The following is a 144,179-nucleotide window of genomic DNA, read 5'->3' on the forward strand; positions in this document are numbered from 1 at the left end:
ACAGTTATTTACATCTAAGAAAAGCAGTCATTCACTATAAAAATTTCTATAATTTACAAAACTAATTACTGATAAATTTTTGAATATGAATGAAAACAATTTTTTTTGTCAAACTACTTTTTTTTGGATTTTATATTTAAGTACAAATATAATTCTGATAACTTAGCAAATGTTTTGATAACTATAGGACTGTTTTTTTATAATTTAAAAATACCAAAACATATTTTTTTTTGCTTGTAATGAGTGTCAGAAAAATATATAAGGGACACCGTTGTCTCATCTGCTTCAGAGGATTAAAAGAACATTTCTGAGTATTCACTTGCCAGGTAATCTTTAAATTTTTTTTAAAGTTCAGCTTTACGGCTTTGTATTTAATAAAATGACTTTTTTTTTGAGAAAAAATCTAAATTGAACTAAATTCTTATCGCCCTCAGGACTAGAAAAAAAATTCTTCCAGCTATTAAAGACAATGCAAAGTGAAGTGCTTTTGAATGCTTTCTGTTATTAGATTTATTTGATGCATTATTTATTTTTGATTTTCAAATTCTGAAATGAAATATAAATATAATCTGCTGCTTATCATCCTGCAAAATGTATAGAACAATCTATTTCCATAGTTAAGGAATTGGAGGATAAGTGCTGAAGAACTCCTAGAAAAACAAGCTTTTGCACAGACAGTTTAAGTAGTCCAAAGGACCAAATAAAAAATGCGCTGTAGGGGAGGGGTTAAAAAAAAAGTTGTTACAACATCCGGGCTAATAAAGAATCTCGTTTTTGGTAACCTGTGCAAAGGCCTTCTCTCTTCTATGAGGTGCTTATTGCTCTCTTGTTTAATAATTTTGTAACTCAGATCCTAAAAATAGAGACGGATCAAAAAATTACTTAAATTGTTGTAAAATGCCCTGGGAACCCTGTTTTTTCTCTGATTCTTACCAAAATCTTCATTAGAATTCAATATTGACTAACAAACTACCATGAAACGAAATACAGTCGAACGTCGAATAGAAATAACGATAATTTGTTAGAGAAGTAATTGATACGTTTGTAAAATGGTTTCTCAAATAATCTGAATTTTTACATTAGTTGTACATTTTTACATTGGTTACAAGAAAACTCCCTTGCTGTTAAATTAGCAAAAAAAAAAAAAAAAAAAAAAAAAAAAAAAAAAAAAAAAAGTAGTGCGTGGAGTCCCTCCGCGCGGAAGAAGCTAAACTTCGCAACCTGTGACGTTAATTGTAAAAGAATCAGCAGTCGTAGAAGGATCACTAGTTCTATTCAACGACTCTTTTTCCTGCTCTGCTCGCTTCCGTGCTCTGTAATCACGGTAATATTGTGCATTTTTCCCTCGTGGACCTCTTGAATCAGTGCTTGTGGTTGCCTCATCGTCTCGCCCTGGAAAATGTATTTGTATTAATAATGTGTGTGAATGCGTCATAATGTAATTTCAGAAGAGAAAACCTAACAATCAATTAATATTCACAATGACATAACCTTAAATCCATCGCATTGTCCGTGGGATTATTTTCACTCATTTTTTACAATTGTTATCCACTAAATTTGAAAATAAAAAATACCACCCTATTAAATTATATGTGTATCAAAACAAACTAAAAAAATATTTATAGAAAAACAATACTTTTATTATTTTTATGCTAGTGAGAACCAAAACAATATGGAAATGAATGAGGGAAAACTGGATCCTACCACGTGATTTCCCGGCCAATAAAAATGTAGCGTTAAACGTTTAACGCAACTTTGTTGGAAGTCTCATAAGAAGTATAACTTCAAAAATTAACAATCCCAAAAAGTTAACAATTCGGTTGGGTTTATAGCCTGGAGAGTTTCTGTGATTGAGACCCATATTCTTTGAACAAAAAAAGCAGTGGGATTTTTTTCTCTTGTGAATATTTTAAATGATTGGTTTACTCCAAAGCCATAAACACTTCATAACCTTACCCCCGAGAGAACCATATTTTTCGAAAAAAAAAATGGCAATGGAAATTATTCTCTAGGGAATATTTTATGTGATTGGTTTACTCCAAAGCCATAGACACTTCATAACCTTACCACCGAGAGGACCATATTTTTCGAAAAAAAATATCAATGAAATAAATGATTGGTTTACTCCAAAGCCACAAGCAGTTCATAACTTTATAACCGAGGGACCATATTTTTGAAAAAAAAATGCAATGGAATTTTTTTCTAGGAATATTTTAAATGATTGAGTAATTCCAAAGCCTTAAGCACTTCATAACCTTAGCACCGATAGGATCATATTTTTTTGAGAAAAAAAATGGCAATGAGATTTTTTCCCTAGGAATATTTTAAATGATTGGTTTACTCTATAGCCATAAACCCTTCATAACCTTATTACCGAGAGGATCATATTTTTTGAAAAAAAAAAATGAAAATAGAATTTTTTCAAACGACTACATGAAATAGTTTTATTGGTGTAAGTTAGAGAGACCGACTGATTGGAATTCCATAATTTTAGAGAATCAAATAGGAAAGGTTCTGGTACTTAAATATTGCGTAAATAAAATATAAAGTTTTCATAAAATGAAACAAAAAGTTATCTATTCATGTAGTTAGACTTAATTCGGTAGACGTGTTATAACCTTTATATATTTTAATATACTTATGTAGTTCTTCAGAATATTAAGTTTTAATTAATTTATTAAAAGTTTGTATAATTATATATTGCGACATAGTTTCATGCTACCTTTGAGTTACTTAAATTTATTAGTATAATTGTAATATATTTTAACGTACTTATACTTCAATTACAGTTTTTATCAAATTAAAAATACAACACTTTTCTATTCATTTGCGGCAAATTACCGTTTAGTGTCATTCTAATTTCTTTGTATAATTAAAGCTGACATGGAACAAACTTAATGAATTTAATTAAATGAAATCGATTATAATTGCGAAACGAATATTACCTTTGCCATTTCGATTTGTCTTCGCCTCTAAGCCTTTTGCAGTATACAGGATTCCCATAGATGGACAATTCAAAGAAGTGAATATATTATAATTTATTTCAATGTAATTCAAGTTGAGATTTTATACATACATATAATTCTTATATAGCGTATAATGATGTAAATTAAACAGTTTTTGATTTGAAGTTTATTAATTTAAAGTATTAAATATTAAGTGACAAAGAATTTATTTTTCAACTGTTGAAAAAAATATTAGTTTCGTGCATGTCATTATTAGAGGATTTTATATCGTCCATTTTGTTGTAGCTATATATGGCTATATTTAAATATACACAATATAGACAGTTTGAAATACTAGACAGGATCAGCAATAAAAACAAAAATAAAACTGAAAAGTAAAAGCAGAATAATAATAGCATAAAAATAAGCAGAAAAATAAAAATTCAAGTTGAGAATGCAATAAAAAAGTTTGCTAATATCAAAAAGAAAAAAATAATAAATAAAGAAAAAAAAATTTAAAAAAATGGAAAAAAAGAAGAAAATAATGAATTGAAATTAAAATGTTAAGAATTACATTTTTCAATTGGCCTAAAATACAGAAAATAATTATAATATATTTAATTAATTATAATATATTTCATTAATTATAATAAATTTCAGTAATTATAACATATTTAACTAATTATAATAATTATAGTGTAATTAGTCATAATTATATTATAATAATGATTTTATTAATTTATATCAATTAAAATAATTAAATTTTGGTTAAACCAAATATGAAAAACGTAAGGCGCATTGCTTTCGTAATAAACTGCTATCTCTGCCTAAAATATCCCTCATGTCATTCGAAAGTGATATCTACGTTTAATTTAACCCACTGGTGGTTCAGGTCGTATTTTAACCTGCAGTCTTCTCCTCATAACAAAACCGGTTTTTCCAAGTTTCATAAAAGGCTAGAATTTTTTGAATTATTCATTCTATTGACGCGTGTATGGTCACATTCAGTTCAAAGTAGTAAAAACAAAACACATAAGAAACACTGTCTCACTTGTTTAGAAAACGATATCGGAAGAGTAGATAGGTGTAAGTACAATTTTTTTACTTTTTGCACATGAAACTCTTATAACTTCTTAACTATCAGTCCAATCGTCTCACGATTGATCACATTTAATTGTGAAAAATTATATCTGAAACAGTGCCTCATTTGTCTTTTTGAGAAAAAATTAATTTCTTCGAATCAAATTACTTCCAATTTCCCCCCCTCCCCCCCAAAAAAAATTAGTTGGAAGCATATAGAGAAGAGTAGAGGAGTTTTCATGTATCATTTATTATAACGTAACAAATTTTTTACTTAAAAAATATGGTGGGTATAAACTTATATTTTAGCTATAATTACTGGACTGAAACACTATTTTTTAAAAGGTTAATTATCAGTTGTTTTTATTTGTTTATTTTTTTAATTAGGGAAGCTGATAAATAATAAGGGAAAAATAATACCAAATATTTGTAACCCTATAATGGTCAATCTTTCGATACCAAATGAAGCATTACATCTATTTCACATTACGCTAAGATAATCCAATAATTATATTCATTTGAAACTATTCAATTAATATTGATAAGTTTGATAAAAGCCTTTGCTTACACGAAGTGATGCAACTTTTGCTATCTTCTGGAGAAGTTTCTATAAAAGCTTAACTGAGGAATCAGAAGAAAGAAAAAATCAGAATGACGATACGAAAAGCTTTTAGCTTGCATAATTTAGTGTGAGTATAAATTTTGCTTCCTCTTTAACAACATTAATATTAATAATCAAACTAAAAAGAAGATAAGTAATTTTAGAAAGTTTGATTCATAGGGATAATGGTTGAGAAATACTTGAAAATAAATTTTGAAAATGACTTTAAGCATATTCATTTTTAAAAGAATTAAAAGTCTTAGAAAATTTTTGTGAAAAGAATCTAATTATTAGTTTATTTTTTGAATGATTTTATTTTATAACGATCGTTGAGTAGCCGACTCAATTTTTGGGTTTACAACTACTAATGCTCAACTACGTAGCCCTGTAATTTTGAGCTCAATCCAGAAGACAAGCGAACACCTGGAGAAATTTGCCTTCCTTAAGGACTTTTCGGTGGAACAAACCCGCATGTGCGTTACACGGAGATGAAGTACACGAGTCCCTACGGTTAGCCTGATGGCAACGGGACTCTAACCCATGATCCGTACTGAGGATATTTCACGTCAGCACTGTGTTCGGTGCAAGCCGGATGCGGAATTCGTATCGACTGGGATTCGAACCCTGTTCCCCTCACTGGAAGTCGAACGTTCTATCCCCTGAGCCATCGAACCTCTTTTATAAGGATTCTAATTATTCGTGATATATAAGTGAATATTTTTTTCGAATTTATGTATCAAAAAGGTGTACAAATAACTTGCACACTGTGCCAAAAAAAGGAGATATCACTTTTAAGAACTTGTGTTTCATTGATCAGATTTTTCCCTTAATGGTGATCTCATTTAATTGGTTTAAAGGTTGGTCTCACGTAAGCTAATTAATAATTCCTAACTATTAATTAAGTTTCGTAATTAGAATAAAAACTCAGTCTTAAAGTGTTTTATAAACAAACAAGGTCGTTAGCTGTAATAATGCCAAAATTGATGCAGAAATATTTCCATTTAGTGATCAGTTTATCAATGTAAAAATAATTAATATGTAAAGTGACTATTAAACAAGAAATTTGAGTTTCCTAGTAACTTTGATACCTAAAATCCACAGTGATCACTGGTAAGTTATTCACAGTACATTTTCCTACATGTGTTACATGTACTGACTATTAGCAGAACATGGTCATGGAATTTTTATACTTGATATACTTGGAATTTATACTTGGAATTTTTATACCTTCTTGTTTAGAAATTAGCCATAAAATAACTGGGTAATTTTTCCCATTTTTAACTAAACACCACCAAGTATCAAATTTTCTAGTATGTGATACAAATTCTATCAGAAATTTCAACTAAAACCAGCCAGTTCATTTATCGCTATCTAAATTGAAAATATTTTGTTTATCTGCATCGAAATAAGACTAAACTCATTTTTCGGTTTTGAAATCAAGCACAATAAGGTATTCATCAGTATCGAAAGCAGGCACAATTTGGTATTGGACTTATGCCCATTTCGGTATAGGAATTAGGAACAATTAGTTATCGGAATGGGTCTCAAATCGATATCGAAATTAGGGACAATTAGATATTGGATTCGAAACATTGCATACATTTGATAGTAATATAATAACAAATGCCGATCCTGGTGCAAATCTTTGCGCATGAATTAGGAACAATTAGGTATCGGAATGGGACTCGAATCAATATCGAAATTAGGCACAATTTTGTGTCAGACTGAAAATATTGCATACATTTGATAGTAATAAATAAATGCCGATCCTGGTACAAATCTTCTCTCACGAATTAGGAACAATTAGGTATCGGAATGGGACTCAAATCAATATCGAAATTAGGCACAATTTTGTGTCAGACTGAAAATATTGCATACATTTGATAGTAATAAATAAATGCCGATCCTGGTGCAAATCTTCTCTCACGAATTAGGAACAATTAGGTATCGGAATGGGACTCAAATCAATATCGAAATTAGGCACAATTTTGTGTCAGACTGAAAATATTGCATACATTTGATAGTAATAAATAAATGTCGATCCTGGTGCTAATCCTAGCACACGAATCGGCATTTATATGTTAGTATTATGATTTATAATTTTCATATAAAATATGAATTTTTATGAAAAAAAGTATATTTTTTTTACGGAATAACTAAAAAAATGACGCGAAAAAAAAACTCCAATTTTATCATTTTAATCTAGACTCAAATCTCGCGAACAGGTTGCAGTCAATTTTAAATTAAAGTATTAAGGAATTAATGAGGGAAAAAGATATTTTCAGTCATAACATTTAGGAAACAAAAGAAAGTAATTGAACTAAACTATCTCATATTTATATTCATATTTTCTCTAATCCATATTCATATTTTCCATTAATCATACCCATATAATCAATAAAATAATCCGCACTATTAATTTTTTGAATCGCTTTGCAAGAAAGTTCTCCATGTTGTTTTTTAAGAAAATATCCGCTTTTTTCATTTGTAACTTTTTTCTCAATGATATTTGATAATACAACCAAGGCTTCAAATCTTTTAAGTTTAATATCTGGTTGTCTTGCGGCTTAAAAAATGTATTCACGATGTGTATCATAACCATTATGAGGATTAATTTTGAGATCATGTTTATCATTAATTATCCTTTGATATTTGAAATTAGTCCCCCATTGTTGATAAGTAAATAAATAATTAATAATTTCCTTCTTAGCTTTTTCAGTTAAGCAATCGATATCTAAATAATATTTTTTTAATTTATTATCTACATCTAATTTTGTGATTAGTATTTTATAAAATTTTTTCAAAGATATCAATGCATATTTAGCAACAGTCAAATCGTCCAACAAGTTAGGTTGTATCATTTAGTTAGAAACATTTTTAAGAATACAGTTTTTTCTAAGAATACAATGATTTTTCCGAATGCAATTTGAGAATACATGTTTTTTAGAATGATAAGCTTTATACATTAATTATTTAAGACTTTATTTTTAACTACTTAAAAGTCCGTCACAATTAGCATTCATATACTGCTATCTTTTAAAAAAAACTATTACGACATAATTTTTTTTTAAAGACCTAATTCTCTTGTATGAATGCCATCTTCTAAATTGCATCTTTTTACATCTGATGCTGATGGTGCAATCTTATTTACTTGAGCTATAAATATGTTATCTTTAGTACTTCCAATTTAATTCATTGTTTGATAATGATCGCTTTGGTTAGATAAACATATTTTTATAATCTTCGAAGGAGATTCTATTTTTAAGCACACATTTTTTCATTCCCTTAGATTCTTTGGTATTTTTTTTTTACTTTTAAGCATATATTTTTGCTCTCAATTCAATAAGTCAAGCATTATTTTAACAGAATTTAAATTCCCAGCGATGGCTGGTAAATTCCGCACCCGGCTCGCACCGACCACAATAAAGACGTAAAAAACCTGAGTGATAGATGAATGAAGGTTAGAGTTCCTTATCGTCAGGCTAACTGTGGAAAGTTTTTGTGATTTTCTTCTCCATGTGACGCAGTAATGTGTGTCACTTCCATCAAAAATTACTCCACGAAGGCAAATTTCTCACAATGCTTGATTCTAAAAAATTTTTTTCTTCTGAATCGGGCTCAAAATTATACGACTACGGAGTTGAACATTGGTCGTCGTAAACTCAAAACTGGGTCAGCTGTTCAACGACGGCGATAATGCAAAATAAAATGTTTGTCCGTGTATGCTAGATTCGTGTAATTACAGCTGCATTCCGCCTCTTTGAGCAACTGCTTTAAAATTATGCTTTCAATAAATATATTAACTAAAATTGACTTTGTTTAATAAATTATTACTGCTAAAATAATTTCACTTGTTATTGAAGTTATACTTCTCATGCGACTTCCAACAAGGTTACGTTAAACGTTTAACGCTACATTTTTATTGGCCGGGAAATCACGTGGTGGGATCCAGTTTTCCCTCATTCATTTCCATATTGTTTTGGTTCTCACTAGCATAAAAATATAAAAAGTATTGTTTTTCTATAAATATTTCTTAGTTTGTTTTGATACACATATAATTTAATAGGATAGTATTTTTTATTTTCAAACTTAGTGGATAACAATTGTAAAAAATGAGTGAAAACAATCCCACGGACAATGCGACGGATTTAAGGTTTTGTCAAGGTACGTCTCTTGTGAATATCAATTGATTGTTAGGTTTTCTCTTCTGAAATTACATTATGACGCATTCACATACATTATTAATACAAATACATTTTCCAGGGCGAGACGATGAGGCAACCACAAGCGCTTCCACTGGTTCAAGAGGTCCACGAGGGAAAAATGCACAATATTACCGTGATTACAGAGCACGGAAGCGAGCGGAACATGAAAAAGAGTCGTTGAATATAACTAGTGATCCTTCTACGACTGCTGATTCTTCAACAATTAACGTCTCAGGTTGCGAAGCTTAACTTCTTCCGCGCGGAGGGTCTCCACGCTCTATTTTTTTATATATTATAGTCGTAAACTCAAAATTAGTTAGGCTGTTCAGTGACGGTTATATAAAAAAAGTTGAAATTAAATAATGTAAAAAATAATTCTTAATTAATAAAAAATTAAAAACAAGGTATTTTTGCAATAGTGACGATTTTGAAATAAAAATATTCCAATTAAATATGGCAACAGCAATTATTGAATGTGAATATTAATTATAATTTATATTTCAAAAATGAATAATTACTAATATGAGAAATAGGGAAAATATTTTAGTTTTCGAAGATAAACTTCAAGCGTTAAAAAAAATATTAGAATAAATGTCATTACCAAGGTTACTATAAAGAGAATAAACAAGAAATTTAATTAAATTTCGGCTTATTGCGTCATTCCTCTTTCAAAATTCAATTACATGCATTTGACTGAATTTTTTTAAAGTAATTCTTTTACTTAAAATCTTCAAAAGATTTCCTTCGTAATTTATCAGACAACTTTATTTTTTAAACGTTTGTATTAATTAAAAAAATAAAGCTTCGCTTAGAGGATTTTGAAGTGGCAATATATATTTGTAATTAATATAAATACTGTATTTGTTAAATATTATATTGTATAATTTCTTTTACTTACTCTTCCATTGTTTCAAGTGAATAGTTTATTTAACATAATAACGTCAATTGAATAAGAGTGCATTCTAATATTTTAGTAAAAAGAATCGTTCGACTTTTGTAAGCTTAATAAACCTATGATACATTGAAAAAATAGGACACAGATTATTACAAAATAACAATATTATATTTTACAAATAACAATAGGATTAGAATAAACTAATAACGCAAATCTATTATAGTAATGGTTCCGTCTAAAATATTATAAAGAATGCTGGATATAGCGAGTGTATGAAGGAAGAAAAGAAGGTAATTTATAAGTCTGTGAGTCAGTGAATCAAGAAAAAATGCTTCAAATAGAAAATCAAGGACCGTGGTGGCTCAGGGAATAGGGCATTCATCTCCCAAAGTGGTGACCCGGGTGCGAATCTAAGCCATGTCTGATCGATACTAATTCTGCACCTGGCTCGCACAGACCACAGTGCTGACTCCAAAATTATCCTCATTTGTAGACCGTGCATGGGTTAGAGTTCCCTTGCAGTCAGGCTAACCGTAAAAATTTAGAGTGAAATAATGCAAACATTCTGACACATTTTAAATTAATGGTTTTCAATGAAGTGAAAAATACGCCAAATGAAACTGGTAATTGAACCTTTAAGTACTAATAGTCCATTTATTCAAAGTAAACAAGTAAATTTATCAAACTTTTTCAACTTTACATTTGTCATCAAAAAGACTGATTATAATCTTTATTGTGTTTGATAAATAATTTTATTCCTCATTAGTTATTATGTACTTCATTGTGTTAGATATGTCATTTTGTTCATTAGTTATTCCATTCTTCACTTTGTTAGATAAGTTCTTCATTAGTTATTATGTTTTTCTTTATGTTAAATAAGGAGTGCAACTTAGATCTACCTCCTCGTGGTGCACTCCGGGCAACGATCTGCGGCTAAATGTTTTACAGCCTTCGACCAGGCCACGATTGTCTTTCTGCTCACTTATACCACATAGGCCTTTCCACCACGCCTCTTTGTCCACTTGGTAAATCTGGAGAGCAATTGGGCAGGGACCACCTGCTTCTATGTGGGGCCCTTCATGGGCACACTGAGTCCTCAAGATATTGGGAAGCAAGAGAACTTTTAAGGCAATGACTTCGGTCTTCTTTCTTTGTTATCCTACGTACATTTGTATTTGTTATTTATTTCATCTTTCTATTTGTACCTTTTGCCTTGCCAGTGGAAATAAAAAAAAATGTTAAATATGTCATATTGTCATTAATTATTATGTTTTTAATTAATTATTATGTCCTTTATTATGTCAGATAAGTCATTTTGTTCCTCATTAGTTATTATGTTCTTGACTACTTTTTTTCTAAGATATCATTGTGAGTTATTATTTTACCAAACAAATTCGTAGATATTCAAAATAAAAACAAAGAAATAAAGTTTGCATTTGCGTATGATACAGGAGTTGTCTTCTGGGTTAAGTTGAAAATTACAAGGTTAGGAAATTAAACTTCAAAATCCACACAACTGGTTAGGATCTGCAGTTTCACTCCTGTGATAAATCTGCATTAATACATAAAATAAATATTCCAAAAGTGTATGTACCTTAAAATTAACAAACTTGTATTCACTCAAATTTGCATTTCTGAAATTATTGTTAATCTGTTATTATCTGTAATTTCTGCTTGAGATTATTTAAAATAATTTGCGCAGTTATGTAATTATTTTAATTTTCAGAAATATCGAAGTTTAATATTCATACTATAAAATAATTTGCTTGCAGATGGATTAAAATATGAAAATTCAACCCACATACCTCATTTTGAAAGATAGATATTCCACAGTTGCTATGTAAATAGCCTAACTTAGTATTTACTCTAAAATGCGTTATGAGGGATGGTTTGTTGTCTCGCTTCATATCTCATTACAACACATTGAGACGGACATAATATGTTATCTCAGATTTGGAAAACATTTGGGAAAATATTTAATGTTTGGACGCGGCATTAAAGTAGCTTAACATATGTGTCTTTTAATATGTAACTTCACGTCAGAGACAGTCAGACAATATAACTATATATGCGTTTTTTTCATAAGTATGAACAAAACTATTTTTATCTGTTAAAATTTGGTTTAAAAACTATATTTTTGATTAAAATATTGTCTCACGTCTGAGATAAAACGGTGTGTGTTCTCATAAGCTGTCTTTCTATTAACACAAAAAACGAAAAAATACAGTAGAACTTAAATTAATATTGATTTCATTGTGTCATTTAGAGGTGCATGCTCCCGAGTTACAGGTCTGAGGTTCAATCCTGGGACCAGGCAAGACTGACTCAACCATTCGCGTTTTCAGTGGGCCAATGAAATGAGTACCAAGCATGAAAACTAGATACTGAGGGTTCCACGTTCGAGGTTCAACCAACTGGAACATCTGTTCCTGCACCCCAGATCTCAAGATCAAGATAAGTGGGACGGGCATAGTAGGCCATGGCTCTCCATGGGCTGTTGTGCCACTGAGTCTAGCTTAGTATTTTCCATAAGAATGTTAAATGCATCCTAACTATTGGTGCACAGCTGCGGTTTCTCAGAAGATAGAGCGTTCGCCAACAAATGAGGTAACCCAGGTACGAATCTCAGTGCTGGCTAGTTCCATCTCACGCCAACCACAGTACTGATGTAAAATATCTTCAGTGGTAGACAGATCATGGATTAGAGTCCACTTTGCAATCAGGTTAATAGTGGAAGGTTTTCGTGGTTTTTCTTTCCGTGTATCTCAAATGTGATTTAGTTCCATCAAAAAAACCTCCACGAAGGCAAATTTTCCCAATACTTGGACCAGGAGTTTTCTTGTCTATGAGTTGTGTTCAAAATTACAAGGCTAAAAATGCACAGTAATTTTATTAGACAGTCTTCAATTTTAAATATTAGTTTTAAGTTATCAGCAAATAACTTTAATTTTCTGAAATTAACTCACTTGAATGTCTGCAAGTGACGTAATTGTAGATAAATCGAAGATATTTAAGTTCGACACACACGCGAGATGTCACTTATAGGCATCGAATAAAATCTGAGTTAAATCATATGATTAGGCATAAACACATCACTTATTCTCGAGTTGCAAGTACCCAATTGTCAATATTACTGTGACAGGCTGTATCTACTAAAATTTTATACTATTATATTCCTTTGATATTTTGTTTCTTTTTTTTCAAAATATTGCAAAATAAACTGTATAATTATTTAATCAAAAATTAGATATTTTCACAAAAATTACAAATGGTTTTGATTTTTATCTCTAATATGCAGACATAGTGTAAGAAACGATTCTGACCTATCATTTTTAAAATCGTTTTCTCAAAAAAAAAAAAAAAAAAAAAAAAAAAAATAAATAAATAAATAAATAAATAAATAAATTGATTTTAAAATATATAGCTATTCCATGCGAGGAAAAATCGGAAATCATAAAATTGTATACAAGATATTTTTCGTAAATGCAAATAAGACTAGTTTTATCTATTCACTTTTTTAAGCCAACATATTTTCGAGATAGTCACATCTTAACTATACACTTTGGCTAAAATATAATAATTTGTACATGTAAAACAGAATGGCGAAATTATTTGAGAAATTTCATCTTTTGTATTTTCCAAAGGAACATGATGTTTAATTTTTTTTTCTTTACTTATAATTTATTCATTTACCGAATGTCCCAAAATTGACAGATGGATTTTGAAAATCAATAAAATCACAACGGAATGTGATAAAATGTATTTTTTGAATTTTATCCCACCAAATTGCCCATTTAGTTAAAATTTCTGCCAATAGAAATAAGAATAAAATAACCAGACTGTCGTCTGTAGAGAGCTGTGTTCCAAGTGGGGAACTCCAAAACGATGAATACCGCTGTTCTGACTTGTAAACCATCATCATAAACCTCCACAGGTGCTCACTAACTGGTTGCAATACGAAATATCTATTGAGAATTTCACCGATGCACTGTCTCTGTAGCTCTCGTATGTTTGCAGCGCCACCTATTGACAGCAAGTTTAACTAAATTGCACAAAACGATGAATACCGCTGTTCTGACTTGTAAACCATCATCATAAACCTCCACAGGTGCTCACTAACTGGCTGCAATACGAAATATCTATTGAGAATTTCACCGATGCACTGTCTCTGTAGCTCTCGTATGTTTGCAGCGCTACCTATTGACAGCAAGTTTAACTAAATGTGCAATTTAGTTGGATAAAATTATCAAACTAAATTGCACAAAACGATGAATACCGCTGTTCTGACATCATCATAAACCTCCATCATCCTGTTCAACCATCATCATAAACCTCCACAGGTGCTCACTAACTGCTTGCAATACGAAATATCTATTGGGAATGTCACCGATGTTATGTCTCAGTAGCTCTCGTATGTCTGCAGCGCCACCTATTGACAGCAAGCTTAACTAAATGTGCAATTTAGTTGGATAAAATTATCCAGTTTCCAAACATAATGCTGGCAAAACATAAATTTTTATTATGCTCTATTCTTCTTCAATTGATTTTTAATACCTATTACTCAATTTTGGAACACCCTGGTATAATCATATGGTGTTAAGTTGAATACTAGAAAACGATTCTGGAAATTTATCATTTATAGAATCGGTTTCTCAAAAAATAATGTTTTTCCTTTTAGTATAATGGCTTTTAGAGCTAGTTTTTAAAGCTTTAGAATCAGAAATAATAATATTTTGTTTAGTTTTTTTATAGATATGAAATTTTTTTCTAATGAAATTTGAGTCAGAAGCTTTTAAGTTTAGATAATTTTTTTTAATTAAATGTTTTTTTTTAAAAATAAAATTTTAATTGATTGCGAGCATTGCATTTTGGATAAAACGATGGAATTTAAGAATTTCTGAATTTCCACGTTCTGATTTGCCTTACAATTGATAATTTTATAATTTTGCATTCTGGTGTAAAATAATTTGTTACAAAATTGTTTTCTTAATTAATCATTTAATTGAAAAAAAAAAGAAAAAAAAAGAATTGAAAATTGAAAATTTGAAAGCAGTTCCAAAAATATATAATTTATGAAAGATTTTTCAGAAAATTGTATTACGAAAGCAATTTTTTTACCATAGGTTTTTTTTGTCATAACTATTTTATTTTCCCGTTTTGTTCGGGTTAAGGGAAACATGAAAGACTTTACATTTATTTTACATTTTTAATTTTCCTTTAGTTTTTTTTCCATTCAAGTTTTCTTTGATCTTTATTTTCTTTTTTGTTCAGTTTCATTTTTCTTGAAAAACAGGAATTCCACTTTCAATTAGTGATTTTACCCGAGTAAAATTATGCAAAATGAAATAAAATAAAAATTAAAATGCGACAAAATAAATTTAAATAAATAATGCAAAAAAAATAAAATAGTAGTAGTTCTTTATTTACGTCTCACTAAAGTCGCGCAATGGGCTATTGGCGACGGTCAGAGAAACATCCCTAAAGATGATCCGAAGATATGTCTTCATAATTTAGAACCTATGCAGAGAGGATTTCGCTTTGGTAAACTGGCTACCTTTCTTTACGGTAGAACATTTTAACCTGGTCCGACGCCGCACACCCCCGTTTCCTCCGCATGCTGATCAAAGTAGTCACCCATTTGCTCACTAACCGCAGACAGTGATACTTATTTTCAGTGGTGTACTGGAGTTTGTGACTTACAGTCAGTTAGTTCACTGCGAGACAAAAAACTAAACTAAACTCAGCGGCGCGACAGCCCATGAGGGCCAAGGCCTACTGTGCCCATCTCAGTTTTCTTGACCTTGGGCTCTGGGGTGCAGGAGCAGATGTTCCGGTCAGGTGGTCAGCCGAACGCTGAACCCCCAGTGTTTAGTTCCCAAACATGCTTGGTACTCATTTATCGACACACTGAAGGGATGAAAGGCTGATTCAACCTTGCCCGGCCCGAGGATCGAACCAGGGACCAGTGGCACGACAGCGTGAAATGCTACCGCTCAGCCACCGGGCGTCGCGAGACAAGAAAGATATTAAAAATTCAAGAAACTAAAATTTTTTAATAAGTAAACTCATAAAATCTGTTGATTAATTTTATTGTTTAAAGTAATATGGAAAAAATTGCTCTCAATTTTCATTAAATGTTAAAAGTCATTTTTTGTTTATCAGACAAAATTTTATAATTAAAAATTTACTAATCTTTGATTAATTTAATTAACTAGCCCTAAATATCGAATAAGTAATTCACTTTAATTCTTAATTTTGCTTACAAAGGAGTTTCTTTGTTGCCGTATTTGAAAGCTATTTTCGGAACAACTTCTGTTCTTTGTTTAGCTCTATGCGAAGAGAATAATAAAAGGTGAAGTTATAGATGAAAGCCTTTTAAATGCAAAGGCTAGTATGACAATTGTTTAATCTTTGTAAGCTAAAAATAGACTTGAAGGATGAAAAGTGCTGAAATAGCTTTCTTCGGAATGGTCTTTCTGCACCGTCCGGTCGAAGATCAAAAACGTTGAAACCTATATCTGCATGACGATAAACGTATTTTTTTCCATGGAAAATTTTTTTGACATAGTTTTTCCTTCTTCGGAAATATAATTAAAACAAACTCAGATCACCAACAATGACTAATCGATTATAATTCTGCTTCTAGTTCAATCCGACTGTAGTGTTGACGTAAAATATCCTCAGTGCTACCACTGGATCAAGGAAATTATTCAAGGATATCGAAATGTTGAAACCAATAGCTGTGTGACAATTAGCGTAATTTTCCTACAGAAAATGTATTTTGACATAGTTTTAATTATACCACCTATGAAGCAAAAAAATTAGATCAGATCATCGACAATTACTGTTTGATTCGAAATCTGCTTCTAGCTCGCTCCGACGTGAGTGCTGACATAAAATATCATCGGGTGTAGAATTCCATGGCAACCCGGCTAACCGTGGGAATTTTTTGTGGTTTACCATTCCATGCAACGCTAATTCGAGTTAAATCATTTAAAATATCCTCTACTAGTTCGCTCAATGCTGGATTCTTGCGTTTCTTTGTCTTCTGGGTTGGGTTTTCTGGGATATGCCTAATTTCAACACCAAGTGGTGCCCAGTTGCGATAGCAAGTTGTGCCGTATTTTGATACCGAATTGTGCCTGATTCCGATACCGAAATGTATCTAATGTTGACACCTAACTGTGCTTTATTAAGATACGAATTGGGTCTTATTCCCATTAAAAATGTGTTTAAGTCAAATACAAAATTGAGCCTAATTCCGATACCGAAACGTGCACAATTCCGATTACAAAATGTACTTTATTTTGATAAAGAAAACTACCTAAGTCCAATACAGAATTGTACCTAATTCTAATATCGAATTATGCCGAATTCCGATATCGAAATGCACCTAATTCCGATATCGAAATTTGAATTATTCCATTATTAAATTGTACTTAATTCAAATAACGATTTGTGCCTATTTTCAATACTGAATCGTGCTTAATTACGGTACCAAATTGTCCCCAATTCAATGACCTAATTGGGCTTAGTTACAACACTGAATTGCTCCTAATATAGATACCGAAATGGCATAATTCAGATACCAAAATATGCCTAATTCCGATATCAAATTGTGCATAATGCCAAGAATGAATTGTGCTTAGTTCAGATGCCGAATTGTGCGTATTTCCGATATTGAATTGTGCTATGATATCTACCAAATTGTGCCTGATTCCAATACCGAATTGTGCTTGATTAAGATACCGAAATGTGCCTAATTCAAACACTGAAACGTGCCTGATTCCGATACCGAATTTTGTCTAATTCCATACCAAAAGTTTTTTAATTCTGATACCGAATCGTGTGTACTCCAATACAGAATTGTGTTTAAGTCCGATACCGAAGTGTTATTAATTCCAATACTGAAATGTGTCTAAATTGTTTTCCGAATTGTTCCGAATTCCAATACTGAAATGTGCCTAATTCTAATTCCAAATTGTTTTTCTTTTCGATAGCTATAATTTCCGGAGTTTGCCTAACTTCGTTAACGAAACATTATTTGCGACTCACTGTACATTGTTTCCAATTTTTATACCATTAAATGGACTGGTCGGTTTTAGTGGAAATGATTGCTAGAGTTAGTATCACATACTAGGAAATTTAACACTTAGTAGCGTTTAGTACAAGGTAAACAAAGTAACTATTATTATTTTTTAGTTAATGTTTAAACAAGAAGTGCATGAAAACTAAGGTCTAAAAATTCCATAACCTTATCCTTACAATAGTTATTATAAGTAACCCGAATAGAAAAAGGTAATATGAATAACTTAATTATTACTGAGGATTTTATGGATAAAAGTTGCTAGGGAACTTAATTTGGTTGCTTTACGTTCACTTTGCATAGTCGCATAGTTGATAAACTTATCTCTAAATGATAAACTAATCCCTAAATGGAAATACTTGTTCATTAATAAAGCCAACATGACAAATAACAGGTGTCCCGCAGTGGACTGATAGTAAAGACTCGGTTCCCAGTAGAACACCAAAGTCAAGCATTACTGGCTGCGGTCAGTAAGAGGGTGGGTGACCACTTTAATCAGCCTGCGTAGGGACCGAATGTGTGCGGTATCGGTCCTCGTTAAACTGTTCTACCGTAAAGTGTTCGACTTCGCGCGCAGGTCGTCGGGCTACCAAAGCTGAGGAGCCATCCCCTCTGCAGAGGATCAAAATTGTGATAACATGTCTTCGTATCATCCTCTGGGATGTTTCCCGTCTCTAAGAGCCCATTGTTCAGCTCTGGTGCTAAGTAAATAAAATACTTACCTGCAAGTAACAAGTATTGCTTACAAAACACTCTATGACCGCTGACATGAAGTAACTCCTCCCCCCAAATAAAAATTTCTTTTGAGAGAATGAGCGAAGGTTACCCCAGTCAGCAAAGTAACCCCAGTTAACTGTAACATTTCAAACTAACGCTTGAAATTCGAACTTTTGATCAATAGTTATTCAGATTGTAATGTTATTTCTCCTTATTATTCTTTTTGTCTCACTGTAAGTGGGGATCAGAAAGTAATGTCGTTTCGGTTCATTTGATATTTGTTATCAAGTTTTTATTTTTTTATCAATAATGTTTTCACCCTCGTTAGCAACAACCTTTCAATGCCAGATTGAAATGGATCGAAAAAAAATTTAATTGGTTTTTAAGATTAATGAATAGTTAATGCACCGTAACGACATTACTTTCCGCTCTCACTAATATTTCAGAAATTCCACTCTTATTTTAGTATTATATATATATATATATATATATATATATATATATATATATATATATATATATATATATATATATATATATATATATATATATATATATATATATATATATATATATATATATATATATATATATATATATATATATATATTTATATATATATATTAAAATATATATTATACATATAAAACATATATATATATATATATATATATATATATATATATATATATATATATATATATATATATATATATATATATATATATTTATATATATATATTAAAATATATATTATACATATAAAACATATATATATATATATATATATATATATATATATATATATTTTAATACTCCGAGAACTAGATAAGTGCAATTTGTTTCCTTAGATTTGGATAAAGTTATTTAAATGCCTTCACCAGATTTAGAAATCTTATAAAATTATTATTCTTTTTATCTATTTCAGTGTTTTGGTTCTCAAATTATTTCTAATTAATTGTTATCAATAGCTAATAAACTTGTCTTAAAAAATCATTAATTAAAAGTATTTTTAAAGGAAAAAAAATAATGAAGGAGTTTCTTATTTCATTTCGCAAAATCAAACCATTCATTAAAAAGCAAGTTTAAAAAATGATTAAGTAGTTATGCTTATTGCATAATTTTAATTGCGAATCTCCAACACTGGAAAATAATTTTGCCTCGGGGAAAAAGTCATTAACAAATCAGAAATTTTTTTATTAGATACGATTGGTATTTTTTAAAACGATACAAGGGTATTATAATCATCATTACATCATAAATTTTTATTTTCTTATTAATATTTTTCATTTTTAATGTATCAACAGTTAAAATGTAAAACATTGTTTCAATCTCGACTAAAATTGAGTTTAGGAACTTAACTATCGCTTTGATTTAACCAATGAATGACGAGCCCCTTATTTTTGAATTGTTCAGGATATGTTGTTGTGTGAAAAACAAATCAATTTCCGAGAAGGCAGTGAAATGTGCACAGTGCTGCCTTCTAAAGAAATATTTTGAAAACCTACCAGGAAACAATATTAACAAACCGTCTGATGTAAAAATGCCCCCGGAAAAAAATGCGCCTGATCATTATATTGGTCCAACTCTTCTTTTATAATATTTAGCTTAAACAAAACAAAGTTGATAGTTTGCATGATAGGGACTTAAAAAAGGAAGTTTAATTGCTTTTATATTTCGTATGAACTTTTCAAATTTCGCATGTACTTTAAAATGTTTGAGTAAATCGTTCAAAAAATGAACTAAATGGAATTAAAAATAAATATATGATAATAAATATGTAATTCAAGCGATTACAGCATACAAATAATTACAAGATATGTATAACTATGTATTACAAAAAATCTCTGTATTGTATGATGTTCAGAGAAATTTAGAACTATTGATTAAAAATCAACCCGCACGTCAGGAACATGGCGAAATCATATATCATTTGAACCAAGCATCCATCCCGCGCTGCCACCTTACTAACCAGATTTATCTCGAATTTATATTTCTTTGAGGTTGCCTGAAATCCTTTGTGCTACCCCTAGAGAAGCAAAAGTAAGATTTGTTGGCATGAATTGGTGCTGCAATTGCATTTACTACCGATACACCAGGCGTTTAGGCAAATGTTTGTCTGTAGATCTTTGTAGCTCAGGGGTTAAAGCGCTTGCCTTCCGATGAGTTTTCCCGGGTTCGAATCCCAGTCATGGCTCGTCGATATGAATTCGCACCCGCCTCACTACCGACTACAGTGCTGACGTACAATATCCTCAGTGGCAGACAGATCATCGGTTTGAGTTCCCTTGTTTGCTGTCATGGTTTTCAGGCCCCCTTGCAGTGGTAGGTTTTCAGATTTTCGTGTTTTTCCTTTCCATGTAACGCAAATGAGGGTTAGTTCTATCGAAAAGTTCACCACGAAGGCAAATTTCTAATAATACTTGAATCTAAAGACCTCTTGTCTTTTGAATTGTGTTCAAAATTACGAGACTACGGATTTGAACATTGGTTGTCGTAAACTCAAAACTGGATCGGCTGTTCAACAACGGCTATAAAGTAAAATTAAATGTTTGTCTGTGTATGCTCGATTCGTGTAAATGCAACTGCAAGCCGTGGATTTGAAAAAACTGCTTTAAAATTTTGATTTCAACAAATATATTGAGTAAACTCGTGTAATAAATTATTACTATCAAAAGAATTTCGCTTGTTGAGATATTCTTTCTGCACGTTTTGAACACTAGTTTTAAATTTACTAAAGTTCCTAATTTTAATGTAATTTCCCAATTTTAATGTAATATATAAAGTGTAAAAAAAATCAATTACTTATTGATTATATGACTGATTAATGAAAAAGAAAGCAAATATGTTTTTTTCAATGCAAATGTCAACAAATATATTGACTAAATTTGTGTAATAAATTATTACTGTCAAAAGAATTTCTCTTGTTGAGATATTTTTTCTCCACGTTTTGAACACTAGTTTGAAATTTGCTAAAATTCCTAATTTTAATGTAATTTCACAACTTTAATGTAATATATAAAGTGCAAAAAAAATCAATTACTTATTAATTATATGATTGATTAATGAAAAAGAAAGCAAATATTTTTTCAATGCAAATGTCAACAAATATATTGACTAAATTTGTGTAATAAATTATTACTCTCAAAATAATTTCGCTTGTTGAGATATTCTTTCTGCACGTTTTGAACACTAGTTTTAAACTTACTAAAATTCTTGATTTTAATGTTAATTTCCCAATTTTAATGTAATATATAAAGTGTAAAAAAATCACTCACTTATTAATTATATGATTGATTAATGAAAAAGTAAGCAAATATGTTTTTTTTTTTAAATTTACCCTTAGTTAAAAGAAATGCTCTGTTTTCTTGTCGTCTTTGTGAAGGAAATTTCCTACGCCAAATTAATTACGAAACAGCTTTAGTTCTTTGTAGGACTTGATATAAAAGAGAAAAGAAGAAACGAAGTGCCGTAACAGGTCGATGACAAAATCTTCTTTAGTGGAAAAAAGGGATGTGCAAGATACTATTTAACCTTTATGATCTAAAAATAGAATTATGTGGAGGTGCTCGCTAAGCTTTGGAAGGAGTTTTTTTTATTTTTTCTTGCATTTCCACGAAAGGATATCAAATCTTCTTTTTTCACGTACAAGAAATATCAGAAAACGATACTTTAATTTTTTATTCAAGTGCACAAAAATAAAGAACCGAGTTCTGTTTTTTTAAGAAATGTAACGACAGGGAATCTGAGCACAAGCATTTTCATTTTATTTTGATCGAAAATCATTAAAAAATTTTTTTTTTATCAACAATTATTTGTGCTATCTTTTTTAGTCGAAAACTTATTTATTTGCTTATTTTTTTTAAAAAAAACCCCCCATGTAAATGATAATTCGCGTATAATTGAAATATTTATTAATACAACTAGAGATAAAGTGAGTTAAGAATAAGAATTTAAAAAAAATGGGGTGGATAAACTGAGTGCCAAGTATGCTTAAAGACTAAAATACTTGAGATTCCACGCTCGGCTGATATCCGGAACATCTCCTGCTCCAGAGAGCCCAAAGTCAAGAAAACTAGGATTGGCACAATAGGCCATGGACATTCATGGGCTGTCGTGCCACAGAGTTTATTATTAAAATAGTTTCGATTATAGTTTATCTTTTTTAAAAAAAGAGAGAGAAAAAAGGGGGTGAAAATATAAAATGTTAATATTTTCTAAACTTTTTGACTAAGGTGAAAGGATAATTATTTTTAAGTAACTGCAAAGAATGGGGCACTATGTTATTCTAAGACGTCAAGATGCATCCAAGGTTAGTTCATCAACAGTGGAATTATACTAACATAAATAATCGTAATAGTGGAACATGAAGCATTTATGTAAGTACTGTGGTCATTAAATATATATATATATATCTAAAATGACAAGGTGTATCCGAGGTTAGTTACACAATAGTGGAATCATACTAACATAAATAATCGTAATAGTGGAACATGAAACATTTATGTAAGTACTGTGGTCATTAAATATATATATATATATATATATCTAAAATGACAAAGTGTATCCGAGGTTAGTTACACAATAGTGGAATCATACTAACATAAATAATCGTAATAGTGGAACATGAAGCATTTATGTAAGTACTGTGGTCATTAAATATTTATATATATCTAAAATGACAAGGTGTATTCGAGGTTAGTTACACAATAGTGGAATCATATTAACATAAATAATCGTAATAGTGGAACATGAAACATTTATGTTAGTAATGTGGTCATTGAAATATATATATATATCTAAAATGTCAAGGTGTATCCAAGGTTAGTTACACAATAGTGGAATCGTAACCTATGATCTGTCCGCCACAAGCGATGTTTTATGTTAGCACAGTAGTCGATTAAACATTTAAGCCAGTACTGTGGACGGTGAAAAATTTGTACCAGCACTGGGTTCGATGAATTATTTCTGTAAGTTCTGTGAACAGTGAAATAACAATGAAAACACCTAGTCGATTAAGCATTTTGGCCGTCAATGCAGTCAGGCCTTTTGACGAATAAAAACACTGTCAGTGGCCGGTTAAACATTTAATGCAAAACTGTGAAATCTGTGAGACATTTATGAAAGCACTGTTATTTAATGAAAAGCAGAAAATGTATGCCCTCCAGGGACCACAAAATAATATTTAAGAATATAAAAATCAAAAAGAATATTAGAATCATTACTGAGGAAGGAGGGGATAAAATATGAAACCCTACTTAAAGGTTGGAGAAAGTGTCAAATTTTAGGTAATCAAGCTAGTTTTGAAATTTTTTCATACTGCTTTTATTACAAGTGAATTAACAACACAAGTGAATTTTCTCACAAGTAAAAAGCATTTTTTTTCTTGTTTAAATATTTATTTGCGATTTTTAATGCAGAACTGCCCCCATCAACGCTTTCTGCAATTTATTTTATTGAGACAATTAAAATCGAAAGCTTTTAGAGTAGATAATGTGGTAAACAATTGGAATCTAAAGCTTTCAGAATTTTTGGAAATTTTGGCTACATTTTAAAAGCCTTACCAAGTGATTGCTTGAGTAATGTGGCTTTAAATGTAATCTTTTGAATTATTTAGACGTAGTGGTGTAGAAAAATTCAAATTTCTTAAAACGAAGAATAATACATTGAAAGATAAACTTTGATACCACAATAAGAAATTTTCTCAAATAGTGTAGATATTTCTCAGTTCTGCTAATGCATATACTTCTTTTACTTGCTTTCGATAAAGATTTTAAAATTATATATATTGTATCTGAAATTCACGAACCAACTTTTAACATTTCATCGTATTTAATGAAAATTCCATAAATTTCTCACCGACCATTAAATATCGATAAAACAGCTATTTTTGAGTCAATTTGAATGAAATTTTCGAGAATAATAATTAGAAAACCGAAAAATGAACTCACAATTTAAGAGAATTTAATTTCGATAGGTAACAGCATCAGTTGAAATTAGCACTAACAGCCAGTTCATGGTGGATAAGAGCCCCTGGTAGGATATGATGACATTTCTTATCATAGATCGGAATCTCAATCCTTACAGGATCAGTACAACTTTTAGTTCGACCTATAAATTCTTGGACACCCTGCATATAGAGCAGATCTCACTAAAAACGTTTATTATTTGAATCATCCTAGCTACAAAGTTTCTATTTTGCTCATTTCATTCTCGTATTTATCCAATTTATATTTTATTCACGCATTTATAAAATATGAATTGATAAATGAGTATATGAATGATTGCATTTTTTTATTTGTTAATCAAATATTTCTTTTACTATATATTATAAATATTATATGAAGTGCTTATTGAAAGAACGTTACAAATGACATTTTTAAAAACACTAAAGTTTCAGAGTTTTTGAATCATGTTAAATGTCATTTTTAAAACCACACAAGTTTCAGAATTTTTGAAACGTGTTAAATAACTATTTTTAAAAGCACTCAAATTTCAGAATTTTTGAGACATGCTAAATGGTGTTTCGAAAATATTCGAATCCTTAAGTTTCTGAGTCATATAGCAAATTATGACAGCTTAAATATAAGGAATAAAATTTTTTTCGCCAAATGTTTTAGAAATTTAAATTTCATTAATTTTTAATCGAAAGAGTTTATTTCGTTCTCTCTGATTTATTTTATAAATTAAGTTTTTTATTTATTTATTTACAAACTTAATGAACGTATTCATCTGATAAGCCGTAAATATATCATTCTTTGTAAACGATTATAGTATGTGGGAGGTTATATTTATACCATCTCCCACGTAAAGTATTTTGAAAGTACTTTGTGAAAAATGGTTCTTAGAACTTTGAAGTACTATCTCTCAGAATTTTCTTTTCATTCCTGGTATTCTTAAATCCTTCCATTCGTCAACCGTAAACAGAATTTTCAGGATTCCGAGAAAAAGTTCGAAAGCTTTGCTTCAAAAAGTAACACGATAAAAAAAAAAGCAAACGATTTTCAATAGCTACCTCGTGTAATATTTTAATGTAACTTGTCTGTTCACGGAAACGAAAAATTAATAATTTTACACGCACAATATTTGAAAGCGTGTTCAGCAATTATGGGTGTCTTTTAGGGGGAAAACCACATTTGCGTGCCTAAATATATATATAATAACATCGGGGAATTTTTATCCATTTATTAGCATTTGTTTCCGAGAAGATTGCTTTATTTTTTTGCATAAAATTCTTTACACCACTTGAAAAGGAAAAAAATTGTGTCAAACATAATTTTGAAGTTGCGCAAGTTGCGCTTAAATTTTTCAATTATTTTTTCTGCCACAATCTTGAAACCACACCACATCCTCTTCAAGGTTGCAAAGCGTAAACAAAAGATTTAATTAACTTCGGTTAAAATCGGTTTAGCAACACTTCTTTTCAAGATCAATTGCCTGGAATGTGTGCTTGACGTTTAAAAACTTGAAAATTGACTGCATTTTTTTTTGTATGCAGGTATTGATATTTAAATCTTGTTTTAAAATCCTTTAAAATAATCAACATAGGAATTTCTAAAACCACCTCTTTCCTAGAATTTCAATTAAAAATATCGTGTTTGAGAAAAAAAAGGTAAATTCAATTACCTATAAGAAAATCTATCGCAGGTCAAATTAATATTTTGTTTGTTTTTACAATTAACTTTATCTATATATTTACCGTTATTAAAGCAAAGCATTAAGTTTTTTAAAATGTTTTCTTTTATAGTTGCGTATCTTTTTATATTAAAAAAAAGTGTTATTTCTATTGCCTACTTGCCTTGACAGCAAGCCAATTTGGGAAACCAGGCAAATTTAAGGAAGAGGGTGCTTTTTTTGCTTTTCAATCGCGAGTGGCGCCCTCTATGTCCAAGAATGTGATCTCAGCCACCCACACTCGTCACTGCCCGTTTTACAGGGTTGACTCATTCATTCATTCATTCACAAAACGTAATTTTGACCTGAAATACAGAATGATCAATCTCCAATTCAGCATCTCAGGAAGTTTTAATTTGTTATAAGAACTTGGAGGACTTTGTGACCCTCAAAGATTTAACTTGCACCAGTTACAGTTTAATACACGTGGTTTCTTCAGCCGATAGGATTCGAACTCCCGTTCTTAAGAGAAAAAGTTCAATCAGCCTATCCAGGTTCATTAAAAAAAAACTTACTGCTGTCATAACCACCAACACTGTTTCAGCAAATATTCTGACGAGTTACTCAAATTGTTTGTACTTGTTACGAGAGTGCCTGTCATGCTCATGATTTAAAAACTGTTGGATAAAACAGTATGATAATTTGTACAGTTCTAGAGAAGTATTTCAGGAACATTCTAATATCAAAAATTATTGATACGGTCATTATTTGAGTTATTTTATGCCAAATTTTAAGATTGTCTTTTTGCGTTACGTAATTCTAGGTAGACTATTATCAAGAGAATTATAATTTTTTGTTGCTACGTATTCGAATGTCTTAAAAAGTAGCAAGACGTCTCACTAAGTTCAAATTTCTAATTTATTTTGAAATAATGAGGAGGAAACTATTGATACGGTCATTATTTGAGTTATTTTATGTCAAATTGGTATTTACGTTACGTAATTCAGTTCAGTGAAAACCATTAGCAAAATAAATATAATTTTCCTTCTGGTACGTAGTCTAATGTCTTAAAAAGAGCAAGACGTATCACTAAGTTCAAATTTCTAATTTATTTTGGAATAATGAGGAGGAAACTGTTGATACGGTCATTATTTGAGTTATTTTATGTCAAATTGGTATTTGCGCTACGTAATTCAGTTCAATATAAACCATTAGCAAAATAATTATAATTTTCTTTCTGCTACGTAGTCTAATGTCTTAAAAAGAGCAAGACGTATCACTAAGTTCAAATTTCTAATTTATTTTGGAATAATGAGAAAGAAACAATTGATACGGTCATTATTTGAGTTATTTTATGTCAAATTGGTATTTGCGCTACGTAATTCAGTTCAACGTAAACCATTGGAGAAAGAATTTTATTTTTTTTTCTGTTACGAACTCTAATGGCTTAAAAAGAGCAAGTTGTCTAATTTAAAATTTTGATTTAATTTTAAAATTATGAAATGTTTTAAATTTACGATTTTTGGAATTTTAGAGCTAAAAAAGATAAAATAATTGCAGTAAATTTAAATGCATTGTTGCTATCGAAAATATGGTTCATAGAGTAATATTGTCAAACTAATTTAGGTGTAATTGTAAGAAAGGTGACTTTGTATTTACTTCAAAAAATATTTGTATTGTTACATTTTGAAATAAGTTCAAATTTGAAATCTAGTTTCTAATTTGAAAGTGGAATGACCGAGTGAAGCAATCTGAAATAAAGCGCGTAAGCAGTTCCAGTGATTGGAGAGTGATAGCAAGCGAGGAATTCCCTAGGTTTTATGGCTTACGCATGTTTATTGATTAGGTTTCATGCTCATTTGTTGAATCCCATGTTCTGGAGTTGAATCTAGTCTAACAATAATTTAGTTTTTAGTGTATATAGTTTTTAGTGTATATAGTTTTTAGTGCATATAATTTTTAGTGTATAAAGTTTTTAGTGTATATAGTTTTTAGTGTATAGTTTTTAGTGTATATAGTTTTTAGAGTTTATAATTTTTAGTGTATAAAGTTTTTAGTGTATATAGTTTTTAGTGCATATAGTTTTTAGTGTGCATAGTTTTTAGTGTATATGATTTTTAGTGTATTAAGTTTTTAGTGTATATAGTTTTTAGTGTATATAGATTTTAGTGTATAAAGTTTTTAGTGTATATAGTTTTTAGTGTACATAGTTTTTAGTGCATATAGTTTTTAGTGTATATAGTTTATGAAGTGTATATACATAAGCTGAAAATGAATAAAATAAACCGAATTATGGTTTTCTCTAAAATGAAAGCTAAAAAGAACTGCTATAACCGTTGAAAATAGTTATTAAGAAAATATCGCTTTTCTTAACGATTTTAATTAATTTATTTTAATTTGAAAAGCGCAATAGGAAATGCAAATGTGATTTTTTTATAAATTGCATATCAATATCTTTTTACCAGAAAATTATACATATTTTTTAAATATTTCTTTTTTATAGGCATCTTACTTAAACTAATTTCATAGAAGCAACCGAAATATTAAATAAAAAATGGCTTATTGATTGGGTCCAAATGTAATTACTAATTGCAAAAATGTTTAAAAAAACTATTTTAAAACGGTCGTCTGTCTCTCGGTACCCCTTAACTTTTTCCCAGAATCTGAGAGTACTAGAAACACTATTTTGAAACTATTATTTTAGCCAACTGGAAATTCGACAAAATTTAGATTACAAGAATTTACCTGATCAAGCGGAAACTAGTGAAAAGAAAAACGACGGTAAGAATATAATCTCACTACATTTGCTTTTTTCTTGATGCAAAACCTAGTGGAAAAAAGTGCAATAAAAATATAACCTGACCAGATTTACTTTTTTTCCCTAACGAGAAATCTAGGGAAAAATACATGGTAAGAATATAACCTAACCAGATTTACTTTTTTCCTTACGTGAAAACCAATGAAAAAATGCAGAAAGAAAAAATAGTGAGGGGAGTCCCTCCGCGCGGAAGAAGTTAAACTTCGCAACCTGCGACGTAAATTGTAGAAGAATCAGCAGTCGTAGAAGGATCACTAGTTCTATTCAACGACTCTTTTTCCTGCTCCGCTCGCTTCCGTGCTCTGTAATCACGGTAGCATTTTTCCCTCGTGGACCTCTTGAACCAGTGGAAGTGCTTGTGGTTGCCTCATCGTCTCGCCATGGAAAATGTATTTGCATTAATAATGTATGTGAATGCGTCATAATGTAATTTCAGAAGAGAAAACCTAACATTGATATTCACAAGAGACGTACCTTGACATAACCTTAAATATATCGCATTGTCCGTGGGATTGTTTTCACTCATTTTTTACAATTGTTATCCACTAAATTTGAAAATAAAAAATACTACCCTATTAAATTATATGTGTATCAAAACAAACTAAACAAATATTTATAGAAAAACAATATTTTATGACTTTTATTATTTTTATGCTAGTGAGAACCAAACCAATATGGAAATGAATGAGGGAAAACTGGATCCTACCACGTGATTTCCCGACCAATAAAATTGTAGCGTTAACCGTTTAACGCAACCTTGTTGGAAGTCGCATAAGAAGTATAACTTCAATAAAACCTGACTAGATTTGCTTTTTCTTTCCTGACGTGAAAGCCAGTAAAAAAAAGAGAAAGAAACATACTAAGAATATAACCTGACCAGATTTACTTATTATTCTAGTAGCGAAAGCCAGATTTACTTATTACTCTAGTAGCGCAAAACCTAGTGGGAAAAAAGCGCAATAAGAATATAACCTGACCAGATTTACTTTTTTTTTCCTGACGAGAAAGCTAGTGAAAAAAAGCATGGTAAGAATGTATCCTAACCAGATTTACTTTTTTCCTTACGTGAAAGCCAATTAAAAAAATGCCGAAGGAATATAACCTAACCAGATTTGCTTTTTTTCTTCTCCTGACGTGAAAGCCGATAGAAAAAAAAGATAAAGAAACGCATTAAGAATATAACCTGACCAGATTTGCTTTTTTTCCCTCTTGACTTGAAAGCCAGTAAAAAAAAAGGATAAAGAAACGTATTTAGAATATAACCTGACCAGATTTGCTTTTTTTTTCTCTTGACTTGAAAGCCAGTAAAAAAAAAAATAAAGAAACTTATTAAGAATATAACCTGACCAAATTTGCTTATCATTCTAGTTACGGAAGCCATAGGAAAAACAACAACAACGCAGCAATAGTATAACCTATGCAGATTTTTTTTGATTCAAAAGCCAGTGGAAAAAAAAGGAAGAAAAAAAAAACGGTGTAAGAATATAACCTGCCCAGATATGCTTTTTTTTCCGACGCGAAAGTCAGCGGAAAAAAAAATGCAGTAAGAATTTAATCTGACTAGATTTTTAAATTATAATTTGGAATTTTTAAATTTCTCGTATTATTATTTTCTTAAACATTAAAAGAATTACCTCCTTGTTTAATCTTTAAGTGCGTGTGTAAAATCCATTAATATTAACTAAAAAGTGTAAGAAGTAAAATTGAAATTCTAATGTGAATTGATTTATCAATTAAATATTTCTAGTATAATAACAGTCTAGACAATATTTCAATGTACCAGACAGCTTTCTGGCAATTAAATCAAAGGTTTCCGAAACGACACTTACACACATTTATAATCCTGTCATTGCTGTTTCCTGTTTTGCTAAGATAACCATAGGTGCAGTCTGAATAATAATTTTAAGACGAGAAAATGTTTTGGGTAAAGCAGAAAAAGTTTATAAAAGGGATTTAAATTTTATTGCATAATTAATTGCTAAAGATCAACGTTAAAAAAGAACGCCATAAGCAGGATTTGTGAAAATATAATTAACAGACAAAGAGGCATATAAAAAAAGCTAGTGTTTCATTCTAAATTATCTTTAACGATAGAAATGGGCAAAAAAAGAAAAAAAAATACATACATTTAAAAGAGGGCTTATTTTGGAATTACTTAAATATTTTTTTCGTCGATTAAACTAGTTTTAGACTAAGTTAAAGCTCTGTTTGATAATATTCGTCCACGATAATAAATTTCAGCTCGATTGATGATGAAAAAATGACTTCCATTTGCATCAACTCTTCTTGCTATGCCACCCAAAAAATTCTAGTTCGGTTGAGATCTGGAGATGTAGCTGGCTGTTCTAAAATTTCAAGACTGTTAACATGAAACTAATTTTTTTTGTACGGCAACTCAAATAGATAAATGCATTTTTTCGCTGTTTTATCTATCAAGAAATTTAACATTTGATAAAAGATGGTTTGCTAGAAGATACTTTTGTAAACTTGTGAATTCATTTTATCCAAAAATAAACGCAATTGAACCTACATTATTGTAAATAAAGAAGATCCTGACTTTCATCTAAAGACCTAGGTTTGCTTTAGCCTCTAGCTAGTTCATTGGTGTTATTGGTGGAGAATATTTCTTTTTCTTAAATAATACCATCCACCCGGTTAGTCCAAATCAAAAAAAAATTTTTTTCGCCAGAAAAAGTTTTTTGCGTCCATTGTTTTTTCAAGTACTCTATTTTGTACTTCTAGAGTAACTAAAGTACCACTGCAGTAACTAAGTTTGCTGTATGAATGAATTTCGCAGACTTTTTCATTGAACAAACAGTTAAATATGTCTCTTTAAATAAGCTTCGTGGTTGAGTATTTTACAGTAGATACAAGTTTGCTGTATTTTCTTTCTTCCCACTAGGGCAAAGCTTTTGTTCTTCTCTAGACCAATCAGCAGACCAATGCTTCAATTTTAAGAAATCATTAACTGCAGACTAGAGTTTCCAATATTTATCAGAATATTACGAGGAATAATTGTTGTATAGCAAAGTGAATCAGTCTGCCGTCTTTCATGATCAGTTAACTTCTTATATCTTGTCATTAAACAGTTAAAAAATTTTGCAGAAATTTTGAAAAGATTTGGAAAATCGCAATATTGCGACTGTTTTTAACATTGCAGAATTATTTACGGCTCTGCTTGTAAAAAGTGAAAAAAAAAATGAAATTTTAACCTGCAGCTTTCACTGCATAGCAAAACCAGTTTTCAATGCTATTATATAAGGAAATAATGCTTAGGAGTGAAACATTCTCCAAATTTCGCTCATTTGCTGAACCGCTAGTGGGTTATATTAATATTTATTTCCTCCAAACTTTGAAGAAGAGCATAACAAATTTTGAAAACAGTTAAGCCAGTATATTAATATTTATTTTCCCAAAACTTTGAAGAAGTGTATAACAAATTTTGAAAACTGCTAGCCAGTATATTAATATTTATTTCCCCAAAAATTTGAAGAATTGTATAACAAATTTTGAAAATTGAGGGACTGCCACACTCTTCACCACTTGAACATTATTTAGGCTCGCATAAGGATATTTTTAGTGATGATCTGTGGCGTAACTACCACTATAAATATTAAATACCGAATCACTAGTATATAAGACATGATAACTTGATTGTATCACGAGGTACATTTTGATAGATGAAGGTTGATACAGTCGATAAATGAATTCCCACAGATTTAAAATGCATGTTCCACTTCCCCCCTTCAATTTTATTTCATAGCTAACATTGAAAAGCCTATCCAAGGTTTGGGTTCACGATAACCAATGTTCAACTCTGTAGCCTTGTAATTTAGAACAAAATCCAGAAGACAAGAGATCTTTAGAATCAAGCACTGCGAGAAATTTTTTTTCGTGGAGACTCTTTGATGGAACTAACACGCATTTGCGTTACATGGAGAGGAAAAACCTGAAATAGCATGACGGCAAGGGGACTCTAAACCCTGATCCGTCTACCACTGAGGATATTTCACGTCAGCACTGTGGTCGGTGCAAGCCGGATGCTTAATTCGTATCGCCTAGCTATCGCTGGGATTCGAGTATGGTTCACCTCATTGGATGGCGAGCGCTCTATCCCCTGAGTCACCACAGCTCTTCCCCCTTTTAATTGTAACCTTGTAACATCCATGTAACGTTTCCCAAAGTATATTGATAAAAGCATATGATTGTAACTACAGTCAATTCGCTAAAACTCGAAGTACGATAACTCGAATATTACTATAACTCGATTTTTTTTATGAGGTCCCGACCCTTTTATTTTCAATTTCATGTTAATTATTCTCGATTACTCGAATTTTACTCCCTTTAACTCGAATTTTACTCCCTTTTTTTTTGGATCTTTTAAAGCAAGAAAAAAAGCCTAGGAGCTGATATCTTGCCCCTTCCTTTGCAACACACACACAATATCTTTCGCACTCTTCATGGAGAAGCTAAAGCTGTCCCTCTTGAAGTATGCGAACAGTGGTTAAATGAAACGTTACCAAATTTACTTCAAGGATGCAGATAAAATTATGTTTTCAATATTGATGAAATGGGCTTATTTTTTACATGTCTTCCAAATAAGACTATGTTAAGGATGAAAACTGCTCAGGGGGTAAAATGAGCAAGGAACGTTTGACTGTCCTAGTTGGAGGAATTGCGTCTGGGACAGAGAAATTGCCCTTACTTATTATCGGAAAATACCGAAATCCCCGATGTTTCAAGAATGTAAAAACGTATCCTTTGGATTACAACTCGAACAAAAAGTTTCGGATGACATCAGTTTTATTTGAAGACTATGTAAGAAAATTGGATCGGAAATTCTTCGCTAAAAAAAGAAAAGTGATACTCTTTATGGATAAATGCACAGCCCATAGAATTTGATAGCCCTACCTTATTTGAAAGCAGTAAACTTGCAGTTTCTCCCGCCAAACACAACAGCAAAGTAAAGTTGCAGCTGATGGACCAGGGTATCATAACGTGCTTCAAACAGTCTTATCGTAAATGGCTTGTCAGAAAAATGATCTTAAATATTGTAAGCATTTAGAAGATTTGTAATTAATAAGCATTAATTAAATAATCGGACAATATTTTGAAAGTCCAAAACCGAAACTAACGGTAAGTCGAACTTCCGATATGTCGAAGTTTTTCGTCAGTCCTATCAGATTCGAGTTATCGCGAATTCACTGAATATGGCAAAATATCACGATCCTTTTCAGTCACAAGCGATTGGCAACAAATGACGATTTAAATATCATCTACCAGTCACCACCCAATGGCCACTGTCTTGGTCAAAAATACACCCATTTTGCACTTTTTTTAAAAATAGAATTAGTATGAGTATTTTATAATATTTGAAAACTTCTCTATATCACGCTTGTTTCTTGAGATTTTTAATTTTAGAAATGAGCCCTGACAAGTTTATTATATTTTGAGAAATACCTGATATTAAGATTAACAACTTTTTAAATCGTTTAAAATTTTCATTTCTGTAAAAAAAAAAGTGGTCACGCGTTTTAAAATCTGGCAAGTGTTAAGAATGCCACAACTGGCCACAGTGAAATTTCCTAATTTTGCCTTTTAGATGTAATTATTCATTTGAAGAAACTAGTAATTGCAGTATCGTCCTAATTTACCATAACGACAAAACAATCTGGAAATACAAATATGTACTTGGAGCGAATATTTAGCAAACTTCATATTTAAAATAAGTCAATCTACCATGATATTATCGAATTTCAGTTATTTAAACGATATCACTTCTACTTTTCAATTTAAACTTTTTTTTAAATATTCAGCACAGTAATTTTTATTCTATTTTATGAACGTAGTTGAATAGCCGACCGAATTCTGCGTTTACGACTATCATTGCCCAACTCCGTAGTTTCGCAATTATTAACCCAACCAAGAAGACAAGAGAACTCCTAGATCAAGCATCATGATAAGGAAGTCTCCGCGGAGGACTGTTTGATGAAACTAACCAGCATTTAAATTGTATGAAGAGGAAAACTATGAAAATATCCCACGGTTAGCCCGACGGCAAGGGTGCTCTAAGACACGTTTCGTATGCCACTGAAGATATTTTACGTCGAAATGAGCTTTTTTAAAAAAAAATAAAAACGAGCAAGACTAGGGGATCAAACGGAATTAAATTATTTACAAAGTTAATTTGAGATCAAATCAAAGTTAACTTAATTGCTCTTTTAGCGTATTTCTGATTGAATGTTAGAGAGATTTTGCGAAGCGTTTTGATTTCCCTCGACTCTATCACCAACGCCTTTTAAGCTTTACAGAGTACACATGAAAATTTTTTAATGAGTCGGAACATCGCTGAGGAGTAAAAAATAAGGTTTGTGGAAGCATAGCTTAGAATCCATCGTAATTTGTAAATGAAAATTGGTTTTTTGTACTAAGTACAAAACAATTTTCGACATTCTTTTTTAAACATCTTTCTTTCCTTTCCACACATACTTGTGTAAAATAAACAGAAATTTTCCGATAATGACAAAGGCGATTTTCTTCTCAATAGAAATAAATCTGATGAGTTCTATCCATGAGTAAGTTCTGATTTTCCTTGTATAAATCACTCGAAAAACTGGGTCATAAAATCGATATCAGTAATGGAAAAGGCATTTTCTGCTGATTTAACGAGCAGATATCTCATCACAAAGTATTTTATCTTATAATTCTGTCAAAATAAAATAAATTTGCATTTTATTCCGTGATGTAGATTTATTTTTTTTTTATTTCTTAGTCTTTACATTAGATGCAAGAATATTAATCCTTTGAAGTAGAGTTTTTATTAAACATACTTTTCCGTTCATACTTTTTTCAGTATTTTGTGTTAATTTTGGTCAAAATTACTGAAAAAGGTAAAATCTTCCAAACAAAGCAAAAAAGAAAAAAAAGTGCTTAAAATATTATATTTTCAGTGTCGGCATTAAAAAAATCACTTTCGTAGAAAAAATTTACATGGGAAATACATAAATTTCCAAAAAAGCAAAATATATAATAAAATTTTTAAATTGTTCTTCTAAATAATTAATAAGCTTCTAAATAATTAATTAATTCTTTCCCATTTTGGTGCCAGTTGTCTCAGATGATTAACAAAGGAAAACTAGTACAAGAAGAAAGCATTACTGCTCTATTTTTCCCGGGACATGCTTTACTGATCCCGGAAATATCCTTTCCAGTTTCTAAAATAATTCCTTTCGGGATCTTCAAACACAAAGAACTGTGGCTTAGATGGTATTTTAACAGGAATATATGATAAGCAATATTATCTGTCAAAAGTACATGTGTTAGCAGTCGGGTTGTCAGAACTAATTTAATTATTTAGACATTAAGGATTAGAAATGGAAGGAACTGTTGCGCTTCGAGTAAGAATTTATTGTGAGCTTTGGGTTCAACGACCGAGTTCGTAATGTACTGGAAACTAAGTATTTCATGGAATTAAGTTTAGTAAATATGCATAAAAATTAAATAAAACCACTTTATTGTTTGTTTCGGAGTAAAGAAACTAATTAAAATGTTGATCTACTGAAACAATTAAAACTTATAAGGTCTTATTTATTTTCTGATTCGGATTATTTATGAATTATATTTTAGACTAGGATCTCTGTAATAGTTTAAATGGTTGAGGCTGTAGATTAGCAATTACGGATACGCTTTTGGTAGCCAAATAAAAAATGTTAGACACTTTAGCACTTCTAATAGCCATTTTTAGACGAGATTCCAGCACTAGGGAAGTTGATTTAATATTATCTTTTAAGGAAAAATAGGTTTATTTTTGATAATAAAATAAATTTACGGTGGAATCATAGCAAATTGAGTCTATCAAAAAAGGATTACTCAAAAGCGTGATTCAATATTCGCGCTTCATATTACGGTATAAAATATCAGTATTTTAAAAACTGTGTGAAAACTTTTGAAAAAGCTGGAGACAATACTTTGTAAATTGACGATGGAATCATCGCAAATCAAGTTCATCAAAAAGGTGATTACTTAAAGGCGTGATTCGATACTCAAGTGTAATAATGCCATTTTAAAAAATACAGCCCAATTAAAAAACTGTAGGGAAATCCGTTGTAATAACTTTTGAAAAAGCTAGAGACAATACTTTGTAAATTGACGATGGAATCATCGCAAATCAAGTTCATCAAAAAGGTGATTACTTAAAGGCGTGATTCGATACTCAAGTGTAGTGAAACAAAGTTAAAAAAACATCGCGATTTTAAAAACTGTAGGGAAATCTGTAGTAATAACTTTCGAAAAAGTCACTAATCGTGTATCGTAAAGTGATTCGATATTCGTGTGTCTTATATCGGGAATTTATGTGGGGATTTGTAAAAAAAATTACCAGAAAGATCATCGAAAGATTCTATTTGTTAAGGAATCGAGGTAAATCGCGCATATTTTATACTCTTATTTTTTTGCGTGGCCTATAACATAATCACCACGTTCAGCGACTTGGGGTTGAACAATTTGGTAGCCATTTCTAGCGCAATGATCGCCTACTTAGTGACCAACAACCGCTGATCTAGAGCTCTTTTAAATAGAGTAATCAGAATACGTTTTCACGAAAGATTAAAATAACAAATAGCTAAACAAGTTATATGAAGTCACGGTAAGGATTTTTTTTCTATTGTTTATTCTATTGTCATTGTTTTTTCTATTGTTAAACCCAAGTTAAGATTTTATTTTATTAACGATGATCAACAGCGCAAGACAAGGAATTTGGCTATCGTATTTTTCATAAATTTATCAGTTAAACTTTTATGCAAAATTTTTCACTTACCTCCAGATATCTTTTGTTAGCTACCACATTAGGTTACCAGAGCTGTAAGATTTCATACCTAAAATAAGGAATTTGTATTGATTATTTATTACCAAGCATTCTAAAAATAAGCAACCATTTAAAAAATTAATTAAAAACAATTGGATGAATCAGAAATACTGCATACTGCTTATGAAACCAGATAACTTATTGTCCCCAAGCTTAAAAATCAGTTGCGAATTTCGTCAACAGATGGCACTGTTTACTGCAAAATGTATGAAAAAAAGTATGAAAAATGTTTTTAAAACTGGCACTATTTGAAGCAACAATGTAGTGCAGTCTGAGAAAAAATTAACAAACACCAGTGCAATTATTTTAGGTAGAATGGTCTAATATGTAACAGAAAACAATGTTTGATAATTTTTTTAGTCAGAGGAACTACCTGTCGAATCTAGTCAACAGCATTATCTGGTCATGAACTTCGCAACTAAATTTTAAAAGTAGCGAGAATAAATAATAAGTTTTCTAAACAGAACCCATCAAACCAAACGTTTCTATTTTATTCCGTTTTCTCCTTCATCGGAATTTCAAAATATCATTATTTATCAAAACACTTGTCTTTTGGGGTAATAAAGCTTCAACATTATCATTTCTTGAAACATAATTAGATCTTCAACATGAAAGCTAACTATAAAATAAATCTGTTAGATGGCTATATTATTATTATTATTATAAGTTTAAATAAATTAACCGGTCTATAGAAAGAAACTGCGGATAATAATGGGTTAAGCTTTAAAAATTATTTGATTTTTTTCTCAAAATATTTTTTCAGAAATCCACCAATTCATTTCTAAATTTTATGTCTGTTTTTAAGTTATTAACTATCCGATGTGATTTCGTTAACCGATCTTAACAATTTGTTTTCAACTGACTAAGCGTAAGATCAGTTTATGCTTTCTGTCAAAATCTTGGCGGGCTTAGAATTGTTATGTTACGTCAGGTCACCACAAATTTAATTACAAAGTTTGAATGTGGAAAGGAGAAAGCCTTTGGATTTGTAGTTAGGATTAATGGTAAGTATGAGGTTCAACGACCGACAGTCCAAGAAACAAGGCATATTCTTAACAATGATGCGATGGCAATATGATATTCTTCACGTAATTCTTAATAATGATGCGTTCTACTACTATGTAATATTTCTCATGCAATCTCTGGTAATATGAATAAAATATCCAAGAAGCGAAACTGATTACTTATATATGAATAGGATATTCGTTGAATTATTTATTTTATTGATATAATTCATGAGCGGAAATATGAGTATTTTCATAAGCATACAGTTTATTTTCTGTTTTACCATTAATTCTAAATTTATGGAAAAGAAGAAATTTATTCAATAAGATATTCAGCGGAATCTTAAAATCAAATCGACTGATTTTGCTTTTTCTTTCAAGCTGCTCACAAATAGATTTCCAACAATATTTTCTATGCAATACATTGATTTTCTTTAAAATTGAAAATGATGAATAGATATTGTTCTTTAGATATTGTTCTATAGTTTCTTAATCACTTCTTTTTGCCTATAATCTATATTTAAGTATTTAGCCTGCATATTAGTCCAATGTTGACAGATGATGTTTATGGTGTTTGATGCTGTTATTTTATGGGTAACTCATACCATATTTCCGTTTCAAATTTGCTGCAATTTTTATAAGATATTGATGTGAACCAGGATTCTGTTTATTCCTTTGGCGCAGATGGAACACCAGAGTTCCTTTAATGTATATAGTTTCAGACATTGAAAAGTTTTATGGTATTAAAGCGGATTTAGTTATATCGATATAGTTTCCAGTTTCGTAAAATTTAAGCCTAATCATTCCGTTTAGTTACCATTGAAATTTATACTATAATTTAAAAAAAAATAATTCTTATTTTAATTTTGATTAACGTAACTTTTGGCGTAAACGGAACACCGATGTTCTTTTTATCTATATTTTCAAACGCTCTTATTCTAGAAAAGATATATATTATTATTTTTCAATTATAAAAAACAGTCTAATTGGTTACTGAAAATCTGTTATATTATCGGAATTATATTTGAACTGAAATATAAAATCCCTCCCTCCCAAACAAAAAAAAAGTAGTTAGAATTTTTTTTTTCTTTCATATTCAAAAATCAAACAAAAATAGATTTTGTAAACTAAATAAATTTCAATGCTGAATAACTGATACTCTTAGATCTAATTAACTGCAAATTTGAAAACAAATTGTTTACAAGTGAGCCTTGTTTGAAAGATTTTACCTTTAATTCAGAAAAAAAACAACGTCATGCTAAATTTCCTAACCGTAAATTATTAAAATGCTAAATTTAATTTTTTTAAATCTTTTTGACCTAAATTAATACAAAGTAATGAAAAATAAGTATGAAAAATATTTTTAATAAAAATTCTGCATCAAAGGGTTGAATTTAACTATGGAATGGTATATTCAAGTTTTAGAAGTACAGTATTATGGTTCTTCTTATTCAGAATATAGAACATTTAAACGGTCTTATTAACCTTTTCATTTTTAATAGTGTTTCGGTCTGCGTTTTTTTTGTTGTATTTTTTCATCAAAAACAAGAAAAATACGAAAATGTAGTTTATTTTCAAGTTGACATTGCTTGTCCTATTCCTGTAACAAACAGTGGACGAAATTCTCTCTTTGTGTGTGCGTGTGTATGTATATATATATATACTTTTTAAATATAATTTTTATTAAGTATATTTAATAATACCGTAAACCGGGGCGAGTCTACCCATTTTTTCAGTTTGTCAACTTTCAAGTGGTCAAACTTTTGTAAATATTAAAGAAAAAAGGCTTTTAATAGGTGTTTCGGAATCGCTATTTATCCGTCTTTAAAGCTGTGAAATCGATTTTAGAAAATATTAACAGTTACGCTGTTACTGTATATTTTTATAGAACTGCTGATAAATCTCTCGTATGGGGCGAGTCTATCCATTCTACTAAGATGAATATTAACATTGTAAATAATCAAATTTTACTATTAAATTGTTATTTTAGTTACTATATAGGATATTTATGAAGTAAAATTCATAACTTTATTATATATTCCATTTTTTTATTCATAAAATAACACAAATTGAGTATTTGATCGATTATCACATTTTGATCACAGTTTTGTTTTTATAATCATTAACATTATAAAATAACATTTTTTTCTGATTATTGTTGATAATATAAATTAAAATTAATATAAATTTACAATTAAATAATTAATAAATAATAATAATTAAAGATTATTAACAAAATCGAAATTCAAACATTGGGAATCATGAAAAATCCTTCTCCCATTCTTTTGGGAGGTAATAATAATTTATAAATAATAATTTATTTAACTTGCATTAAATAAAAAAAGTTAATTTTGTGACATAAAAATTGAAAAAATAGGTAAAATAAACATATTTTATATTTACATTTATATTTAACCTATAAATTTTCTTATTAATGATAAATTTATCAATGCAGAATTAAAATAATATACTCAAATTCATTTAAAATGACTTAATTTTAATATAAACAAAGTTCTAAATTATATTATTATGCTTTATTAAAACTAAATACGAATGGGTAGACTCGCCCCGCGAATTCTGGCTTTTTGTTTACAACAGCAAAACTTACATTCTTTTTGTATTTTTTCATATAAAATTAATGTAATCTTAGTCTTAGATAAGTTTATCACTTAACCAAAGTGAAAATAGTAATAATAATAATATACTTACGGAGCACCAACTAAAAGTTTGCTGATTTTCAATACAAATCTCTCAAAAGACGTTTGAACAGGTCGGTTAAAAATACACCAAATAAATAAAAACGGATCAAACTGCTACAGCGCCATCTTCCTTAGAGTTTGAACTAAGTCCTCCGTCGGTAAAATTTTTTTTATTTGCAATTTAAAATAGTGAAAATTAAATAAAACTAAAATGGGTAGACTCGCCCCTGGATGGGTAGACTCGCCCCGGTTTACGGTATAATTTTTATTATATTTCAATTATTTTTTATTTTTTTACTTAAGAATTCAAATATAAAATTTGCAAGGATTAATTGATGCAAAACAATAATAAGCCACTTTTTAAATTGTTCAAGAGAGTTTTTATGATGAAAAAAAGTACGATTTTAGTGCAGACAATAAGGCATTAATGTGTGATATCTAGTGCAAAGTATGGAAACTTTCAAAATACCAGTCTCGAAACAATGATAAAAAACATTTCGATATCAAAACGAACCTTGAAAATCTTTGTTTTCAAACGATCAAGCCATTTGTATGGTAATGATTTAAAACTACAAAAAATTACATTTCGATAAATGTTTTATTGTTATATTTATTGATTAATTTTTTTTACTTACTGTGTATTAACAATATTTCTACCACGTTTTTTAAAATATTACTTATTTTGAGCAGAGGGTATTTTTGACACCTTTTCGCTTGAATTGACAATTCGAAAATTGCCAAAACTTTCAAATTCTCAGTTAATTACACCCAATTTGAGCTATTTACGTATAAAAACATTTTTGCTTTGCAGCCACAGCGTTATTCAAATGTATTTGGAACTAGTCACTGCAATAATCTGCCCTAAGCAACAACATGATGGAAAACAACCAAATGTCAAAATTGTGCAACATTTCCTGTATTTACAGTTACAACAGAAAAATGATTATTTAATTAGTTTATAATCGATATTTGTTTTAAAACAGTGTTTTTATCGATATGTGAAGTCATTTGAAACTAAGCACTGTAATTAAATGCTTAAAGTTATAATAATAGGTATACCATATTCATTTTTGCAACCAAAATGATTAGGAAGAAAATACATTAATTGAGCGAAAAATATAACTAAAAATGTTGTGGGAAAATAATTAAACTTAAAAAGTGTTTTATGACAGCTCTAAATGCAAAAAGTGTTAAAAACACGCAAAAAAAAAATTTATTTTGACCATTATATTTAAATTTAAATTATTATTTACTTTTAAAGAAACTCAAGTATGTTTCGAGATTATTCAGCCTGTTGATTGGGCCTTTTAGAGTAGAAATTTCCAGTAAAATTGGCAGTGCTACACGGTAAACGGGAAAAAACTTCTTGATCAAATAAATACCTAAGAAAGAAATTCATTCTTAACTCAGCCATAAAAACTTCAGACAAGGTGGTTTTTTTCTTCAAAGAAATCCCCGAAAGTTAGCTATTCTTTTATACCAACCAATCAGATGTTAGGATTTACCAGAACGTCTTCTGCGCAGACTCGTGTTTTGGGGAAAATTACTCCACGTGGCCCACAGAGTCTAAGTCACCGGGAAAAATCGATCAGAGTAAGACCCAAAGAGAAAGGTATTTTCCCGGGAAAACCAGACTTTCCAGGACCGCCTTTGATGTTGTGTGATCCTGAAACTTTTACCGGAAAAGTAAGATTACATCCTTCTATATTCAGCGATTGAAATATTTGTCTTTTTCGTTCTTATTGGACTCGGAACTAATGGTGAAGACAGCATTTTACGAACGGGTTTGGAATCTTCGTAAAAATTATTAGAGTCTTGTAAATTTGTATCGGATGTTTACGTTTGACGCCTATTAAAACCGAAACTCTTCATTACTAGCAAAGGTATAAATTTATTTCTGCATCTTTTAACTTATAATTCATATTCTTCAATTACTGTTGCTAAATTTTGAAACACATTTGACAATAACATTTTTCTCTAGAATTAGATAATACTAAAAATAGAACTGAAGCGAAATTTGCTGTTTTGTAGTGTGTGTAAAAGTTGCGTCGAACTATGATAATACTATTTGCAGAAGAAATGCATATATTGCTGCAATTACTTCCACAGCACTAAAAAATATTTCTAGAAATATTTGTCAGCAAGCTTTATAGCTTATTTTACTTGCTAAATTGTAAAGTGATTCGCTGATTACTATAAACACCGACATATTAAGTTATACTGATAAATGAATTACCGATGTAAAAGCTTATTAATTCTTTTATAATTGATAGTGAGTGATATTGAGTCGTCATCTATGAATATTGATTGATATTGAGTCCTCACCTGTATTGATTGACATTGCTTTTTCAGCTATTTGCATTGATATTGATTCTGCAGCTCTTTTGATTATAATAAGCCGTACATTTATGCAAACTCTTGATATCTTAAGCCATAGAATTCATTTATCATTTTATGCGTTGAGTTTAGAACACTCAGTTACCAAGAATTGAAAAGTTTATTCAGGAATTCGATGAATATGCTGTCCATTAATGATCATCGTGTGAAATACATATCTTTGGCTCAGTGATACAAGAACAATAGGTATATTTGCAACTACGAACATGGACCCAGAAGACGATGAATATCCACTGAATTTGGATAGTCCAAAGCGGCATTCCGATCCAGCTCCTTGCACCAGCTCCAACGACTCCCGCCCTTCCTCTACATCAGCATTCGCCTTCAGTGTACCGGACTTGAGAAGCTACTCCCAGGGTACTTTGCGAGGGTCATCTGCATCTCCAGCCAGAAGTCCACTACCAGATGGAACACCAAGGTCGGGAACACCGAGTCCAGCTCGACCCTCCCTGGGAGCAACTCGACGTGGTAGGCATCACCTTAAGCACAGGCGGTACAGTCAAGGGTACCCAAGCCCTCCTCTTACCAGCTCCTACTTCACTACTGCTGGAAGAAGAGCAACCCATCCTCATATGTCACCAGGACGTTTTCGGAGAACCTCTTTATGGGTTGAAGAGGACCCTTGGGCTACTTACAGAGCTCGTTCTGGTAGTATACCAGTACCTAATGGCGATGACAAGCCTTTCGCAGCAGATGAAGGATGCTATAGACTTAGAAGTTTTAGTGTCACATCGAAAGGTATTGTCAATCTTGGAGATATGGTGCGAGCTAGGTCACCAAGCGTCACATCGGAAGATTCTAGTTCAGGTGTCGAACATGATTTTCGGGAGAGGCTTTCGTCTGTTGAATCGACTATTTCTGTGCTGACTCCTCCAACAAGGTATAAGGTGCTGCTTCTTGGCGCAGAAGAAGTCGGGAAGTCATCTCTGTTGGCGCAGTTTACAACGTCTGAATGTTTGACCACCGTGGCAACTGACATGCAGGAGTCGTTAGGTGAGTTTTTAATTCCCTCTTCTATTATGTATGGTTTTTCTTTACCATGTTTAAACAATCATTTTCAAAAATGAAGTAAACAATACTCGAGAATTGATGTTTGATAAAAAAATAATTTATGTTGTCAAAAACCAACGAATCATTATCGGGTGTAGACTATTATTGTAGATTAGGCAGAGTAGAAAATGTAAAAATAGATTTAATGGAAGAATGAGTTGCAATTATTAATAGAAATGTTTTTTTTAGTTTCATTCGTCAAAAAGGAATTAATTTCAGTATTTTGCTTAAGAGTCTTTCGCCAAATTTTGAGAACGTTTTCTTTTTTTATCATTAAAACTTAAATTTGTGCCTCATTTTAAATTTAATAATTGAATTATATTTTAAAAATTTATATTGAAAACGTCGAGCAGGCACAACATATAGTGTAGGTTATTTTATAAGTCAATATTAATGAAACATTTCTCTGAATTTAAATTAATAAAAACATCTTTGTAATTAACTCCAATTCAGTACATTTCCAAAAAACGTATTACAGCAGTCCTGTTTATAAATAAAATACATGCTAGTTCTGGAATCTGTTCTTACACCTTACTCACATAAGTTGTTTTCATTTTAAATTAAAATAGTTAAATGGGAAGAATCTCTATAATTTCCTTGTTTCTATTATTCAGTTTAAATTTTTTTTATATGGTCGCACTACATCCACAGATAGAAAGCAGAATTTGTTAAAAAATTATTTTGAACGTGTTATATTCAATACGAGAAATCACTTAGACAATCTCTTGGGTATTTTATAAGATTTAACCGTTTGAATTTTTTTTCTGCATTAGAAGGTCAGTGAAAAGTTTCTGAGACTTCTTTAAAATTTAAAAAAATTGTTTTGAATTTTTTATTCTGATGTACTATATATTTATATTAAAATAAAAATAATTTCTTTGATCGTATAAATCAAGTATGCAGGTATTTTCTTCATTTTTAATACCAAATTCCAAAATATCAAAAATTAATGTGCAAGATTAATTCCTCGGGGTAAATATTATTTAACAAAATTGTATAATCTTGAAAATTAAATCATAAATAAATCTGAAAATAAATTTAATATATATATATATATATATATATATATATATATATATATATATATATATATATATATATAAAAAGACCGAAGCTGATTAACAAATTTTTTTATAATAATGTGTTAAAAGCAAAATAATCCTTATTTTGTAAAAGTAGCTGAAATTTGATTGATAATAAAACTATTTGGAATATATCTAATTGATTTAAAGATCTAGCAATAATCTGAAATAATTGTGAGTACAAGTAAATGTTATTTGTGGAAATGTCAAACCGTTTGCAGTTCAAAGGAAAATCTGTTCAAAATTATCAAATTGAATCATTTACAAAAGGCACTGATTGTTATTCACTGGGGGAACATTGACTTGAAATTTTTAAACCCATATTTTTTCTTTAAATTTTTTTTATGAAATTCGACTTTTGCGAATTTGAGAGCATTCTCGTAAAATAATTTGAAAATCACGTAGAAATGAAAAAAATTTTGTAAACTTTTTTTCCTACTCACTTGAAAACTTCCCAAATATTGCAATACAGTTTTTTAATAGAAATCTTTGGTATATATTAATGCGATTTAAACATTTAAATTTTGAAGCAAATATGATGAAAAGTGATGTGGTTATGGGATTTGCTATTTTTAAATATCCCACATAGAATTTTTAATATCTCAAATGAATTTTTACAAAAATCAGATATTTAAAATTCAATTTCTCAGAAACTATTCGACCTCTTTCTTTCATATCCTGTATTTTGCCGCATAAAAGCACATTCTTAAAAATGTCGTAAAAATTTGTTTATCTTGCTATTCAAAATTTTTTAGATTATCATTAAGTAAAGCAATAAGAAAGTAGCAACTAATTATTTAAAAAAAATTTTTGTGCGGAATTATTTTTGGATAAACGCATTTTATTATTAGGTGCAAAAATATTTCGATTCGCTTAAAATGCTCAGGAGATATGGTGAAATACACAAAAGTAAAATTAACATAAAATGATTCAAACGTTCGACTGCTCTCCCAACCAAATCATCGAAACCATATTTCTCATTTTACATTAACCCCCTATATTTTTGCGATCTTCATCAGAAAGTAGTGCTTTGAACGTTTTTGCAATAATTAATAAAACAATAATTAATAAATTAATTAATAAAACAATAATTAATAAATTAATTAATAAAACAATAATTAATAAAATAATTAATTATTGTTTTATTAATACAATAATTAATAAAATAGTTAATAGAACAATAATAATTGTTTTGCAATAATTAATAAAAAAATTCTAAATGAAATATTTTAATAATTATTTCAATAAAAAAACTAACATTTTCGGTTTTAAATCTAGGGTGTAAAAAACAGCACTTAATTATAAAAAAGTAAATGAAATGATATAAGAACAGATAAAAACATTTTGAGGTTTAGATAGCAATAATTTTAACGTTTTTGCAATAGTTTAAAAACTTTTTAAAATTCTAAATAAAGTATAATTATTGAAATGAAGAAGACAAACAGATTAGGTACTAGAGTGTAAAAAATAGTACTCTTATGTCTTTTTTACAAAGAAACATTTTCAAATCTTATTTTGTTTCATAATATTTGAGTAAACGCCTTAACGGAATACTTAATTATTGCAAATAATACTTAAAGACTTTAAAAATTTAGCATTTCATCCTTATAATCTCATAATATCATTTATGAAATTTAATTTTAGTTAAACAGCTATTAAAAACTATAAAACTTGTAAGTTTTAAACAGATTTTTCAGTCATTTTTAAACAAGTTTATATCAGCATTTTCTTTTAATTTCCCATTTTTAATGTATTATAATATTTAGAAATAAATTAACTTTTTCTTTAACTATTTTAAATGCTTTTTCAGCTTAAACATAAAAACGTAGTCAGCTATTTTTCTTAAAAATATTTTTTTTTCTCTTTCAAAAATATTAAAAATAAGAAAATGTTTAGTTTTAATTAAAAATAAGTAAATAGATAAAAAATAAGAAAGAGTTTAATTTTTACAGCTTAAAAAAAAACAATGATATTAAATGCTAAAAATTAAGTGAAGATGCGTAACAGGAAAAAAAATACTGAAATGAATTTTATTTACAAAATACATTTGGGATTTATTTTGTCTTTATGCACTTGGATGCTTTTATCTAATCAGCAGATATTTTTAGATAATGAGATAAAAAAAATTACTTTTATATTCCAGTGTTGCATTTTTAAGTAAGAAATATGAAATATAAAAAAGCCTTTTTCCTTGGTTATAAAATGTCATTTTAATTTGTTTTAAAAAAATCGCGCATGAAAACATTTTTTCTACGTAAACTACTAAATGAAGGTTTAAAAATTAAAAAAATACTTAGCATTTCAAATGTATTTGTATTTGTTTTTAACTTTTTACAACCAATATGTATTTACATTTTCATACTATAAGAATGCAACAACTATAAAAAGTGCAATATATGTATATATATATAAAAAAACTATATCGCATTTAAGACGCAATAACGAAACTAGCATTGTTTTTTTTTCTATAAAAAAAATCAATTATTTTAATGGCATATATTTACAGATCATAAATAAAAAGCAATTTTTTTCTTTAAGCTGAAATATTAAAAAAAAAGTAAAGACTCATTACTTTTAAGCGAAATCAAAACCTATCATAGAAGAAGTATGCATATATATATGTGCATTTTAAAAACATGTAAAAAGTATGATAAATATTTGTGTTGGTTAGAAATGTGATGGAAAAAACAATAGATGTTTTTTGTTTTACAGGTACTAAATTAGCAAAATATCTTTATATATTCAAAAAATGCTAATTTGTTATTCTAAACTGCTTTTTCGTAGATCTTTATCTAAAAAATATATAAAAACTACCATGGCACAAAATTAAAAAAAAAGATTGAGAAGTATTGATTTAATTATTTCTCACATCACTGACTAACCTTTAAATACAGTTTCTAAATTACTTAACAGAAGAGCAGCTTTAACATTTTAAATGAATACGAAAAAAAAATAATAAAAAAAAAATAACCTCAAACCAAAGAGTAAACTTAGAATTTATCAAACTTGTGCTTCATTAATCTTTAATAACAGAATCTTGCACCATATTAAGGAACAAATTCGCTGCCCACTTAGCGAAATATTAAATGGAACTATGTTTATCTAGAAATTTAACTACAATCTAAATAAATACTAATAAAATTAAAGAAGTATAATAATACCTTTCATCTTAGTATTACATTAAGGTTTCAACTAATGGGATATTATGTTTCAATCTATTGCAATACAGTGTAGATAATATTGTAGTGCAGATAATATAGATATCATAGGTGGTGTAGATAGTATGCAGAGTATATATGAAAAGGTAAATGAACTACGAATAATTTTCTTGGTTAAACATTAGGAATAAATGAAATATTAACGAAATCTGTGTTTTTTTCTAAGATATATGAATTATTAACCTTAACTGTGTAATTTCAAGTCCTGCCAAAATAAAAAAAACTTAGATGGAGACCATCTTATAACTTTATTCAGAACTATTTATGCCAATTGGGACTCGATGACTCAGCATTTATGGTACAATTTGTCATTATCAAAAACTGGGGTTTGATTCCCAGCGGCGGCTTGGTGCCCTATCAACGTAAGGTTTATGGATGTCAGCTTGTCTGAAAAGTAAAGGCGACCTGTGCTGAATGCTGACCACATCGCCAAAATCATACTATTAAGAAATAGCGGTGTCTTAACACCTCTGGCCCACAACGGGCTGTCGGGAAAATGCTTTAATTTTATAAATGCTAAATGAGGAAAAATAAAATTTTCTTAAATAATTAAGCTTTTCTATTAAAAAACTTATTAGAGTTTATAAGCAGTAAAAATTAGTATCTTTTATCACAAAATACAATTAAAACAGAAATGTTTCACTATATTTTTTTCATAGAATACACATCTTCATAACTATAGATTTTGAAGCCAAAATAAATAAAGATTTTATTATGAAAAAAAGTTAATCCTTTTCGATTTTCACACTAAAAGATTTCAAAAGCATTTCGATGTTTCGAATTTGTCTGAATAAAAGAAATTAAAGGGATTATGGAAAAAAAAATATAAAACCTATGCATTGTCTGTTTTTACTGATACAAAAGAAAATTGATTTTATTGTATTGATTTTATTATTTCATAAATATAAACCTAAATATGAGTGTTTTAAGGACTATATTTAGATCTATTCGCAAAAATGTTCAATATAGAATTTAATGCGAATGTATAAGACGAATGAGTTTTTTAATTAAAATGTTTTCATTTTTGTAACATGTCTCTACATTATCAAGAATGTTAAAATAAGCAAATTATTTACATGAGCATAGTGTGGACAAAATGTACAAATGAACATAGTATGGACAAAATTTTCAGTTGTGGAAAAAATATTCGATTGGACAAAGAGTAGACAAAGTGTTCAAATGGTTAAAGAGGGGATAAAATGTATTGTAAAGAACAACTTCGACTGGCGATTTTCACCAAACATAACCCCTGTAACTTTTACGGACAAAACTTGTAATTGAATGGTTAAAAATAGTTGAGGTTACAGATTTACTTCGTAAGTGTTACAGTTTTGAACAATCTACTGAAGCTGCCAGTTAAAAACTGTAAGTTTAATCGGGTTTTTCTTTAACGTAAATGTCTATTGTCTATTAACCAATCAGAGCTCGGAAAAGCTGCAAATATTATATGAAGAAAGAAATTTAAATTACAAAGATATTGGACTTTAGAACAGCATTTCTATAATGTTTTCTTCATTTCCTTTTTGCTAAAATTTCAGTAAATTTTTATTTGAACAGGTATTATTGGTATTGTGCAATCAAAACATTAGTTTTAACTATTTAAACCTAAACTGTATTCTTAGATATTGCAGACAATTCACCAAAATTTTTATAAATTTCAATTCTGATAATGTTTTTAAAACTTCTAATGATTAAATCTTCAAAATCCGTACAAAACAAATGAAATAAAATAAAAATATAAATATAAAAATATAAAAATAAAATAAAAATAAAATAAAAATATTATTTTATTTTATTTTATTTCATTTGTTTTGTATTGATACTTTTTTCTGAAATTTCTGCTGCTTCTTAGCGCGTTTTTTTTCAAAGAAGTTTTATCCTTTTGATCTTAATTATTTGTGTTTTCTTTCAGTATTCAAAATCCGTACACTGTTTTGAAAATCATATAATGGAGTTGAATATTTCCAAAAAATTTCAGAGACCTTTTAAAACTTCAATATCTTCTAGAAATTTACGAAAAGGAAGTAATAATTAACAATAATTAACATTAGAACAAAAGTTATTGGGAGTGACATTTTTCTTTGATTCAATGTATATGAAAAGTTTGTTACAAATCTCACTGTTATGCTATTGGTGTCTAATTAGTGTCGGAATAGTATTTAATCAGTGTTAGTCTATTTAGTATCGAATTGTGTCTATTAGTTAAGCCTTTTTGTACATGCATTTTTCACAGTTAGTATCCATTACCATAATTAATTAAGCATCAGAGGCTTTAAGAATAATATGACAATTCATTAATCTTCTGTACCATTTAGTACCATTTCTCTATTAATTTTTATCTTTAATAGTTAGCTTATTTTTTTTATTCCAATTTGCAACTTTTACAAATATTAAAATCGAGCATCATTGGTGTCAATAATAGTATGGTTAAGTTTTACCCCCCCCCCCTAAATGATTTAGTACTATTTTTACGTTAATTTTGCTTTTCTGTTGATAACTTATATTTTAAATTTCAAATACCGACTATTTTAAATTATTTTACTTTATATAAATGCTTTCAAAATAAAATAAACATGAAATAAAATAAAAATAAGCACATGGTTTCTAATAACTTAAGGAATACTAATTTAGGGACGTAGTCTACCTATGCTACTACGTCCACGTTTATCATTTAGTTTATCAGACATAATAAAAATTACAAAATATTTAAGAACGTGTAATAAACTTTGTTCTTTGATATATGAGAGCTATAAGCAAGTAAACATCACTGACGATATCCTTAAAGCCGTTTGAGATTTCATTTATATGAATGGCTCTAGCTCTAAACCGTCCCGAAGTGGACTGATCGTTAAGACACGGTTCCCAGCAGATCACCGAAGTCAAGCATCACTGGCTGCGGTCAGTGTGCGGGTGGGTGACCCACTTGGATCAGTCTGCGTAGGGACCGAGGGTGTGCGGTATTGGTCCTCGTAAAACAGTGCTACCGTAAAGTGCTCGACTTCGCGTGCAGGTCGTTGGGCTACCGAAGCGGGGGTGCCATCCCCTCTGCAGAGGATCAAAATTGTGATAGCGTGTCTTCGGATCATCCTCCGGGATGTTTCCCAGACCGTCGCCAATAGCCCATTGTACAGCTCTAGTGCGGCGTAAATTAACAACAACAACAACTAGCTCTAAACCAATGAGAAATTTCTATTTTTGAAATGTCTCTCCTGAACAATCTAATTGAGATTTTCGAACGGTTTTTTGAATCTGAGGGCTAAAATTGTCCCCTTCCACCCACTCTTTCCCCAAATTTCCGAACTCTAGCTCAAATGGTTCTAAAGAGTGGCACATGAACCTTTCATTTTATTATTATAAATCAATTATACTGTTGTTTAAAAATAAAAATTTGAATATTAGTGGTCATAATAAATTCTAAACTTATTTCATTACCATATGAATTATATTGTTTAAAAATACATATTTTCTACTTGTAGACATAATAAAGTCTAAATTCATTTTACTGCAATAAAAATTATTTTCTTGCCTAAAAATACAATTTTTATTATTTATAGAACATATTATGTATGGAATTACTTTATACAATGTTTTTTTTAAATATTAATTCATGTTGAACCATGCTATTTTACACGCCTTTAAATATTCAAATGAAAAATAAAACATTTTAAAATAAAGAACTTTTATTAAAAACACCTCATAAACTAATGTTTTATGTCCTCCAAAACAATTAATTACTGAGATCGTTAACTCCATGGGGTTGGCCATTAAATAAAATTAATTTGTTGCGAACAACAAAGTAAGCTGTAAGCTGAAGTAATTTAGTCAAGAAGTATCATTAGTTCTTGCTTATTGTGTCTAGTTTACTGCCTTTTGTCTTTGCAAAAGAGTTAACCGAGGAATAACTATTGCACTATGCACTAAAGATGCAATCTATTTTAATGTGGGAGCATTGAACTTCTCTGAAAGTGCATCTAAATACATATAGATAATTAAGATTTTCAGTTAAGTAATCTTACTAAAATGTTCTACTCAAAAATAAGATTCATGGTAGGTTTATCGTCTTATTTAGCGTAGTCCATAATAGCCTATAAGGTGTAGCAAGGGGCCTATGCCCCTGCTTGCTCCGGTCACAAACCTTAACAATTGCTTCAATCATTTTTCGTCTCTTTATGATAAACAAATTGATGCTTCTAAATAAAAAAGTATTTAATTTAGAAGAATAGAAAGACTCAGAAAAGTTTTATAATATTAATACAGATTTATTTACGCCGATTTAGGTCCCGGTTTAGTAAAATTTAAAACTAATCATTTTGCTTAGTTACCATTGCAATTGGCTGAAATAGCCTGGTTGGCAGGGCGCTGGACTCACGTTTCTGAGAAAGGGAGTTCGAATCCAGCAGGCCAACGACTCCCCGTGTAGTAAATAATGACTGGTGCACGTTAACTCTGTCTGGTCACAAAAATTCTCCATGTCTCCATAGCAAAACAATATCTCTGGGGGTACTGAATTGGAGATTTTTATTTTATTTTTTATAACCATCGTTGAACAGCCGACCGAATTTTATGGGCTTATGACTACTAATGTTTTACTCCGAAGCCTTGTAATTTTGAGCCCAATACAGAAGACAAGGGAACTCCTGGATCGAGTATTGGGGGAAATTTGCCTTCGTGGAGAACTTTTTGATGGAGCTAACCCGCATTTGCGTTACCTGGAGAGGAAGACCATGAGAACCTCCCACGGTTAGCCTGACGTCAAGGGGACTCTAACCCATGATACTTCTACCACTGAGGATATTTTACGTCAGCACTGTGGTCGGAGCAAGCCGGATGCGGAATTCGTATCGAGTGGTATTCGAACCCGGTTCGCCTCATTCCCCCACGCTCTATCCCCTGAGCCCTCGCGGCTCTGAATTGGAGATTGATCGTTCTCTGGATTAGGTCAAAATTATGATCTGTGGATAAATGAATGGGTCCACCCTATAAACTGGTCTGACGTATGAGTGTGGCAGAATTCGAATTCTTAGCCACACATGGTGCCACTGGAAAACAAAAACGTTCGTACCCTATCGGCCTTAATGGCCGATGACAACAAGAACCATTGGAGTTTCAACTACAATTTTATTTTGAAATAACTCCCTATTTTAATTGTGGTTACTCAACCCTTTGAAGCAGATGGAACACCGGTTTTCATTTTACATATTTTTTTCTGATTTCTCCAATTACAAGTAAAAATATATTTTGGTATTCTTTATTTAAAAAAAATACTCTTAGTGTTATTAAACAAATTTGCTGGTTTATAGAAACTATGTTTGAACTAAATATGAAATCTAAAAAATTTAGTCGGAAATTTTGTTTTTCATACTTATTCATAAATTTATCAATATTTGATTTTATAAATTGAAGAAATTTCAATGATGAATAACTATTTTTCTTAGATCTAAATAACTGCAAATAATTTTAAAATTAAGAAATTAATGTTTGCTAGTGTGCCGTCTTTGTTTGGTTTTCATTTCAACGCAGAGAAAGACAACGATGTTTCATGTCGTATTTATTAAACACAAATTATTATCATACTAAATATCGGGTTGTTCGGAAAGTAATTTCGTTTTTCCGACAGAGGATTTAACTGTATTTTTTCGAAACCAACTTCACACTTAAGCCGCATTATCATGATATGTTTTGAAAGTTAATATGGCAAGGCTTATGTGTGAAAAAGTTCAATTAATTCTACGCAGTAGTTTTTGGTTGGAGCCCTTTTAAATATGGAGAGCAATGAACAGCATTGAAGTCATATTTTACTTTCTTACTATAGAAAAGGTAAAAATGCTGTTCCTGCCAGAAAGAAATTTACCGATGTGTATGAATAAGATGTGTTGACAGTACGCCCGTGACAGAATTGGTTTGCAAAACCAATCCGGCAATTTTGATGTCGAAGATGCACCACGTTCTGGAAGGCCCGCTGAACCTTATAAAGACACTGTAAAGGCATTAGATGATGCAAATCGGCGAATAACAACACGTAGATCGAAGAGTGATTAAATTTATCGAATTCAACTGTTTATGGCCACTTGAAGGGCCATTTGTTTATTATCGAAGCTCGATGTATGGGTTCCCCATGTTCTCACGGAGAGAAATTTGCTTCGTCGCGTTGATGTCTGTGATTCGCTTCTCAAACGTCACGAAAATGATCAATTTTTGAAGCGCATCATTACTGGGGACGAAAAATGGGTTGTCTATAGCAATGTCAAACGCAAGAGATCGTGGAGCAAAAAAGATTAAACGGCTTAAAGCATTTTGAACGCCAATATCCATCAAAAAAGGTGATGCTGTCTGTTTGGTGGGATGTTAAGGGAATAGTTTTTTTTTGAGCATTTACCGGCTAACACAACACTTAATTCTGAAGTCTACTGTTGTCAGCTGGACAAACTGAATGATGCTCTTCAACAGAAAGGACCTGAATTAATCAACAGAAAAGGTATAGTGTTCTACCAAGATAATGCGAGACTTCATACAAGTTTGGTCACTCGCCAAAAGCTTTTACAGCTTGAATGGCATACACTGCCACACCCACCATTTTCTATAGATCTGGTGTCTTCGGATTATTATTTGTTCCGGTCACTACAAAATTGCTTGGACTGCAAAACCTTTACTTCAAATGAAGAGGTCAAAAATCACCTGGATCAGTTTTTTGGCAGCAGAGACCAAAAACTTCATGAATGTGGAATCATGCTACTCCCAGAAAGTTGGCAAAAGGTGTTGGACCAGAATGGCCAATAAATAATTTGATAAAATATTTATTCATTATACGAAAATTGTCTTTCATTCCCCCCCCCCAAAAAAAAACGAAATTACTTTCCGAAAAACCCAATATAATATTTTTTGCTTATTTTGTCCTATACTATTAAAAATTCTGCGTTAAAGGGTTAATCTAAGGACTTTTCGCTAAAGACTTAAATCGCTAATGAGGAGAAAAGGCAATTCCTGAAAATGTTTCGCAATTTTCTATTCATTACTTCTTTTGCATATGCTGATTGCACAAGGTTTTACTCAAACCTTGTAATAAAAATAAATATAACTTATTCACTGTTCAGTAATTGTAAAAAAGGAAAAATTTAGATACTTACAAATAAGGTTTTTCATAATATGTAGCTTAATAAGGTATTATTATAGTACTTCTTAATAATAAAGAAGAATCATTTTTAGTTTTAGTTGTTTTAAATCTTTAATTTGGAATAAAAATCAGAATAAAAACGAAATCATTGCAGACGAAACAGAAAAAGATTGATTGATAAATATTACACATAAATAGCATTAAAATGGGGATAAAGCAATGTTATGTAAGTAAAGAATACATAAATTGTTTTTTTCAATTTTAGGCCAAAAACTATCAAACAAATCTGGATCTTCATATGAGAAAACTAGATTATATCACGTGCCAATAAGAACATATACATATATATATGTATAAATTATTTACTAAAAAATTCCTTTACTAAAAAATTCTTTTGTTAATTTATATAATTTTTCCATGTGCAAATCCATTTCGTGCAAATCCGTAGCTAAAATTATGTGCAAAGCAGGCAATTCATGCTTCTCTTTTCCATTTTATATTTTTTTCTTAAATAAGTATTTATTTTCTAAAATTATTTATGGTCAACTTCTTTAAATTATCCAGTATAATATTACCTTGCGCACATCCATTTCGGGCCCATTCTTGGCACTTCAGCAATGCAGTAAGAACGGCACTTTAAAACAAAACTCCTCTAGTTACTCTCAATTTGCGCTTTTGTTTTCATATTTTGCAATCTGGGAATCTTGTTACGAAAATATTTTTTAAATCATTCTTGAAAAATCTCCCGTTCACGTAGGTACATTTGAATTCGCTACTCGCTTTATAGATTTTGTTTTATTCTGCTTTTTATTTTTCTTTTATTTTATTTTCTGTTTTTACGTGTTATTTTTACTCATTGTGTTCTATTTTATTTGTTGTAATTTTTGTAAAAAAATTTTTTGAGTGCTTCTCACACTATTGTATTAATATATTTTGCTTTGGCTATATTGATACAATATCAGAAAGCACTCTTTTTTGCGGATATAATCGTGTAGGCTGGTGAAAAGATTATATCTTTCATTTTCCGGATTTTTAAAAACAGTTTTCTCCTTTTTTATCTCCAGTTGTTTGTTATTTTTTTATTATTATTTTTCTTTTTCCCCCTTTTTTCATATGTCTGTAATTTTCCTTTGTTTTATCTTCATTTTGAACTTATATATATATATATATATATATATATATATATATATATATATATATATATATATATATATATATATATATATATATATATATATATATATATATATATATATATATATATATATATATATATATATATATATATATATTATAAAGTTTTATGTTTAGAAGTAATACTTAATAAATTCAATAAAAATAATTGCTGTTAAAAGAACATTTGAACCTTTTCTAAAAACCCTTTTTGAAAAAAATTTTTTTTTGATCGATGTTACTACCGAGCTTTTGCCGTACTATTAGATTAGAATCTCGTAATCAAAATTTCAATCATTTGTCAACCATCACGAACATTCATACCTCTACAACAGCTTCGGGTTTGATAATAATGTAAGTTTAAATAATTTCTTGAACTTAAAAAAAAAAAAAGCCGAATTATAGATAAAAAGAAATTTACCGCTAATCAAAAACATAATAACTTTTTAACAAATTATTGTGCTTAAAACTCCCCTTGACATCAGTGTCTAATGAAAATACAAGTTTTATTCGTTTTCTGACTGCCACAAGTTGAATTTATCGTCAATTAAAATTTCAACTACTTTTCGGTATAAACAGGGTCAAAAATAATAGTAAAAAATAATAAAAAAAACTTTTCGTTTTCCAAACGTTCACTGTGTTTTACAAATGATTTTTTAAAAAAGACTGTCACCACCTAAAATATTCATACTAGAGTCTTTTGAAAACGATGCAACCTAAGTTTTTCGTTTTTTGTCTTCCAAGTTAATCAATTTCTCTAACTAATTAATTAATTTCTCTAATTAATACTCGTCAATTAATTTCTCTTTTTGTAGTCGACTTGAGAAACGTAGATATATTTTTCAAAAATAATTTAATTATATCACATTAAACTTTTTATAAAACAAAGAAAGGTAAATTAAGATGACTTTAGAATAACATATAATCCTTATTCTATAATAATAAATTGTACCTTATGCAATATTGGGAAGATAATTGTAGTGTAATTCTTATCGAAACTATGAATTAAAAGTTATCCAATACTTTAACATTATGGAACAAAAGACTTTCAGGAAACTATTTTAAGCATTAAGAATTAAAATATGCTATCAAATGTATGTCTGAACTATTCCTGGATCATATCTTTTGATATCCAATTAATTTTCAAGAAGAAAGCGATTACTTTAGACAAAAGAGAACGTCTTCGAAGACAAAAGGGTAGTGAACCGCGCATTAAGCTAATAGTTCCAGCTTTTAAGAATATTACGTTCTAAAAATATATCTTATGGAAGTCGAGAGATGATTACGATCATATTCGAGATGATTTTTTTCCTCATGAAAGATAATAAGTAATATTGGATGATATTACTGTTAATGAAAAAGGGACTTGTTAGTAAATTTCATAAAATAAATAAATATTTAAAAAAAAAATAATAAATGAAGAAAAATAAATAAATTTCTTGACTTTTATTTAATGTAAAAACTTGTTTTTTAGCATTTGTATGTAGAAAATTGTTCACTTAGCTGTTTATTATTGACAATTTCTGATATTTACAGAGAGTCTCTAAATCTCAGTTTTTAATATATATAAATTTCAAGAACCTGTTATAAATTAAGTCAAAAAGGTATATACTCATTAGTGTTCGCTAAATATCATTTGATTTAAGAAAAAAATAAAACAAAAAAATGCTATCGAAATCTAATGAATCTAAAAGCAATTGAAAAGCTGAAAATCTGCTTAACTGCAGGAGAAAACAAAAAGGAGTTAAAAAGTTTCGTTAGACAAACAGGTTGTTATATTTTTCATCCCACCTCCCTCAATAATAATTCTAGAGACTTCGATTAATCTATTCTAACATTAACTTTTAAAATGTATTAAAAAATTTACAAAAATGAAAAAAGTGCCGTAACAACGTGAGTAATAATAGAAAAGCAAACATTAGTGAAATTAAAAAATATTTTTAAACATTTACATTTACCTGCGTAATTTAATAAGCATAACTAAAAAATATTAAACAGCTTGTTTATTCGCTTTTAAACCCTTAATCCTGCTCAACTTAAAGCCCAGTTTGAATAAATTTTTCTTGGTTAATGCGAAAAAAAGAATTCTTTCATAGATTTTGTGACATTTACACATTTTGTGCTGTATGAAATATAGATACGGGGCTTAGTTTTTTTTCAAATCAGAATAATCGCTTTTTTGTAAAAAGTAAACGATAAAAATGGCGTCTTTTCAAAAGTATATTTCGTAAATTTCTTTGTAAAGACAAATATAGTGGTGTGATTTTTTCTTTATTAAGAGTGATGCTCTTAGAGTTATTGAAAACTGTTATTGCAATTTCTTTTGAAATATAGTACTCATCGAAATTGATCGCGGTTGAAGTTGAGAAACGCTTTTTATAAATAATATTTTTTTCTAAGAACAAGTTTTATTTCAGTATTTGCATTTTTCTCCATTGAGATGATTTATAATAACAATATTTATAAAAATAACTGAGATGATCTCTAGTATAATAAAACAGGAGTTTTTTATAGCTTTGTTTTTATCTGTATTTTTCTAAATCAAATGAATTGGAAGATCGGTCCGTGCATTTTCATTTGTTAGATAAATCACTTAATATGATCCAATTTTTTTTTGCATGAAAATCCATATTTCTTTGGTTGCCATTAGTATAAAATTCACAAAAGTTACAACAGTATTTATCTGTAAATTATTTCTCTCTTATTTAACGGTATTTACAAATATTTACTCATCATCCCTTTTGAATATTATTCTCAGTTATTGTTATGTTATTGTCTTCAAATATTTTACAAAATAAGTGACATAAAGCTGTAAGCATTGTTTCTGTATTATTTTATAAAATAATGGCATGATATCCCTTTATTCAGTATTTTATGATAAAGATATTTAGTTACCGTTTCGAAATTTTTAAACAATAGATAAATTAAATTTACGTTTAAGTTATATTTACTTTTAAAATTTATGATATGCAAAATCAGTCCATTGCAGCAATTCAATTAAAATAATGAATACAAAATAACTATGAGTTTAAAATTCTAAATCAAGATTAAGATTCTCATCTTTGAAATAACTTTTATTATAGTTTGTCTAAAGTAGGAACTCCCCTAGCCATTCGTCTGGACACGTGGCTGTGACTATGTAACGAGGCATAACTATTTCAAGTAAGAGTGTCGGATCGGCGAAGGAAAGGGAATATTTTTCTTCGATCTATTGTGTTAGCCCTAGAATCAAAAGAAGCTGTCCTCCCTGAAATGCGCTATTCTTGCTTCCATGGCAGCAGACAGTCTCAAACTTTGGGAAAGGGTAGTTCTTACAGTAGACAAACTATACATGTTACAAAACTTTGAAAAGTTCATCTTTGACTTCAATGCAGAGCAGTTAACGTGTCTTCAAATTTTCCTTTAATGCTGCAATTCTACTGATATTTTGTTCTTTTTCAGGCAATAGGATCTTTTATAGTAAAGTCGAATTATTTTCAGACTTAACTCTAACCTTTGTCTCCAAGATAAATAGTTTGAAAAGATTTCTGTAGACGGTAAAAAAGCTCCTGGAAAAAAAGTATTCGGAAAAAATGGAACCGGTAAAATGGGTCTCTGGAAGTAAAGGTCCGGTAAAAAAAGGTGCCTGAAAAAAAGATACCAGTAAAAAAAGATATCTCAAAGGGGGGAATGTGTAGGAAAAGAGACTTTTTAGTGGGACGTACCTCTTTTCTTTTTTTTTTTAGAGGGAGACTTCATTTCATTTTATTTAATTGAAGACACGTTATTATTTTTATTTTAAACAATTTTTTTGTGGAAAGAGTTGATATTTAAAATAGTTAATTAAGGTAAAGAAAAGAGATTTTTGAATGGTATGTAATCCCAGTAATAATTTCTGTATTTTTTAAGAGCGGGATTATTTAAAATGCTTTTATTAAAAATATGGTATTTCCTAATTTTTTTGAAAATAAATTTTAACAAAATTTTTTTTTAAATATTTCTTATTTAAAAAAAGTTCTTATGAATATTTTATTCACATTCAACTTTGATAAATTTTTAATGAATAAATGTTATAAATAGAAATCATAAAATTAGAAAAAAATTACACATTGAGTCAGTACAAGAACAGAAATTTGATCTTGTATAAAGCAGCAAATAGGCGCTTCTATCTCATCTTCTCATTTCAAAACTTTTCCCCTACTCTGGTACCTTTTTTCCCGCTGTCTTTTTTTAAACTTACATTCAAGATTTCTAATCGGGTCATGTCTGGTGAACCAGGTGGCCATTCTTTTGCTTTTTTTTAAGTTTAGGTTCCTTGAATATAATTGATTGCCTTTAGATTTGTGTGCTAGAAAAAAATCTAGATAAAAAATTCGCTTTTATGTTAAGAAAAATATTGTGAGTTGAAAAGCATATTATCTTACAAAACTATTTTCTGTTATGAATATCTAGTCTCAAATTTTGCTAAAAATACTTCTCGACAACCTGTAATTCTTTTCTTTTTTCACTTAATTTATAACTCTTGATCGTACAAAAATAATTTCATGCAAGAAAATACTCAAATATAAAAATTTAACTGTAAAAACTTTTACTAATCGCACTTTTTTTTTATTAATAAAGTTGAACAAGAATGACCACATTATAATGTACTTAAAAGAACTACAGTGAAATCGGTTAACTTGATTACCCTTGTAAGTTGATAACCGGATTAAGTTGACCTCTATTATCCTGAGTCAGATTTATTCCCTACGATAAAACCGATGCCACGGCAGTTGGACCAACCGCCCATCACCGAAACCTTCAAATGCTCGTCTCCCAATCAGATGACTTAGGTTCGATTCCCAGTGGTGGCGGGTTGATACGAATTCTGCTCCCGGCTCGCACCGACAACAGTGCTGACGCTATATATATTCAGGGGTAGGTGGATCATGGGATAAAATCCCTTTGCCAGGCTTAGCTTGGGATGTTTTGCGGTTTTCCTCCCCATGTAACGCAAATTCGGGTGAGTTCCTTCAAAAAATCCTCCACGAAAGCTAGTTGGACTCAATGTTTGATCCAAGAGTTATCTAGTCTTCTGGGTTGGGTTCAAAATTACATGGCTATGGAGATGAACATTGATAGTCTTAAACTCAGAATTGTGTCGGATGTTCAACTTCGGTTATAAAGTATAAAATAAAATACAATAAAATACAGCAAGACTTTTTTAACCTGCTTATGTTGTATGTTGAATGGGAAAATAAAACAAATCTGTTAAATAGAGTTATTGAGTAAGCTATACTCAAATCATTGTAATTTGACCATAAAAAAGAACTTTTTCAATAACAGAAAATTAGGTTATACTCTTGATTGATGAATTATGTTAAAAGCTAGCCTAAACCAAAGGTCTACCTAAAACAAAAACTAACCTCAATCAAAGGCTAACCTAAGCCAATTTGTAAATTGACCTTATAGGAAAAAAATTAAGGATTTTTGTTTGTTTTGTAAAAGGTGTCAAATTTATTTTGTAAAGACAACAAAATAATTTCTAAAATATTGAAATTATTGTAATTATTAATTTTCCAATTGAACAGGTTTTTGATTATTATAATTATTATTATAATTTTTTAGAAGAATATTATATTATAATTTTTTTTAAACATTCACCAGTCATAACGTATACACTTTAGGAAAATATATTGCATTTTTAGTAAAGTAAAAAAGAAAATATATACTCAAAGGCAAAAAGTATTGAGTAGGAAATATTTTCACAAAGAATGATACTGTTAAAGTTATTGAAAATGGTGTTTGAAGTTTCTCTGAATCTATCTTTTGATTAAAATCGATTGCAGATGGCGAAAAACATATTTAACCAAAAAGTGAGATATGCAAAGCAGTATTTTTATATTGAAAAATCAAGATTTATTTTCAAAACATGTTTTCTTATTTGCTGTAAAGAAAGGAAAAACCTATTGCGATATGAAAATAACTTTACTAAAATAAATAGTTTTCAAACATTAAAGGAAAAAAGGATAATTTCAGAATTGATGAAAAATATATAAATCTCAAAGAAATGCCACTACTTTTAGAATACGGAATAAAACCTTTCAGGCGTAACTTTCTTAATCGAAACTGGAAAATTTAAAAATGTAAGATTTTCTCTTAAGACTGCTCTTAATATGTATTTTTTACCCGTAGACGTAGATTTTGTGTTAGCATATTTTCGTGCTTTTTTTTAAAATTATTTTGCATTAATTTTGGTCAAAATAAGTCTAAAATATTATATTTAGCATTTTAATAATTTATGGTTATGAAATGCACCATGAAACACCGTCGTCTTTTTTTGCGTTAAATGTAAAATCTTCTAAACACGGCTCACTTCCAAACAATAATTTTTAAAATTTGCAGTTATTTAGATCAAGAGAAACAGTTATTCATCATTGAAATTTTTTTAACTTGCATAATCTATTATGGATATATTTTTGAACATGAATAGAATTTTTTTTTTCAAACTACTGTTTTTGGGTTTCATACTTACAAACAAATTATATTAGTACAAATATAATTTCTGAAATATAGCAGATTTTTTTTAATAACTCTTAGAATGTTTTTTTTAATAATTAGAAAAATTGCAAAATATATTTTTATTTGCAATTTGAGTGTCAGAAAGGGACACCGGCGTCCCACCTGCTTCAAAGCGTTTAAACCTTGTCAAAAAGGAATTAAAAAAAAGTATACCATTAGAGATCTCAAATTAGAGAGAGGAAAAGCGAAAACGTTATCAAATTCATATTGTCCTTTGTTATATCAAAAATAATACCATGAGACATTCTTGTTATACTACTAAGCTTATCGTTAGTGAAAAAATATTGAATGATTCATGTTACTCCAGTAAATATCCTGTATCTCCAGTTAAGGGCATGTTTAAAAAATCTTTCTAAGTAAACATAATTTTCAATATTTACAATTTAAGTTCTTACGCATTTTGACCACCAGATAGATCACTTTATGAATATGGGGAGCCACATGGTAACGTTTTTGAAATTTCAGGCAATGACTTCATTTTATTTTTTAAAAAAGCCTACATACTGTTTTACATACAAGTTTTACATACTGTTGTATGTAAAACAATATCGTTCATTACCAATAAGCCGCTATGGAACAATTGTTATGAGTCTGTGTAACACTGTGGTTCCATGCTCGGTCGTGTCTTAAAATCGACACAATTTCAGGTGGAAGGGCACCAGGTTGTCTAGAATGTAGAGGTAGAGGCTACTGGTGTGTAAAGCTTACCACATTGCCTCGATCATGCTGTTGGTCGCAAAAATGGGGAGTCTTAATCCCATTGACCTGTTCTGGGAGCACTTTTATTGCCCATTAAATAAGGGTTATAATTACGAGAGCAACACAAAAAGTAGGGTTTGTTGTTACTTAGAAATGCGGAAGTCCGTTTATTTTTTATAATGTTTACATCATTTTAAAGGTCAAACGTTTGTATGTTTTCTAACGTTGTTTAATATTTACCTCTAAAATAACAGACAACAGTCTGTATATCCAATTTACCGTCAATTTTAATGTTCGGAATAACTATTCACCTTTATGGTTTAAGAACCGTTTACAACTAATATGGTTAAGAAACTGCAAATACAAAGTTATGCGATTTTTAAATCATTTACAGCTAGCATTTCTTCACAACCGTATAAATGAAATTTATCTGGACATTTGGAGTTAGGTTATGATAGGTTTTTCGAAGGTCAAACGTTTGTGTGTTTTCTTACGTTTTTGTTAAATGTTTCCCTCTGAAATAACAGGCCGCAGTCTGTACATCCGATTTACCGTCAACTTAAATGTTTGGAATAAGTCTTCCCCTTTAAGGTTTAGGAACCGTTTGCAACTAATATGGTTAAGAAACTGCGAATACAAAGTTATGCGATTTTTTAATCATTTACAGCTAGCATTTCCTCACAATCGTATAAATGAAATTTATCTGGACATTTGGAGTTATGTTATGATAGGTGTTTCGTTAGGGAGTGTATATTAGAGTTAATGTTTTGGTTGTCAAATAAACCATTAATGTGGCTTAGTCAGTTTATATGGTAATGCCTGTCGTGAGAGATGGGAAATACTAGACTTTTTTGTGTTTAGCAGCTCTGTCGTGTTGATGTCTATGCGGGAATGAGAGTATCTTATTCCAGTAGTTCAGAATTGTCTATTGAGGAGTTAAGGAAAGTTCACCTCAGTGGAAGGCGAGAGCTCTAATCCCTGAGCTACCACAGCTCACTGTGTCACGGTTAGTGCAAGAGCAGAATTCACATGACCAGAAAACGGTGAGATTTGAATCCGGATTACATCATTGGGAGGCGAGTACTCTATCACCTGAACCACGGTAGTTCTAGTGTTTAATTATGAAGAAATTTTTTAAACTGTCTTTATTTTGAAAGTCTTACTTGAGTGTAAAAATATTTGAGTGTAAAAACGTTTAAAACTATATTGGCTCGTCCTTATAAAAATGTCTGACAATTTAACTTACCAAAAACTAATATTTAAAGACTGATAATAATTTGGTAGAGTATCAATTCGACGATGAAATCAAATCGTAGTTTTATTTAGACTACGTTCAAAACCTTAAAATAGTTTTTGAAAAGCAAGTACAAGTATAGCAAATAATCGCAAAATGATTTGAAAAAATAATGATGAAGTTATCTTATGGTATGCAAAACTGCATGTTAAAAACTAGAATTTGAACAGTTTTAATCCGTTCGTAATTTAGGTGGAAACGGAAAAATATTGCTTAGTAAAAAATAGCTTTAACCCCTTAACGATCGGTTAAGTTTCAAGAAAACAGTCATAGAAGTGCCTATTTTTTTGGCTTTTGTATTTGTATTATGTATTTGATTAGTGCTGCAACTACACTGGTTATCATAAATTAAGGAAAAATCACAAAAATAGCGATAACTCTTTCAAAAGTAAGCCAAACCGTGCAAAATTTGCATATGTTGTCCACTAAGAGTAGCTGAGTAAAATTGCAATATGCAAATTAGTGGCGCTGCACTCGGCTTACGTCATCTGCCTGGAGCATAAAAGTCCAAGTTTGAGAGAAAGCACACAAATTTTACTGTGATTGCGACATTGAAAATCTGAGATAGCCAATTCGTAATAATGACCTCTAGGCATCATTTGCCTGAAGAACTACGATGGAGAGCCATCGGGAGACTAGAGGCAGGGCAGAGTCAATCAGAAGTGGCCAGATGGCTAAATGTGAGTCCATCTGTGGTTCATAGACTTTGGAGGCAATTTCAAACCACAGATTCGGCATCTAGGAGGTTCAGTCAAGGACGGCCAACTGTTACGACCAGTGCCGATGACCGATATTTGACATTAAGTGCACGCAGGAATAGAACCGCTACTCCGACACATCTTAGATCCTCTCTTGCTGCAGCCACCGGAAGGTTGGTGTCAACGTCAACTGTGCGCAGAAGGCTCCACGAAGGTGGTCTGTATGCGAGACGACCAGCCATTTGCGTGCCGCTCACATCACGCCATAGGAGAGACCGTTTGCAGTGGGCCCGACAACATGTCCACTGGACGTCAGATCAATGGAGGCCTGTTCTCTTTACGGATGAGTCCAGGTTTAGTCTAGAAAGTGACAGTAGACGTTATTTGATATGGAGAGAACCTGGGACCCGTTATCATCCATCAAACATCCGTGAAAGAGATGCATACGGAAGAGGCAGTGTCTGTGTTTGGGGAGGCATATCCTTAGGAGGGCGCACATACCTCCATGTCTTTCCAAGGGGAACCGTGAATGCTCAGGTTTATCGAGACAACATCCTTGATGCTTATGTGCGCCCATATGCCGGGGCAATTGGTGATTGCTTCCTGTTACAGGACGATAATGCAAGACCACACAGAGCTCGCATTGTTGATGATTATCTTCAACAGGAAACAATTACTCGCATGGAGTGGCCAGCTCGATCCCCGGACTTGAATCCTATCGAGCACGTTTGGGATGCTCTAGGGAGGCGTGTATCTGCCATCAATCCGCCCCCTCAGACCCTTGCCACGCTTGCAACTGCTTTACAAGAGCAATGGCTCTCACTTCCTATTGAACTGATAGACCGCATAATTGAAAGCATCACACATCGCTGTTTGTGCTGTATTGCTTCTAGAGGCAATCATATTCCATATTAAAGGTACTTTTTCTATTGCAAACCGATACTTCCAATTTGTTTATTTTATACATGTGCTAATTTCTATACTACTATTAATGTCTGATAATTTCTTTTTATGTTGTTTAATACCTTACTATGTGTTGTATATTGTGGGTAAGTTTCATAAAATTCCATGTGTAATTTCTTGAGTTATCGCGATTTTTGTGAATTTTCCTTAATTTATGATAACCAGTGTAGTTTAAAATAAACTAACTACAGTGGAGCATCGTTTATACGACGCCGAAGGGACCACCGAAAAACGTCGTATAAACGATAACGTCGTATAATCGATTTTTACTTCTAAAACTGAAACTAACTCTGTTTTCAGTTAATTTTAATGTTTAACGTGGTGATTTACATAAATTTCTAAATTAGACAAAGCAAAACAAACAAATAACCAAAGAAGAAAAATTTCAGTGAGCAATTTGAATGTATGTTACCTTTAATTATATTTTCTTGCTATTAGTCTCTACAATGCTTTGAATAGCGAGTTGAACTTACTGCTTTCTATGATGCAATTTTAGATTTCTAATCACGGCCAAATCTAAAGGCTGAAGCGCACTTGAGCAATTTGCAGGAAAAAAGAGAGCTTTTACATTTCCCGAAATAATTAGTATCGATGGGTGCGCTGGACATTGGTCGATGAATAGCAAAATTTTTCGTTTTTGTCTCTTCATAACATTGTCTAGTTTTTTCAGTCATCTAGTAAAAACTACGGTCGTCATCCAAGCATTCTTGTTGGCACCCTTTTCTGTATCATTCATGTTGGCAAATTCCGCCCTTTTTTAAAATACACAAGAAAAATAAAAAAATTAATAAACGTGAACAAAATCTAAAAACCGACGTATAACCGATTCTGTGCGTCGTATAAACGATATATTTTTACATTAAAATGAATAGGAATTATTTGGGACCACACTAAAACGTCGTATAAAAGTAAACGTCGTATAAGTGATCGTCGTATAAACGATGTTCCACTGTATCTACAATTACCTTAAAAATATCCTGGTACTGCCATCAGGTGTGTAAAATGAGAAATAAAATGTTTTCCGGGCAAAAGAAATGAATTAGTTTTATTCTTATTGGCGCGCTACTACTGAACACTCCAGCCCGTCAATATTACGGGAGCGAGAATTAGCGGGCGAAAACTCACCCCGTCATTTTCGCGGGAGCGTGAAGGAAGGGGTTAAACTATCAAGTATACGGAGAAAATTCGTGAAAAAACTAAAATTTCCTGCAGCTTGCTGGTAAAATCTGAACTTATCTTTAAACAGTTTTTTTTTTACTGTAAAAATTTTGTTTTCTTCTTGTAGAATTAACAGTTATTTTTTACAATGTCACTAATGACCAGATTGACTAAGGTTATCCTTTAAAGTGCCAAAAAATTGCTTTTTCCTTAAATTATACCTAGGTAATCTTCTCTTTACCTACGACGAAATTATTTAAGTGGAAATAACATTCTAACGTTCTAATACGAATAATTAACATAATGCTGTTTATTTCTACTTTGCTTTCTAAAAAAATTAAGTTACTGCAATCAAACAATCAACACATTAGGAGTCAAACGGTTTAAAATATTATTATAATTGAGAAAATTGCTAAAATAATTTCATTTATTCATTTTTCAATATGTAAGGTATCAAGTTAAAAACTTTTTATAAATTAATTGATAAAATGAGGGAAACAAATATTTGAACTTTAACCTTTCGGAAGCAATTAATTAAACATTTCCCAGTTAAAAATGCAGAAAATTCTAGATTCTGTACTTTAACGAATTATTTTAGTTAATTTTGCAGAACAGCCATGTAATTGCATGCATTAACGATGTTCGAGCTTTAAAAGCAACGTCTATAAGATTAACGTATAATATATAAGGACTATAATATATAAGGACTATAATATATAAGGACTATAATATATAAGAACTATAATATATAAGGACTATAATATATAAGGACTTCTTCTGATTGCCCACGCAGAAATAATCCTTACTTGTAAAATAAATATTTTTATGCATTCTAATACAAGTTCTTTGTAAATGAATAAAACAAATGACAAAAATAGTGAACATTGTCAGCAAGTAGAATTATTTATGTTCTACTACTACTTTAGTATTCATACATTTATAGAAGTAGGATCGAATGATAATGGGATTTTATCGATTTTGTTTCCTTTTTACTTTCGTAAATGTTGTTTATTATTTCATGTTAGATCATAAAATACAAAATCTGATGCAATCAATCTTATTTCTTAAAAAGTATATTATATGCTACTTTTTGAAGAAAAAAAAAACATTTTAATGAGATATTTGGTTTAAAATGCAGCTTGATACAATTTTTTTTAAAAAAATTTCGTTTAATTGTTTTGCAAGTATTTTAATTTTCTTGAACACTTTTATTCAAAAAAGGGTCTATAATATATAAGCTTACATGTTTAATTGAGTATCTGCAACTTGAGAAGAAGAAGACAGCTGAAATCACCTGGTTGTGTCTAATTAAGGTTTCATGTTAAAGTTAAAACTTTTAGGCCTAGTTTACCATCACGTTGAATCAATTTTCGGAGCAGATTTAATTGGGTACATGCAAGGCACGTCAGATGTAGTCGTCGAACCTGATTGGCTGCAGTACAAATACCAAGATTCAACAAATCAGTTTCGGCAACCACGTGTGACGTCACTCGCAAGTACCCAATTGTATTAATGCATCATGCAATTGTATCATGCATTTCGATTACACGTTGCAATTGGCAAACTTTTAAGTTTAAACAGAAACTTATATATCTTTTTGAATTTTAAAACAGATTTTGACGAGAAAAAGCATTGTGTGCACGTTAGCTTCTTTACTTTATAAATTATCTTTCCTTAATTGAATTTATTTAAGTATTTAATTTATTCAGTGCTTAATTTGACGGTTTTGTAAGTACTGAACAGAAAAACTAATTAACAATTGAGTAAATTTCCTGTCTGTCCGTCCTTTCACTTATAGCCGAATAAAATGTTTATATAAAACCTCGTACGCACATAAAGGGGGGTCGGCCTTTGATAACATTTATCATTTATTATCGTATCTATAGAATAGGATTGATAGAATTTGAATAACAAAATATCAAGTTTTGGGGCAAATACTGAAAAGAAAAATATTTTATCTGAATTTAAAAAAAGCATAGATTATAAAGACTTAGAATTTGCTTATATATTTGTGACTATTGATAAAAATTTAAATCTGGGCATCTAGAGTTGAAGAGAAAAAGGGGAAAAGTATTAATCATTGACAACAGTATCATTAAAATGTAAAAAAAAATTATTCTTCGTTGAACCATTATAAATAACATATGGTGCAATGTTTTGCTACTTTAATTAGATGATAAATTGAACATATCCTCATTCAATTTGAACTATACTATTATAAGGATCTTTAACGTTTGTAATAAGTCCTTCACTATTTTAACAGCGATATGCTTTGTCTAATACGAGTTTGACTCACTATTATTGTGTTAAAAATATAAGTTGTTTATTTTTTTTCCATAAAGAATACCATTGATTGTAATCGAATAAGTTAAAAATGTAAAGTATTTTGGGTCCGTTCCATGCCTTCAAATCACAAAGACACTCATCTGAAGTGTCAAATAATAAATTCCTTGTTCACGTATCTGGTGTTTATAGGTTCCTTAATGTTTGTCATAAGTCCTTGGCTACTTAAACAGCGATATGCTCTCTCTAATACTATCTCTTTTGTAAGGTGAAGAGTGTCTTTACTGAAATATTAAACATAATCTCATCACCGATCTAGAAAGAAACCTCCATTTTCGTGAGTGCTCTTATCGTTTCTATGGAATGATGCTTTTACGTTTAGATGAACCAATTTTATGCAGCAGAAAGGATTTTTCAAGTAAATTTCATTTCTAGAAAGAGACGAAAATTTGGTATTTCTAAGTTTAATGTAAGTTTAAATATACGTTGTTAAAATAGAATTTGCTTTTATTTTTTGCTTAAATTTTGTATTCATGTGTATGTAAATTATGTGCAATTGATGTAAATTTTATTTTCCGTATAAAATGAACAGTTGTTTTTATTTATATAAAATGAACAGTTTAAAAACAACTGTTATTTATATAAAATGGACTGCTGTTTTTATTTATATAAAATGAACAGTTGTTTCTATTGTCATAAAATGAATAGTTGTTTTTATTGATATAAAATTAACAGTTGTTTTTATTGGTATAAAATGAACTGTTATTTTATTGATATAAACTGAATAGTTGTTTTTATTGGTATAAAATGAACCGTTGTTTTTATTGATATAAAATGAACCCTTGTTTTATTGATATATAATAAACCATTGTTTTATTGATATAAAATCAACTGTTATTTTTATTGATATAAAGTGAACCGATGTTTTCATTTATATAAAATGAACCATTGTTTCATTGATATAAAATGAATTGTTTTTTTTTCATTATTATAAAGTGACTAGTTGTCTTTATTTATATAGAATAAACAGTTGTTTTTATTGATATAAAATGAAGAGTTATTTTTATTGATATAAAAAGAACAGCTGTTTTTATTTATATAAAATTAACCGTTGTTTTTCATTGTTTTTATTTAGATAAAATGCACCGTTGTATGATTTACCTTCCATTAAAACTATTCAGCACTACTCTTCGATTTTTCGAATTTGATTTTTGGGAGTCAATATATGTTGAAAAATTCTAATAAATTAGTTAACTTTTTGTTTACGGCTCGTACAACATGTGGACCACTTGTAATGGTACAACATGGTCCACCGTAAAATAATTTGTTGAATAGCGTTAAAATGAGAAAATTCGATTTCAGTATTCTGTATTATATTATGGCCCTATATCTCCCCTTAATATTGACCAACAATATTCAAATTAGACCACCTATTATATTACCGGGTTCTACTGTACTCTGTAGATAATTATAGGCTTAATGGGAGGCCCACAATGGGGCCCTATAGGTTACTATGTAAGTACAATACAATAGCGTTAAAATGAGGAAATTCGTTGTTAATGATTAAGTATCTCCCTGTTTCTCAGCATTTCAAAGTCCACTTTAACTTAATTTGTTGCCCCCTGTGGCTCCGGCAAAATCTCCTAACACTTGTTTCTTATTTTTCCATTTTTATTCCTTGTTTCCTTAGTCCCAATTGGTTAAACCATTTCACACGTGCTTGTCTCTTTACTTCTTTACCTTCATTTGGCGTTAAGACACTGAGGATGGTTCTTGTTTATGGAACTGAAACTATAGTATGTCCATTCATGTATTTCCATTTGTGTTTTATTCACGTGATTTTTCGCTTTAGTCATCATAGCATAAAATATTAATTACCCTTTCCTTTGTTCAGCAATTTTTATTTATATAAAATGATGAACAGTCATTTTTATTTATATGAAAGGAACCGTTGTTTTTATTAACATAAAATGAGCAATTGTTTATCTTTGTAGATATTTATTGTGTTCAATTTTAGTGAAACAAGACCTTAAAATAAATATATTCAATTTTCATCGATTTTTTTATATTTATGTCTAACACTCATATGAGCGAAGGGTAAAATGTATGTAATTGATAGTTTCATTATGTTATGTTGTTTTGAACAAAAATAGTAATTTAGTAAAATAGTAATAAGTAATTTTAAAATATTCGATGCTTTTAGACTGGCTTTTCCGAAACTGACATTTTGAGTAAACAAATTTAAAAGCAAGTTTTTATTTCTATCATTTTATTGATTACTTCTTTTCAAATCTAGAGATATATGTTACGTTGTATTTTCAAAATCATAATTTTATTATATGAAAAAGCCTCTCTAACCACTGTACTACATTATGATTTTTAAATGTATATAAATATCTTTTCTTGGCAAATAATAAACATCAAATCATTTCAAGCGTTGCCAAATAAAAAAATTAAAAAAATGATTCGTCTGCTGTTTCCAAGAACATTTAATTCCGAAAATAAATGGTATCTACTCGTAATTTAATAAACCGAAACAAATCCAACTTAGAATGTTGTTGAAGTCATAATCTATCTTCCTTCTTTTTATCGATTTACTTTATAAACAAACAGATTGTTCTCAGAAAATGTTCGTAGGAGAAAAAGAATGTTCGTGGATAAGTAAAATGGTTACTTTTCGAACGAGTTAGATTTGATAAATTTGAGTTCAGTGAACTATTAGATGAGAAAGTTTATTTCCAACAAATAAAACTCTGTGAACTATTTATTCTAGAATAAATTAAAGAGTTTAAAGTTTATAACGGAAGTAAAAAAAGTTTAAGATATTCAATCTCTGGGGATTCGGTACACATTTGAATGAGTTCGAGTTTAATAGAATATACAATTATAGATGAAAGAATATATAAACTAAGATAAAAAGAAGCTTTAGAAACATTTCTTCTTTCTATATCAGCGAATGCACCAACTGAAGACAAAGACGAAATAAGAAGAAGGATCGTAATGAAAAATTAGAAAATACATTATTGAGGCACCGAAGATTTGATCTAAAGCCATCAGTTGAGCTGTTAAATATTGACTTGCATTTGGCAATCGCAAAGTCAACACAAATCTATGCATTAGCAGATGATACACTATTTATATAGTATCTAAAAATAGACTAATACAACTATACTCCGTTGCAAGCTAAGAAAAGACCATTGCTGTATGGAATTCAAGTATTCCTCCGTGACTACATACAATTCTGTTTTACATCTTTTTCAAATTATACAAATATGTTTTCAAAAAAAAGTTTAAAAGCTCTAAAAAACTAAATACATCAGGCAGAAATTTAATTTGAGCTATCTTTTACGATATATATTTTATATATATATATATATATATATATATATATATATATATATATATATATATATATATATTAGGGTAGAACTGCTAAATGTGAGTACAGTAAATGTGAAATTCATGACAGCATAAATAAATAGACGCAAAATGGAAATGAAGTTGCCTTTGCAAATAATAGATTACTCTAAAGTAAAATAATTTCAAGAAAATGTGAATGGAGATATATAAAACCATTTTGAGTTCACACCTGAATTTTTCCTATAAAGATGAAAATATATAAAGAAATTTCGAACTAAATGAAAATAACGCATGGAAAAAAAAAACACAACCGGGAAATAGAAAAATTAATTAATAGGAAGGATATCATTCGATTTATCTAAGCTAAAAGCATACATTAGATAGAACACGTCAAAAGAATTGAGGAAACAGACAGAACAGAATGTAAGAAAATCCCGAAGAAAAAATTGTATAATATTAGGATAAGAACAATACCAAATCTAAGATGGCTAAGAAGAAAATGAGCAGCTGGAAAAAGAAATCTGGGCCGAGAGTGACATGGAACTCTATTGTAGAGACAGCCAAGGTCCACTAAGGGCTGTAGAGCTAACAAGCAGATTTTTTTGAAAGAATTATAAAATAAAATTTGAAAATGTTTTACCAATGTTTAAAGTGCACAAAGTAAACGATTTAATATGTTTCATTAGTTTTGTGCATTATTTATTGTAATGTACGTAATTGTATAAAATTTCATTATCCGTGTTTTAATATGTGCTTATTATACTGTATGGTTTATAATAGACTCTGGAATCTGATAAAAATAGAGTTTTTAATTATTGAAAATCAGAGTTACGTATGTGATATAAACAATGGAATATTTAAAGGATAAAGAGCAATTTTGTATTGTATTCTCATAATCTATGTGAATAAATTTATCAGAAAAACTAAAACTCATACTTGGTTCTTATACTTAGTGGATTTAAAAATATCTGGGTACAAGGAATTATCTGCTAAAATTCATAACTAATAAAACTAATAGAATTGTTTGTTTTGAAATAATCTTAGAATCATAAAGTTTAAAAAAATTATTACCGTTTCGAACTTTTTAAATTAAATTTCCAATAAAATTTTTTGTTTAACATTGGGAATTCTGAGTGTTTTCCACTGTGTTTTTTCGATTTTCATAATATTATAAAAAAGAACAAACTACACTTTTAAATTTTTAATACAAAGAAAGACAAAGTTTTGTTTTTATTACTTAAGTAAGATAAAAAGAAATTTCGATTATTTTAAAATATTGTTTTGTATAATTCTCTTGCAAATCAATTTTTAACATTTTCACCTTTCAAAGATTACCTTTCATGTTTTATGACTTGTTATAGCTAGCAAACTAGCTATTATGCTTTTTTATTTTTTAGTTTGTTATAGCTACAAACTAGCTATTATTGCTGTTTTACTAGCTATTATGCTGCCTACAAAATTCTGAGTTTGCGACTATAGAAGGAAAACTCCATTGCCTTGTAATTTTGAACCCAATCCAGAAGACAAAGGAACTCCTAGATTAAGCATTGGGACAAATTAGCCTTCGTAGAGGACTTCTCTATCGAACTAACCCGCTATTGTGTTACATCCAGAGGAAATCCACGAAAACCTCTATTGGTTAGCCCATCGGCTAGGGATTCTAACTCATGATCCGTCTACTACTGAGGACACTTTATGTCGGCAATGTGGCTCATGCGAGCTGAGAGCAGAATTTTTATCGATCAGCCAAAGCTGTGTTTCGAACCAGGGTCGAATGTGGAAGCGAGGGCTTTATCCTTTGAGCCACCATGACTCAGTCATTTTGTTATTATCAATTTTTTTATTATTTGCCCATTTTTGAAAGCGTCAGAGAGCGGGATGGTTTAAAATATTTTTTTCTTCAGATTGCAAAACACTTGTTTCTTTTATATTTTTTTTTGGGGGGGGGGTCATTAAACAATATTTTTAAATTTTACCGCACCATGTAAACATTTCTTCAAAAAATTTTACATTTTTACTGAACAATAGATTTAGTAGCTGTTCAAAATTTTATATCCTTTGATCTTACAAATATCGCCACATAATTTCGAGATAGATATTTCAGATAGAAAATTTCGAGATGGAGAATTTCGACAGTAAACGTAAAGTTACAAGAGAAATAATCCACAATAAATAAAGGCGAAATACAAAACCATAAAAACCGCGGTAGTCGAGAGTGAAAAAGAACTCGTAAAGTAGCAAATGGAATTTATCTGCATGTCGAACTTTAACCACTCACAAGTTTTTGAAGCAAATGAAGTTTTTATATTATCAAGCATGTCCTTTTATAAATATTTCAAGAGAAGTAGCTATACATAATAATCATTCATAACATATAGTTTAAATCTTTATACAATAAACAGCGACAGTACTGACTATGCACATACAATTGAAATAAAACTAAATATTTTTGGGATATATCCCATAATATTAGATAAAGATCGATCTAAAAATACTCAAAGCTTGCATTATACTGACCACTCATGAAGTTTTCTAACATGAAATAGGATAAACCACATCTCTTGCGAAAGATATATCTTTTCTTGTATACAGCTTAGAAAAAGATCCTTCTCTGTATACTGCATAGAACTTTTTATTAAAGATGAAGGCACAGAGATTTTGAAACATATTTCTTAACAATATGTTACTCTTATTTTTGAAGAGTTAGGATTGTTTTTAAAAATGTCTGATAAAAGGTTTTTTTTTTTCAATTTTATTCTTTTGAAATATTTCTTCTGGTAGATAATATATTTTATATAAATTTCGTAAAAATCAGAAAAAAGGGATTTTATAATAAAAGGTTTGTTAAATTCAAAGAGGAAACAAAACCGTCAGCATATTTAGCTTAAACTTTGCTTTATGCATTAAGAATTTTAAACTTCTAAAGAAGATATAAAAATTCAAAATGTTACTAAAAGAAATTTTTAATAAAAGCACAATTACTAAAAAAAGTTAAGAGGAAATATTTAAAATTTCAAAAGTTTTTATTTAAAACATATTTTGTCCTTCAGACTTATAAATACTTATTTAGTAAGACATAAAGTTATTTATTCAGCAAGATAAAATAATTGTTTATTCAAAAAGATAAAATATTTATTTATTGATCAAGATAAAATAGTTGCTTATTTAGCTAGATAAAATAATTACTTTTTAGATAAATGAAATAATATTTTGCTTAGAGAAATAAAATAATTATTTATTTAGCAAAGTAAAATAATTGTCAGTGTGGAAAAATAAAATAATTGCTTAAGCAAGGATAGAGTAATTGTTCACCAAGATAAAATAATTGCTTATATGGCAAGATAAAATTATTGTTTCTTCAACAAGATAAAATACTTATTTGTTTATCAAGATAAAATAATTGCTTATTTATCTAGATAAAATAATTATAGATAGGTGAAATAATATTTTATTTAGAAAAATTAAATAATTACTTATTTAGCAAGATAAAATAATTCTCTGTATAGAAAGATAAAATAATTGTTTAATCAAGGATAGAATAATTGCGTTACCAAGATAAAATAATTGCTTGCATAGCAAGATAAAATAATTGGCTCTTTAGCGAGATAAAATAGATACTTATATAGGAAGTAAAATAATTGTTTATTCAACATTCTAGTCTAGATAAAATAATTACTTTATAGATAGGTTAAATAATATTTTACTTAGAAAAATTAAATAATTATTTATTTAGCAAGGTAAAATAATTGTCTCTATAGAAAGATAAAATAATTGCTTAAACAAGGATAGAATAAATGCTTTACCAAGATAAAATAATTAGTTCTTTAGCAAGATAAAATAAATACTTATATAGGAAGTAAAAAAAATAACTTAATTATCTAGATAAAATAATTACTTTATAGATTGGTTAAAAAATATTTTATTTAAAAAAAATAATTATTTATTTAGCAAGGTAAAATAATTGTCTACATAGAAAGATAAAATAATTGCTTATGCAAGGATAGAATAATTGCTTTACCAGGATAAAATAATTGTTTACATAGCAAGATAAAATAAATACTTATATCGGAAGTCAAATAATTACTTAAATATTTAGATAAAATAATTACTTATACAGCAAGATTGTTTATTCAGCAAGATAAAATACTTATATATTTATCAAGATAAAATACTTACTTTATAGGGAGGAGAAATAATTACTTTATAGATGGGTAAAATAATATTTTATTTCGAAAAATAAGGTAATTACTTATTTAGCAAGGTAAAATAACTATCTATATTGGGTGGTCATATAAGCATGTGTCGCTACTAGTGGACACAATTTGGAGCAGTTATTGTAAACATTGCACTTGTCAACGAAGCTTTCAATAAAAACTTTGTTTTTCCTTTCGCCTCTTATTTTATTGTGTTTGCTCCTCACCGCGTCACTTGCTCCCATACATTCCTATACAATAAACGATAGTTACAATGTCCTGTACCTACCCTTAAAGTTTGTACCTTAAATTCCGGATCACCCTGTATAGATAGATAAAATAATTGCTTAAGCAAGGATAGAATAATTGTTTTAGCAAGATAAAATAATTGCTTACATAGCAAGATAAAATAAATATTTATTCAGCAAGATAAAATAATTGCTTATTTAGCAAAATGAAATACTTATTTAGCTAACTTAAATGATTACTTATATAGAAAGATAAAATAACTGGTTATTTAGCAAGATAAAATAACATCTTATTTCAATTAAAAGCTCATTTATAGGAGACATTTCATATGATTTATGTGTATGTAATATCACAGTCATATAACATTCTACATTTGAATACAACAGCATTCATATTACATACTACATTTATATTGATGAAGAGGTTGTCCAATGGTTATAGTATTGGACTTTGGTCCACGAGGATCAGGATTCGATTAACGAAGCAGCTAGGTTGATGCGATGTACGTGCTCGTACAATCTGTTGAAACAAAAGTCGATCACTGAGCAGTAATATAGGTACAGTGATCCGGAGGAAATTTCCTTCCCCTTCCTTAAATTTCCTTCAGGTCTATGAATGAGTTGTGCTGCCATCTATCTTCGACTTCTGAGCCAAGTCACGCTTTCACTCTAGCGGTGCTCTTTTGTCAAACGAAAGGCGACTCTTCCTGACTTGAAGGTCAATGATTGCCGAGCTTAGCTTGTTCAAATATCAATCAAAACAACAACATATTGATGAAGTACATGTAAAAAATTCCACCATCTATATCTAGAAAGTGTTCCAAAGAGTCAATGAGGCTAAAAGGATAGAGCGTTTGCCTCACAATGAGGTGACCCAATTTCGGTTACTGGTTGATATAAATTCTGCTACCAGTTCGCTCTGACCACAGTGCTGACTTAAACTATCATCAGTGGTAGACGGATCATAGGATATAATCCCCTTGCCATCAGGTTGCCTGTGGGATGTTTTCTTGGTTTTTCTCTCCAAGCAACGCAAATGCGGGTTAATTCCAACAAAAAGTCCTCCACGAAGGCTAGTTTGTCTTAGTGTTTGATCCAGGAGTTCCCCTATCTTTAGTGAAAGGTTCAAAATTACAAGGCTACGGAATTGAACATTGATAATCGTATACAATCGTAATACAAACTCGGAATTGGGTCAGTAGTTCAGAACCGGATATGAAACAAAACAAAATGTCTTCTAAAAGTAATGTCAGTAGTTTGATTCAAAAACTGTTATTGATCCGATCGGAATAATAACTTCATAAAGTTTTGCTTGTTTTTGAAAATTAATTAAATAATATATTTTGAGGATTGCAATTACGAAACACCCTGTGCCTTTAACCTCGTCCCATAACAGCAAGTACAATTTTGTTTTGTTTTCATTTATGCAAAGGTTAAACGCTTATTCACTTTATAGTTGAAATTCTACCTTATAAACTGAATTATATATTTATATCCACCCATGAAAAACCTTAATTATTAACTGAAAGTTCTTTCTTCTAGATAACATTTTAGTTTCTCAAAATGCCAAAAGGTTAACCTTTCGGAAAATAATGCAAATTTCGGAAAGGTAAATAACCTTTTCTAAATATAGAACAACCTCTTCTCAATATTTTTGTATGCTCCGTTAGAGAATCAATTTGCATGTTTATACCACGCATAGCATTGTGGGTAATTACTTGCCGATTAAAATGGAACTGTGGAGGTGCTTGTTATTGCGTTTGCATGTGTGTAAAGGATTTTGCACTTTATTTATTTATCATCATTTTTGTGTTATTGCATATTTTTGGTGAAGTGTTCTGAAGATGCTATAGGGAATGTTAAATGGTGGTATCTTTCTAATGCGGTCTTAATTTTTTTTTAGTAAGGAAAGAAAGAAATATTTTTCCTCCTACTTTTTGAATTTGTTAGTGGAAATGTATTGAATGATTCTAAAATCGATTACTGATTAAAAAAGTCATTCAATGATTTTTTTTTTAGAAAAACAGAACGGAAAAAGTTAGAAATGTACAGTTTGTTGCATTTTGCATAAAAAATCAGCTAATTTATTCTCACGAAGCTTCGTAATTAATAATAAAGTTTGGCAACATATTTCGCTGTTAATTGTGAAAATGATCAAAAAATATTTTTTTTAAATAAAAATAGCACTACCATTTGTTGCAACATCGCGGTACAGTCTAAGGTCAAAATTAGCAAACTCCCGTACAAATATTTCTAGTGGAATGGTAAGATTGTCAGCTAAAAACTTCAGTCTGGCGAATTTTTCTTAAATCAATCAGCAGTGCTATCTGTTAATGAAATTTGTCACTAATTGAGAATTTTAAGGAATTCTAGTTTCTTTAGCAGAACATAGAAAAATATCCATTAATATCTCCTTTTATTTTTCCTAGATTATTTTTTGAATCTTCTATTTTTCTGAAACATCCTGTATGAAAAGCCAATAATAGTAAAGAGCTTTATTAAATATCTGATGTTTCATACAATATTTATTTACATAATATCTAGGTATCTTTATGTAATATCTATGCAAATTACGGAATTTGGGAATTGTTATGAACTTTATATTCCATATAATATCAAAACCCTCCATAGAATGACAAGTTCTTTTTAGAAACAGTATATTGAAAGGTTATGATTAAGCTAGGCTGTTTCTTAAATAAAAGAACGATATTTTGATTAAAAAAAATTAATATTATTGTACAAAACATCTATTTGCATTTTTCTTGCTTATCTTTTGGTATTCTATATCGATTATGTAGAAAATATGTTAATTGTTTAATAATTTCACATGTATTGCCTATTATTACGGTTTGTTGTTTGTTATTTCATGGAATGCTTAGACTATGTGTGAATTGTTCAGTTCATATGTTTTGAATACTTTACCCATTTGTCATTTGGCATTCCATAGAATGCCTATACTATGAGTGAAGTGTTCAGCAAATATTTTGAATACTTTACCGGTTTGTCATTCTGTATTCCATAGAACGTCAAGACTATGTGGGAATTGTTCAGTTCATATGTTCTGAATGCTTTACCCGTTTTTCATTTGAAATTCCTTAAAACGCCTAGGCATTGTATGAAAAGTTCAGTTTGTATTGTTCAGTTGTTGCCGATTTCCACTTTTGCAAACCATAGAATCCTTGGACAAAGTGTAAAATGTTAAAGTGATTCACAGGCAATTCATACCTTATTAGCCAGCTTTTTGGCATAAAAAAGCATAGGCATTATATAACATACTAGTTTTTAAGCATTGCTATATTTAAAATGAAAAATTAATCTTCGTCTGTAGCACAACCTAAAAGTAAAACTTTATTATTAAGTAGCTAGCTTGATAATTTTAAGGTTTTTGAAATTATTCCCTATCAATGATTTTGATGCAATTATTTATTTCAAATGGCAGAGGTAATTGACATGAAAAAGCAAAAACATAGGAACAAAACAAGAAAGTAAAAAGTCATTTCCTTAGGAGCGCTCTTGCTTCCCAATATCGCTCGGTAGACGACGACCCGCGGAGGGCCCTGCAGCACAGGATGTGGCTGCCATCCAAAACAGCTTGGCTCATGCATAGAGAACAGTAGGGATCAGGTGCCAGCCCTAAACGAAACAGGTGCGCGGCAAGGCAGTCATGTCCGGTATGTAGTCGAAACTGAGCCACCGCTTCGCGGCGCGGCCAGTCTGGAATGGTGTTCTGTCGAAGATCTCTCCACACTTTGGTTTTTACCCTTTCTGACAATTGTTGGTGGAAATCCCCATGGATTTTTGATCTAATAATCTTTTTTAAAGCTGAAAAGGGGACTGGGCTACTAAGAGCCTGGAGAATTCTCGTGCCTCTCTTTGCCAAAACATCAGCCCTCTCATTTCCTGCAATATCACAATACCCGGGAATCTATTGTAGGGCTACAGTTTTGCCAAAATGGTGGAGTTTGCGTATCGCATCCTGACATTTTAGAACGTCGCAATTGGAAGGGCAATGCATAGATTCAATCGAGCAAAGCGCCGCCTTCGAGTCTGAAAGGATAACCACATTTGAAAAAGACTCAATAAAACAAAAAAGCTGTTCAAGAGCAATACGGATTGCAACAACTTCCCCGTCAAAAGCAGTTGATGCAATTATTGAAATTGCATCAACTGCAATTTCAATAATAATGCAATGCTTTATTAATGCAATTTCAATATTGACGCAATTATTGAAATTGCAACTTTTCAATAATGAAAGTTTTTCCTTTGTGATACATTTTTAAATTACGGAGCTACACCACTTTTAAAAAGAACGACGTAGAGTCTTATACCACTTTAAAAGCTTTATCGAAAAAGCCTAATCCTTTTGATTTTTAAACATCGCAAGTAATTTTCTAAATATAACTTAACCTTTATGCTGCGCTCCCTAATCAGTTTTAATTTCTTTTGTCTGGATTTTATTTTATCGAATTATTTATTATTTAGACTTTCTTCAGTACACAGTCTGAGTACATCAAGAATTCACATAGACATGAAAAAAGCTATTTTTGATTATTATTAGCATTCTAAAATAATCTGTAATTTAATTTTTCACTGGTGGGCCGGAGCTAAATTTTTTGAAAAATGCTTGCGATGTCTAAACTATTTAAAAGATTCTGATGCAACCTAAGAGGTTTGGGGGTGGAAATCTTCCTTCTGTGGATTAATTTAGAGTTATTAGTTTAAAACTATAAGGGACTTTTAGGTAATAGAATTTTCGTTACTAAATTAATTTAAGAGTCATGATTTGAATTGGATTTAGCAGTAGGTTGTAATAAAAATTTGAATATTTTAATCAGTCATTTCTTTAATTCTTAATTTATATTGTTTTTTGGTTGGTGCATGTTTTAATAAACTTTATTAATATCGATTTGACAGGATAATACTATTCAGCGTGGGGACCCTGAATAGTTTATTATATTGCTTGGACGTGTGGGAAGTGGGCTGTGTGGGCTTCTTTGAGTAATCGATTGCTGCGATATCGTACCTTCTGATTTTATCACCAGTATGAAAGAGGAATTCAGGATTAGAATCGTCTATTGATGGAATATTGTACCTTCTGTTTTTATCATCAGTCTGAGAGGAATTAAGAAAAAAAAATCGTCTATTGATGGAATATTGTACCTTCTGTTTTTATCATCAGTCTAAAAGAGGAATTCAGAAGAAAAAAAATCGTCTATTGATGGAATAGTGTAGCTTCTGTTTTTATCATCAGTCTGAAAGAGGAATTCAGAAAAAAAGATTCTATTGATGGAATATTGTACGATCTGCTTTTATCATCAGTCTGACAGAAGAATTAAGAAAAAAATGCTGAGTTTCCCTCAAATTTAATTATGAACGTATTTAGCGCATGGTTGAAGCAAAGTATATTATGTATGTATTAGTATATTCTGCGTATATCTATATCTATGTATTCTATGTATATTCTATGTAAAATTATGTATGTATATTACACTGCTGGACAATTGCTAAGGACGGATCACAAATTGTAATGTAGCATAACATTAAGCGAGACATGAGACCTAGTAGGATAAAGTATAGTTGCCACATTGTTCAGACATTAGAATAAAGAATATTCATTGTTCTGGAAAGTACAAAAGCTATGAAACATCTGAAAGAAAAAAAATGTTCATTTGATGTTGCGTACGGAATAATGGAAAAATGCATTAAAATGTCAGCAGGCAACTTGAAGAAAGGTGGCAGTACGGGATATGTCCACCGTGGAGTGTGATGCAACATTCTACAGGTTGTATCATACTTTGCACAACATTATCCAGCAACTGTTGAGGCAATTTATCCCATTCCTCTGTCAGTGCACGGATGAGGATGTTCTTGTTTGTCGGAGGATAGTTTCAACCAGCAAATTGCCTCCCCAAAGAATCTCAAACATTTTCAATGAGGTTTAGATCTAGAGAACGTGATGGCCATACGTGGCGTTGAATACTCTCGCTGTCTAAACAATCCTGAACAGCGAGTGTTCGATGACATGTTGCGTTGTCGCCCATAAAAACAAATTTATCACCGACAGCACCACGGAAAAGACGAACATGAGGAAGTAGAACTTCATCAAAGTGTCGTTGGCCCGTCATAGTCCCATTCGCAACCACATGTAGGCGCATGCGACCATTGATCATGATGCCGGCCCACACCATGACACTGCATGCCGGATATCGGTCCCTTTCCTGAATATTTTCTGGACGATAACCAGTACCACTCTCGCGCCAGATCAGTTGGCGTCTACAATCCGATGACAGACTGAACCTACTCTCATCTGAGAAGAGTACAACAGGTCTGCGGGCGTATAGTCCTCCTCCCCTCAAACATCTGGCAACAGTTTTTCGGGAGATCTGCTTTCCTGTGGTAGCAAGAAACTGATTTGCCACCTGCTGAGCTGTGGTGCGCCTGTTCCTTTTTACTGATAGGACGATGTATCGGTCTTCAGCAGGCGTCTTACTTCTAACACGACCTCCCCCTTGCCGCTTACTACACATTCCAGTAGTTTTGAAAGATTTCCACAGCCGTTAAACGACACCGTCAGCGATATCGAACACCCTGGCAACGTCTCTTATTTTTCGCCCTTCTTCGATCTTTCCAATGATTCGGCCACGCTTAAAATCATCTAAGTAATATCGGGAAGACATACCGAAAATTTCAAGTTCGTCAACTAAATCTTTCCTGTAAAAATTTGACTTGAAACAACAACTCTCCACAACGTGTCAAAATCTTTAAAGCTCTTATCAGCGCTATCACGTGATGAACAAACGTGGAAAAAAAATTTACATACGCATACCCCTTCTTACTATATCCCGCACTTATTCTAATTTTCCACATTTTGCTTCCCTTCATTTTGTGGTTGCTATGGATGATAGTGTTATCCGTCCTTAGCAATTGTCCAGCAGTGTAGTATATTCCATATATATCCCCCTATGTATATTCTTTGGTTAAGCCTACTTTTACTTTTCTGTTTAAAACAACTGCCAATTTAAGAGCATTTACTTTACATACAAATTAAACTTAGTTCTAGTACAAATTGTAGTGATACTTGAGCCTACAATTATATTTTATGTTTTCATGTATGAAAATTTTCAAAAGCTTGTAAAGAGAAAGAAAGATTGTAAGACACGGTAGTATAACTTACCCTGCATTATGGGGAAACTTAAATCAGCGTAATAATTTAATATCTGTCTTATGTAAGTTGGTGAAAATAAAATGCTGAAAAAAATGTATATTGCTGAAAATTCTTAATTGCCTTCTATTCTTCCCTAAAATTAGTTTAAAATGAACCAAAATCAAACCTGCCTTGTTTATTACACCAGCCTTCATGCACTCAGATTTGTCAGATTTTTATAATGTTTTTTGTTACTTCTTCGATTAAACATTCATTTACGACACCAAATGTGTATACCATTTACTTTTTTGACAAGGCTTCTAAAAATACTAATTATAGGTGATCTTTGCAGAACTAACCAATTAAAGAAAATTAATCTCAGGTATCCAAAGAATAATTGGTAAATTCAAAACCAATTATTCTTTGGATACCTGAATTAAATTTTTTTCATGGCAGATACTTTTCTTCACCATAGATTGATAATGACTTTGTTATAACATACATTTAATACCATTTACTTCTAATCGATCTTATGTGAAGAGGGTTTGTTGGTTTCAATAGTTGTTCTGCAAAAACATCCATGAAAGTTTCAGATTTTAGTTTTAAAACTTTCTGAGAAAATCTGCCCGAGTCTTTAATCTTCTACAGCCAAATAGAGGTATCTAGGCATAGAAGATTAAAGAACTCTTTCACCAAACTCGGTCAATGGCAATTTGATTAATTTCTTCAATAGCTTTAAAGTTCTCTTCTGAATAATTTTATGCGATTGTTTGTTGAGTATTAAAATGAAAAGTAATAACCCACTTGTTTATAAGTTTGGAAAAAAATATTTCCTTGTCATAGATAATGTAAAGATGGCTGGTTCTTCTTGAAAGTGAATCAGCATTTTTAATAAAACTAAGAGTAATTAAAAGACAAATAATAGAGAGATTTTACAAAGCGGCGCGACTCCCCTAAAACTATTTGAGCTTCTCATCACATGCGTAGAAATTTCCCTACACATTGCTATGTTGTTAAGGGGCAGAAAAGGAGATTAGCGTTACGCTTAACGTAACGCTTAATGTTACGCTTAACGTAAGACAAACGCGGGGCAAAGTCTTTCTCATGCCAAAAAACAGACATACTATAGTTTCGGTCCCATAATCATGAATCTTCCTCAGCGCCGAAACACAGAATAAGGTAAGGCAATACAAAGAAGCAAATAAATAAATAAAATAACAAAGAAGTTTCAGTTAGGAAAAAAATCGTTTAACTTGGAAGTGTTAAAGATTCTCTTAATCTCACTTCGTATTTAGAGCATGAGAAAGATTCTTGATTATCGAGGAGAAACTGTATTATGTCTGTTTTTGTGGCATTATCTCATTTTTCATTTAAAACAGTATTGTGCCGGCTTATATGGATTCAGACTTGTGTTGTTTGAGCAGATTAAGACATCCAAGCTCCTTATAAACATAAATTCGTGGATCCCCTATTTTCCTCCACTCCGTTACCATGGTTTCGTCAAATGTATATTTTTCTCCTCGTCAGTATATTCCAACTTCCTGAAACGTACTAGCTAGGAAAAAAGGCAAGATGCCGAAAAATATTAATGAGGAGGGGAAAAGTGTGGTGGGTTATAAAATCACGTAACCTTGATAACCTTATTCTAGTTTCCAAGAGTATAATTGAAATTAATTATTTACAGTAGGAAAGAGATATTTTTATAAAATGTTGGCTCACTCTTTCTTCTCCAAAGATCATTAATTATTGGTGACTAAAATGCTCTGATACGAAAATGCAAAATTTGTTTTACCATATTTTTATCCCAAACTTCGCAGTATTACGTATGTAAAATTGCTACATTTTTTCTTTTGTTTTGTTTTGTAGATGGTAGTCAAGAAAGAACAGTGTCTTTGCTAGTTGATGGCGAAGAAACAGAATTGTCATGCGAAGATCCGCACGATTCTACATTTGAAGTAAGCACAAATATTCTGTTTTTAAAAACCGGGTACCTGCAAGCATAGCAGGCAAACACCATGATAAAACAGCCAATCAGGTTTGGCACCGAGCTTGATATCGCTTACAAAAATATGACCCGAAAACTGCCTGACCAGGTCAAATAGTTGTAACGTTTACAGTTTGTCTATAGTAAGAACTCCTCGCGCCACGAAGTCTAAGGCCGTCTGTAGCTATGGGAACAAGAAATAGCGCATTGAAAAGTGGGAAGCTTCTTTCGTCCCCGCGTCTGAAAACCAAAACCTGTCTGAAATAATTACCCAACACCCTACTTGAAATAGTTATACTTTGCAACCACAGCACCGCCACTATTCCAGACGAATGGCTAGGAATGCATGCCGTCTTGTTTGTACACAACCAGCTGATTTGAGTGGTCTTCTTCTTCTCAAGTTTCACCCAATTACCTGATAATTAATTGGGATACAATTAGCCACTAGGAAGTTTCAAGTATTAGATGAGTTTTTGTCAGGTGATTATAAAGCAACTAGTTGGCTGCGCCCCCTGATCGCTAACGCTCGCCAACCCCCGAAAATTGCTACGCAATCTTATATGGTTTGCTTCGCAAACCAAGCTCGCCTCGCTCGCTACTAACTTAGGTACATTGCAAATGCACAAAATTCTAAGAATTCAGAACAATCATTCAAATCCATATAAAAACTTTTTTTCTTAAAAAAAATTACATCTTTTTAGTAAATACTAAGTCATTAAAAAAATTTGAATTCAAATAAATGACATGTAATTCGTTAAACTTAATAGAAATGTGCTATAGTATAATTCGTGATATAAATCAAAAATCGTCAAATAAATTCGTAATATATAAATTCGTGAAAAAAAGCGCTTTCGACAAAATACTAAAATAGAGATCTATCGACAAAGACTACTCATAGAGCTTAATAGTATGAGATTGCCACAGCTGATGCTCTCTGGTTATTTCAGTTTCCGTTTTTAAAAGCGTGATATGTTGAGCCACCTCAGCTAAATTTGGCATGTGACATTTTTAGCGGCAATCATTGGTCGATTCGCCGTGTAAGAGAAATAGTAACGTAAACAAAACAAAGCAAACGTTGCCATCGGCGGAAAAGAAATACAGCCAAAATTTGGGAGCCACGTAAGAGAATTATATATATTAGATATTCGATTCGAAATTACTGCTATCCAAACAATCTTAGTACAATTTTCTTAACAATTATTTAAAAAAATTAAAAGTATTCATTATTTTAAAAATTTTAGCTATTTTTAAAAAAACATTATTTTAGGAACAGTTTTTCCGGAATATTTTATTTAAAAAAAAACTAGTTGGCCTATTGAATATAAATTTGAACATGGAGTTTCAAATAATGCTTTAGAGTTAAATACCGTTGTTACTTTCTTTTTTTTTTATATTGATTCTCATACGACTTTGGCTTTCATTAATATTGATTGATTGATATTATTTGCTTTTACGTTCCTATGAGAATGCACAAAATGGTCATCATTATTTAATTCTTATGCACAGTTAGATATATGAATTTCGTGTGTAGTTAGATAAACGAATTTTACGTATAGTTAGAAAAATGAAATTTGTGTAGAGTTAGATAAAAGAATTTTATAGCTAGATACAGGAATAAATATTAAAAAAATTTGTAGTAAATGTAAAATTTCTTTCAACTCCTACGCTTTAAAAATATTCTATAAAAAACAGTTTTTTACCCTCATTTTTGAATTAATTATAAAGTTTTAAAAGGAATGCAAAATGCTGTGTATTTGGAAATAAGAAAATAATAATAAAATCTACTTTGATAGTTTCATAAGAAGAATTTTTCAAAATGAAAATTAATTAAACGAGAAATTCTATCACTTGGAATTTAATTATTTTTATTTTACTTTAAGGAAATAAGTTTTCGGTAGCTACGTTTTTTTTTCTCATTTTTTTTGCAGAAAATGTTAAAATTAATTAATCAGATAGTGAGTGGAAAATCCTGTTTAGCAAAAATTTCAGAAGCTATTTTTAAACTACCTTTAAATAAATTTAGATTTCAGCAATACACTTTTTTTGACAAAGGTAATTTTTTTATTGTAAATTAAGAAATGAAATAATATGCGAATGCTTTGTTAGATATTTTGCTATGAGATTTAAATTCTGAAACTGATCGTAAATAAAAATAACAATGCAGTCGAAAAAATAATCACGCTCTTTATCTTTTGATGATGGATAATGATTTTGATGATGGATTCGTTATGGTAAGATAGGATAAGTTTTTTTCTTTCAAATTTCAGAATTTTATGTCGATAAAAGTTCACGCTGTAATCATAACTTTAAGAAAAGTAGGTTTATATAAAATGAAAAAGTTCCGGAATAGGCATGAGGCTTCTTTCGTTAATTTTTTTTGTTTTTTGTGTCTAAAACCTTATAGAGGAAATAAATTTTAAATTTCAAGTTCAAAAAATCAAATTTTGGAATGTGAAAAAACAGAATTTTATGTCGATAAAAGTTCACGCTGTAATCATAACTTTAACAAAAGTAGGTTTATATAAAATGAAAAAGTTCCGAAATAGGCATGAGGCTTCTTTCGCTAATTTTTTTTGTTTTTTGTGTCTAAAACCTTATAGAGGAAATAAATTTTAAATTTCAAGTTCAAAAAATCAAATTTTGGAATGTGAGAAAACAGTCAAAAAATGATATATGAAATGTCATGTTTATGTCTCCCGGAATCTTTATATAAACCTTAATTTCCTATAAAAAAATATGCATAATCCGCATCTTTTAGGTCTTATTAAGTTAATAAAGTTTAGTTTTCAAGTTCAATAAATCAAAGCATAGGATGTTATAAAAACTGTCAAAAAGTTACAGCTGGTAGTTGAGAGTTATAGAATATGGATCTCTACGTGAAGGAACACCGCGATTAACATTTTCAGATAAACGAAAAGTGAGAAACTTGTTATATCATACTTACTTTATGTAAGAAAATAAAGCAATGCTTGAAACAAATGATTTTTAGATTTTCATATAAGAGGATTAAAAATTTTATCAGTATATTAAATTAATGGCGCAATGCGTGTCACTCCATTTTTTATTTCTTTAAAAGATAAATAAAAAAGAATATTTATTAATTATTTTCCGAACTCCCTTATAATCTTTTACAAAGCACATTATTATAGGGAAATTTGAAATCTTATTTAATAAGACAAATGCAGCTGCTTAGTAATATTATGCCGAACGGGAAATGCTGCATGGGTCATAAGAGTACTTCCCAAGCATTTGAATTCTCACCTTATTTGAATGGGGCCGAGATAGCCTGGTCGATAGGGGGCTGGGCCCATGCCCGAGAGTTCGTGGGTTCTAACCCCGCCGTCCAAAGACTCCCCGTGTAGTAAAGTGACTGATGCACGTTAAATCTGTCGAGTCGCAAAAGTCCTCCATGTACCCATAACAAATCAATAGCTCTGGGGGTACTGGATTGGAGATTAATCGTTCTCTGATTCAGGTCAAAATTACGATCTGTGGATGAATGGATGTATGAATGGGTCCTCCCTATAAACGGGTGCGACGTGTGGTGTGGCAGAAGTCGAATTCTTGACCATAGATGGCGCCACTGGAAAACAAGAACAATCGCACCCCGTCTGCCTAAACAGGCATACGTCAACAACAACAACAACCTTATCCGAATGAGGTCACAATTACGTGGAATGGTCCTTAAAAGGTAGAGCCCTAAAAAATGGTGCTAGCTACTAGGATGTAAGTTTAGATGGTGTGTGATTACTTTATGTGGACCACAGGTTAAAAATTATTGTTTTAAGCTATATCTGACGTAAAATAGATTTTGTCATGCAAAAGTAATGCAACTTTGATTAAAAAATACACCTGACGTTGAGCAGAAGCTCTGGAATCTTGCTTGCTGTGTGAAACGTAAACGGTGTTACAAAGAAAAGGGGAAGAAACGGTGTTATAAACTAAGTCAGACAAAAAAGGAGAAATGGTATATACTATACGATAACAGATTTCGCGTGTTTATAAACTACAGAATACTCTATAGCATCATAGATTTTGCTCATTTTTGCACTATATTACACAGTAGGACTGTAGGTTTTTTGCATTTTTATACTATACGAAACTATAGGATCATAATAAGATACATTATAGGATTGCTGATTTTGAGCATTGTTACACTATATAACACTGAAGGATACTCTACTGGATTGTAGGTAATGAGCGTTTTTACGGTATTCTACACTATAGGATGTTAGATTTTGCGCGTTTTTATATTATGCTGCACTTTAGGATTGCAGATATTACGCGTTTTGGCACTATACTACACAATAGGATCACATTAAAATGCACTGTAGGATCGTAGATTTAGCGCGTTTTTGCACTATACTGCACTATAGGATTATAAGATACACTATGGGATCGTAGATTTTGCGCGATCGTCGAACGAGTTTACCGACGTAGATGTCGCGTAGACGAATTCTCTGGGAAGTAGGACTTTTAAAGGCTGCACTTGAAAACCCCCTTATCGTTTATGTTTGAGCCAATTATAACATGAAATTCTATAAATATATTTTTATCGAGTAACGATTTAAGCTTTTACGTTAAAATCTTTTGCAAACTTTTAAATTTATGGAAAATAGAACACCGAACGTGACAATCTTGAAAAACAGTTTATGAGCGATAACAAGTATCGGAGAAAGGAAAGTACATTCTCTGGCCTGGTGAAATCAATAAATCTTCTAAAAGGTGACATTATGGGAGGTTATTTTTCATATAAAAATAAACCTAAAATTTCCTAGTTATATTTAGATTTTCAGAAAATATTTCATGCATTCTCAGGTATATAATGTAAGCTTTCTATGACGTCAGTTGTGTAGGTTTAGGAAAATTTTTCGAAAACGTGTTCTATATTTTTTTCTCCAGATATGTAGTTCTATTTTTGTCGTGACCTTTCAAACCTATTGACCTTTGTCGTGACCTTTTTTCATGCAAAAATTTACTTCAGTAAGTTAATAAATAGCTTTGTGAACATGGACAGTGCACAAAAAAAAGTTTAAAAAAATCGAGACACTCTGAATAATTTTTTGATTTATTGATCGAATGTTCAAGGATTATGAGACAAACTTAATGATTCAAGAGCCTAATTTTGAATACAAAAATTAATTAGTGCAGACGATATTTTAAATCATGAAATCAAACACAGAAATATAAATTTTTTTGACTGATTTGGATTCCTGACACATAAAATATGGGATCTGGGAAATATGGTCAGGAAAAAGGTCAAAAGTTTGGATCCTTTCATGCAAATTTTACTTTTTGCGAATTTCGCTGCCTTTAAAGCTTTTTAAGTGTATAGAAAAAAGCTTGCACACAATTATAAAATTCTTTTATCCGAAGTTATTTCCATGCAAAAATAATCTCTTACTAAACCATTTATTATTTTTTTATTACGTTATATAATAATAGTTGAAAATATTTTCATTTCTAAGTTACGAAAAATGTAGCATTTTTTAAATAATGTAATTTTAAAAGGCAAAATACAAAATGCGAATAAAATTAATGGAATAGTTCTTATGAAATCGAATTTTAAACATACGACTTTTTTAAAATGTGATAACTTAGAAAAAATGTCACAATTTCAGATACAATACTAACTTGGTGACATAGCCCTTACATGCCATACGTATTAATCCTTAAGGTTACCTAACATAACGAACAAAAATAAATTAATCATTAAAAATGGGCAATAAACTTGCAGTAAAACTCACTTTTTGTAAAATTGAACTGTAAGCTAGCAAGCAGCACTGATGTTATCCTTTAAATAATTAAAAAAAAAAAAACAGAATTGTTTGCACTTTAATTTGAAACTGTCTAACCCTTAACCTATGCGAAATTAGCCGATGTTAGCATATTTAATTTAAATTTTTGAATAGTTTTTAAAATTGCCTCTAGAACCCAATAAAACCCCTTAAAAAATTTTTCGAATTAGCTATCATTACCAAAATTAATTAAGTATCATTAGCTGCAACAATAGTCTAGCGATTTTTACTTTTTTCCTTAGAGTTTCAGTACCATTTTCTTTTATTAATTTTGCTTTTTAGTACAATTTTTTTTAAAAATTTCAGTGCTTTTTAGTACATAGTTCATTATTTTTATTTAAGTTGCTACCTATTACCAAAATTAAGAAAGCATCATTTACGTCAAAAATAATACGGCGAATTTTTGCTTTCCTCCTAAATGAATAAGTACCATTTCTCCATTATTGCCTTTAAATGCATAGCTTACAGTTTTATTTTGATTAGCAATTGTTACCAAAATGAATTAAGTAACATTAGCTGCAGCAATAGTTTAGCGATTTTTTACTTTTCTCCATAACAAATTAATACCATTTTTCTATTAATTTTGCTTTTTAGTACACATTTAATTTTTTTACTTCAGTTAGTACCGATTACCTAAATTAATAAGGCATCATTAACGTTAAAAATAGTATGGCGAATTTCTGCTTTTCTCTTATACGAATTAATGCCATTTCTCCATAAATGTTGCTTTTTAGTGCATATTTTTATTCCTGTTAGTACTTTTACTAAAATTAATCTAGTATGAATGACGTAAATAATAATATGTCGATTTCTTACCTTTAACTTGAACGATTTAGTACTATTTCTCCCTTAACTTTTTCTTTTTAGTACGTACCTTTTTTATATCAAGTACAGTCGATATTAAACTATTTAGTTTCAAGGACTCACATTTTCAAAGTTTAACTGTAAAAAAACACGTGGTTTCAGATTACTTATGAAGCACTAATTAGCTAGTGTATTCCACCTATGCTAACATGAATACGTTAATCATTGATTTTATATAACATAACGAATAAAAATAATTAAATATTTAGAAACGTGCAGTAAACTCCTTTATTGATAATTGAGAGTTATAAGCAAAGGAACACCACTGATGCCATCTTTAAAATATATGAAAAAAATTGAATCGTCTGCCTATGCTAACCACTATGCTTACATGATTACGTTAATCATTGAGTTTATATAACATAAGGAATAAAAATAATTAAATATTTTGAAACGTGCAGTAAACTCCTTTATTGATAATTGAGAGTTATAAGCAAAGGAACACCACTGATGCCATCTTTAAAATATATGAAAAAAATTGAATCGTCTGCCTATGCTAACCACTATGCTTACATGATTACGTTAATCATTGAGTTTATATAACGTAAGGAATAAAAAATTATTAAATATCTAAGAACGTGTAGTAAACTCTATTTTGATTATTGAGAGCTATAAGCAAAGGAACAGCACTGATACCATCTTTAAAAATATATGGAGGAAAAAAAGAGAATCGTCTGCAGTTTTATTTGTATCAATGACATTATTTCTAAACCAATGAAAGAATTCCATACTATCCAATGCGAGAATACATGTGTATCCTGAACGATTTTATTGAAATTTTTGAACGGTTTTTATGATCGGATGGTAAAATTGTCGGAGTTTTAAAAGAGGAGATATAAATCAGACTTATAGAAGAGACAGACAAACAGACACACAAACTTTTCATTTTATTATTATAGATTAACTCCTAAAGCTACGAACGTGTCATTTTTATAAAATTAAATTTGATAAATACTGTACTGAAAAATTGATTTTATTTGAATAATACTCTACAAAGATAATAAAAATTAATATTTACTGACTGCTGACATTTTCTTCAGTTTATTATTAAATTCGTACTATAAATAGTCAAAGGTCAGCTAAAGGCGAGAACAAACGCAAAGCAAAGTCAAATTCTAAGAATAGCTCAATTAATTCATTCAATAAATATTAAAACGAATTTTTTTGTAATCATTCGCTTAATATAAGACAAAAATACAATTGGCATTTTTTTTTAAAAAATGATGTTTAAATATTTGAATTAGTAGAAAAAATATATCTCTAACTATTCTGTAGATTCTTAAATATGCTTCACAATTGTTTATTCAAATCATTTTCTTCAAAAAGGGCATTGATTAAAGTTGAACTCGAGACACTTTATATTGATATCTAGGAATTCTAGAAACACTAACAATAAAAACACTGTAAATTGATTTAGATAATTAGTTAAAACTTAAGTTTTAAGTAAAATAAAGAAGTATATAAATTTGATGGAGGTTCACTCCCTGTTCGCTGTGCCAATCGACCCCCCTCCCGAAAAAAAAAATTGCTGTCAATCCAATCGAAATTGATTATTCGATAATCAATAATCGATTATCGATATTAATATGTTCCTAAAAAGCGCGCTTTTATTTTAATTCCCTCAAGTGATTTCTAAGTGTCCCTACTGCTCTGTTACGTAGGGAGTGGTAGGATGATGGCGATAATATATTTTAGTTCATGATGACATTATGACGTTAGGGTTATACGCTTTTTGTTCTAAGTGTTATTTTGAAAGGATCAGATAGTATATGAGCATGTATATAAGCTTATGCGTTCTTTATTAACTTGGACAGTCAGCCAAAAATTAACGTAACCAAAAATATAATTTTGAAAATTTTTTTTAAGCTTTTCTAACAAAGCTAATTTTAGATTTTAAATACCGACAACCAAATTAGGTAAGACCAAGTATTTGTATATATCCAATGAAAAATTTGTTCCCCTTTGTAATTCATAGAATTTTCCTACATACGATATTCATTGTTTGCAGACACAACAATTTTAAATTTTTTTATTCAAACGTAACCTTGAAGAATGATTGAAAAACTAAACATAAGGGCAAGAAAATGAAAAGCTTAGCAGACTGATCTATATTGATGTAATGCATTTTTATCCGGCGTTAATTATGTTTCTTGGAAGAATGCTTCTAGGTAGGAATTCTAATGTTTCTAAGAACAGCTATTTAAATACCATTTTTAATGAAATGAATAGAATTAAAAGAATATGTCGTATTATTTTTTTTATCCAAAAAACAAATAGACCAATTCTTTCAAAATTTGATAAAAACAATGGATACCCAACTAAGTAATTAAATTCTATATAAAATCATTGAGTTAATTGCATATTATTGTAAATAGGCTTACTAAATTTTTTTTTTTGGTTATTTATATAATTTCACCATGTTCAAATCCATTTTGGGCAAATCCACGGCTAAAATTATGTGCAAAACAGGCAATTCATGTTTCTTTCTCTTTTCTATTTTTTTCTTAAATAGTTGTTAATTTTCTAAAATTATTAATTTTAAACTTTTTTAAATTATCCAGTATAATATTACCTTGCACACATTCATTTTCGGGCCCATTCTTGGTAACTGACAAATTAAACGCACTTCAGTACTGCAGTAAGAACGCACTTTAATATAAAATCCCTCTATTTACGCTTTAACCTCAATTTGCGCTTTTGGTTTCATATTTTGCAAGCTGGCAATCCTGTTACGAAAATATTTTAAATCATTCTTGAAAAATTTCCCGTATATGTAAGTTCATTTGAATTTGCTACTCACTTTATAAATTTCGTTTCATCTTTTATTCCGTTTTTTCTTTATATTTTATTTTCTGCTTTCACGTGATATTTTTACTTAATGTGTTCTATTTTATTTGCTGTAAGTTTTTTGTAAAATTTTTTCGTAGAGCTCCTCACACTATTGTAATGATATATTTTGCTTTAGCTATATTGATATAATATTAGAAAGCACTCCTTTTTGCAGATATAATCGTGTGAGCTGATGAAAAGATTATATATTTTATTTTCCAGATTTTTATAATTTTTTTTCCTTTTTTCTGATTTTTTTTAAAATATATATATATATATATATAAACTGTTGTTTGTTATTTTTTTACATATTATTCCCCCCCCTTTTTTTTTCTTCATATGTCTATAATTTTTCTTTGTTTTATTCTTCATTTTGAACTTATCTAATGAGTTCTGTTTACTTGCAGCTTAAGCGCAATAAATGAAACTTATTGTTTTTCTTAACTTTCTTCGTGTTTTCTTGTATTTATTATCTATCTATCTATCTATCTATCTATCTATCTATATCTATATCTATATATATATATATATATATATATATATATATATATATATATATATATATATATATATATATATATATATATATATATATATATATATATAACTTCTGAACTGGTCTGTCTTCTTCATTTCCGTCTGTTGAGTCTCGAAACTGGGCTCCATTTTCAAGCATTCCAACCAATTTTTTTTAACAAAGGAATTTTTTACATTACCAAGTATTACAAGCATTGTTTGTTACCCAGAGGTCAACGTCATATCTAACAAAATATTTAACATGTATAACACCTTCCACTCATTTACACTACACTGATTAACTTCGATTATCAACAGAGGCGCCAAAACTCTATCGATAACGAAACAAAAGTGAATAATTTTCTTTTACCGAACAATCTGCTGGAGATTAAAAGAGTCTCTGACAAAGTAAACAGAACCATTAAGGCTTAATATTGAAGTTAACTAGTCAATCATTTGTCACGGTTGGCGGTCGTAAGAGAGAGGTCATAAAGAAGTTGCTCCTGAAATCCCTCTTTTAGTAGAAATTGGCGAGAAACCATTTGAATATTTATTATAGAATTTTCTCATTAAGTTCGAAACATGTGGCAAGAATTCCGTTTCATCTGGTTTATTTTTACTCAGGTAATAGCATTTCCAGTTTTGCGTAGAGGATTTATGTGCTAGAATGATTAAATCGGCGCTGCTTGGAGCAAATATTAGAAAAATCGTGAGTTAAGATTCGATTGAATCTGACTGCATTCAATTTAGGAGAATAATGTTGGAATAATGGTGTATTTTGAATGTTTAGAGGTGTATAGAGTGGGCCGAAGGTCTATTTTCTCTTTTCATCTCTTCTTTCTTACATCACAGTTTCTTTGATAGAACAGAACAGTTATAATGGTTAAAAAAAATATGATACTAAATTGTTCTAAATTTAAAAAATTAAAATATCGCGTTTTAAACTAAATGAAAATATTAATAATAACAATATCAATAACGAAATTATGTATGCTTTGCAGGGTTTTTTTTAAAATTCTTTTTAGTAAAATAACGAAATGGCTTCTTTTAAAAACGGTACTGTTGAAAACCAGCAAAAATCTAATACCACATTCTTTAGAAAATGGTGATAGGTTTTTGTTTTAGAAAAGTTTAATTTTCACTAAACAATCTGTCCCCATTTTACGGTGATGTTTTAATAATTTCTAAAATTTATATATACGCTTTTAAAAATTAAAAGCTTGAAATTGTACAAATACTTCATAATCGCTCTGTTGAACAATTAACTATTGTGCCAACATTGGCAATTTTCCAAACCCCTGTATGGTTAATAAGCGGAGCTTAACCCTGTCCCGCCCCGTAAGGGGGCATCCAAGTGATACTGAGGACCCTGTGCGCGTACGTGACCTGCATCAGTAAAAAGATTGGCGCTTAGGTTTGGTAACGACAAAGTGGCAACACTTGCTTCGACGAGGAGGCCCATGATCTGGAGCAATGTGTAATGACGGGTGCAAAGTATGGTTAATAAGAAAAAAGTATGGTTAATAAGTATGGTTAATAAGTACCTGTATGGTTAATAAGAAAAACGATTCTAGGATAAAAGTTTTTCTGGTTTTTCTGTTATAACTTCTTTTAAATGTTGAATTGCCACAACGATAATTTGTGATTAGGGAGAATTATCACCTCGATGAATAGTACCCACCACGAATTATGCCTGATGTTATGTACTTCGACGTCTGAGAGCGACGAATTGACTTGACAGCACTAGCCTATATTCCATTTTGACTTCATTTTCAATAAGGATTGTAAAAATATATACATTAAAAGAAGTGTTTTCTAAATACTCTTGCTTTTACGAGTTACTTTTATGGAATACCTATAGGAATTCCACTATGTCCTGAAAGGTTATCTTTCTTTTTTGTATGCTTAACTTTACTTCCTTTCCCATGTGCATCAGACAAGATTTACTATTCTTATTAATTAAGGTGCAGTATACACTATCTACCAATAAGTATTTGGACACCTATGCAAATGACTATATCTACGGTCCTGAGATACGTCACGCCCTCCGCCGGCATATATCGTGTAGGGAACAACATCGACATTAGTCCCATGCAAGATGCCTACTGCAATATTTTGGATGACAATGTGCTTCCTACGTTGTGGCAGTGGGTGAACCCCTGTTACTTCCAAGACAACAATGAATGCCAGCTGTCATGTTGTGGGGGCCACCAAGGCTTGGCATGGTGCCAATGGGGTTATCGAATGGACTGATCTGCCCAGTGGCCAGACCTGAACCATATCGAGAACCTCTGGGACGAGTTGGATCGCCGAATTAAGGGGTGTTCTACCCGTCCAAAATTGGTGAAGGAACTTACATATCTTCTCCAAGCAGAGTGGAAGAAAATACCACTAGCCATCTCACAAGGACTTGTTGAAAGTATGCCCTGGAGGGTTCACGCTGTTTTTGCCTCTCGTGGAGGCTTTACCAGCTATTGATTATGAATAAAGTTTGTTTTTCTTTTCAATCACACGTGTCCAAATACTTATTAGATAGTGTATAATGCGGGATGCATACAGTTTTTACAAGGACTCTAGTGCGTTGTGATGACTCATTAGCTAAGCATTGAGTTGTATTATTGAAGCACTAGAATTAGATTCCCGGTTGTGGATTTAAGCCCACCCAGATAGATTGGTATTATCTTGTCTGGAGCATCTGTCTGCAATTCTTACTTCCATTACTTCGCACATTTCCTTACTACACGCAACATTGTCACAGAATTCCCTTGCAAAAACATAAGATGTTCTTGAGGTTGACAGATGTAAAAAAATACACCTGATGTAGAAAATGAGGTTATGTACACTTCATTTATGCTTCACAAAATCAACCTCATATATGCTTCAGAAATAATTTCGGTTTAGATCGAGGGAAATTATTCACACCTCAATTATATGTATTTGCTTGCGTGTAGAAAAAATAATTCGTACACCTCAAAAGCAACCTCCCTAAGCTGGTTGTTCTAAAGTAGATTTCCATCAATCTCAAAACAACCCTCAAGTGTAAAGCAAAACAACTTCATACACTTTGATAATGCATACACCTTTGCAGGTTGATATTTTAAGGTTGTTTTTGAAATCAATTTCAAATAAACCTCAAATCAACCTTGACACCTCCAAACAACTTCATATAAATAAATCTCAAAAAAATATCTTAAATTTTTGTAAGGGTTGTTTTACTTTGATCTAAATTATTTATCTGACTAATAATGGGCTTTTATAGGAATACTTTACATTTATTTTAAAATAAGTATTAAAGGCGGTTATTACTGAAAACCCTGTATTTAAGTTTATGTTTCTTTTTTAGGTAGAAGATTCCACTTTTGCTTCAACCGATGCTTTTCTGTTGGTTTATTCCGTTACAAATAGAAAGACTCTCTCGTTTGCATTTCAAACTCTTGAAAAACTCCGAAGAAAAGAAGCCAAATGCCAATACATCTACCCAAATTTAGAACCTAAAGTCTATATTTTAGTAGCCAATAAGGTCGATTTGGTACGAAGTAGAGTCATCCCCTCAGGAGGTATGAAATAAATCTTCGAAATACTTCTTATGTATATGTGTCTCTTGCAATGCTTGTTATAAAGTCAATTTTGCATCAGTTGGCCCTATAACCAATTCTTGAATCTTTTCAATTTCCGTATAAAAAATCAAACATTTAAATGCTTTTTTAAGCAATTTTCAATTTTGTTTATGAGTATTCTAATTTCAGATTCGAGTTCTAATTTCTAGGAATGATCTTATAACTCTTGAACTATCTTTTGTTGAAGTACTCGATGAGTAAGTTTCGAAGTAATCGTCGCCTGCCACAATTCACTTTTATACTCGGTTCAATAAATTTCTGAAACAGTTTTTGAAGTTGTCTTTCGAAACGCTTCTGAATTTCAGCGTCGGTATTTTTTTTACTGTCATCGACGTTTTAAACCTTGTTCTCTTCTTGTAGGTTTCGGAATTTGCGAAAGGGAATCATTCAACCTACTCTTCGGATAAATCTCTTGCAGAATTTTTCTTCTTTCCGAAACAAAAATTTGTTAAAAGAATAAAGTTAAAGGATGTCCAAGACATTAAGAACCGACTTCAAAACTGAAGATCATTTCGAAAGACGACTTTAATAACTGTTCCAGTATCTTGAAGTTCATTATTTTAACGGTGAACTTAACCTATTGATGTCCAAGTTGCAAATTTCCAGTATTATTTTGACAGTAGTTGAAAAAGAACTAAAAAAATCTTATCAGAAAACTTCTGTTTATTGGAATTAATTAAGAAATCTTTAAAATTTTAGTACCCTATGCAAATACAGGGTGTGTCACAATTCTGTCTGCAATTTGGAAGATTTACAACCAACAAAATAATTCCAATATTTCAACAAGTTTTATTTTATCTGATAAAAAAATATCACAGGTTTTTTTTTTCACAAATGTATATTATGTAACTTTAGGTGATGCTACAGACTTTAAGTCAAAAGTCAATTTGCAGTCAATGACATTGTTTACCTTAATATGCTGCAACTGTGGTTAATGCCACAATAATCGGGAGATAAGGCTTCATTTTTCAACGGCATAGAGCACTCATCTTTTCTCATTATCTGAGAGACGTTCAATGATTTCCTAAATAATAAGCTTCCCTGTCGTCAGATTGCCCGCTGGTCGGGCGATGATAATCGACTTTTTATTGCTGCCTCGCTTTTTAGACTTGACCCCCTTGTGATTTCTTTTATGGAGTTACTTAAAAAATTATGTGTTAGTACATCCTTCACCACGTGATTCACCAGAACTACGATGAACGTTAACAAACGCTTTCGATATATTGATCGTGGTATGTTGCCGTGAGTATGGCAAGATTTTGACTTCAGACTCAAAATTTGCCACTTCAGTAAAGGTTCACAAATTGACTTGTAGCGCGGCTACCACTCATCATCATCATCATAGTTAGCCAGACAGCCCAATGTGAGCCAATGCCTTCCTCTGATGATTTCTCCATGACGACTTCTGATTCACCTTTGATCTCCAATTCTTTTCATTAATTGCTAGAAAATCAGACTCCACTGAGTCAGCGCATCTCAACCGAGGCCTTTTCCGCTTTCTTGTTCCAGTGGGTCTAAAAAAAAGTATCTTTTTTATTGTATTGTCATCACTCATTCGAATCACGTGGGCCATCCAATTCCTTCTATTTATTTTTATGTATTTAATAATATCAGGTTGCTTATAAATCTAGTACAGTTCAAAGTTAAATCTCCTTCTCCAGTTATTGTTATCATTTACACCACCAAGTATGCTCCGCAAAATCTTTCTCTCAAATGTTGCGATACAATTTTCCTCCTGTTTTGTCTTTGTCCAAGCCTCAGAAGCGTATGTCAAGACTGGTCGGACAAGAGTTTTGTAGATCAAGAATTTTGTTTCTCTAGAAAGAAACCTAGATTTAATAAATCTTCTCACCCCATAGACAGTCCTATTTGCGAGATAGAGTCGTTTTTATATTTCAGGAGTAATTCTGTTGTCAATGGTAGTAATTGATCCTAAGTAAGTAAAACTCCTTACTGCTTCAAAATCTATAAGAATTTATTTCAAGATAGGGGTCTGGGACTCTGTTTCTTGAGAAAAACATATATTTTGTTTTCTCTACATTTATGACTAAGCCCATTTGCCTTGCAGCCACCTCAGGGCAGGTAGGTAGCGAACAATTATATCGACATCATCAGCATATGCAGGTAGTCGCGGCTACCACTACAACTATTCAATTCCCATTCACTAGTATATAAGACTTGTTAACTCGATTCTAAACTGCTGTTTGTAGAAAATGCAACACCATGAAGGAATCATCAGAATCAAATGAAATTCGCAGCAAATGTCAATTATAGGATATTATGCAAATTAATAAAGTTTCAGAGCCATCGCGCGTGCGTGGCGCGCGCAGCGCCCTCTGAATTGATGCTGAAAGCGTATAAATAAAGTGCTGTAGCGGGACCTTGAAAATAGTCTATGATTATTTGTTAGTGGCAAACGTTTAGTGAGACCTGAGTATGCCTCCACGACGGAAGAATAAGAAATTCAAGCAACTTACGGAGTTTGAACGAGGGAGGATAATCGGCCTTCGAGAAGGAGGATTTTCCTATCGCGCAATAGCAGCTCGTATGCAGCGGAACAGTTCCACAGTGATGCGAGTTTGGAAGCAGTGGACCGACGAGCACCGAACAACTCGAAAAACAGGCACTGGACGACAGAAGGTGACGTCAGAGCGCGATGATCGACACCTGCTCCGCATGGCGGTGAATGATCGCACAGCTTCCTCCAGGCAGCTGGCAGCACATTGGTCTACTGCTACAGGTGTACAATTGTCGGCTTCGTCAATTCGTCGTCGTCTGCTGCGCCGTGGATTGCGTGCAAGGGTGCCATTATACAGGATTCCCCTCACGGCGGATCATCGACGGCTGCGTCGGCAGTGGGCTCTTGAGCACAGAGACTGGCGAGCTGATTGGCACCAAGTTGTCTTTTCAGATGAATCACGCTTCAATTTGTGGACCCATGATGGCCGTGTTCGTGTTAGACGTTATGCCGGTCAACGCTGCCTTCCTGAGTGTATTATTGAACGACATAGTGGTCGAACACCCGGAGTTATGGTCTGGGGTGCGATTTCGTATCATGGACGATCCAATTTGATACGAATTGAGGGTAATCTCAATAGCAACAGATACGTCCGTGAAGTGCTACAGCCCGAAGTCGTTCCTTTCCTTCAAGGCATCCCTGGAGCTATCTTTCAGCAGGATAATGCACGCCCACATGTTGCGCGGACTGTTAGAGACTTCTGTTCAGCACAACGCATGCAACTTCTTCCTTGGCCTGCTTATTCGCCGGATATGTCGCCTATTGAGCACGTGTGGGATATGGTTGGTCGGCGTCTCACTCGTGATCCGCGTCCTGCAGTTTCCAAAGACGAACTTTGGTTGCGCATACAAGCGATATGGAATTCTCTTCCTCAAGCAGATATTCAACATCTGTTTGACTCCATGCCACGTCGTATAGCAGCACTTATTGCAGCGCGTGGTGGCTGCACCAAATACTGATTTCGGACGCTTAATTTGTTTCTTTTGTTTTGAAAATTTCATCATTTATTTGTATCAGTACAAGTCGTTTCTGCATTAAATTTCATTTGATTCTGATGATTCTTTCATGGTGTTGCATTTTCTACAAACAGCAGTTTATATTGAGGTACTGTTTGATAGATGATGGTTCACTTTGTCGGTAGCCTTTCTCCCAGATTGATGATCCAGGACGTGATCTGATTTAAAAATAATTTATGTAAAATTTATGTTGAAAACATTGTAAAATTTATGTCGAAAACATTTAAGTTTATGGTATATTTTAAGAACTGTTCCCAAGTGGCATGTGAATACGTATGAGTTAAATCTCAATAAAAGTAAATGTCTTTTCCTTACCTTTTTTTTTCTTCTTCATTTTACAGAAGGAAGATCATTTGCTGACAGATACGACATCAAATACATCGAGACTTCTGTAGGTTTTAATCACAATGTTGACGAATTACTTGTAGGTATTGTTACTCAAATTCGACTGAAAAAACAGCAGCACCAGAATTCCCGAACGACGGTGAAGAACTTTATTGCCAAATCAATGAAATTCACAAACAAGGCCAAAGGTTTCATGGACAAACTGTTACAAAAGTGCGACCTCAAAACAAGATCTTGCGATAATTTAAATGTCTTGTAAATGTTTAAATGTGCTTTACACTGATCGCCATTAGTGGTGCATGTTAAATTGATTGGTTCAATGTTTGTTAGTTGCAAATTTGCTCGTAAAGTTATTATATTCTAATAGCTGTTCTTCTGTCATCTGAAGAATCGATTTCGATGTAAATTTGGCATTTTTTCACAGAGCAAAGTCATTACAAAATTGTTTGCTAGTCATATACTGGGTCATTCCATAATCTCTATGCATTTGTTAGTTACATCAATGCAAAGTGTTAGAGAAACCAGAAACTACATGCATGTAGCAAATTTATAAGCCAATTTAAGAGGTTACATTATTTTATCGGTCCTACAGTGGACTGATCATAAAGACGCGGTTCCTAATAAATCTCCTATGTCAAGCAGCACTAGTTGTGGGTGGGACAATTTTGATCAAATTGCGAAGCGACAGAGGTCCTCGTAAAACTGTTCTGCAGTGAAGTGCTTGATTTCGCGCCCAGGTAGCGAAATCTGCAGTACAACGGAAGAGGAAGATACCGACATCCAAGGCTGAATAAAGATTTTGTGGATCCAAGGAATAAATTCCTTGTAAGCCTCTTCCTCAAGGCACAACAAGCCCTACTTTCATATTTTTTTAAGAATTTACATAAAATTACAGTTTATATAAAATTACAGAAACTCTTTATATAAAATTGCAGTTTTTATCGATATCTAAGGATATTTTTTGGAATTTTCTTTTCAAACAAACTAATTAATAAACAATGTATTTTTGTAAGAAATTTCGGTCCCCCTGAGCAATCCCGGTACCTTGAGTATGGCTTTGACTACAGCAACATTAAATTACAAGCTCAGTTTTCTTAAAGTGTCATATAAAAAAGAAATTACTATTACTTTTACACTAAAATTCGATTATTTCTAAATTTTCCATAGAGTTAATATTTTTACCCGGTTTTACCTTACTTTTCGAAAAAATCCTTTAAAAAAAATAGTACATCTAGGACTTTTCAGGAATGTCACATTTTATTTTATTTTAAAACCGTCGTTGAACAGCTGACCGAATTTTCAGTTTACGACTATCAATATTCAACTCCGTATCCCTGCAACTTCGAACCCAATCCAGAAGACAAGGAAACTTTTGGATCACGTAGGGAGAAATTCGCCTTTGTGGATTACTTTTTAATGGAACTAACTCGCATTTGCTTTACATGGAGAGAAAACCACTAAAATCTCCTACGGTTAGCCTGACGGCAAGGGGATTCTAACCCATGATCAGCCTACCACTGAGGATATTTTATGTCAGCACTGTGGTCGGAGCGAGCCAGGTGAGGAATTCGAATTAACCAGTCATTGCCGGGATTCGAACCCGGTTCACCTCATTGGGGGGTGAGCGCTGAGAAACCGCTTTTCTAGGAATGACATATTGTACACAACTAAACAATGAATATCTTGGCTAAATCGGAGAATTTCTAAGTTGAACAGTCTACCTCCAAATTATCTTGTTTAGTATCCCTACATAGTTTAAAGTGATAACCTGTCTCAAGTGCAAAGCACTGTACCTGTGTCTTTTTTAAAAATATTTTATATGCGAAAGTTACTTGAAAAACATTGTTAAGAAGTACGATACTCTATTTCAAGTTGGCTCTTTATTAAGGTTTCATCATACACCGAAAAGCCATTACATTATGACCACCCTGCTAAAACCATGTAGGACCACCTTTAGCCCTCAAAATCGCTAGCACTTACCGTGGTATTGATTCCACAAGGTGCTGATAGGTAGTCTGAGGTATCTGGTACCAAGCGCTCACCAACTGGTTCTGCAATTCCCTCACATTGTGAGGGGATAGCGCGGCAGCACGAATATGGTTTTCCAAGTAGGACCACAAATGCTCTATTGGATTAAGGTCAGGTGAATTTGGGGGCCAAGACATGACTTGAAAGTCACTGGAATGTTCCTCAAACCAATCCATGACGATTCGATCCTTATGACATGGTGCATTATCCTGTTGGTAAACACTATCCCCAGCAGGAAACACTGTTGGAATGAATGGGTGAAACTGGTCTGCAACTATGTTCAAGTAGCTTACAGACGTCAGGGATTGTTCTATGAGGATTATGGGTCCTAATGTGCCCCATGAAGACATTGTTCCTGGGCGAGAAACCATGAACAGCTGGGTGTCATTGTTATGTATGGAGGGTGGTCATAATGTAATGGCTCTTCGGTGTATATTGAGCGCTTTCTTGATGCAATTCGCTTGGATATTTCTGACAGTGTACCAATAATTTATTCCACTTCTTTGAAACTTTACAACTGTTCGGAGTCATGTTATTTATGGAATGGCCCAATATATTGGTATTAAAGGTTGGAAATGAACTTAATAACTTACAAAGCAACATTGATATCTTTGTTTGAATGATATCTATAAAATTGAAACCAACTTTATTAGACAAGAGTTAAGGACAGCTAAAAAATTTGAGTGAGCGTTTTTATGACATTGAATCAGATAAGTAACCATGTAAATAGGTTATGCCAACAAACGTAGATGGCTTACTGAATTGTTAAAGTATGATAAGAATATAAAGAAAAAACTCGTTTTATATTTTTACAGCTAAATATGCCTTTGAACTGAGAATTAAGGATAAATAGTAATAGAAAGCACGAGTACTTAAATAGTTACTGTTGTTAAATAGCTTGGATTTACTACGACCGAGTTATATATTTTATTATTAATTATTATAGTATTAATTATTATGATATTAATAATTATAATGTTAATGATTATAGTGTTTATTATTCTAGCATTAATTATTCTAGCATTAATTTATTTAGTGTTAATTAATATTTTGACACCATAAATAAGCAAATATGCTGAAATTGCCTGTATAAAATGATTTCGAATTTAGTATCGATTGTTATTCTTTAATTTATTTTTTATTTCCCGAAAAAAAATTAAATGTGTAATTTATGGTATTTTGAATGAATTAATATCTTGTTTAAATACATGCATGCCTAGATAAATTTTTTTCGAATTTAGTATCGATTGCGATTCTTTGATTTATTTTTTATTTTCCGAAAAAAAATTAAATGTGTAATTTATGGTATTTTGAATGAATTAATATCTTATTTTAATGCGTACACGCCTATATGAAATTATTTCGAATTTAGAACCGATTGTAAATCTTTCATTTATTTTTTATTTCTCGAAAATAATTTATTGTGTAATTTAAGGTAATTTGAATGAATTAATATCCTATTTAAATACATTTGATTTGTGATAATTATTACAAACAACTAAATATTTTAAGGTAATTAATATTGAATTTTTTATACCATTTATAAAATAAAATGTTCAGCAGATGTCCTTTTATAGGTTGCTGACGTCATTCCGAGTTACTTAAGCCACTTCTCAATTTAAAATATTTGTTAATTGATGAAATTAGTTAATTAGTGAGGACTGTTTTTTAAAACTCTATCTGGAATAAACTGAATAAACGGTGAATTTAATAAGACGCAAAAAAAATCTTTTATAAAAGACAAGCAACAAGGTAAGTATCAGTCATGTAACAAATGTTTTAAATAATTTTTAAAAAAGATTTTATGGAGTTCAACTTTTGAAAAAACTAACTTGGTAATTAAGCTATGGTATGCATAAATTTAAGATAGACTTTAAGAAAACATGAACAAACAGTATTAAAATATTTGATTTAAAATTTCACAATATGCAACGAATGACATAACATAAAAATCTAAACAGTGTTGCTAAAATCAGTGTTCATTATTTAGGTAGCAAAATATCTCAATTATTCCAGTGGCTTAAGTTACCCCGTATGACTATATAAGGAGGAAATATCTGCTATAAAAACTGGAAAAGATGGTGGTATTGCTTTTGATGAAATGATTTGTATGTAGATATTAAAGATATACACACGTGATTTTATATTTGATGGACTAAACTTTCTAACGAACACTATGTGTCCATGTTATGTACTTACTCATAAATTGTTTCAAAAGTATAGAAAAATAGATTTAAGCTCTGTCTTTTAGATATGAAGTTATATATTAAATTTTTTAAACTTCACGGACTATTAAAACGTTAAAAAAGGCGAGCTCCTATTTAATGTAAAAATTTTGAAATTCTTGTCATGATATTAGATTACCTTAAATTGTTTCGTTTTGAGTATTTTTTCCAAAAATATATAATTTTTTTTCTCCATTTTTTCCTAAAACTACTAAATGTAGAAATTGTCAAAATGCTTCTTTCTAAACTTTGTCAATATGTGCTCTTTCAATAACAACAACAAAAAAAAACTTCGTAATGTACAGTGTATTTTTAAAAAAGGATACAATTTTAAATATTTATTTTCAATGAGTGACAATGGATGGCGCCACATGTTACGCCCCAATGGGTAAAAGAAAGTTCAATGCTTTTTAATTTTAATTTTTTTGAAAGGATTTAAGGCCCTCAACTGGAGCATGATTTGTGATGCAATGAATATCAATTACGTTACAATTACGTTTTTACAGTCCTCATTGATCTATTTCAATAATTCGAATAAATCAATGGTTATTTCCTTTTGACATAAGCGCCATCTGCTATTTTAAGTTTTAATTAAAGTTTTTCTCTATGCATAAAAAACTTTTGAACCTCATGGAAAAGTTGTATGTTGCGCCATCTGTTGTCTTTCACTCGAAATCAATATCTATAATTTGCTCCATTGAAAGACCCTATGCTTGTATTGTATGATACGTTCGTTATGGATCATTTCAATACTTAACTTGGTTTGATTTAATTGCTAAATTTTTATTTAACTGATTTAATTGTTGTTTAATTGTTAATTAAAGCAACACAAATGGGATTCATCTTTGATGATGATCCGAAAACAATAATGCGTTCTCTAGACAACCACAATTTAGATCAGAAAGCAAATAGTGACAGTAAACTCCAGATCTCCGTACAATGCTCCCCAACCATACCTCTTTACCGCTACTTTCGCATAGCCAACAAGATAAATAGGAGCTCATTTTTTTAACTCTGCTCTCAAAAGGCATAATGTGATATGATATGAATTTTATAAAGTTTGATATATCAGACTTGCACGTGACACATTTAAGCCAATTTATTGTATAATCAATTCACGTTTTGAACCCTCGTTTCTTGTGTGTTAATGTAATGGCTAAAAGGAATCACTCATCAAAAAATGAGATCTGAATGCAATGGAAGCTGTTGGATACACATTTTATAAATTTTTAGTATAATTGTATAAAATATGGACCTATGTAATCCTTTTTTTAAACTTACACTCTGCTCTTAAAAGGCATAATGTGATATGATATGAATTTTCTAAAGTTGGATGTATCAAACTTGCACGTGACACATTTGTGCTAATTTATTGTATAATCAATTCACGTTTTTAACCTCCGTTTTTTGTATTAATGTAGTGGCTAAAAGGAATCACTCATCAAAAAGTGAATTCTGAATGAAATGGAAATTAAATTTGATACAAATTTTATAATTTTTTTTAGTATAATTGCGTATAATGTTTACCTATGAAGTGATGTTTAAATGTGATACACCTCGTAACTATTTCATAATTATGTGTTATTTCCATTTCTAAGTAGCTAAATATTTGTAATATGTTTTGTATATTTGATGTTGGTGCTAAATTAGGAAAAGTGGTATTTCACAAAAATAGTGAACAAATTTCCATATTATTACTCGGGACAAAATAGTAACCAAAAGTTGGCGAAAATCGGACAATTGCACACAAGAAACAGAAAAAAAAAAGAAAGAAAAATATTCCAGAAGGTTGAAAATTCGAAATATATGATACAGTAGCTACGCTCAGATTTTCTTCCTTCTTTTTAATGAAAATTATTTATAAGAATAGGGAAATGGTCCTTTGGCGTCTTGGCGATTGTCTTTGATATGACCTAGTGCCGATGTACACTGTAAAAAATTCCGGATCAAATAATCGCATAAAGTACCGGCACTTCGGGTATCTCATCTTTTAAATCCATTTATAATATTATATCATAAATTATATAATATAATATCATACATGTATCCGTATAATATTATGCAGAAATATTCATTTAATTAGACTGATCCAGTGATGTTACGGTGATTATTACTGTAAAAATTACGGTATAGCAGATGTTTTGATCTTTTACATGTTCCGGTAAAAATGAATTTTACGGTAAATTTTTATTGTAATTAAGTCCGGAATTTTTTACAGTGTGTCTTGAACAATAATAATAATTATTAAAGCTAAAATTTAAACGCATTTCTTTAGTATACAACTTAAAAGTTTAATTTAGATAAACATATTTGATAATTATAATATCCAAGTTTGTTTTCAATTAATAAATTATTGATGGAAATTCAAAAAATACTAAAAAAGTTAACGACGGATGAAATACTATACAAAAACTGCAACGAACAAAACTGCATTGAGCAAAACAAAACTGTATTAAACAAAATGAATTTCAACTAATGCTGAATCGTTATACAACAATCGTTATTACAATAGTTATATAAATTTAAAAAACGTTGTGGAATTAAATTTAAATAAAGTTGTTGGATAGCAACGCAAACATTAAAAAAATGAAAATAGACAAACTATTAAACTATATGATTAACAACTCATAGAAAATGTGTAATACATCTTATATATTTTTATCAATATATTGTGTATTAATTTTAAAAAAAACAAACAGTTTAAGTACAAATTTCATTTATTACAAAAGTAGTAGGAACTACACTATATTTAAAAATAATGTAGTTCCTATTACTTTAATAAAATTGATAGTAAAAATGGTAATTTCTGCCATACGAACTAATTTTAAAAGAAAATTATAAAATATAGATTATGAAGAAAATAAATTGCGCTACTTTCTTAAAAATAGAACAATACAAATAGCATAAAATCTTTATAACATGATAAAACGAATATAAAACGTTTTATTTCGTTTTATAGACTTCATATAAAATAAAACATCTATATTTTAACGAATTGTGCTTCTTTGAATATCAAAAATAGAATAAATTTCATTCCGAAAATTTCCTAGAATAAAAAATTAAAACTGATTTCGTTGTTACCAAAAACAATCTTTATCCCTAAAATTCCACCCACTATTTAAATTTTATGATAAAATCAATTTGCTGCAGATAAAACAAAAATACAAAATGTTCTTAAATATTATTTTAACTAAACATGAATTATAATCGCATTTGCATCTTATTTTTAAATAAAAAGCATTAATTCTAAAATTTTGAAATGATGAAACATTATTTGAGGAATCAAAAAAGCTTTTAACTATTTAACATTATTAGATTAATCTAAAATTAGGAAACTGTTAACCGTCATTAATTTAAACTTTTGATTTTCAAAGGGCATTATTAATAAGGACGATATAAAACAACTTTAATTGAATTTTTATTCGTAAACACTTTTGAAGGTTCCAAAATCTCTAAAAACATTTTTAGTATCTTTCTATAAATGTGTATAATTTATGCATCTTGAAAAGATTTCTGCAAAACGAATCACGAAACGAAAATAAAAGAACGGATTTATTTAAATTTTTTGAGTCAGTGTTTTCAGCACCATTACGAATTGAAGGAAATTCGTAGACTTAAGAAAAGAAATTTAAATAATTGTTTAAAATGAATGAATTGGAATTGAGTAACACATTTATATTGAACGATTTGAATCAATATCTTTTAATCAGCTGATTCAAATCGAAAGCTTAAAATAAGCTTATTTGATTCTATCCGATTAATTTAAATGAGTTAATTTTAATAAGTATCCAAAAAGATAATAATAATAATTTCAATTCAAATAATAAATCAAAAATTAATGGATACAATCAATCAATAGATTTGATCAATTTAATCAACACAAAGATATATTTAAAGATGTATAGATATAGAAATTTTTACTCTGAATGATCTGATTCAAATCTCTATTTCTAAATCGTAAAATTGCTTTGATTAAATCGATTCAAATTGATACGATATACGAATGATACGATGTGAACAGATGCGATATTTAAAAAATTATCTAAATGAGTCAAGTTGAATTATTTTATTCCCATTAAGAATCAATCAATACCTGCAATCGATTTAAAAAAAACTTATGAAAGTGAAGAAATTTGAAATGCTGATTCAAATTTTTAAGTGAAAGTTTATTTGGAGCTTTGAGAGAATAATTTGACTAAGATTTGAATCTACTAATTTGTTTTAATTGGTTAAAACTAAACCAGATGGGTTGAAAGTTTTTGCTTCAACGAATGTTTTAAAAATAAATTCAAACTAAATAAATTCAAATCAGTCTAATGAATCCAACTCTTATCCAAAAAATAAATCAAGCAATGATTTGAAGTAAAGATTTTTTTCAAAAGATTTATTTAAATCAACCATGCATCATTTCCCTTTTGCTTACAATCTAAGACTCACCAGAGGCAACACAAAATAATTTTTTTTTTGCTCAATAATGTATTAAAATATTGCTTCCGTTTAAAACTTAAGGAAGTCAACTTTGGCAAATATCACTCTTATTATATAATAATAGTATTTCACACACAGAGAATTTAATTCCAGCTAAATTTGTTTCAAATAACAAGAAAATAACCACTCAATCCTAAATTGTAAAATGGCAAATGGAATTTTAAAGAGACTTTTAGTTTATATCAAGCAGCGCAATGTCAATGAGAGTCAAAGGTCTTACTCGAAGAATTTTGAAAAAGAATGTTAACTTGAAAAGGAGAACTGAAGTGAATTAATTTTGTCTTTTGGTTTGACATTTCAAATTAATCACCCCATCTTAGAAGCGTTTAGTGATCCTTTCCCTTTTCTACGATATCATGAAAGTCAGAATTGTTCAAGTTTGTCTTATTTAAAGGCAATTATACTTTTCAACAGTTAATTAAGATGTTTAGAAAACTAATAGTACCTGTCTAATTTTTGAAAAGTTTAATTAAACCTTTTTAAATGAGCTTTGCAGGTTAATTCATTTTAACGGTGATTTAAATTTACTCAATTGAGTTAATTAATTAGAAAAAAGTCAGCTGATTTGAATTTATTAATTCAAATATTTATTCAAATCTATTGATATAAATACGTAATTTAATTCCAATCTGTTCTTTAAAACTATTATTCCAATTCATTTACAATGGTAAAAGCTAAGTACACGTTACACACTTGGCGCAATTTTTAAAAATGTCGCCAATGCCAAAAAAACGCATTAAAGCTTGTCGCTAAACTATTGGTATACCAGGCAGTGGCACTTAACCTTAAAAAAACATCAATGTAGGGTACACCGAAAAAACAAATATCGGATAGTAGTACTAGAAGAGCAAAAACTAGAACTCAACTATTTATGAAATAAGTGATAAGTTAAATCTACAACTTCATATTGCAAACGTTATCACCTTCAGAAACATTGCCAATGTCGCCAAATCCTTCATAAATTTCGTGTTTGTTTTACAAATTACATACTAATTCTGCTCTAAAAATCATATTTATTGTTATTAAATAGAAAAAAATAGGAAGAAATAGCAAATAAAAAGCAACTGCTGGAAACTCTACAAAAAAATATAGTTCTCAACACATGAAAATTAATGTGCACATTATTTAACTATACAGAGAAGTGACATTTAAATTTTAATATCTTAATTTTATTGCTCTAATAATTCCCATTTCACATCAATGTTAAGAAATAGTTTGCTTACATAATTAATATTTCAATTTTTAATAAAAAAGAACAATATAAATTCTATGCCGTCTGAATAAAGAATCTTTCTAAAAATAGAAGCACTTCATTTCACTTTCCCTAAAGCGAAATTATTAAAACCTATGCTTCGTATTCATTATTTTAATTCAATTATTTTAAAATTAAACCTGAATAATTAAATATCATTTTATGAAACTCATCCAATTATGCATCTATATATATATATATATATATATATATATATATATATATATATATATATATATATATATATATATATATATATATATATATATATATATATATATATATATATATATATATATATATATATATATATATATATATATATATATATATATATATATATATATATATATATATATATATATATATATATATATATATATATATATATATATATAAATATATATATATATATATATATATAATATATATATATATATATATATATAATATATATATATATATATATATATATATATATATATATAATATATATATATATATATATATATATATATATAATATATATATATATATATATAATATATATATATATATATATATATATATATATATATATATATATATAAAATACACTACCGGTCAAAAGTTTGCGAAAATTTTGAAATCTACAAAGAAAAGGTCTAAATTCAAATGTTCACAGAACTGCGAAAAATCATTCAAATGGAGTGAAAATTTGATATGTTCTAAAGTGAATCCTCTACAGTTAGTTACATATGATCAAATTGCAATACTTCGTTTTTTGCGAGCTGAATCCAGCTTTTCATCATGGGTTGTTTCTATGGTGAAAAAAGTTGATAAGTTTGAACACTTGCCAAACTTGCAAAAAAATTTTTTTATACTTTCTGTTGATAGAAAATAGTTATTTGAACCGTTCCATGTAAGCCCTCAAAATTTCAGATCGATTTGATTCTTTTTGACGAAGTTATAGAATTTTGAAAAATATGTGTACTTTTTTCGATTTCTGAGCATTCCACATATGCGGTCTTTTGGTCCATACGTCTCCTACCAAAGAAAATTTTAATATTAATGTTTTCTATATTTTCAAATAATTAATGATTATTATAAAACAAATACTCTTATTCTTTATTGTAATTATTATTGATATATTTATTGCTCATGTGTATTAGTCTTGTTGTGATATTTTTACTTTACATTAAATTAAAATAAAAAGTTATAACAATAATTACATAAATAATTCTAAAAAATAATATCAGTAGTATAAAAAATTCGCATTTTTACTAAACTATTTTATTTACAACAGGTCAAATATATAACATATTCTTATTCGTATTTTGTAATTAAATAAATTAACATTTAAATCTTAGATTCCTCGAACCATCCACCTTTTACTTTTATTATTGCCTTACATATGCGTGGCATTCGTTCTAACAAACCATTAATCACTTTAAGTGATATAGAGTTCCATTCCTGTTGTAAAATGTCCCATAACTGATTTCTATTCGAAATATCAGAGCATCGTTTGCAAGAACAAACAAATTTTCGATGAAATGTGACATCTATGAGACATTGTTTTAATCATATTCATAATAAATTCTTTTTAATAACAATAATTACAATAATGAATAAGAATATTTGTTTTATAACCAATATTAATTATTTGAAAATATAGAAAACGTTAAAATTAAAAAGTTCTTTGGTAGAAGATGTATGGACCAAAAGACCGCATATGTGGAGTGCTCAAAAATCGAGAATAGTACACATGTTTTTCAAAATTCTATAACTTCGTCAAAAAAAATCAAATCGATCTGAAATTTTGAGGACTCACATAGAACGGTTCAAATATCTATTTTCTATCAGCAGAAAGTGCAAAAAATTTTTTTTGCAAGTTTGGCAAGCGTTCTAACTTAACAACTTTTTTCACCATAGAAACAACCCATGATGAAAAGCTGGATTCAGTTCGCAAAATGTTGATCATATGTATCTAACTGTAGAAGGTTCACTTTAGAACATATCAAATTTTCATGCATTTTGAATGATTTTTCGTAGTTCTATGAACATTTGAATTTAGACCTTTTTTTTGTAGATTTCAAAATTTTCGCAAACTTTTGACCGGTAGTGTATATATATATATATATATATATAATATATATATATATATATATATATATATAATATATATATATATATATATATATAATATATATATATATATATATATATATAATATATATATATATATATATATATAATATATATATATATATATATATATATAATATATATATATATATATATATATATATATATATATATATAATATATATATATATATATATATATATATAAATATATATATATATATATATATATATATATATATATATATATATATATATATATATATATATATATATATATATATATATATATATATATACATATATATATATATATATATATATATATATATAATAGTTTCTCATTTTAATTTTAGCCTATATTATATTTTTATTATTTGTTTAAAACTAGAATTGAGATGAGAGAATTAGAAATATGATGAGATGTACTGAAAAAGAGAATGTAAAAAAAATGTTTGTATTTCAAGGTTTATTTTTTAATTTTTTTACTTTTTATTTCTGTCTCAAAGTATCAGATAAATTTCTTAAAATGAATAATAAACTCTATTGCTGTCAATGAAAAAAATATTTCTTATTAATTTAAATAAAATTAAATTATGATTTTTCTCTTTCAAAACATAACTATAGATGCAATTTATGACAAAGATAACAGTAAAATGTAATATTTTAGTTCCCAGTTAAAGATTACAACTGAAGTTTCTATGTTTTGCTTATAAATTTTAATTCTAAAACCATGTGGGGGAAATTAATTTCTTAGATTAAGTTAAATATGCCTTTATATTTAATTGATATTTAGAGCATTCTTTTCATTAAATGTTTTGTAAATAAAACAAATTTTAATATTTTTTTATTATTACTATTTTAGTTTAATTATGTTTTCATTTATTTCTCTGCCACTAATTTTAAGTAAAAACAGATGCTAGCATATTTAGTTCATGTAAACTATTTTTTCCTTTTTTTAAATGCATTTTTTAAGCCAAAAAGGATACATTTTATTATTTTTTATGCAATTATTTAAAAAAACCTTAAAAAGTTAACTTAGTTGATTGAACTTTTTTCTTAAATCGAATATGTATTCATGATTTTAAAAAGTTACATTTGCTTAGTAGAAAGATAAGCAATGCATTAGTCAATTTACCTTCTTCTAAGCTTGTGAATTTACCTTCTTTTTAAATAAAATTGCATTTTTTTCCAGTAGTAAATAATCAGGCCCTGGAACTTAAGGATGTTAAAATATTGTCTTACGACTTGCAAAATAATAAATAAATGGATGAATAATTAAAAATTTCTTTCGAAAAGAATTGATTTTGCAACCAATTTTAAATTGTATTCATTGGATATTCATTGGATGTTCATTGGATTGTCTTGGGTTATATCAATATGTTATCAGGCAAAATATTTATCACTTGATACTCATAATATTAGTGTACATACAAAAAAAATTAAAGTTGTACTGTTGTGAATATAACTTTAAAACTGTTTCGTGCAATGCATGCTTACGTTGTAATATAAGAGAATGTATAATCTGTTGTATTCCTAACATTTTGTACATTAAGATATTTTATTGTCCAGTGAGAAAAAGTGGATATTTGTTGTGAAATTGTGAAATATTTTCGTCGAGAAATAAAAAAAATATAAACAAAAATGTAGGAATGTGTGTTTTGTTTAAAATGATTTTTGAATAATACTGGATGATAATTATAATAATACTGGATCCACATTTTAAGAAATTTTGATGGTTTTGTACTCAACAGTAAAGGTTAAAAAAAAATAACCCTTTTTTTTCATTCAAGAACAAAATGACTCCTCGTGCACCACTGAAAAAGTACAACACGAGGCTTACAGACGTAAGTATGTAAGCAAACAATGTAGGATTTTTAAACAGAAATACATACTAAAAGGGCATGTAAAATTTAGAAATGAAAAATAATAATAATAGAAAAAATAATAAAGTAAAAAAATATTGAAAAAAAAAACATTCACAAAAAGGATGAGAAAAAAGAGAAATCAAAATAGTACACAAAACAAAGTGATTTATAAATTTGCATTAAAAACTGAATCAATGAATTTGCAGAAAAGTTTGAAGATGGTTTTGTTTCCCACAAAATTCCGAAGAGGGGGAGGAAAGTTAATATTGAGCGACTTTAAAGCAATAATTAAGTTTTTTCAATTTTTCTCAAAATGTGAGCATTTTACAATAAAATGCTCAAGGTCTTGTGTACCTCCAATATTGCAGATCACTGGAACTTAAGCCAAATCTTTTCAAATATGCCTTGAAGTTGCCGTGTCCAGTGAGAAATTGCGTCACATGAAAGTTGCATGCTTCGTATTCTTTATTTTAATTCAATTATTTTAAAATAAACCTGAATAATTAAATATCATTTTATGAAACTCATCCAATTATGCATCTATATATATATATATATATATATATATATATATATATATATATATATATATATATATATATATATATATATATATATATATATATATATATATATATATATATATATATATATATATATATATATATATATATAATATATATATATAATATATATATATATATATATATAATATATATATATATATATATATATATATATATATATATATATATATATAATATATATATATAATATATATATATATATATATATATATAATATATATATATATATATATATATATATATATATATATATAATATACACTACCGGTCAAAAGTTTGCGAAAATTTTGAAATCTACAAAGAAAAGGTCTAAATTCAAATGTTCACAGAACTGCGAAAAATCATTCAAATGGAGTGAAAATTTGATATGTTCTAAAGTGAATCCTCTACAGTTAGTTACATATGATCAAATTGCAATACTTCGTTTTTTGCGAACTGAATCCAGCTTTTCATCATGGGTTGTTTCTATGGTGAAAAAAGTTGGTAAGTTTGAACACTTGCCAAACTTGCAAAAAAATTTTTTTATACTTTCTGTTGATAGAAAATAGTTATTTGAACCGTTCCATGTAAGCCCTCAAAATTTCAGATCGATTTGATTCTTTTTGACGAAGTTATAGAATTTTGAAAAATATGTGTACTTTTTTCGATTTCTGAGCATTCCACATATGCGGTCTCTTGGTCCATACGTCTCCTACCAAAGAAAATTTTAATATTAATGTTTTCTATATTTTCAAATAATTAATGATTATTATAAAACAAATACTCTTATTCTTTATTGTAATTATTATTGATATATTTATTGCTCATGTGTATTAGTCTTGTTGTGATATTTTTACTTTACATTAAATTAAAATAAAAAGTTATAACAATAATTACATAAATAATTCTAAAAAATAATATCAGTAGTATAAAAAATTCGCATTTTTACTAAACTATTTTATTTACAACAGGTCAAATATATAACATATTCTTATTCGTATTTTGTAATTAAATAAATTAACATTTAAATCTTAGATTCCTCGAACCATCCACCTTTTACTTTTATTATTGCCTTACATATGCGTGGCATTCGTTCTAACAAACCATTAATCACTTTAAGTGATATAGAGTTCCATTCCTGTTGTAAAATGTCCCATAACTGATTTCTATTCGAAATATCAGAGCATCGTTTGCAAGAACAAACAAATTTTCGATGAAATGTGACATCTATGAGACATTGTTTTAATCATATTCATAATAAATTCTTTTTAATAACAATAATTACAATAATGAATAAGAATATTTGTTTTATAACCAATATTAATTATTTGAAAATATAGAAAACGTTAAAATTAAAAAGTTCTTTGGTAGAAGATGTATGGACCAAAAGACCGCATATGTGGAGTGCTCAAAAATCGAGAATAGTACACATGTTTTTCAAAATTCTATAACTTCGTCAAAAAAAATCAAATCGATCTGAAATTTTGAGGACTCACATAGAACGGTTCAAATATCTATTTTCTATCAGCAGAAAGTGCAAAAAATTTTTTTTGCAAGTTTGGCAAGCGTTCTAACTTAACAACTTTTTTCACCATAGAAACAACCCATGATGAAAAGCTGGATTCAGTTCGCAAAAAACGAAGTATTGCAATTTGATCATATGTATCTTACTGTAGAAGGTTCATTTTAGAACATATCAAATTTTCATGCATTTTGAATGATTTTTCGTAGTTCTATGAACATTTGAATTTAGACCTTTTTTTTGTAGATTTCAAAATTTTCGCAAACTTTTGACCGGTAGTGTATATATATATATATATATATAATATATATATATATATATATAATATATATATATATATATATAATATATATATATATATATATATATATATAATAATATATATATATATATATATATATATATATATATATATATATATATATATATATATATATATATATATATATATATATATATATATATATATATATATATATATATATATATATATATATATATATATATATATATATATATATATATATATATATATATATATATATATATATATATATATATATATATATATATATATATATATATATATATATATATATATATATATATATATATATATATATATATATATATATATATATATATATATATATAATGAATAATAAACTCTATTGCTGTCAATGAAAAAAATATTTCTTATTAATTTAAATAAAATTAAATTATGATTTTTCTCTTTCAAAACATAACTATAGATGCAATTTATGACAAAGATAACAGTAAAATGTAATATTTTAGTTCCCAGTTAAAGATTACAACTGAAGTTTCTATGTTTTGCTTATAAATTTTAATTCTAAAACCATGTGGGGGAAATTAATTTCTTAGATTAAGTTAAATATGCCTTTATATTTAATTGATATTTAGAGCATTCTTTTCATTAAATGTTTTGTAAATAAAACAAATTTTAATATTTTTTTATTATTACTATTTTAGTTTAATTATGTTTTCATTTATTTCTCTGCCACTAATTTTAAGTAAAAACAGATGCTAGCATATTTAGTTCATGTAAACTATTTTTTCCTTTTTTTAAATGCATTTTTTAAGCCAAAAAGGATACATTTTATTATTTTTTATGCAATTATTTAAAAAAACTTTAAAAAGTTAACTTAGTTGATTGAACTTTTTTCTTAAATCGAATATGTATTCATGATTTTAAAAAGTTACATTTGCTTAGTAGAAAGATAAGCAATGCATTAGTCAATTTACCTTCTTCTAAGCTTGTGAATTTACCTTCTTTTTAAATAAAATTGCATTTTTTTCCAGTAGTAAATAATCAGGCCCTGGAACTTAAGGATGTTAAAATATTGTCTTACGACTTGCAAAATAATAAATAAATGGATGAATAATTAAAAATTTCTTTCGAAAAGAATTGATTTTGCAACCAATTTTAAATTGTATTCATTGGATATTCATTGGATGTTCATTGGATTGTCTTGGGTTATATCAATATGTTATCAGGCAAAATATTTATCACTTGATACTCATAATATTAGTGTACATACAAAAAAAATTAAAGTTGTACTGTTGTGAATATAATATTTCCATTGTTATTATTATGCACAGGTCTAACTTTAAAACTGTTTCGTGCAATGCATGCTTACGCTGTAATATAAGAGAATGTATAATCTGTTGTATTCCTAACATTTTGTACATTAAGATATTTTATTGTCCAGTGAGAAAAAGTGGATATTTGTTGTGAAATTGTGAAATATTTTCGTCGAGAAATAAAAAAAATATAAACAAAAATGTAGGAATATGTGTTTTGTTTAAAATGATTTTTGAATAATACTGGATGATAATTATAATAATACTGGATCCACATTTTAAGAAATTTTGATGGTTTTGTACTCAACAGTAAAGGTTAAAAAAAATAACCCTTTTTTTTCATTCAAGAACAAAATGACTCCTCGTGCACCACTGAAAAAGTACAACACGAGGCTTACAGACGTAAGTATGTAAGCAAACAATGTAGGATTTTTAAACAGAAATACATACTAAAAGGGCATGTAAAATTTAGAAATGAAAAATAATAATAATAGAAAAAATAATAAAGTAAAAAAATATTGAAAAAAAAAACATTCACAAAAAGGATGAGAAAAAAGAGAAATCAAAATAGTACACAAAACAAAGTGATTTATAAATTTGCATTAAAAACTGAATCAATGAATTTGCAGAAAAGTTTGAAGATGGTTTTGTTTCCCACAAAATTCCGAAGAGGGGGAGGAAAGTTAATATTGAGCGACTTTAAAGCAATAATTAAGTTTTTTCTATTTTTCTCAAAATGTGAGCATTTTACAATAAAATGCTCAAGGTCTTGTGTACCTCCAATATTGCAGATCACTGGAACTTAAGCCAAATCTTTTCAAATATGCCTTGAAGTTGCCGTGTCCAGTGAGAAATTGCGTCACATGAAAATTGCAGAAAAATGTTTGGTTTTTAAGTCTTTGATTAACAGATGGAAAGGAGAGTTTAGTCAGTGAAGCACTTGTAGAAGCTTGATATTGTTCATTCCACGCAGTTTGAATGACATAGAATTTAACATAGAATTTTTATAATACACATTTTTCATGCGTTTTTCATTATTTTGTATTAATATACATTGTTAGAATTTTCATTATAAAATTATGGTAAAGTAACCGACAGCAGTCTGTCTATCATATTAACCGTGAAGTTTACAGTAAAGAACAGATTTTACCTTTGCAGTTTTTAAATCGTTTATAACTAATATGGTCATAAAACCATGAATACAGAACTATACGTTTTTTCTTAAAACAATTTTAACCATGGTTTTCAAAACCGTACATTTAACTAGACATAGGTGCTACTCTTTTTGTTAGGTAATGGGCATTGTTTGAGGGAATGGAGGAAATATTGTGGTGTCAGCACTGGGATTCGAATCCCAGTTCTGTTGATAGTGAGACTGACACATTAGTCTTCTCGGCTGTAATACTTACGCAGTTGCAATCAACAGAGAGGCTTTATTAGGTGGGCTTAGTTGGTTCGATAAAATTCTGGTTGTTTAACCGTATTTGTTGAAAGCAGTTAGTTAACGGTTTGATTCCTATCTTATTTACGGTTATTTGACTGTTTTATTTAAGTATGGTAAAATAACAATGAAATAAATTGTTAAATAACAATTTTTCCTAAGAAATTACTAACAGTGTAGGTCAAAATGAGTGAAAAATATTATATTTAGCATTTTAATAAATTATAGTTATGAAATACAGAATGATACACCGACGTTTTTTTCTGCGTTGAAGATTAAATTTTTAAAACACGGCTCACTTCCAAACAATAATTTTTTCAAACTTGCACATTTTTGATGTTATTTAGATCTAACAAGGGAAACTAGGGAAGTGTGACTCACCAATTTTGAAATAAACTAGTGGGATGTATGCCTTATGAGGAATAATTTTAGGGGGAAACATTCGTTTCGGCCCATGGAAGGTTCTGTGAGAGATAAAAAATAATTCAATATATAGAAAAATCGGTATTTTATTACTTTAATGCAGACTATTAGTTATTGTAATTGTCTCATACTCCAATTAATTTTGTGGTACTTTCACGTACTATATAATGCATATTTATTGTCAAAATTGATTTCGAAAATTTTATATATCTGTAGTTTTTCAGAAAAACCTATTAGGTTAATTTAAAAAAAAAATTGACATCAAATTTGTTTAATTTTTTTTCCAAAAAACTTTCAAAATTAATTGTGGTATGTAATTGCAAATCAATTAATTAATTAACAAATAATTAATTAGTTAGCAATTTATTAATAATTAATTTTCTGATTAATTTATCAATCAGCAAATTAATTAATTATCCAATTAATTACAAATCAATTGGATTATGAGACAATTACAATAACTAATAGTCTGCTTTGAAGTAATAAAATACCGATTTTTCTATACATTGAATTATTTTTTATCTCTCACAGAACCTTCTATGGGCCGAAACGAATGTTGCCCCCTAAAATTATTCCTCATAAGGCATGTATCCCACTAGTTTATTTCAAAATTGGCGAGTCACACTTCCCTAGTTTCCCTTGTAAGAGAGACATTTCGTCACCAATGAAATTTCTTTAATTTACAAAATCAATTATTGATACATATTTAAATATAAATGAAAAAAAATCAAACAAATGTTTTGGGTTTAATATTTTAGTACAAATATAATTCCGAAAATATAACATATCTTTTTACTAACTTCTAGACTACTTTTTTATGATTAAAAGATACCAAAATATATTTTTGCTAGTAGAGTATCAGAAAAGATGCATAAGTGAAAAGGACACCGGTGTTCCCTCTACGTCAGAGGGTTAAAGAGATGGAAATAATTCATTCGTACTTACATGTATTTATGGTGAGTAATTCTTGTTGATACTGAACTCCATATGTTTCTGAAAAAGGTTTAAGAAAAATATTATAACAGGTATATCAAGAATAAAATAATTATACTGAAAGGGAAGGAAGATAATCACTAAACTTAAATGGAAATATGATATGAGACCAATAAAGTGGACGGTATACCGCTTGGGAATTCCTTCATGCCAAATTTGCTTTCAACTGCATTGATCAACTCAACTCTCTGTTGCAAGTTAAGAAAAAACCATTATCCCTTTGGAGAGATCCTGATTTTAGCTAAATGTACGCCAAATGGATGCCAAGTCTCCAGAGCGGAAGTACATCAACATCGCTAACTCTTGAAACGACATTGCACAGATTTCTTTTTTCTTACTTTCTTAAACCGAGTGAAATGAGGAAAATAAACTTTCTTGAATGATCAATTAAGAAGTAATAAGAATTAACAAAAATGATAATTAAAAATCGTAAAAAATATACGTCTTTTTATTCGCATTTAAGGAAACTGATGAAGGAATAATAAATATTGTTTCTTGCAGACTGTTTTCTTCTACAGGGAAAAAGTAAAAATTCCTTATCTCCCGCTTGATTTGCGAAGGGCATATCAGGATAATGCTTGATGCTTGATCAATTGAATGCCTAATGCTCGATGCTTGACAATGGTTAATGCTTGAGCCAAGATGGCTTGGATAAATCGAGCGTGGTTTAGACCACTGTGGGATAGAGCGCTTGTCTTCCAATGAAGTTATTCAGGTTCGATTCCCATCCTTAGATGGTCGTTACGAATTTTGCTACCGGCTCGCACTGACCACAGAGCAGGCATATCCTCAGTGATAGTCGGATCAAGGAATAAAATCCTCTTGCCTTCGGGCTAACCATGGGAGGTTTTCAGGGTTTCCGTCTAAATGTAAAGCAAATGCGGGTTTGTTCCATCAAGAAATCCACCATAAGGTCTATTTTACCCCAAATCTTGATCCAGTAGCTCCTTTGTATTCTGCTTAGGGCTCAAAATTACAAGAATATGAAGCTGAACATTGGTATGAACTATTCGAAATTGAGAGGGAGTTTTAAGTTGGTAATAAAATAAAAAGAAATCAAACATAGCTAGGATAATTAGCTATTGGGCGCTATAATAATACATTGTTATTTAACTACATTAATAAATATCATATGCAATAATTCCTTGATCGTTATCAACAAGGATAAATTTCTAAAACAATAATCAGTAAATTACGATACTATCGAAAACAATGATAAATTCTAGTTCAATGATGATTATATTGGCTGAACTATATTAGCTAATATTGATATTTGCGTGAATGAAGTAAATTAGATAAGCTACAAATATCACGTTACACCGTTTCCGATCAAAATACTGAGTCACCTTAAAAGAAAAAGTAAAAAAGAAACCTATTAGGGTCCCATTACATTTAAAACTTCCTTCAATGAGTTACACATTAACTTCGTCTTAAGAGCGACAGAACGAGAGCTGGAGTTCCTGCGTTCGAGACACACTCTTTCCTCCATTCCCTTCCACACATGAAGACTTTCCAGTGTTCTTCACTCTCCAATTTGAGACCCTGGGCTGTTATAACACGATACTATACGATACGCATATGTCAGTTTATTACATCAGTAAGAATAAACGGACCTCCCTGAATAGCAACTTTTGATCTAATAATCACATTCTGGGACTCAATCTTAAAGGTCGGAAGGTGTGATCTTATAACAGGCTGGTTAATTAGTGCAGACTATATTTTAAGTCACGAAATCAGACACAAAAACGTACTTTCTCTAAATAAACATATTATTTTTAGACAATTTGGATTTCTGACCATTGAGATAGGCGCAATCTGGGATATAAAGTTTTAATACACTGGTTATCATAAATTAAGGAAAATTCACAAAAATCGCGATAACTCAAGAAATTACACATGGAATTTTATGAAACTTACCCACAATATACAACACATAGTAAGGTATTAAACAACATAAAAAGAAATTATCAGACATTAATAGTAGTATAGAAATTAGCACATGTATAAAATAAACAAATTGGAAGTATCGGTTTGCAATAGAAAAAGTACCTTTAATATGGAATATGATTGCCTCTAGAAGCAATACAGCACAAACAGCGATGTGTGATGCTTTCAATTATGCGGTCTATCAGTTCAATAGGAAGTGAGAGCCATTGCTCTTGTAAAGCAGTTGCAAGCGTGGCAAGGGTCTGAGGGGGCGGATTGATGGCAGATACACGCCTCCCTAGAGCATCCCAAACGTGCTCGATAGGATTCAAGTCCGGGGATCGAGCTGGCCACTCCATGCGAGTAATTGTTTCCTGTTGAAGATAATCATCAACAATGCGAGCTCTGTGTGGTCTTGCATTATCGTCCTGTAACAGGAAGCAATCACCAATTGCCCCGGCATATGGGCGCACATAAGCATCAAGGATGTTGTCTCGATAAACCTGAGCATTCACGGTTCCCCTTGGAAAGACATGGAGGTATGTGCGCCCTCCTAAGGATATGCCTCCCCAAACACAGACACTGCCTCTTCCGTATGCATCTCTTTCACGGATGTTTGATGGATGATAACGGGTCCCAGGTTCTCTCCATATCAAATAACGTCTACTGTCACTTTCTAGACTAAACCTGGACTCATCCGTAAAGAGAACAGGCCTCCATTGATCTGACGTCCAGTGGACATGTTGTCGGGCCCACTGCAAACGGTCTCTCCTATGGCGTGATGTGAGCGGCACGCAAATGGCTGGTCGTCTCGCATACAGACCACCTTCGTGGAGCCTTCTGCGCACAGTTGACGTTGACACCAACCTTCCGGTGGCTGCAGCAAGAGAGGATCTAAGATGTGTCGGAGTAGCGGTTCTATTCCTGCGTGCACTTAATGTCAAATATCGGTCATCGGCACTGGTCGTAACAGTTGGCCGTCCTTGACTGAACCTCCTAGATGCCGAATCTGTGGTTTGAAATTGCCTCCAAAGTCTATGAACCACAGATGGACTCACATTTAGCCATCTGGCCACTTCTGATTGACTCTGCCCTGCCTCTAGTCTCCCGATGGCTCTCCATCGTAGTTCTTCAGGCAAATGATGCCTAGAGGTCATTATTACGAATTGGCTATCTCAGATTTTCAATGTCGCAATCACAGTAAAATTTGTGTGCTTTCTCTCAAACTTGGACTTTTATGCTCCAGGCAGATGACGTAAGCCGAGTGCAGCGCCACTAATTTGCATATTGCAATTTTACTCAGCTACTCTTAGTGGACAACATATGCAAATTTTGCACGGTTTGGCTTACTTTTGAAAGAGTTATCGCTATTTTTGTGATTTTTCCTTAATTTATGATAACCAGTGTAGTTTGGTCAGGAAAGCGTTCCAAAGTTTGGATCCTTTACCATTTCTCAAATTTTTAATTTGGATCATTTCTCAAAAACTTTTTAAGTAAATTTAAATGTTTTTTTTTCTCTTCATAACTAAAAAATTCTTTTATCCACAGGTAATTCCACTCAAAACGCAACTTTAAGTAGATATTTACTTATTTTTTGTTTTATTTATGAAAGTCCAAAAATTTTGAACTGCAATGTATACAAGTTTTTACGTCATTTTACAAGGAACAATACAGAATTTGAGCGAAATGGTTGAATAGTTCTAAAAAATCAAATTTTTAACAAAATCGTATTTTTAAAATTCATTTTCTCAAGAACTATTCGACCGATTTCGCTCAACTTTTTCATTCCGTTATGTGTAATTCCATCTTTTAGAAATTACCTAAGAGATTGCATGCCTTACAACTATAAGTTTTTTCGACTGTTATTAAATAAAATAATAAAACATGATGAATATTTATTAAAAATTACTTTTTGCATGGAATTACCTTTGTATAAATAAATTGTATGCAAGAATTTTTCAATTCGCTTAAGAAGTTCTCGAGATATAGCGAAATGCGCAAAAAATAAAATTAGTATAGTGTCAACATTGTAAAATAAATCGTAAAAGCTACACATCTAAAATATCAAGTAAATAAAGAGAAATAAGATAAAATGAAATATTTTAAAGCGTTTAAAACCTATGTTCGCTTTTATCATTCATACTATGTTGAATATACGGGTACTTCTCTATGAAAGCGAAAATTATAAATGGAAATTCCTCTCTATATAAATCTACATTGATTTATTTCGAAGGGGATGGTTCCGTTAATCCGAAATAATTGAACTGGAATGCCAATTCAATCAAAGGACTCATATTTGGAATACAAGACAAATTGAAATCAGAATGATTGCTCAGCGTCACCGGGATTGATTTTAAGTGATTGCTTAGTGTTTCAAATCAGTCAATATTTGAAATCTAATGAATGAATAGTTTTCTACTAATCTATGAATAATCTTCTAATGAATGGATAGTAATAGTCAACAAATGTTATTTGTTTAGGAATGCAATATTTAGGAGATAGTATATGTATAATAAAACATCGCAGTCGTAACATTGTAAAGAGTGTTTTACTTTAGAATTATTGCTTCGAAATTATCAAAATCTGGGAGGTCAAAATTGAAATTTTTATGAACGTTTTATTAAAAGCTGCTCCTCGAAGGCTTCTTAAATAGCACTATTTAGCGAATCTATATATATATATTTCTCTTACACGGCGATAAAAAAAGCCTCATTACAACTCCCCGAATGGCAATGCTAGAAAATCGACCAATGATTGCCGCTAAAAATGTCACATGCCAAATTTAGCTGAGATGGCTCAACATATAGAGCTTTTAAAAACGGAAACTGAAGAAACCAGAGAGGGCATAAGCTAGGCAGAAGTGAGTAGTCTTTGTCGATAGATCTCTATTTTAGTATTTTGTCGAAAGCGCATTTTTTCACGAATTTATATATTACGAATTTATTTGACGATTTTTGATTTGTATCACGAATTTATTTGTTTTACTAGAATTTATTTGTTCATGCAGGTTTTTCTATTGCAATTCACTTATTTCAATTTTTAATAGACTTAATTATAGCCAAAATTTCAACCTTTTTAAAGAGATATCAGTTTTAGAAATTTTATCTTAAGATTTTATACTATAGCACATTTCTAATAGGTTTAACGAATTACATGTCGTTTATTTGAATTCAAATTTATTTTAATGACTTAGTATTTACTAAAAAGATGTGATTTTTAAGAAAAATAAATAAAATTGTTATATGGATCTGAATGATTGTTTTAAATTCTTAGAATTGTGTGTAGTATTTGCAATGTACCCAAGTTAGTAGCGAGTGAAGCGACCTTGGTTTGCGAAGCAAACCATGTAAGATTGGGTAGCAATTTTCGGGGGTAGGCGAGCGTTAGCGAGCAGGGGGAGCAGCCCACTAGTAAAGTACTACTTTCTTAACTGCTGTGAGTTTACAACAGTTCTTTATGACTGTTAGCTCTAGTGTAACCTATATTTAAGTAGCGCTTGATTGGATAATTCTGAAAATTTTGAATCTGTTTAGAATTTTGAATCTGAAATCTGACCTTCAATATTAAAAAGTTACATTAACTCAGCGTTATCTGAGCTCCTAATAATTATATTAAAAGAATGGACAATTATTATTTTGACGACACTTTTTTTGGTAGTAAAGTCTCGACAAGGCGGTTTTTTAAAAAAATTAATAACTTCTTAAATATTTAAGTTATTTATCAGTTCTAAATCCTAGCTTATTTCTTTGTAACAACATGGTATACACCGAAGAGCCATTACATAATGACCACCCTCCATCTATAACAATGGGCTCGCCCAGGTTTTCATGGTTTCTCGCCCAGGAACAATGTTTTCATGGGGCATATTAGGACCCATAATCCTCATAGAACAATCCCTGACGTCTGTAAGCTACTTGATCATAGTTCACCCATTCATGGCAACAGTTTTTCCTGCAGGGGATGATGTTTACCAACAGAATAATGCACCATGTCATAAGAGTCGAATCGTCATGGATTGGTTCGAGGAGCATTCCAGTGACTTTCAAGTCATGTCTTGGCCCCCAAATTTACCTGACCTTTATCCAATAGAGCATTTGTGGTCCTACTTGGAAAACCAAATTCGTGCCGCCACGCTACACCCTCGCAATGGGAGGGAATTGCAGGATCAGTTGGTGATCGCTTGGAACCAGATACCTCAGACTACCTATCAGCACCTTGTGGAATCAATGCCACTGTGGGTGATAGCAGTTTTGAGGGCTAAAGGTGGTCCTACATGTTATTAGCAGGGTGGTCATAATGTAATGGCTCTTCGGTGTATATAGTTTAAAATTATAGTTCTGAAGTTTGGGAAAAATATTAAATGTTTAATTCAAATCATATTAATGAGAACTTTTGAACAAATAAATTATTCACGAAAATTCTATCTCTAAAAATGGAGTTTGTTTTGGTAGTTTTTAAAAATCCGTCTTAAAAGCAAAGCAAATATCAATCTATATTATAAAATTGCAAATGATGCGTCCATTGTATTGGATGCTTAAATTTGGATAAATTTTGTACTGCTGTGCAAAAACTATAAGACTGTGGGGAGAGAAGTTATCGACAATGTCAACCTTCATCTATGAAAATTTATCCCAACTAGAAACCGAGTTCATATGTATTATATACTAGTGAATTGGAATTTTAACTTTAAATTAAACTTTAAATCAAACTTTTGTAGTGTTTCATAGGGAAGTCAGCTTCACAATTCGTGTAAAAATATTTTTATTTTGTTATCTGTCTATTCTAGTTTATAATTTACTGTACCTATTGACATTTGTCCAAATAATTAAAATATGCTGTTACTAACACATATTTGGAAGGTAAACTCATTAAAAAGCAAACACTTTTAATTAAAGATAAATAGAAAATTTAATAAGGATTCATAATGAGCCTCACTTTGAATTATAAGTTGGCACCTGTTCATATAATACGAATAACGTAAAATTAATTTAGGTGCAAATTATGTTTCAATTAAATTATTTTGGATCAAATATTGATTCATTATAAGATCTTTTTATCATCATACAATCAAAATTATAAGTGCCTGAAATATTGTAAAATAAACAAGTGGCATTCATTATGGATACCATTTCGCCATTTGTGTTCACTCAAAAATAAACTTAAGGAAACCAAGGAAAATAAAAAAGCTAGAGTTTAATTGCTTTGAACTTGATAAGTTTGGATAAACTTGGCTTAACTTGGCAAAAGATACGCCAAACTTGGCAAAAGATACGCCAAACTTGGCAAGAGAACGCCAAACTTGGTAAAAGAAACGCCAAACTTGGCAAAAGATGCGCCAAACTTCGCCTAGCAGTCATGAGTAACTGTTACAAAGTCCTGCTGTTACAGTTATGAAAAGCACATTATTTGCACAAAAAAGAAATCATTTTAAGCGAACGCAGAAGCTTCGAAAAACAGCTTTAATGGAGAAGATTGGCTGAGCGGGAGTTCAAAAAATATTATTTTCACTTACTTGTGAATGTTAAAAAATATTATTTTCAATTATTACTTACTATTACATTTCCGTTGAAAACACACATTTTTCAGAGCTTCTAAATAAAGTATAAACGTGATATATTTAGTGTAATTAACTTTTCCGAATTCTCCAGGCCAAATTTCACGTGGGCGTTCATTAACTGGTTGTAGTCAGAGCCTATCTGATTCCAAATCACTAATAGAACCGTATTGTGCGAACAATAAGTTAAATAGAAGCTGCCGTATTTATTCACAATTCAAACGTAATATTAAATACATTTTCACTTCATTATGTATAAATCATCTATTGAGTAAATATTAATCCAGAAAACTCAATCAACGGAATTATTCTGAATATTTAATATACTGTCTTCTAACTTTATCATTGTACAATTTAGACGAAACATGAAAATGAACCAAATTTAATAAAGCATATATATTTTCATAATATAAATAGTATACCCAGGCACAGAATTTTTCCAAATTTTTGAATACCCTGGTGGGCACGTTTGTCAACAAACTCCACTCCCAAATTTAACTTTTACATGACCTAATTTATTTTCTAAAGCATATTTATGAAAATAAATGAATACACCTATTTAATTTATTTAAAGAAATAATGTTAACAATATTATATCTACGATAACAATTTTATTTTAAGTATTATTCGGAATTATTCAGTAAGATTTCTTAGTATTAGAAACTAGCTATTATTAACAATCAAGTATTAAACATAAATAAGCATTTATGGAGTAAATGCAATCAAGAAGGACAAAAAAACGAAAGGAAATACGAACATCAGGTTGGAGTGAATTTTGAACAAAATTTACATGCAAAAAAAATCATCCTGTCCGACACTATCGAATTTCATTAAAGATTTGAAGCAGATTGAGTTATAAAAAGGATATTATATCGCATGAAAGTTTAAATAAATTATACTTTAAAATTTTATCTTATAAAAACTCTTTTTTACCTTTACATGCCCGGTCGGACTTTTAAGGGAAGAAAATAAATGTTCAATAAGAATTTTTACATGATGTGGACATGTCGAGCAATATGATTTTTGACCACACTTAACCAAATGATTAACTTCCATAAATTCCGACCTCATTTGAAAGTTTATATGCATGCATGTCTCTGTGTTTTACACAGGGTGTTCTTATTGTAGGGAAGAGGGGATTATTGGGGACATTTTTTTTACAAATTTGTCAAAAAACAATATTTAATCTAATATTTTTACACATAAAATATTTTTTAACAACTATTTGAACTATTAAGCTGCATTCTGGCTTACGCGTGGAATTACAATGATTATATTTTTCAATGGAGACCATGGTTTTTCCTTAATAATATCTTTAAAAAAAGGCTGTTTTTGTCCATTATACGGGACTAATATGCTATAGGGCTAGTGTGGACACTTGATAAATTATTAAGTAGTAATTAATTTTCAACTAAGAGAAGTATATTAAAAACCAAAATGAAATTAATTTCAACCCAAGCCTTATTGGAGAATAAATATTTATACATATGAATTAGGTGGCAGGTACTTTATTTACGTCGCACTAGAGGGCTATTGGTGACGGTCTGGGAAACATCCCCGAGGATGATCCGAAGACATGCCATCACAATTTTAATCCTCTGCAGAGGGGATGACTCCCCTGCCTTTGTAGCACGACGACCTGCGTGCGAAGTCGAGTACTTTACGGTAGAACAGTTTAACAAGGACCGATACCACGCAACCTCGGTCCCTACTCAGGCTGATCAAAGTGGTCACCCACCAGCTGACTGACCGCAGCCAGTGATGCTTGACTTCGGTGTTCTACTGGGAACCGTGTCTTTACGAACAGTCTACTACAGTACCATATATGAATTAAGATACAAATTTGCAATAGCGCGTTTCACTATACTAAAAAAAAAACATTCTAAACGCAAAAATTTTTAAAATTGATTGATTGATAACAATAATTTTGAAAATTGATTCCATCTATGCCTTGATGATGAAATGCCTCGACACACGGAACAATAAAAACATCTCGCAAAAGAGAATACTTTACCATTCGCGGATATTACGTTTTAGTTTAATGTATGGCACAAATTAATTTATCTATTTTGAATCATATTCTTTTAACAGAACCCTTATATTTTCGTTAAATCTTTAAGAGGTTAATTAATATAAAGTTTTTGCTCTAAGTATCATACTTAAAAATGAAAGCAATAATTGTAAAGGTTTATCATTCTCAAAAATCATTCTGATTTAGAAAATAAATAACATCAAATGTGCAACATTTATAATCAAATCATATTCTCCCATTGAATGTTTGCATTGCATTTTATTTTATAACCGACGTTGATCAGCCGACCCTATTTCGGATTCATGACTACCAACGTCGTAGTATTGAAATTTCATACCTAATCCAGAAGACAAAGGAGCTTCTGGATCAAGTATTGGGAGGAATTCAATTTCGCGAAGAACTTTTTGATGGAACTAACCCGTATTTGCGTTACATGCAGAAAGAAACAACGAAAGCCACCCATGGGTAGCAAGGGGACCAAAGGCAACCAAAAATCCATCTACTAATGAGGATTTTTTTACATCAGCACTGTGGTCGTTGCGAATTTCAAAGCAAGCAGCCATCGCTGGGATTCGAACCAGGGTTACCTCATTGGTAGGCGAGGACTCTATTTCCTGAGCTACCACGACTTATTTTAAGTTTATTTTGTTTTATTTTATATTTTATAACCGTCTTTGAACAGCCGATTCAATTTTTTGGGTTTAAGACTACTAATACTCATCTTCGTAGCCTCATAATTTTGAACCCAATCCAGAAGACAAGGGAAATCCAGGATCAAGTCTTGGGAGAAATTTGCCTTCTTTTAGGACTTATTGATGGAACCAACCCACATTTATGTTACATGAAAGGGAAAACCACGAAAATCTCTCACGGTTAGCCTGAGTAAAAGAGATCTCCAATCCATGATCCGTCTACCACTGAGGATATTTAACGTCAGCACTATGGTTGGTGCAAGCCGGATGCGGAATTCGTATCGACCAGATCTTGCTGGGATTCGAACCCTATCACCTCATTGAAAGGCGAACGTTTTATCCCCTGTGCCATCTTTTGTTAATTATAAAAATAAAATATGTTTTATAAAAGAGTAAACGAAAAGTTTGAAAGCTACTTTTGCTCCTAAAAAACCTTTTCTTTACAAGTTTCTTCTAAATTATTTACAGTTTGATTATGCAACTGCACATGCATGTGTACATCAATGTTTCCAATTTTATGATACCTCAATGATGAAATTTGACTAATGCATAAAAAAGTTATTCAAGATGTCCCCTCTACCCCCATGTCCACACTAGCCCCTCCCTCCCTTTCTTCGGTGGTTAATATGTGTCTTATATATTGCTTTTTATTTAGGCATCTTATATTAGCATTGAAAGTATTAAATTTGATACTTAGTTCGAATCAGATCATTTGACCAAAAATTATTCAGAATTTATTTTTTCTCCTTTTACTGGTAAACTGTCCTCTGAAAATTATTGTAAAATTATCATTTAACATTGAATGAAATTTAGTTATTTCTACAAAATACTTTTTTTATCGTCTGCTTAAGTAGAAAAGAAAAAGAAAACGATAACTTGTCTGAATAAAAACCATCATCGTCTGAAAATTTTTTTTTATTTGCGTGAGGCAAACTATAAATTGAATCTAAAAATAAAAAGCATTTTAGTAGTAGTTTTATGTTTAACATACACTTCTACTTATTGATTTTGTCGCTTACCTTTATACTTAAAAAAGAAAAAAATATTCCAGGAATAAAATTTGTTAGTATAGTATATGTCAGCAGATAATTTATTTTCAGCATAAAGCGGTCTTATTATGATAATGTTTAAAAACATTCAAAACTTTGCATAAAAATTTTAAATTCTGTTTTTCTAATATCTTTAAAATAATAACTTGTTATTCTGCGAATAAGTTTATTTTTGCGTGAAAATTTCATTTTACTTAACGCTGTGATACAAATATTTTTTTTAACATTATAGTGTTTATAGAGAAGCTATTTTATTTCCAAATATTTTCAAAGATTAAAATTTATAAATTATTGTAATATTTATGTTCGTATTGAGCCCTATGAATTTCAAATGATTACTAGATTCTATTTAAAAAAAAAAAAAAAAGCATATGAATCAAGAATTTTGCTTGCTACTTTATTTTAAAAGTGTTGTCAGTTAAACAGTCTAACTAAAATTGTAGGGCGAAGCGCAAAATATATAATAATTTGGTAGCATGAAAATTTCAATGTAACAGAGAAACATAAGTTTTTTCGTCAAAATTACTTAAAAATTTTGCATCTTAATAATAGGGCGAACAATTGACATGCACATTTGTGCATGTCAATTGTTCGCCCTATTATCTAAGGTGGTCACTAAGGTGGTCAGCTAAAATCATAAAAAAGTTTCTTTTCGTTTATTTGTTAGCGAATGAATATTTTAGGAATTTGGTTATGACTGTGTAGATTTGTGTTATGATTGTATGATTGTTTTGTCATGTGACTGATTGCTTTTAGAAACAGATTAAAGCATTAAAAGGTATTTAAGTACATAAACTATACTATTAAATTGAAATTTTTAATCTGAAACTTCGTTCTAAATTCGAAGTAAAAAAAAAAATTACAGAATTTCATTTCACAAACCCTTCCCCCAAATCTATATTTGCTATCAACAAATCACGTAGGCTAGTTTTGTTAAGGTTTATAGTACAATATCCAGAAGCGGCTGTACTGTGTCTAACTCATATTGTGAGATAATATATGACTTACACAAAAAAAGTAAAAAAAGGAAGGATTAAAAAAGGTAAAAGGGTGCTCAAGGGAAAGAAAACTTCCATTTCACTTTCGATTATTCCCTCTCCGTTTAGAAAATATAAATAATAAAAAAAATAATAATAAATATCACTGCTTTCTACACTACTATAGCCGCCGCAGACGATTTTGACCGCTTTTCACTTTCTTAATGCAAAACAGCTATAAGAAAAGTAAACATGAAACTTGCACATTTTTAAAGAAATGTTTAGAGAATATTCCAAAATGGAAATGTTATTGTTGATGCGTTTATAATCTCTTGAGATATTTTATTGCTGAATTGATATTTTTTCCGCTCGAATAATTCAGTATAGCGAAATCTTTTCGGAATAAAATTATGATTGATGCAGTACGTACTAGCAGTAAGCATATTTACTCAGCATGCTTTGAATTGCATTGTGCAGTATGAGCAATATGAGACTCAATTTTAAAGAAAAAGATTCAAGGAGTCTATTTCAAATTTTATATGGTATTTTTATATGAATTCAAAAACATAAATAGCATCAGCGAGCACGAGGAAGAGACGATTAGTTTTTGAAAACTTTAACTGGCCTGAAAAAAAAATGAAAAAATCTTTTTTAATTTAATTATACAATCATCATCTGAAACACAAGTTTAAAATTCATTTACAATTTAGAAGGCAAACTAAATACTTTCTTAAAAGATTAAAAATATTTTCTTAACGCCGAGCACCCAAGTTTTGCCCGGGTATAAGAAAATAAATAATTCAGCCCTACGATCTTGCAAAGATTTTCAGGAACAAGGTGTGTGGTTACAAAGTAGTCAATTAACGCTTTGTTGGGAGCTAACAAATGTTTTTTTGCACCTACTTTTCTATTTGCGCAGAAAAGAGTTGCATGATTTATACGATCTGGTAACGCAGAAATGAAAGATCTTAGCTGTCGGTTTCTATGGCAACGAAAATTACGTCATTTGAGAAAGAAATTGTGGCCAATTACGAAGTAACAGCTTGTTTATTAAAAAGAACGCATAGAAAAATATCAATTTTAAATTAAAGATGAAGACACTAGAAATGTATACGACATTTTTTGATCTTGAAAATTATGATAAATATTTGAAAGGAGCTAGACATGTTTCCTAGATTAAAATGACACAAAAATTTATGTTAAAATAAAAATTCGCGTGTATTTTTTTTAACTTTTTGCAAGATAAAAAAGTAGTTATTAATCTTTGCATAAATAGAAATGCAACTGAAGCTCAACGCATTAATTATTAACATTGTTCGTTAAATAGTTCGTACCATTGTTTATTTCTTATAGCCGGAAGAAACCTAAATAATTCTTGAAATATAACGTTGCATTATTATTTTTTTGTTACAAAAATGCAGAAACACCATTTTCTTAAACAATGCAACTTCAACTGAATAAAAACTACCTTTCTTGTAAATAATGAAAGATAATATTACAATTTTTCAACAACAATCGAAGACTCCTCCCATTGTTCGATTTATGATCTAAAAATAGCAATGATGAATATCCAGACCTAGAAAATTCGACTAGAAAATTCTTTTGTATTTTAATATAAATGTGCTGAAATATAAATTTGAAATAAAGTATATTGCAAAACTTACTTTTTATGCATTAAAAATTATCTTAAATAAATGTTTTCTCTAAAGAAACAACTGAATCATCCGTTGTATATTTTATGGAATGTTTTGTTTAATACAATTGGTCATCGCTGACCCCGATAAAAGTAATCTAAGGATTTTCTTAAAAAATTTCTGAAGAAAATGTCTAGTTGTTTGACTCATTTTTTAAGCCTTTAAATTGTATAGAGATTTTTAATCATCTACGGATTTTGTTTTGTTGAAAATATTTGTATAAAAGTTTCATAAGGAGTTTTTAAAACTCTCTGCGAAATATAGTCCTAAAACGTAAGACATATAACTTGAAATTGTCTCACGAAGTTACTTTTCAAAAAGGACTTTAATAGTTATTTTCTAAAAAAGACTTCAAAATAAGACATCATCGCTTTCAACCAAATACCTTAATTCTTTGCGGAATTTATTTTCCTATGAAATTCGAAAGTCAAATTTCTCACAATACTTGATCCTGGAGTTTCCTTGTCTTTTAAATTGGGTTCAAAATTACAAGGCTACGGAGTTGAGCATTGGTAGTCATAAACTAAAAATTGGGCCGGCTGTTTAACGATAACTATAAAATTTAAGGGCCGAAGCTCTTGGATTATTTATATATTTTTCTATTTGGATTAAATATTTCAAACAATATAGAGTTACGACTTTAAAATATAAATTTCATGCTTGATCATAATTAAGAAACTAATTTATTCAGAGAGTTTTTAATAAAAAATAAATGAGTAATTTAATAAATAGTCCCGAAACAGAAGCGGTAAACTTTCACTAGATTAAAAACTTTATTCGCTTCAAAAATATACAAATTGGAAAAAAATAATAGACATGTTATAAGCGATCAAAAATAGGCTCCCATTATCAAGACTTGCCAGGCGTAAAGGACAAGTCTGAAGAATGGGAGCCTATTTCGAGCGCTTGAAACATGTTGATTATATTTATTTCCACTCGTATATTTTTGAAGCGAATGAAGCTTTTAATCAAGAAAATATATAACTGTTTCATGTAATGATTATGCATAATTTTATAATTATTTATGCTTATTCGTTTGGATAATTATATACTGAAAAATCTAATGGCCGCCGGTTCCTGCTTTTGTCCGGACAGATGACGAAAAAATCAAATTGTGTTATCTTCTTTAAAGAACAAAACTGCTCCATAGTAAACTCTCAATCACTGGGAACAAGTAAAAATTCTCGATATTAAGAAAAGCGCAAAATCTATGACTTAAAAACTTAAGATGAGGGAACTTATGATTATAAATTATGACTTAAAAAATTACTAAGGTATGTAGAAAAGTGTATCGAAAATTTATGAAGGAATAAAAAGATATATAGTTTAAGAATTATCAACTGTTAAAGTTGATGCAAAAAAATATCATGTGGGTGTCTCTGTAAGACACAGGAATCAATTACAGAGTTGAAATTTGACATGCTGAAAAGGCCAACTTTGTTCGTTAACTCGTCGAAATTCCAATTTGTTTGAAAGTTATTGCAATTTTAATAAGTGTTCTATTGCGAATTTTTTCTCACTTTTTCTTTCTTTGCCTTTCGTTGCATTTTGCTTTGCTGCTTACAATCTGTAAGGTTTAGAAGCATGAAATTACGACGATGTGTAGAAAAATATGCAGGGAGTATGATGGAATATAAAAAATTGATTTAATTATTAATTGAATGCTAAACTTGTAGCAAAAAAAAACATGTTAGTCTATCTACTGTCTGCTTAAACGTTATTACCGAGTTGGAATTTGATGTGCTAATTTGATGTGCATTTTGAATTATAAACCTCCGAGATTACTATTGTTTGTCGGGCAATTGCTTCAAAATTCTTATTTGCTTGAAAGTTATTGCAGTTTTAATTGTTTTTTTTTCTTTAAGTAATAATTATTCATCAATTGTTGTTGAAAAATTTATCTCTCGCTTGCTTTTCATTTCATAAGTTTGAGCTGGACTTATGACAAAAATAAAAAATAAATAAAAGCAGAAGGAGATTAACTGTTGCCAAATATAAATCTTAATATTTACATCGATACTTTTTTTTAAATTATAAAAATTAAAGAGAGATAAAAAGTGTTTCCAATGCGAACTGTAATAGTCAGTTATCGTTTAATATTGTTGACAAACAAAATGACTTATTTATTTCTTCTAATTGTGTCGCTCGTTCTGTATTCCTATGTTGTTGTTGTTTTTATCTATTTATTAGTTTTGAAATCCAGTTGATTATTTTTCAATGCCTCTATCTCTTTATTTTTGTTTACATTTTATTTAATTACCGTCGTTGAACAGCCGACCCAGTTTTTTGGGTTTACGACTACTAATGTTCAACTCCGTAGTCTTGTAATTTTGAACTTAATCTAGAGGACAAGGGAACTCCTGTATCAGGTATTGGGAGAAATCCGCCTTCTATTAGGATTTATTGATAGTGCTAATCAGTATTTGCGTTATATGCAGAGGAAAACCAGGAAAACCTCCTACGCTTAACCTGACTGCAAGGGGACTCTAATCCATGATCCGTCTACCACCAAGGATATTTTTACTTCAGCACAGCGGTCAGTGCGTGCCGGGTGCGGAATTCGAATTAACCAGCCATCGCTGGTATTCGACCTCTGTTCACCTCATTAGAAGGCGAACGCTCTATCCCCTGAGTCACCGCTACTCTATCTTTTTATTTCATTGTGATTAACAAAATAACAAAATGAGCTTACGTAAATTATAATTATAATATATTTTATAAAAAAATATGTTTTTTCATCACATTTCGAGGAAAAAAAATACTAAAAAGATACAAAGTTAAGCGGCCTATGTCCATTAAAGATGATTCTAAAGATCACGCAATCACAGGAATTATTTTCTTACAGCACTTTTGGGGTTACCGTTTTACCATCTAATTAATTTGTCAAATCTCAGTAATGCTCAAAATGCAACAGATAGCAATTCTATTGTAATTTTTGTAAAAAATAGACATAAACATTCATTAATGAGCCAATAAAGATTAATCTAACATAATCGTTTGGATCTGAACAAATTCAAAACTCATCATTGGTTATAAAAAGAACTAACTTGCGGAACTCCTTTGACTCTTTCGCGGAAAAAAAGGGTTCCGTAAGACACCAAGTGGAAACCTCTGTTCTAGATTTCTATTATTCCAATATTGTAAAAGCACGAACACGCAAAATATTGTTTAATAAGATAAAATGTGTTTTCTAGATTGCAATTATTCCTAAATTGTAAATGAAAGAGCAAGAATACTTCGCAAAATATTGTTTAATTAGAGAAAATGCGTTTTCTAGGTTAAAATTATTCTTACAATGTAAAAGGAAAAACACGAATCCTGCGCAAAATATTATTTAATTTGAGAAAATGCTTTTTCTAGATTGTAATTACTCCAACTTTGTGAAAGTAGAAACACGAATGCTACGCAAAATATTGTTTAATTAGAGAAAATGTTTTTTCTAGGTTAAAATTAATCTTGCAATGTAAAAGAAAAAAAACGAAACCTGCGCAAAATATTATTTAATTTGACAAAATGCTTTTTCTAGATTGTAATTATTCCTACTTTGTATAAGTAGAAACGCGAAATCTACGCACAATATATTGTTTAATTAGAGTAAATGCGTTTTCTAGATTGTAATTATTCCTTCATTGTAAAAGTAAGAACACGAATCAAGCACAAAATATTTTTTAAATAAAAAAAATGCGTTTTCTAGATTGTCATCATTCGTACATTGCCGAAGAAAGAATACGAATGCAATACGAAATATTGATTATTAAAGAAAATGCGTATTTTTGTTTATTTTGTAATATCAAAAATCACCTGAATCATTAAAATTGCATTTTTGTACATTTTTTCAGAGTACTTGAACAAAAGTGATAATTTTTTTTTTTATGATTATCACAGTGGTTATTTTACTTTATTTTCTTATTTCGACGACCAATTATGGTACTTAAATTTGTAAAAACTCACTTCCATGGAAAATTCAATTATCGGAAAATAATTTACTCAGCAAAAAATGCATATAATTCATTCATCCATTTATCTTCGTCTGACATAAATAAAAACATTAATTCCTTATTAATGTATAAAAATTAAAAAAGATTAATTAAACTTTTTT

At 30.0% G+C, this 144,179-nt stretch overlaps 1 protein-coding gene across 1 annotated transcript; it reads left to right on the plus strand.

The window, feature by feature from the left end:
• Positions 1-43,095: 43,095 nt before the first annotated feature.
• On the plus strand, positions 43,096-105,989 carry LOC110282138 (GTP-binding protein GEM-like). Its single transcript, XM_043051053.3, has 4 exons — positions 43,096-44,917; positions 88,005-88,093; positions 101,473-101,686; positions 105,622-105,989. Exons 1-4 carry the CDS (start codon positions 44,131-44,133, stop codon positions 105,882-105,884), a joined length of 1,353 nt encoding a protein of 450 aa, XP_042906987.2. The 5' UTR covers positions 43,096-44,130; the 3' UTR covers positions 105,885-105,989.
• The last annotated feature ends 38,190 nt before the right edge of the window (positions 105,990-144,179 follow it).

Source organism: Parasteatoda tepidariorum, chromosome 4 (assembly GCF_982258835.1).
Source record: "Parasteatoda tepidariorum strain Cologne lab strain chromosome 4, Ptep-v5.0, whole genome shotgun sequence".
In the NCBI taxonomy this organism is placed as follows: Eukaryota; Metazoa; Arthropoda; class Arachnida; order Araneae; family Theridiidae; genus Parasteatoda; species Parasteatoda tepidariorum.

Excerpts from the sequence above, each read along its gene's own strand:
- LOC110282138 (XM_043051053.3), top strand. The coding sequence starts at position 44,131 with ATGGACCCAGAAGACGATGAATATCCACTGAATTTGGATAGTCCAAAG. Across the intron at positions 44,918-88,004 it reads TGACATGCAGGAGTCGTTAG|ATGGTAGTCAAGAAAGAACA; the intron begins GTGAGTTTTTAA and ends TTTGTTTTGTAG. Across the intron at positions 101,687-105,621 it reads TAGAGTCATCCCCTCAGGAG|AAGGAAGATCATTTGCTGAC; the intron begins GTATGAAATAAA and ends TTCATTTTACAG.